This window comes from Ruditapes philippinarum, unplaced genomic scaffold, assembly GCF_026571515.1.
Source record: "Ruditapes philippinarum isolate M1 unplaced genomic scaffold, ASM2657151v2 ctg459_1_1_1_1, whole genome shotgun sequence".
In the NCBI taxonomy this organism is placed as follows: Eukaryota; Metazoa; Mollusca; class Bivalvia; order Venerida; family Veneridae; genus Ruditapes; species Ruditapes philippinarum.
Window position 1 is genome coordinate 1 of NW_026856679.1, and position 144,179 is coordinate 144,179.

Consider the following 144,179-nt stretch of genomic DNA (forward strand, 5'->3'; position numbering starts at 1 on the left):
ATATATCAGGGTACTGATTGAGATATCAAAGTGTTTTTGGTTTAAACAAGTGGGTACAGCTAGGATAGAGGAAACACTATGACCCAAACTTGCCTGTATGTGATGCGTAGGTACACTAGACGTCAGCAGGAGGAGGATGAGGAAATTATCTCAAGGTTTGTACAGAAAGGAGCTTACCTGGCATAATGTCTAATGGCGGCGGATAGACCAACTTGACTAATATTGTTGAGCATTGGGAGCTTGGCATTTGAATTCATGACTTTCATTCTTTGGACATGCTGGTTTTAAGTGACTCTTAAACCCTCAACTTTGGTTTTAGTTGAGTATTTAGTCTGTTGAGTATTAGTCTGGGTTTATCTATTGTTTTAAAGAGTATATGTAAATGTGTTAAACCTACGTATTTACGTAAAATAAAAAGGGCACATTTTTACAACTTTTATGAAACTTAACATAAATTGTTTTCTTCAAGGCAACATGTTCATGAAAATGTATATTTATAAAAAATCAAAAACTAAAAAAACTTTTTTATGTGCTATTTTGAAAAAAATAGATTTGATTTTATAGAATATTGGAGCAATTTAGTCATGATATACAGTTGACTCTCGATAAGTCAAAATCGCTTTACTCAAAATTCCGCGTAAGTCGAAGAATTTCTGAAGTCCCGTCAAATTTCCTTCTTTATCTTTGTATTTTAACTCCGCTTAGGTCAAATTTTGACTTACCGAGACTCCTGTTTAGTCGAAAAGAAAATTTGGTCCCGTCAATTAAAGTCCAACATATTTTCATATTAATTAGTCGAAGTTTTAACAGCCGACTGATCAAAGGTCGGCAACATCAAGTTGAGATGTTGTCACTCGTGATTCACATGTTTCATAGTAATTTTAATTGCCGGTCATCATGTATTATTAGCACGTCGTGAAAGTGGCTTTAATCGGATTTAGGACTTAATTAGTTTTAACAGTTAGATCAGTAATTCAAGATTTAATTAATTTAATTGTGCCTGCCTGTTTTCAACGTAAATGACATTTGTATAATTAATGTTCCGTCATATTGCATACATTAATATGTACTTCCGGTTCACGATAGTTGCTACTTTTGTTGTAGTCCGATGATCAATTTACATCAAACATTAGATAAATTGTGTTGCATTTATGTCATTGCTACGAATGCTTGTGTTTATATTTCACTATTAATATCCATGTATTAAATTTTGAATAATATATTTTTTATGCCACCGCAGCATCTGCGATGCGGTGGCATATAGCGATTCACCTGTGTGTGTGTGTGTTTGTTTGTGTGTGTGTGTGTGTTATATAGATTATATAGTGGACTTAAAAAATCTTCTTGTGAAAAACCACTAGTCCAATTTCAACCAAACTTGGCAGGATTGATCCTTGGGTGAAGGGCTTCCAAAGTTGTTCAAAGAATTTCATTCCATGCAGAAATCTGGTTGCCATGGCAACCAAAAGGAATTATAAGACTAAATTTAAAAAATCTTCTTGGAAATACCCAAAGGCCTAGAGCTTAGATATTTTGCATAAGGCATTGTCTGGTAGACCTCTACCAAGATTGTTCAAATTATAGCCCTGGGGTCAAAATCGGCGCCGCCCCGGGGGTCATTAATTTTCACTATATGTAGATATAATAAAACTTAAAATACCTTCTTGTAAAGACCCAAAAGGCCTAGAGCTTAGATATTTTACATAAGGCATTGTCTGGTAGACCCTAACCAAGATTGTTCAAATTATAGCCCTGGGGTCAAAATTGGCCCCGCCCCGGGGGTCATTGATTTTCACTTTATGTACATATAGTAAAAACTTAAAATACCTTCTTGTAAAGACCCAAAAGCCTACAGCTTAGATATTTTGCATAAGGCATTGTCTGGTAGACCTCTACCCAGATTGTTCAAATATAGCCCTGGGGTCAAAATTGGCCCGCCCTGGGGGTCATTGGTTTTCCTTATAGTAAAAACTTATAGTAAAAATGTTTCTTCTAGCAATTGACAAATGCTAGAGGTTAGATATTTTGCATGAAACATTGTGAAGTAAACTTCTAGCAAGATTGTTCAAATTAGAGCCCTGGGGTCAAAATTGCCCCACCCCGGGGTCATTGATTTTCAATATATACATATAGTAAAAAATCAAAAAATCTTATCGTCTGAAGGTACAAGGCTTAGAGCTTTAATATTTGTTAAATGATATCATCTTTAGGTACGCTACCAAAGTTGTTCAAATTTTGCCTCTAGTGTCAAAATTTGCCCTGCCCAAGGGGCCATAGGTTTTCCTTATATGTATATAGTAAAAACTTAAAAAATCCTCTTCTCTAAATTTACAAAGACAAGAGTTAAGATATTTTGCATGAAACATTATGTAGTGAACCTCTAGCAAGGTTGTACAAATTATAGCCCTGGGGTCAAAATTGGCCCCACCCCCTGGGGTCATTGATTTTCACTATGTACATATATTAAAAAATTAAAAAAATCTTCTTGTCTGAAGGAACAAGGCTTAGAGCTTTGATAGTTGGTATATAATATCATCTATGGGTCCTGTACTAAAGTTGTTTTAATTATGCCCCCTAGTGTTAAGATTGCCCTGCCCAAGAGGCGATAGTTTTCCTTATATGTATAAAGTAATAACTTAAAAAATCTTCTTCTCTGAATTGAAAAATCTTCTTCTCTGAATTGACAAAGGCTAGAGGTTAAATATATGGCATGAGACTTTGCAAAGTGAACCTTTACCCAGATTTTTTCATATTATAGCCCTGGGGTCATAATTGGTTTTGCCCGGGTGTCATTGATTTTCATTATGTACATAAGCTACAGCTTAGATATTTGACTTGAAATGTTGTTTGGTGGACTGTATCAAGATTGTTTTGAATTAAACCCTTGGGTCCAAAATTTTGCCTTGCCCAATAGGACAGTGACCTACTTTCTTGTCCTTTGATGTACAGCGATGAAATTTTGACCATGTGCACAGTTTTAGTTGTAAAATTGAACTTTGATATCAGGTGACCTAGATTTTGATGATGTGACCTACTTTCTTGTCGTTTGATGTACAGCTATGAAATTTGAACCATGTGCACAGATTAAATCATTAAGATGTAAAGTGAACTTTGATTTCAGCTGACCTAGATTTTGACAAAGTGTCTTACTGTGTTGTCCTTTGATGTAGTCATGAAATTTAGGCTGTGTGAAATATGACCTTCACCACCCAAATTCACTAGACTCGAGTGCATTGATATATTCCTACTCCGGTCTTTTCTTGAGTTAACAACAGATTTAACCACTAATCTCATAATAAGAATAAGATTGGTCAGGGATCTATGCATTATGACAATCTTCAAAATTGTATAGAAACAAAAAAATCTGTTCCTACACTACTATTTAGTGTTGTATTAATGCGGTGGCATAGCATTTTTCTCAAATGCAATCTTGTTGTTAATTTATAATTTGTATTTGTAAGTGATTTACAGTCATTTCAACGGTTTAATATTGCAGCATTGCCGTTATCAACAATAACAAACATACTTCTTTGCACATTCAATCAGGTACATGTATATACATGTACGAATGTCAATGTAATGGCGGCAGATCCACGTTACTCGAATTCCGTTTCTCTCGAAGTAAAATGCCCAGTCCCTTGGATTTCGAGTTATCGAGAGTCAACTGTACATGTATATAGTTTCTGAATTACAAAACTTTACAAAACAAAATTACAGGCATTGGAAAGTAAGTATGAGAGACTGAGAAAGACAATGTTGTTGATGTCATTGAAAGACCAGATGGATTGGAGAAGGTATGTATTCTGTTTTTTTAATTTTTGATACACTTTTTACATAAAGTCTGTATGATGTCATTATAAGACAGCAAATTCAAAATTATTCTAGAGAAGGATATATCTTTACAGAAATTTAAAGGTAATTTTAATGGAAGAAAAACTTACATGTGTCATACCCAGGGCTGGAACTAACAAAATTCTCAGTCTTCAGAGATATGGTGTCTTTGCTGATGTAATTAGGTGACATATTTTATTTGGCTTTATCAAGAGTGTCAATTAATTGTTTCTTGCACAGTCATGTATGGTATTTCATTTTTGTAGCCTTTCCAAAGAGGAGAAACAAGCTGCTATGAAGGAGATCATTAAACAAGAGAAGCTCCTCAGAAGTGAGGGGAAATTGTTAGAAATGGAGACATTACTTGGTCCTAAAGCTAAAGCTAAGGTAAATTTAATTTAATTTCATGACAAATACTGCAATAGGGTGATCCCTATAGTGGAATGACATTAAAGCATAAAGTGAAAATTTTATATTTTGTTTGAGTCATGAGAGACAACCTGGGTTACTGAGGATGATTCTTAAGAAGAACTGGCAAAACCTCAACATCTTGTGTTTGTCCCTACAGGAACAGCTTTCAGATTGTACATACATATACAAACAAGTATTGGAGCATTGTGCCTTGGCTTTAAAGTCTTTTGTAAATACTCTCTGAGGCAAAGTTGTCTAGTAATTGTGGAGACTAGACTGGTAAAGATTTCAGGAGTGCTGGTAATATAAATGTTAGAGCAACACTGTTAAAAACAAGTTTGCAAAAGAAATATTGATGAGTTATAAGTTGTTACATTACGGTACATATCTACTACCTGAATTTGATAAGGCTTTCTGCAGCTGAACTTATACTTTTTATGCAACATTCTTTCGGGTTTTAAGTTAAAAACTTGGTTGTTGTGAATTTCAGATATTGCCAGCATTGCGTACATTGATTGGTGAAGATAAGGCGGAGTATGTGAGAAGAAAACAACAGCAGAAACTAGGTGAGTTAATTTATTTTGTATCAAGACTGTAAATGTGACTGTGTTAAATATGAATTTCTATACTTGTAACTGTGAAAAGAAGACAATAAACGCTTGATGATTTTCATAAATAAGATAAGCTGTTAGGTACCTATAAATGTAAAATTTGCATTTGAAGTTCTTTATAAGTTGCATAACACTTTGATACCAATGCTTTATTACCATCTGCATATAAAAGCCGAATGATAAAAATGAATTGTCAGTGAATGTCACCATTTTATTTCCATGTTCATACAACTTGATGGCAAAATTAACAGTCTACATATGACAAGTATCTCTTTACTAGATTTGAATTCAAGTACATTAAATTTTGAGCCTTAGATAATTTGCTATTCAAGTCAGCAGAGATTTAAAATGAACCTTGTTTAAATGAAAATCTGCATTATGTCAATGATTGTTCTTGAAAAACAGCATTGATTATATTTTTTCAGATGAAGATCCAGTAGACAATAACAAAGTTATTAACCTGCTTGCTGACCTAATGCCTCGCTTTGATAATGAGAAAGAATATCTGTTGTCATGGTTACATTCTCCGGAAGCGAAAAAGTTTGAGTTTAAGAATGAAAAGAATGAGGATTGTTGAGATAAAAGGTAATGTCATAGCATCTGAAAATCTGATGAGAAAATATCGGCTTGCATACTTTTTTTAAACCTGCAGGCATAGCCGAGTGGTTAATGCATCAGACTTAAAATCTAAGGATTATTGGCTATGTGGGGTTCAAAGCCCATCAGTGACAAGCCTTTGTTTCCTTGAGCAAGAAACTTTACACTCTAAGCCTAGTTCTGCTTTGTTTCATGAGAACAGAGTCAGAGTGTCTTTAAGCTTATATGATCAAACTAAAATAAATTCTGTTTTATTAACTAAAGACACAAGGGTTGTATGTACCAATGTTATATTTTTACCTGGTCTTATTACATGTCCCATATATCAACCTTTTAAAGAAATCATATCAGTAAGTTATATGATCTCCTTGGAAATCCTTTCATAAAACATGTTTTTGCAGAAAATGATGCTTATGAAGTAAACAAAAGTGAACCAACACATGTTTTTGAAAGTATGTAATAAAAAAAATTATCAAATTACATAGTTAGTTTTATGAATCTTGTGTCAGAATAGTCAGTAAAACAATCTAATTTTATTTGTAGATTGAAGCATACAGAGTAGAGGTAGAGGAAGATTTTGAGACAGCTACTCTCAGTATAGGTCTGATGGAGAGAGTGAAAGATACACTAACACAGAGGTATATGCTACACTCTCACAACTTAAATAATTGCATAATTGTGTAATTTTCAAATATTTGATTAAAAGTTAGTTAGACTAGATCCTTCAAAATCTATCTCATGTAAGGTCCAGCTTGCACATAGATGCTGAGTTGGTTGTTGCAAGTGCCAGATAAGGCATGGAGTCTTTCTCTAAATGTAAAGCCAAAAAGTTATCATATCCTTAACGGTGATAATTATGTAAATATAAAAACTCAACAATAGCAACAAAAAGATCACACTTAAAATAGAAAATAAACAGTGTCTGCTTTATATGTGTCATGTGTGGTGTTTTGTCAACTCTAGAAAATTTTGAGGTGTGGGGTTTTGATGTTGGGGGTTGTCCTAGATTCAAAAGATTTAGATGTTTGCATTTAATGAAAGTATTAAAATCAATTGTTTTATAATTTACAGCAAGTTGCGTTTAAAAAAAAAAAATAATAATAATAATATTTCATGCTATCCAAATCTTAAGTATGTTTTATATTACAGACATGACAGTGATATTGACAGACAACGAGAGTTGTCACGGAAACATGTACAACAACGAAGACTCCGTCTGCAACAACACGAGGAGTTCACAAAGGAACCAGAGGTCTCCAAGGACAAAATACCTGCATCTGGTGATTTAACAGGACTACAAATTGTGTATGTACGAGAAATGCTGAAACGACATGGTGATGAAAGGGAGGTAATACTGAATCATTTGCAGGATGAAAGTATAGATGATCTGGTGGAAGCCGCGGCAACAATGTCGGAAGATGAGCGTCAGAGAAGGTTGACAGAACTGCAAGGAAAACGACATAACTTGAATCTCACAAACCCAGGTTAGTTAGTTAGTTATTAAGAGTTAGTTTATTGAATAAATGAGCCTTTACCCATAACAGTTTATGATGCCAAAGCATAAATTTATAGAAAATATCAGTTAATTTTTACTTGTATATCAATAATGCAAATATTCTATTAAAGTGATCTAAAGTGCTAAATCAAGTTTTTCATGATAAAGAAATATAGATAGATTGAATTTATCATTCATTCCTATATATTTGAAATAATTTTTTTAGATAATTAATTTTGATTCATAAAAGAATTGTAACCTTTATGATACCATGAAGTATTTAAGTTCATTTAGGTATTTATATAAGTAATAGATTGTATGTTTGGTAAGAGTAAGATACCAAGTCTTCATGTCATTATAACTTATATTTACATGTATATATGTTGTTTTTTTTTAGCTCACCTGACCACGAAGTGGTCAAGGTGAGGTATAGTGATGGGGCTATGTCCGGTGTCGTGCGTCGTCAACAATTTGGTTGTTAACAGTCTAGCAGTCATAGTTTTGATTGGATCATCATCAAACTTTGTCAGAATGTTTGTCTCAATGAAATACAGATCGAGTTAGAAGATGGGTTATCTCGGGTCAAAAACTAGGTCACAGGAGCTAAAAATAGAAAAAGCTTGTTAACACTCTAGAGGCTGCAGTTTTCATCCAAATATTCTGGAAATTTGTCAGGAAGGTTGTTTTAATGATATCTAGGTCAAGTTCGAAGATGGGTCATCTCCGGTCAAAAACTAGGTCACAGGAGCTAAAAATAGAAAAAGCTTGTAAACACTCTTAACAATTGGGTTGTTAACAGTCTAGCAGTCACAGTTTTGATTGGATCATTATCAAACTTTGTCAGAATGTTTGTCACAATGAAATACTGATCGAGTTCGAAGATGGGTTATCTTGGGTCAAAAACTAGGTCACAGGAGCTAAAAATAGAAAAAGTTTGTTAACACTCTAGAGACTGCAGTTTTCATCCAAATATTCTGGAAATTTGTCAGGAAAGTTGTTTTGATGATTTCTAGATCAAGTTCAAAGATGGGTCATCTCCGGTCAAAAACTAGGTCACAGGAGCTAAAAATAGAAAAAGCTTGTTAACACTCTAGTGGCTGCAGTTTTCATCCAAATATTCTGGAAATTTGTCAGGAAGGTTGTTTTGATGATATCTAGGTCAAGTTTGAAGATGGGTCATGTCCGGTCAAAAACTAGGTCACAGGAGCTAAAAATAGAAAAAGCTTGTTAACACTCTAGGGGCTGCAGTTTTCATCCAAATATTTTGGAAATTTGTCAGGAAGGTTGTTTTGATGATTTCTAGGTCAAGTTCGAAGATGGGATATCTCCAGTCAAAAACTAGGTCACAGGAGCTAAAAATAGAAAAAGCTTGTTAACACTCTAGTGGCTGCAGTTTTGATTCAAATATTCTGGAAATTTGTCAGGAAGGTTGTTTTGATGATTTCTAGGTCAAGTTCGAAGATGGGTCATGTCTGGTCAAAAACTAGGTCACAGGAGCTAAAAATAGAAAAAGCTTGTTAACACTCTAATGGTTGCAGTTTTCATCCAAACATTCTGGAAATTTTTCAGGAAGGTTGTTTTGATGATTTCTAGGTCAAGTTCAAAGATGGGTCATCTCAGGTCAAAAACTAGGTCACAGGAGCTAAAAAAAAGAAGCTTGTTAACACTCTAGAGGCTGCAGTTTTCATCTAAATATTCTGGAAATTTGTCAAGAAGGTTGTTTTGATGATATCTAAGTCAAGTTTGAAGATTGGTCATCTTCGGTCAAAAACTAGGTCACAGGGGCTAAAAATAGAAAAAGCTTGTTAACACTCTAGGGGCTGCAGTATTGATTCAAATATTCTGGAAATTTGTCAGGAAGGTTGTTTTGATGATTTCTGGGTCAAGTTCGAAGATGGGTCATCTCATGTCAAAAACTAGGTCACAGGAGCTAAAAATAGAAAAAGCTTGTTTACACTATAGTGGCTGCAGTTTTGATTCAAATATTCTGGAAATTTGTCAGGAAGGTTGTTTTGATGATTTCTGGGTCAAGTGCTAAGATTGGTCATGTCCGGTTAAAAACTAGGTCACAGGAGCTAAAAATAGAAAAATCTTTTTAACACTCTAGTGGCTGCAGTTTTGATCCAAATTTCTTGGAAATTGGTCAGGAAGGTTGTTTTGATGATTTCTAGGTCTAGTTTTAATATGGGTTGTGTCCGGTCAAAAATTAGGTCACATTGCCCAAATATGAAAAAATCTTTATAACACACTAGAGGTCACATGTTTGACTCAGTTGTCATCAAACTTGGCCATGATGCTTGTTTAAGACATTGCTTGGATGCGTTTGTGTCAGGTGAGCGATCCAGGGCCATCATGGCCCTCTTGTTTTAATTTTTATTCTATATTATAGCATTAAATCATGTCCAAAGAATGTACTTCAAAAGTTTTGAGGACTTTTTTTTTATTAGAAATGAAAACAGGAGTATTCTCCTCTATATTAAATAACATGTGATAAAAGTGACAAAAATGAAGTTATAAGAAATGAGCCGCGTCATGACAAAACCAACAGAGTGCATATGCGACCAGCATGGATCCAGACCAGCCTGTTCATCAGCGCAGTCTGATCAGGATCCATGCTGTTTGCTATCAGTTTCTCTACTTGTAATAGAGTTGGTAAGTGAACAGCATGGATCCTTATCAGACTGCGCGGATGAGCAGACTGGTCTGGATCCATGCTGGTCGCAAACGCACTATGTTGGTTTTGTTGTGACGCGGCTTAAATGTAATAGACATAAAGAGAAACTTTTATTGTTTATATAGAGGATAGAGAGGAACATGTGAGTATATTAGAAGAGGCTGCGGCATTGAGGGCAGTCAGTGTGAAGGAGCAGCTTGCAGTATCGGGAAACACGAACAATATGGAGGCCATAGCTGTTGTTCTGCTGGCAGAACTTCAAGAGGAACAAGATCGGGAAGTGGCATTGACCTTGGAACATATTGAAAACATGGTAATTCTTTTTGACTTTACTAATAAACTGGAGTATGAAAAGAGTACTGGAATTAACAAAATACAATATGTTCCATTTAAGTGACATTCACAATGATTCTTATGGATCATGTACATGTATTTGAGATTATATAGGTTTTCTTGATTTGTTGCTATCAAATAACTGTTTAAGTTAATACCTGAATCTTCCCAAAAGGCAATCTATAATGGTCCTTGGTTTGTGCAAAGTTCAAAACATCCAGTTATCAGTTGATTGGTGTTCCAGCTATGTATGTAGTGATAATTTATTAATAATATAGGGAGGACAAAATGCTGTCTCCTTTCGTATTTCCTTGGAATCTCAACCTGTGTATCTGATTAAGTGATTGAAAAACATGAAATTGCACTGTGGCAGGGGTTTCTTTATTATAACCAGTTACCCAGGTAAATCTACTGCAACAAAGCTAATTTTGGTAATTTGTTTTTAATTTCTTTCCTGCTGAAACTTGGTACTTGTATACTTGCAAGAAATGACACAACTTCTTTCAAACAAAATGTAACCTCATTGCATACTATGTATGTTTTCCTGTAAATTTCAATACATATATGATGTTGGTATACATGTATGTTTTGTAGAATGAGGAAGATATCCGAACCAGTCTAAGTAGAGAAATCAACAATCGTAGACTTGGTAATGCTTGGAACGTTATTGCTGTCTTTACAAGATACCAAGGGGAGGCCACTGATGATCTACTACTCAAGGTAAAAAAACAACCTTTGTTATCCAGGTAACATAGGTAATATTCATGTCATGCCCACATGCTTTGGGCTAAGTAGATTGTGTCAAATTTGCTAGAGGATTAAGTAATTGAAAAACATGAAATTGCACTGTGGCAGGGGTTTCTTTATTATGACCAGTTACCCAGGTAAATCCACTGCAATTAAGAGAGGAACTAATGTCTATAATGATTTTCTTATTAATATACATAGAGATAATTTATAATCACTTTGGTTAAGTACCTGTTTAAAAATTTCCTTAAAAAAAGTTTTAGTTAATTATGTTGAACTAGTTCTTATTCATGTAAGTTAATTTGGGACTTGGTGTATGTTTATACTTTTCTTAATGGGACTGAACCAGCATTTATTAGAATTTTGGTCTTATCATTGTTACTACTGGACCAAACATATTCATAACATAACAACAGGTTTAATCTTTACTACTATGATTGTACATTTCCAGGCACTTGAAAATAAGTACACAGTAATACGACAAAAACTATTGGTTGACTGTATCAGAATAAGAATGGGAACTGACCAATGGGAAGAGCTGTCTCCGAATGAAAAACAACATAAGTTGATGACGCTTGATGCTCAGGCAGTGGAACAAATTAAGATTGGTATGTCTTAATTGGATTTATTGTACATTGTGATGTGAAGTATGTTTTATTTAGCAATTAAACTTCACATCTTTGTACCTTGTTGCTTATATTCATACTTAATCTTTTGGTTTTTTTTTATGAGAAAGTTTGTTTGTTTTGTTGGGTTTTACATCAAACCAAGTGTACTGGTGAAGGAAGACCTCAGATGCCTCCATAGGCATTATTTCAGGTATAATCAGGCACCTGAGTAGATCCACCAACCTTCCATAAGCTAGCTGGATAGCTTCCACACAACAAAAAATCCAAATTTTGAAACTGTTTGAGTTTTATCATTAATGGTTTCATTGAACAATACTAGTGCTGGTCGTTAGAAATGTTATGGTAGTTAAAAATTATATCAAGACAGTTATTGCCCTTGTTTATTAATCTGACTTCTATCTTATACTTCAAAAACTTGTATCAGTATCAGTTTTTATAAAAGCAGTGAAATAAAAAATTCTCATTTTACTTGCTTTGAAATAAAGTGACATTATGCTCATTTTTTTCATAGTCAAATTGACTTTAATTGACTATATATTTCAATAAACTGGTTGTTATAACGGTGATTGACCAACACATGATATTTGAAAATGTTTTGGGTAAAAAATAAATCTACCTAAATATATAAAAAGTCTGCCCCACTTTTTTATACCGGTAAATTGAAATTTACAGATACATTTCAACGGATAATTACACACATTTTGCAGGGCTTATTGAGTTAATTATGGTTCATGTGAAGTAAATTATGAAGTTGAAAGGAATTATGAGAAAATGTTAACTTATTTTGACTTTCACCTGCTCACTCTATATCTATCCATGGATTGGCATATTGTCACTTTAAATGCATGTATGAGCAATTTTGTTCCTCTTGTCAACAACGTAAAGTTTAAAGATGTTAACTTTTTTATCATGAGTGTAACAGTATGCAATCGTAAAATAGTTGATAGCATTGAAGCCTTTAAATGTATATACAATATATCTTTGAATGTATCAAACATGTTACTTCTCAACCTAGATTATTTCAGAATACTGTCATTCTGTTTTATTCCAGGTCAGGTTATGCCATCACTGTTGGGTGAAGGTTTCCATCTTAAAGATACTGTGCTACAGATTATGGGTATATGTCCACATGTGTTTAGAAATAAGGTCAAAGGTCAACAAGTTATTGGTAAGTAGTTTCTTCTACATGTTTGGTAATATTTAAAGACGGATAACAGATATCTTGAATATGTGTTTGATGATTTGCCTTTTGCTCATAATTATCTGAGCCACTCCCCCCCACCCATACACACATGCACTATTACTTACAGTAAACTGCAGGTTTCAAGGTGGAAGAGCACTTTCTAAACTTGGGGGCACCCTAGGGTCGTGCTCAACCAGCACAAGCTGAAAGATCAATATTGTCAGTGTGGAATAGAATTCAAACAAAATATGATCAATGATTAAAAACCCCTTATGGCTCATCAACTTCAAGATTTTGTCTCATCTTATGTTATATGACTTGTTAATTTCTGCTAAAAATATCCCATTTTTTGCTAATAATGTTAAATCATAAGTTGTCTTCTGGTTATATATAAAATATGCTCTGACTGTTTTTCTTATGCTTTGTTAAAAATCATGACTAGGTCAATTTTGTATGCTCCCCGAAAAATTTCGGGGGAGCATATAGTCGCCGCCTTGTCCGTCCGTCCGTCTTTCCGAGCTCACTGAAATGACGATGTGGGGTGAATATCCATGTTCAATCCGTATAGACGGTACTTGTGAGGAAAAAGGTTGCTTATGGGGTGCAAATACGTTGCTTATGGGGTTTTAGAGATCAAAGGAGATCAAAGAAAAAAACCCCATAATGTCAACTCAGTAGGAACGTCCGTCCGTCCGTCCATCCCCTTTTCTTGTCCGGGACATAACTCTAAAAGAATAAGAGGTATCAACATGAAACTTTGTAGGTAGATAGATCTCATTGAGTAGGTGTGCAGTGCACAAGAACCGTAACTCTGCCTTGCCTAATTTTTGAATTATCCCCCTTTGTTTATTTTACACTTTGAAAGATCTCATTGAGTTGGTGTGCAGTGCACAAGAACCGTAACTCTGCTTTGCCTAATTTTTGAATTATCCCCCTTTGTTTATTTTACACTTTGAACTTTGTCCAGGACATAACTCTAAAACTATAATAGGTATCAACATGAAACTTTGTAGGTAGAAATATCTCATTGAGTAGGTGTGAAGTGACAAGAACCCTAACTCTGCCTTGCCTAATTTTTGAATTATCCCCCTTTGTTTATTTTACACTTTGAACTTTGTCTGGGACATAACTCTAAAACTATAATAGGTATCAACATGAAACTTTGTAGGTAGATAGATCTCATTGAGTAGGTGTGCAGTGAACAAGAACCGTAACTCTGGACTGCCTAATTTTTTAATTACCCCCCTTTGTTTATTTTACACTTTGAACTTTGTCCAGGACATAACTCTAAAACTATAAAAGGTATCAACATGAAACTTTGTAGGTTGATAGATCTCATTGAGTAGGTGTGCAGTGAACAAAAACTGTAACTCTGCCCTTCCTAATTTTTGAATTATCCCCCTTTGTTTATTTTTACACTTTGAACATTTTCTGGAACATAACTCGAAAAGTATAAGAGGTATCAACATGAAGCTTTGTAGGTAGATAGATTTCATTGAGTAGGTGTGCAGTGCACAAAAACCGTAACTCTGCCTTGTCTAATTTTTGAATTATCCCCCTTTGTTTATTTTACACTTTGAACTTTGTCTGGGACATAACTCTAAAACTATAAGTGGTATCAACATGAAATTTTGTAGGTAAAAAGATCTCATTAAGTAGGTGTGCAGTGCACAAGAACTGTAACTCTGCCTTGCCTAATTTTTAAATTATTCCCCTTTGTTTATTTTTACACTTTGAACTTTGTCCAGGACATAACTGTAAAACTATAAGAGGCATCAACATGAAACTTTGTAGGTAGATAGATCTCATTGAGTAGGTGTGCAGTGTACAATAACCATAACTCTGCCTTGCCTAATTTTTAGCTCACCTGAGCTAACACTCTTGTTAACACTCTAGTTGCTACTGTTTTGATCCAAGTATCCTGGAAATTGGTCTGAAAGTTTGTTATGATGATTTCTAGGTCAAGTTTGAATATGGGTCACCTGGGTAAAAAACTAGGTCACACTGCTCAAATATGGATAATCCTTGTTAACACTGTAGTAGTCACATTTTTGACTCACCTGTCATGAGACTTGGTCAGAATGCTTGTCTAGATAATTGTTTGATGGGTCAGGTGAGAGATCTAGGGCCATCATGGCCCTCTTGTTTAATATTATCCCCCTTTGTTTATTTTCACACTTTGAACTTTGTCCAGGACATAACTCTAAAACTATAAGAGGTACTGCGAATTCACTTAAATTCGTGGGCATGAAAGTTCGTGGTTTTATCAAATAGGGCATTTTCATGGGTTCTTAAATTCGTTGATTTTCATTTTCTTGTTAAAAAAATTCAGTTACCTAGCTAATGCAAAATAATATTAAACTTAATCGCCGAACAATTTTACTTACAACATGTACATATCTTTACTTGTCACACAGCGCTTGTCAATAAATTTAATCCTTGCCTCTGGGCATAACTAATATAGCACAGTTATTGCCGATAATTGACTGCAATTAACACATTTATGTGACATGATATGCACACTGCCCCTGTAATTCGCCGATGTAAACATCGCATAATTTATACGACACCTGACAGGTTTGAACCAGCGAGTAAGTTTACACCCTTAATTGGTCTTAACATATTTGACAGTACTTAACTATACGCAACGTCACAGCGACTGTGTAAACTAACATGCATAAAAATTGATCTCGGTAAATAACACGAGTATGTGTGAATCTTGTTTTTTTATATCTTGTAAAAATCGGTGGCGTCTTTGATGTTGACGGAATAGCATTCGCACAAATACAGATTAAAATTCATATAAACTTGATCATTTAAAACGACAAAAGAATGTACAATAAGTCTGTTTTAGCGATCGCATTTTTTTTATAGTTTTGTGTAATTACGACATTAATATCAAAGACTTTTTTTTTATAAATAAGAGCAAACTGACAATTTTTATTAGCGCTAATTATTGCACTGCTTGGGTTCCCGTATTTACTCGATTATGTAAAGTATTCTTGTACCTAGTAGACTATCACGATCAAGTACGTATATGCGACATTTGTTACAGTAAATTGAGGACATATAGTCGAGTTTTCTTTCAAGTGTCTTAAATATTGTAAACGGATTTAATATGTCACTAACCTGATTATCTGTCTGTATATACATCCATTTCACGAATTATCGGCCGGAACAGAGCCGACGCATGTTTGTAATACATAAAAAGAAGTATTTGTTGGGATAAAAGTTCGTGGGATCTTAAATTCGTGGATTGACCTACCCACGAAAACCACGAAAATTCGTGCCCCACGAATAATAATGATTTTACAGTATCAACATAAAACTTTGTAGGTAGATAGATCTCATTAAGTAGGTTTGCAGTGCACAAGAACTGTAACACTGTCTTGCCTACTTTTGGAGTTATTGCCCTTTGTTCATTTTGACACTTTGAACTTTGTCCCGGACATAACTTTAAAACTATTAGCGATATCAACATAAAACTTTGTAGGTAGCTAGATATAATTGGATAGAAGTGCAATGCTTAAAGAACCTAAACAAAGCCTGGTCTTATTTTGGAGTTATTGCCCTTTGTTCATTTTTACACTTTGAATTTTACCCAGGACATAACTCTGATATCATCAGGAAACTTTGTAGGTAGATAGATCTCATTAAGTAGGTTTGCAGTGCACAAGAACTGTAACACTGTCTTGCCTACTTTTGGAGTTATTGCCCTTTGTTCATTTTTTTTATACTTTCCTGTGTCCAGAACCTTCTCGGGGAGCATCACCCGGTTCAACCGGTTCTTGTTACAATAGTGTGTATATTATTTTTATTTACAAAACCACTTCTGGGTTGTCTCTTTGTCTCTTAGGTAACCACAGTAATCTGAGTATGGATGAAGATACTGGTGCAATAGGCAAAAAGGGGGAACCAGAAAATCCACTGAAGGAGTTATATTCAAGACTAGAGGAGGAGAGGATAGCATTGAATAGAATGCTCAAAGGTGGGATATGATAGTATACTATGGTGTCAAAACAATATTTGAATTGAATTATTTTAAAGTTAAATAAAAAAGCATTTGTTTTGTAGGATTTTAAACCATAGTATTTTAGTAAAATTATACCAGAGGACATGAATGCTGTACCAGTCTGATCAGGATCCATGCTGTTCGTTTACCAACTCTATTACAAGTAGAGAAACTGATAGCGAACAGCATGGATCATGATCAGACTGCGCGGATGCGCAGGCTGGTCTGGATCCATGCTGGTCGCAAACACACTATGTTGGTTTTGTCATGACGCGGCTCAATTATTGAATGTATTGTTTCCATGGTAACAGGACAATCTGAAGATCATTTTAGTGAGAGTGAACGTATGATACAGTTAGCACGTTACCATAGAGAAGCTCTATTAGCCAGTCAGGAAGAGGCTTTCGTTACCACGGCAACAATGGTTGGTCTAATGGAAAGACAGCAAGAGGAAATTAAGTTTAGGTAAATATTTTACTTTGAACTTGTATCTAATGATGCGCTTACATTCTCTCTAGCTAAGAACAACAGTTTTCTATGTAAAAATAAAGACATACATGCATAAGATACTAATGGACACGCCTTGAAAGAAATAGAGTTTGAATAAAATATAGCCTTACAAATTACTGAATTATAAGCAGTTTAATGAACATGAAGGCATCCATTATAGAATATTATGAAACATATATAAAGGCTTGATTTTAAGTCATGCAAACCCCATTTCCTTATTCCTTTCATCCATAAGAAAAATCATTCGGTCTGTGATTTTCAAGTTCATGATAATTGATTGGTCACTGTGATAACATTGTATATGATCATTATTTCAAACTTTCTAGACTTAAGAAAGATGCAGAAAGATACATAAAACTTGCCAAGAAGACTATTGTAGATGTGGAGAAAGGGAGACAATCCAGTCTGACAACAGAGGCACCCCATACTAGATCTGCTATTCAACATGTGGTGAGTATAGATTAGTAAATCAATTAGTCATGCCACACAAATATGAAAATATGCATTCATTATATAGTTGGTAAGAAAAAGTCAGGCTGCTTAAAGCTATTATAGCAGTATATACATGTATGTTCTACTGCACAGATACATCATACCATATTTTTTATTTCAGGATTATATATTGACTTTACTGGAAACCAAGCACATCAAGGAGAGGGAACTATTTTGTCGTCTGCTGTGGAACACTGATAAATTTGGTGAAGCCAAGGAGCTTGCTTCTATGGCAACACAACAGGAACAACTTAAGAAAATGACGGAACTCAAAAATCTCAGAAATAAAACAGTGCAGAGTGAGTTGTTGTTTTTCTTTAACAATATTTTGCATTAAGTTATTTTCATTATCACATAAAACATGGCCAAGGAGTATAATAAAGTCAATGATGTAACAAAAACGATATTACGCTAGTGTGATAACACTTTGACATAACATCATTTGTGTTATATACAAACATAGCATTAAAGAGTGCCAAATTAAGCGTTACACTATAGGTGTGTCAACGAAGATTGTATACTGTTCCTAATGTAGATATGTGATAAATAGAATATTATGTTCATGTAGACTCTATACTAAATTTATTGAACTTGTTGAATAATAAGAGGATATTTTTTCGTTTAAGTGAAATATGGAATATATTTTAACGAAACATGATAAAATGCCACATATTTTCATGAGCCGGGATGGCAAGTGAATTCCCGGCTCATGAAAATATGTGGCATTTTATCATGTTGAGTGAAAATATATACCATATTTCACGAAAAACATAACCTTTTTATTTAATTTCATTATCAAAGAAAAATGGTTACAAACCACCTTGCTTGCTGCAACTGCAATTGTACAGCGCGCAGTAACATAATTATTGTCTTGTTTTGCACGCGATATTTAGCGCTACATTGTGACGTCACGTAAACAACTCTTTAAACGTCTGTTCAGCATTAATGACGAATTAAAGCTATTGGTGTTTGGATTTATTCTCTTAGTTAGACCATTTTCTATCATTCTAGATAATTTTCAAAACAAAATTCAACAAAAATTTGTTTTGTATTTATCTGATTTTTCAAACAAAATGGCAAAAGAAGTCCCTTAAAATAAATATGAGTTTTGACTCCGCCCACTTTCATACTTATATTTCATATTTATTTTTAAAAAATATGAAATATATTTGACTGATACTATTAGCACCATATTTCATGGGTAAAATTAAATAAAACAATATATTGGTCGCCAGAGGCTCGCATAATATGATTTTATTCAACTTGTTCAAAAGAATAAGTATAAAATCTTCACTCATTCAATATCCTCTCTATATAGATATATATGTTGCCATGAAGCTGGTTAATTCCATTGAAGAATTCAGCATGTTATGGGTTATCTTTTGTTTGAGATAGATTTTTATAGTGCCTTACACTTACCTTCGGCTAAATGTCCTGCTAAAATGAATTTGTTTCTGATTCAGACAGGAGAAGTGAAAATCTAGAAGTTCTATCAGAGGCAACAGTATACAAGAAAGAAGGTTGTAGAATGAAACTGTCTGAAGAGAATGATGAGGTAACAGATGAACATGTCTGCTGTACATTGATGGCCCTCTTATTGGAGTACCAGAACTCAGAAGCTGAGAGGCTTATAAAAGGACTTGCAACAACGGTACTGCATGATTTTCTGTACCAGTTTTTTTTTTATACAGGGGTGTCAAAGGGCACGGTCCCGGGCTCATTGATAATCGTCTAGGTATTCAGATAACAGAACTATCAAAATTTTTGGCTTAAGAATACTCGAGTTGTTCTGATTGAAAGTGGAAGCAGTGCATGAAATATTCGATGACACCTTTAAAACAAAAAATGTAAAACAAAAAATGAAAAAAAAAAAGTTTTTGATTTTCTCGTTCCTAGGCTTTGCCTAGTTTCATATTTTTATGGTATGACTAGTATTTTTCAAGATATATTACAAATAATTCTTGGTCATAAATAATAGTCATATTAATTGTATGTTTTCAATCCTTTACATGCTAGTTTTGTTAAATTGAAAATTACTTTGTAGGTTATGTAACATAGATTGAATCAGACTTTTATAAAAGGTACATGTAGCAGTAAATAAACTTCAGATAAAAGAACAAATATATTGTAAATGTTTGGAAAGAGTTATGTCAAACCTTTTAATATCTTTTTTGATAGAATGATGATGGAATTAGGTCAGCAGAAAAAAGGATTCAAGAAGAAACCAAATCCAATATGGCTGACAATATTGCGCTTGTAGTGCTCTCCCCTGATCCAACAGATGGCACCACTGATGATGAGGTCATTGATGCTCTTAAGAGCAAATATGAGGCTCTGAAAGATAAACTGCTGGCTGAAGCCCTGCTGAAAGAGGTCTGTCAATTGAAAAATCATTACTTTAGTCAGTTAGTTAAAGAGATTTTTCTTGTAAATGTTTAATATAATTAAAGCTTCATGCCAGACGAGCCAAAATATTTCAAGAAAATCAAACTTGAGAAAAATTTACTAAGATTTTAAGATTCAAGATTTGAGTAATAATTTACATGTTTTGTGCTATTAAAAAGACTGTGCAGTATTTATCACCATATTCCTACTGCATATAAACTCAAATGTGAGGCATATTGTAAGTGATGATATTGAATTTATTACATTTATATTGCCAGCTTGGAGAATCAGAGTGGAATCGTCTCTCAGACACAGAGAGACAGAAAAGGATATTTAAGTTAAAGAAGAAAGAGAGACAACTACGCAAAGCTGGCAAGATAGATGAAGCAAATGCCCTAATTGGTTTGTTTAATTGTTTTATTTTGTTTAACTCTATGTTACATAGCTAGCCACAACAATGACTTCAGCAAAGGTTTATGGCCAGCCTAACCTGCCCGTCTATGCAGATACTTCTCATATACTGTTGTAATCTATGTTATTGAGCTTTTGACCTTAGTATTTGATATTAAAATCTTTTACTAAAATTGATATTTTCTATACTCTAAACAGGATTTGTTTATTACTCAAATTCATTAGGTTAAGGTAAAAAAATACATGTACAATGCTTTGACTGTTCTCATATTTTAGAAATACATGTAGTTAGGTAGTTAATTATGTACTGCATCATATTTTTTTACTTTTAATATAAATCACTTAAGGTTTCCCTATGCTTTCCAAATTATATCTGGAATGTGTTAATTTTCATATTTTGTCTAGTTAAACCTGTTGTGGTAAATGTAACTCAGTTACTTAGGCTTTAAGGGCACTGACTACAAACATATGTCTCTCACTTCTATCATTTAAAGAAAAGAAGTTGTCTTGGAAGCTTACAATGACTGGAGCCCTAAAATCCATTAAGGCATGGCAAGGCATCTGAGACATGTCTCCTTTGCAATAAAATATTGTAAATTGTGCATATGATATTTATTGTGTGAATATAACATAAAGATATAAAATATATTTATTAACTAGTGTTATGAATTAAGGTTTTGGAACTTGTATAAATAAGAGAGAAAAGGCAATTATTTGTTTGTACATGTATCTTGACATTGTTAGTGTTTTATCTGTCAGGTGAGCTGTTAAAAGACCAGGAAAATCTACGCAAGTTGATGGGTGACTCTGTACAAGATCAGAGGCAGAAACTTCAGGATAGACTGAAACGTAGGAAAGAAAGACTTGCCCAAGGTATAGATAGAAAAAAATAAAGTTGCTTCTTTCATGATTCTTATTGCTTAAATTCTTGTAAATTTTCTTTTTTTGTTGTAGATTGTCTATCATTGAAAATTTTTGGAATACCGGTAATTAAAGCATAAGTAGTATAGATAATAAAATAGTTTTGACTTATTGCTTTTGACTGTCTAATAGTGTCTATATCAATCTGTTGACATAGCTTCTGGTTGGTTAAATCAATCTGTTGGCAATAAAGCTTTTGACTGTCGTAAATTTGTAGGAATGACAGAAGAAGAAGTAGATGAATTAGAGAAACAGGGAGATAGAAGCAGAGGAAGAAGAAGAGAAAAACAAAAGAAGAAACATTCTAGAAGATTTGGAAATACAGATTTGAGAAAGTAAACAACTTATTGTACCTTAGGATATATTCCTATGTAAATACTTGCATTTCATTTTGGGACAATTTACAAAAATTCAGCTATGCATTGAATTTTAAACTTTGGAAGGCATTTGTTATGCAGTCATGCCTGTTTTGAAGACTTTCTCCAAAAAATATAACGTAAAAGGCAGCTGCTAACCATGTCATTTCCAGTTTGTTTAATTATACATCTTTTACAAACTAAATCTTTTCTGAAGGACAAAACCTGTTAACAAAAAATACCTTTCCTATTCCTAAAGACTGCTTGTATTAGATATTTTTAGTTGATATTTTTAATAACTTAACCCATTACTTCATATACACGCCTTTTAACGCCTTTTTCACCCCCCCCCCCCCTTTTTGTTGTCTCAAATGGTGAAAAAATGCCTTATTTAGGCCCCCAACACTTGTTTTTGTTTGAGAAATGTTGTTAAAAAAGTGACCACTTTTTCGGCGCGGCCCCCAACCAAAAGATACATCAGGGGGTTGCCAGAAGGGGGATGTGCCCCCTTCTGTTTGGGGGGTTTGAAGGGGGGCGGAGTCCCCCTCATCGCCAAGAAAATTTTGGACTTGTGAGAGGCTATAAATGACCTCAGATTGATCATAAGGTAACGTGTAACCAACGCTGAAAAGCATTTGACTCTATCTCAATCCATTGAGAAGTTGCAGCACTTTGAAATCAATTATGATGGAAAAAATCAACGCAAAATAGTGATTTTTGGCAATTTTGAGATGTCCCCTCGTTGCCATGGTAACAGAAAATTTAAGCCTGAGCATGTTGTTGCAAGGGCAATGGTCCAGTCAACATTTGTGCCAAGTTTGATTAGTGTTGAAGCAGTTTTTATAGTATTATAGCAATTTGAACTTGTAACGGGAGACTGTTCAATGAAAACAGCCATTTTTCACAAAATGCTCATGAAGTAATGGGTTAATGAAAAAAATAAAAAAAATCTACAAAACAACATTTTTTCTTCAAATTTATATGACAGGCCATGTTTAAACATGGAAAAACGCGATTTAGGGTAATTTCAAGTATTTTCATCATTTTCTGTTAACCCATTACTTCATATACACGCCTTTTAACGCCTTTTTCACCCCCCCCCTTTTTGTTGTCTCAAATGGTGATAAAATGCCTTATTTAGGCCCCCAACACTTGTTTTGTTTGAGAAATGTTATTTAAAAAAGTTACCACTTATTCGGCGCCGCCCCCTATCTAAAAGATACATCAGGGGGTTGCCAGAAGGGGGATGTGCCCCCTTCTGTTTGGGGTTTGAAGGGGGCGGAGTCCCCCTCATCGCCAAGAAAATTTTGGACTTGTGAGAGGCTATAAATGACCTCAGATTGATCATAAGGTAACGTGTAACCAACGCTGAAAAGCATTTGACTCTATCTCAATCCATTGAGAAGTTGCAGCACTTTGAAATCAATTATGATGGAAAAAATCAACGCAAAATAGTGATTTTTGGCAATTTTGAGATGTCCCCTCGTTGCCATGGTAACAGAAAATTTAAGCCTGAGCATGTTGTTGCAAGGGCAATGGTCCAGTCAACATTTGTGCCAAGTTTGATTAGTGTTGAAGCAGTTTTTATAGTATTATAGCAATTTGAACTTGTAACGGGAGACTTTTCAATGAAAACAGCCATTTTTCACAAAATGCTCATGAAGTAATGGGTTAATGAAAAAAATAAAAAAATCTACAAAACAACAATTTTTCTTCAAATTTATATGACAGGCCATGTTTAAACATGGAAAAACGCGATTTTGGGTAATTTCAAGTATTTTCATCATTTTCTGTTAACCCATTACTTCATATACACGCCTTTTAACGCCTTTTTCATCCCCCCCTTTTTTGTTGTCTCAAATGGTGGGAAAATGCCTTATTCAGGCCCCAAACACTTGTTTTTGTTTCATAAATGTTGTTTACAAAAAATGACCACATTTTCGGCTCGGCCCCCAACCAAAAGATTCATCAGGGGGTTGCCAGAAGGTAGATGTCCCTTCTGTTTGGGGGTTTGAAGGGGGCGGCGGTTCCACTCATCGCTAAGAAGAGGCTATAAATGACCTCAGATTGATCATAAGGTAACGTGTAACCAACGCTGAAAAGCATTTGACTCTATCTCAATCCATTGAGAAGTTGCAGCACTTTGAAATCAATTATAATGGAAAAAATCAACGCAAAATAGTGATTTTTGGCAATTTTGAGATGTCCCCTCGTTGCCATGGTAACAGAAAATTTAAGCCTGAGCATGTTGTTGCAAGGGCAATGGTCCAGTCAACATTTGTGCCAAGTTTGATTAGTGTTGAAGCAGTTTTTATAGTATTATAGCAATTTGAACTTGTAACGGGAGACTTTTCAATGAAAACAGCCATTTTTCACAAAATGCTCATGAAGTAATGGGTTAATGAGAAAAATAAAAAAATGTACAAAACAACAATTTTTCTTCAAATTTATATGACAGGCCATGTTTAAACATGGAAAAACGCGATTTAGGGTAATTTCAAGTATTTTCATCATTTTCTGTTAACCCATTACTTCATATACACGCCTTTTAACGCCTTTTTCACCCCCCCCCCCTTTTTCTTGTCTCAAATGGTTAAAAAATGCCTTATTTAGGCCCCCAACACTTGTTTTTGTTTGAGAAATGTTGTTAAAAAAAGTGACCACTTTTTCGGCGCGGCCCCCAACCAAAAGATACATCAGGGGTTGCCAGAAGGGGGATGTGCCCCCTTCTGTTTGGGGGTTTGAAGGGGGGCGGAGTCCCCCTCATCGCCAAGAAAATTTTGGACTTGTGAGAGGCTATAAATGACCTCAGATTGATCATAAGGTAACGTGTAACCAACGCTGAAAAGCATTTGACTCTATCTCAATCCATTGAGAAGTTGCAGCACTTTGAAATCAATTATGATGGAAAAAATCAACGCAAAATAGTGATTTTTGGCAATTTTGAGATGTCCCCTCGTTGCCATGGTAACAGAAAATTTAAGCCTGAGCATGTTGTTGCAAGGGCAATGGTCCAGTCAACATTTGTGCCAAGTTTGATTAGTGTTGAAGCAGTTTTTATAGTATTATAGCAATTTGAACTTGTAACGGGAGACTTTTCAATGAAAACAGCCATTTTTCACAAAATGCTCATGAAGTAATGGGTTAATGAAAAAAAAAAAAAAATCTACAAAACAACATTTTTTCTTCAAATTTATATGACAGGCCATGTTTAAACATGGAAAAACGCGATTTAGGGTAATTTCAAGTATTTTTCATCATTTTCTGTTAACCCATTACTTCATATACACGCCTTTTAACGCCTTTTTCCCCCCCCCCCCTTTTTGTTGTCTCAAATGGTGAAAAAATGCCTTATTTAGGCCCCCAACACTTGTTTTTGTTTGAGAAATGTTGTTAAAAAAAGTGACCACTTTTTCGGCGCGGCCCCCAACCAAAAGATACATCAGGGGGTTGCCAGAAGGGGGATGTGCCCCCTTCTGTTTGGGGGGTTTGAAGGGGGCGGAGTCCCCCTCATCGCCAAGAAAATTTTGGACTTGTGAGAGGCTATAAATGACCTCAGATTGATCATAAGGTAACGTGTAACCAACGCTGAAAAGCATTTGACTCTATCTCAATCCATTGAGAAGTTGCAGCACTTTGAAATCAATTATGATGGAAAAAATCAACGCAAAATAGTGATTTTTGGCTGTTTTGAGATGTCCCCTCGTTGCCATGGTAACAGAAAATTTAAGCCTGAGCATGTTGTTGCAAGGGCAATGGTCCAGTCAACATTTGTGCCAAGTTTGATTAGTGTTGAAGCAGTTTTTATAGTATTATAGCAATTTGAACTTGTAACGGGAGACTTTTCAATGAAAACAGCCATTTTTCACAAAATGCTCATGAAGTAATGGGTTAATGAAAAAAAATAAAAAAATCTACAAAACAACAATTTTTCTTCAAATTTATATGACAGACCATGTTCAAACATAGAAAAACGCGATTAAGGGTAATTTCAAGTATTTTCATCATTTTCTGTTAACCCATTACGTCATATACACGCCTTTTAACGCCTTTATCACCCCCCCCTCCCCTTTTTTTGTTGTCTCAAATGGTGAAAATGCCTTATTTAGGCCCCAACACTTGTTCTTGTTTGAGAAATGTTGTAAAAAAAAGTGACCACTTTTTCGGCGCGGCTCCCCAACCAAAAGATACATCAGGGGGTGGCCAGAAGGGTGATGTGCCCCCTTCTGTTTGGGGGGTTTGAAGGGGGCGGAGTCCCCCTCATCGCCAAGAAAATTTTGGACTTGTGAGAGGCTATAAATGACCTCAGATTGATCATAAGGTAACGTGTAACCAACGCTGAAAAGCATTTGACTCTATCTCAATCCATTGAGAAGTTGCAGCACTTTGAAATCAATTATGATGGAAAAAATCAACGCAAAATAGTGATTTTTGGCAATTTTGAGATGTCCCCTCGTTGCCATGGTAACAGAAAATTTAAGCCTGAGCATGTTGTTGCATGGGCAATGGTCCAGTCAACAATTGTGCCAAGTTTGATTAGTGTTGAAGCAGTTTTTATAGTATTATAGCAATTTGAACTTGTAACGGGAGACTTTTCAATGAAAACAGCCATTTTTCACAAAATGCTCATGAAGTAATGGGTTAATGAAAAAAATAAAAAAATCTACAAAACAACAATTTTTCTTCAAATTTATATGACAGGCCATGTTTAAACATAGAAAAACGCGATTTAGGGTAATTTCAAGTATTTTCATCATTTTCTGTTAACCCATTACTTCATATACACGCCTTTTAACGCCTTTTTCACCCCCCCCCCCTTTTTTCTTGTCTCAAATGGTGAAAAAATGCCTTATTTAGGCCCCCAACACTTGTTTTCGTTTGAGAAATGTTGTTAAAAAAGTGACCACTTTTTCGGCGCGGCCCCCAACCAAAAGATACATCAGGGGGTTGCCAGAAGGGGGATGTGCCCCCTTCTGTTTGGGGGGTTTGAAGGGGGTCGGAGTCCCCCTCATCGCCAAGAAAATTTTGGACTTGTGAGAGGCTATAAATGACCTCAGATTGATCATAAGGTAACGTGTAACCAACGCTGAAAAGCATTTGACTCTATCTCAATCCATTGAGAAGTTACAGCACTTTGAAATCAATTTTGATGGAAAAAATCAACGCAAAATAGTGATTTTTGGCAATTTTGAGATGTCCCCTCGTTGCCATGGTAACAGAAAATTTAAGCCTGAGCATGTTGTTGCATTTGTCAAGTTTGGGTATTAATGGTCCAGTCAACATTGCTGTGCGAAATATTCAAGTTTTGAGTTTAGTGTTGAAGCAGTTTTTATAGCTCGACTATTCGAAGAATATAAGTCGCGTCGGCGTCGGCGTCCGCGTCGGCGTCTGCGTTGGTTAAAGTTTTTTTGTAAAGTCAAATATAGCAATTTAACTTGAGATATATTCAATTGAAACTTAACGGGACATCAGTTTGACAAGTTGGATAACTCTGCCTTTCAGAAATGAAATTTTGGTTAAAGTTTTTTTGTAAAGCAATTATTGCTTGAGATATTCAATTGAAACTTACAATACTTATTTATAGTAACAAGGTACATCAGACTGACAAGTCTGATAACTCTGCCTACAATATTGACAGAATTATGCCCCTTTTTAACTTAGAAATTTTGGTTAAAGTTTTTTGTAAAGTTAAATATCTCAATTATTGCTTGGGATATTCAATTGAAATTTAAAATACTTATTTATAGTAACAAGGTACATCAGATTGACAAGTTAGATAACTCTGCCTACAATATTGACAGAATTATGCCCCTTTTTAACTGAGAAGTTTTGGTTAAAGTTTTTTGTAAAGTCAAATATCTCAATTATTGCTTGAGATATTCAATTGAAATTTAAAATGCTTCTTTATAGTAACAATGTACATCAGTTTGCAAAATTGCATAACTCTGCCTGCAATATTTGCAGAATTATTTGCCCCTTTGAAACTTAGAAATTTTGGTTAAAGGTTAAAGGTCTTCAAAGATATTTACTTGAAACTTTACACATGCACTTAGGGTCATAATTGTATGTCACTGACCAAGTTCCATAACTCTATCTTGCATTAAGGCTGATTCATATCCCCTTTTCTGTTAAGTCTCTTGGTTAATGTTTACATGCAAGTTTTACATATCTCAATAACTATTAAAGATATTTATTTAAAACTTCACATATGCATTTAGAGTCATAATTGTAGGTCACTGAAAAAGATCCATAATTCTATCTTGCATTTAGGCTGACTTTTCTCCCCTTTTTCAACTTAGAAATTCATGGTAAAGTTTTGCTTGTAAGCTGTTATCTCAATAACTACTGAAGGGTTTGTGCCATTTTTGGGACAATTTTATGCATTCATGATAATAAAGAAGTGATTTACTTGATAAAACATCTTAATAACAAGCCTTTGTACCTTTTCTGTCAAATTTATGTATTCATAGGTAATTAGTATTATTATACTCAATAAAACACCCTTGTGACATTACCTTCCGAATTATAAGTCAAGCCAATACTGTATAACTAGACTCTCTCTAAGGCCTATAACATGAATTTATAAAAGAAAATTAGCCCTTTTGTGAACTTAAAAAATTTAACATTATCAAGGCTCTTTTACTATCAAGCACTTAGAATAGTCGAGCGTGCTGTCCTTCCGACAGCTCTTGTATACATTGATACCGAAACACTATTTTTGGTTGATAAGACATGCTCATATAAAACTATAAAATACAGGAAAAGGAAGAGCTTCTGCGCAGATTAGGTGAGGCTGGTAGTGAGTTTGATAAAGAACGTGAGAGACAGGCTCACCTGGCACGTCTGAAGCGAGACCAGAAACTGGCACAGAGAGAGGGAAACTTTGACGGAGCTGCTCTTATACTTGGTCTTGCCGAGCAGAGGGATAAAGAGTAAGTTCTCTCAAATATATTAGTAACTCTTTGTTTTACAATGTTGTTTCTTATACTCGTATATTCTAAATATACAGAGTTAGTTCAAATGTGTCTTTTTATGTTTATATATTGTAAAAAGTGTTTCCTATAATGCAAGATGTGTTTTGAACTATTTGATGTGTGATGTATTTTGAACTACTATGATGTTTTACCTAAATTATATAGAGATGCCAAGCTTTGAAAACAGAAAATTTGGAATTTCATGGCCTTTGCTGATGTTAGTTTGAATTGTAGAGAGTGAATAGGTCTTTTTGAGTAAACTCTCATTTAGTGTAGGAATGTCAGTGGTTCTTCTTTATTATTTGCCCATGCTTTAATTAGTGCCTAGGAATCATTTAAATTCTTCTATAACTACAGCAAGATAGTTTCTTTTATGGCTTTTTACTGTGTTACAAGGATTTAAGACCTCACAAAAGATATATGAGCAGGGCCATGACAAAACCAACATAGTGCGTTTGCGACCAGCATGGATCCAGACCAGCCTGCGCTTCTGCGCATTCTGATCAGGATCCATGCTGTTCGCTTACCAACTCTATTACAAATAGAGAAACTGATAGCGAACAGCATGGATCCATGCTGGTCGCAAACCCATTATATTGGTTTTGTCGTGACGCAGCTCAATTATGTAAAAAAAAATTATTTTCAGTGCTCGTCTGGCAAAGGAAGAAGAAAGGCTGAGACAAGAGAAGCTTGCTCGTGAGCGGTTAGAAGCAGCTAGGAACCGTAAGAAAGGTAAAGGCAGTATGGAGGAGGAGGTTGACATGGGCCCAGTCGATACAGACGATCCGGTATCACTACAGGAGGCTATAGCTAATGATATGGACAGGAGACATCAAAAAGAACGAGAGATTTTTGTGAAGGTAGATTAATCATATTCTTAATTTTTCTGTGGATTGATTTTATTCAGGTGTTAAATTACTTGTAGAACTTAGTTTGTAGGATTCAAATATCTGATAAAGATATTTGTAAAGACTTTATATAAAAACTGTTTTTTTCCTTTGCCAAATTCATGTTGTTACATGAATTTGGAAATTTAGAATTTTCTAAGAAATTGATACTTGTACTAATTTTGAGGTTGCTGTTTTTCAACAGTTTATTATTTCATTAATCTTTGAGATGTAAATCTGGTAAATTTTAATGTACATGTATATGTTTTACTATATCAGATAACTAGGAACGCAAATCAGTGAAAAGTTTACAAGATTCTATTGCTTACAGAAAACTAAGGGTATTTCAGAACTCAGGTGAATTGACATTATACATACATGTCCATAAATAACATAGTAAAAGCTGGTTCTCTGCATTGACTTGATGCTGGTTCCCTTTCAGTTAATGGATGAGAGTGTTGGTAGTAAACAGAGAAAGGACGCCATGGACATGAGTGATGATGAAAGGGGTGACAGGATGTTTGAAATAAACGAACTCTATAAAAACTGGAAAAATTCCGATGAGAAAAATTTGAAGGAACAAATGGAGCTTTTGAAGGTAAAAATTCAATTTGGTTTATCCCTGTTGGTAACTTTGTATCGCAGAAGCATATATGAGCCACGTCATGACAAAACCAACATAATGAGTTTGCGACCAGCATGGATCCAGATCAGCCTGCGCATCTGCGCAGTCTGATCAGGATCCATGCTGGTCGCTTACAAACCCTATAACAAGTAGAGAAACTGATAGTGAACAGCATGAATCCTGATCAGACTGCGCGGATGTGCAGGCTGGTCTGGATCCATGCTGGTCGCAAACCCACTATGTTGGTTTTGTTGTGACACGGCTCTTATGTTTAAGCACAGTGGTTGACAGTTGCATGAGTAAGAGCATATAATCATATAATGAGCATTCCAGTTCAAACCTTTCTGCTGACTGGGTGTTGTTTTTGTTACTTTTATCATTATTTTATTATCATACTTTAATTGAAAATTTATAAGCATACATGTATATAAGTTTTATTGTATAATAGTTATGATGTTGTCATGAATAGATATTTTGATAATACTCGAAGCTTTCTGAAAAATAATGCAGAAAGTTACATCTTAAACTGACCCTTTTGTTTTTGCAAAGGAGGAAAAGCTTTCATTTTATTTATGTTACTAGATTATTGTTGAAGAAGAAATTTTTTTTTAGATAGAAAAATTTATCAATTAGAAAATTTCTATTATTTGTAAAATGATACTAGAGTCAGGTCCTATATCTGTTATAAAGACATAGCAAAAGTCATGTGTATTTCAGGAAATAGTATTTGTAAGTTTCTCAGAGTGTTTGAGTGTGTATTGGTGCACAACTACACATTTATAAAAGCAAGAAGTTTTGCTTCTTTAGATTAAGAGTTTGTATAGTGAGAATAGTGAGAATATATGAGCCGTGTCAAAACAAAACCAACATAGTGCGTTTGCGACGCGCAGTCTGATCAGGATCCATTCTGTTCACTATCAGATTCTACTTGTAATAGAGGTGGTAAGCGAACAGCATGGATCCTGATCAGACTGCATGGATGCGCAGGCTGATCTGGATCCATGCTGGTCGCAAATGCACTATGTTGGTTTTGTTGTGACGCGGCTCAGTTATTATTGTGCAATTAATTATTTCAGGATGCAATAAGTGTAATGTTAGAGATGATACGTTGTGAGTCTGAGGCAGACGGTCAAGTGGTAACCGATGACGACCTTCAGGTTAAACTGCTGGCTGATCTACAGGAGCTGCAAAAAGTTGAAGCTGCGAAATTGTTAAAGGACATTCAAGATAAGGTAATGAAAGTCAAAAGTTAGGTAATGACAGTTTAGTAATGCTAATAACATTCGTTATAAAATGATGGTTCAAAACTATGGTTGTATCATTTCAGGCAAGGTATTTCATTTCATTTTTATAAATTTTTGCCATTTAAGATAAGGAATTGACATCTTAGATTAGGTTGTATTTTAATGTAGTGAAAAAATAGACCAGTTCTTGATAAATATTAATTAATTCTGTATATGTCAGGAAACATGATGAAAATACTTGAAATTACCCTAAATTGCGTTTTTTCATGTTTAAACATGGCCTGTCATATAAATTTGAAGAAAAATTGTTGTTTTGTAGATTTTTTTATTTTTTTCATTAACCCATTACTTCATGAGCATTTTGTGAAAAATGGCTGTTTTCATTGAAAAGTCTCCCGTTACAAGTTCAAATTGCTATAATACTATAAAAACTGCTTCAACACTAATCAAACTTGGCACAAATGTTGACTGGACCATTGCCCTTGCAACAACATGCTCAGGCTTAAATTTTCTGTTACCATGGCAACGAGGGGACATCTCAAAATTGCCAAAAATCACTATTTTGCGTTGATTTTTTCCATCAAAATTGATTTCAAAGTGCTGCAACTTCTCAATGGATTGAGATAGAGTCAAATGCTTTTCAGCGTTGGTTACACGTTACCTTATGATCAATCTGGGGTCATTTACAGCCTCTCACAAGTCCAAAATTTTCTTGGCGATGAGGGGGACTCCGCCCCCCTTCAAACCACCCAAACAGACGGGGGCACATCCCCCTTCTGGCAACCCCCTGATGTATCTTTTGGTTGGGGGGCCGCGCCGAAAAAGAGGTAACTTTTTTTAACAACATTTCTCAAACAAAAACAAGTGTTTGGGGCCTAAATAAGGCATTTTTTCATCATTTGAGACAACAAAAAAGGGGGGAGGTGAAAAAGGCGTTAAAAGGCGTGTATATGAAGTAATGGGTTAACAGAAAATGATGAAAATACTTGAAATTACCCTAAATTGCGTTTTTTCATGTTTAAACATGGCCTGTCATATAAATTTGAAGAAAAATTGTTGTTTTGTAGATTTTTTGATTTTTTTCATTAACCCATTACTTCATAAGCATTTTGTGAAAAATGGCTTTTTTCATTGAAAAGTCTCCCGTTACAAGTTCAAATTGCTATAATACTATAAAAACTGCTTCAACACTAATCAAACTTGGCACAAATGTTGACTGGACCATTGCCCTTGCAACAACATGCTCAGGCTTAAATTTTCTGTTACCATGGCAACGAGGGGACATCTCAAAATTGCCAAAAATCACTATTTTGCGTTGATTTTTTCCATCAAAATTGATTTCCAAGTGCTGCAACTTCTCAATGGATTGAGATAGAGTCAAATGCTTTTCAGCGTTGGTTACACGTTACCTTATGATCAATCTGGGGTCATTTACAGCCTCTCATAGGTCCAAAATTTTCTTGGCGATGAGGGGGACTCCGCCCCCCTTCAAACCACCCAAACAGACGGGGGCACATCCCCCTTCTGGCGTTACCCCCTGATGTATCTTTTGGTTGGGGGGCCGCGCCGAAAAAGAGGTCACTTTTTTTAACAACATTTCTCAAACAAAAACAAGTGTTTGGGGCCTAAATAAGGTATTTTTTCATCATTTGAGACAACAAAAAAGGGGGGGGGGTGAAAAAGGCGTTAAAAGGCGTGTATATGAAGTAATGGGTTAAATGCTATTTTATGTCAGGAAACATGTCTTAAATGCTATTTTTTGTTTATTTTTCCATTTATAAAAAAAGTAAATCTGTTTAGTGAACTGATATTTACATTTTAATGTAGAACTTAATGTTGAACTTGCTATATTTCTATAATGGATCTGTCCAGCTTTGAATTTGAAATAGTTCATTCAAAGTTCAAGGGATTTCTATTTAAAAAACCCAATAATTGAGCTGCCAATAGTATAGAGACTGGTCACTGACGTGCAAGCTGGCCTGGCTCTATACTGAAGGCAAAGGGTAATCACTTTTGGTTCTCAAGGTTTAGTGTTAAGTGGTATTGCACATCTTTTAGGCCTGAAAGCAGCAGTTATTTTATATAATATTTTAACAAGTCAGTAAACATGAAAAAAAGTATACATGTATCTCCTTTAAGGAAAAATTGTTGGAAGAGCAAACCTTAAAGAAAGCTTACTGCTGGTAATAAAACAATTCAGTATTGATCTCATGTTAACATAATTTCACAGGATTTAAAGGGATTGCAGCAGCTTCACCGAGCTATTACAGTGATTAACAAAGATGAGTCATGTGACAATATTGCTGCTGTGTTGCTAGGAGACAGGTCAAGGTCAGAGAATGATGGTGAGGAAGATGGGGAATCAGGGGAGACAACTGAAGCTAGTGTAGTTAAGGCTCTAGAGGACAAATATGATGCTATGAAAGACAAATTGTTAATGGAGGTAAACAAATAAATATTGCTTAATTAATAAAAACATGATGCAAAAAGTTAAGAGATTTTTTAAAGGAATAGGAATGGATGGATTGATGTCTGTCTAATATAAATATTCATCATTAAAAAAGAGGTACCATGACAGTTTTTTTGTTGACATCAACCTTTTAAGTGAGAAATTCGTGTTTTAAGACACTATTTTTTACTTGAGAAATAAGTTCATGGGCGCCGCCATTTTGGCGTTCTGTCATTCTCGCGAGACAGACGAGACCGAGATTGTGACGTGTTATACCCACTTCCGGTATAGGTGTACACGCTGGTACAACTGAAATATATCTTGACGAAGAACTTATTAATTTTATTGCGCACATTATTTATTATTTATGAAAACATCATATGGAACTGAATTGCTTTAATTAATTAATTGAAGACGCCGCGGTATTTTTCAAGCTTGCTGATGATCCCACCACATGATTTAAGCAATGACTGCTTAGTTTTCAAAGATAAACCATCAATTTAATTTGGGTACTTTGAGAAACTTCTTCAAATTGACGATATATCCTTTTATTTGGTACTTAATTTTCGCTAGACAAGCTGTCTGAATAGGGTACATCGCCAGTCATGTATCTTTTTCTCAGCGGTAAATATCAACTAAATCCAATATGCAGATATTTCCTGAGGACGCGATTTTCCGACATTGACGCTAAAAATAAAATGGCGCAAGAAATCGGCAGCTAGACTAATATCGTATGAAAACAAAACTGTCCGTTAGGTTATTTAGGCACCCAGTCAAAACTGGTACCAACAGCAACAGGTTGCCCATTCCCCTATAATTACGCATATTCTAGGGTTTATCCAGTTCCCTAAAGCTTTTTTCTTCGTTATCTACTTACCAAATTCCTTTCCCCGACAGATACGCATTTCTACTACCGTAAATTTAATCCAATAAAACAAAAAATCATAAATCTACTTAATATTCAAAATGATAATTGGTAACTGAAAAAATGTGTTGCTATTGTATGAAATGCTGTAATTTACAGTATAACTTGACAGGTGCGGAACTTAATTTCCCCTAAGGTCATTCAGTTCACTGATGAAGCTTAAAAAAAAATGTCTATTTCGTCATTAGAATATTTGACAAGGGTGATGAACCAATCAGGGCAACATTGTGCATGATCAAAAGGTATGGCGGCACAGAGGCGTACAAGGAGCAATAAAAATCGTTAGTACACAGTGTGACAGGAACATTTGGTGCAAATTAGGAACAATTAAAATGGATAATGCGCAGTATTAGTCATAAGTAGTAAGAACCAGCAATTGTGTGAATAAATTATGCAAATGAGATTTTTGAGCAGCCAATAAAAATGTTTTGCATGCAGTTAATATTAGGCTACGATTACGATGTAAATAAATACCACGAAGCATCATACGTTGACAGACATGTAAACAATTTACTTTTCAAAAGAGTTGCTTATATTTTTGAAATGTGTACATCACTACTAACATATGTTCACACCTTTTAATTTGAAAATCAGAATCAAACTGCAAAAATTTAATTACATGTACTATTAAGAACACGATTTAGTAGGATTTAAATAATAATGATAATGATCGCCGTTCAATAATTAACAGCCAATTATTCGTTGGTGCGTTTGTTTATTTAATTACATTATTTGATTGTGAAACTTTGTTAAATAATAACATGTGTATTTATTAACTCTGTGAAATATTGTTTAATTACATTAAGATGAGACTTTAATGAACATAGCATTGTTTGGAGTAACGGGCATCACTGGCCTGAAGTTTTGCGACCGGTAGACGTTGATTTTTTATTTGTTTCTTTATTTTTTATTTTTTTTTGATATTGTTACGTATTTTGAACAATAAAAAAATCGCCTCTACACCTCCTGTGAAAATTAAATTGTCTGGTCAATACTTTATTATGTAAATATTTCGCTACGATTCAACTAGATTTATCATAAATCTAAAGATGTGGGGAAATGACATCACGCGCACCTGTTTTTATACGGCCAATACACAAACATGGCCGCGCCTACTGATTTGTAGAAATCGGCGATTTAGCGATTTAAATTTCGTTATCATTCGTTTAATATTATTATTTGGCGGCAGAAAATTTGCAGATTTATTATTTATAGTATTCGTTTTCTGAAATCAAGTTTTTATTCTAACCTTGTTTTTCCCTTTAACATAACTTTCATTGTCTAGACTATGAATGATAACTTTGGTATATGGTGTCACTAGAAATTTGTAGGATACTAAATTGATGCAAAATAGATTAGCCTTGTAGGGCTAAAAATGTGAAGAATTATACCTTCTTTTGCCAAATATATCTCAGACAATGATGCATTACAGTTAAAAAATATGACATCCTGTAAAGGATTTCTTGCAATGATTTCATAATATTCTAGTTCTTGTGCAATTATTTGTAACTTACACCATTTCCTACCTTTAAAGGTTTTGATGAAAGAGCATGGGGAAGCTGAATGGAACAGAATGTCTGAGAAGCAGAGACAGAAAAAACTGATAGATTTAAAAATCAAGGAAAGACAACTACGCAGAGAAGGCAAGATGGATGAAATTGCCAATATCATTGGAAGCTATCTTGAAAATGAAAAATGTAAGTGGAAATAATTAATTGATTGTTGTCTGTCTTATGAACCAAACATACAATTTTTACAAGGGGATGTGTCATGTACCATAGATGTCAATGTATAATATTTAATAAAAGTATAATTAATGCAAATTGGCTGTAGGTTTGAAATCTGTGTTTTACCAGAATATTTGTCATTATCATACTTCTTTATATAGGCACTGAAATTATTTGGGTTCATTCATTCATTCATTCATTCTTGTTGTTGTTTTTAAGGGTATGATTTAATTTTATAATTAACACAGTGTTGGATGATTTTATTGTGGAGACGGAGCAGCAGCAACGAGAGAGGTTGGAGGCTAGGTTAAAGAGACGTAAACAACTGAAAGAGGAGCGGGAGGCACAGGGTCTCGCAGCAGACGACACAACAATAGATGCCATTGTTGAAGAAGAGGAGGCTGAGATAATGAGGCAAAAGAGAAGGGTAACAAACCAAAGTCTTCTCTGTTTTTGTTATGTGATGTTTATGAATTACATTAAAACTTGAACTATAGACTGCACATACATGTAAAACACTTTGAAGGGCACCTTTTATAATCTTCATTTGATATAATTATACTGCAAATTAACTTGTCTTGTCAATAAAGACTATATTTACATTTTTCTCTGGCTGGAAGTTGTGCATAGGTTTGATTGTATGTACAAAGTTATTTTCATGATGAAATTTATTTACTTCAAGCATTTTTGTTTTTATTTTGGTACATACTGTGAGCAATAATTCATTTCATTTAAACACATTCATTTAGCACATTATTAAGGACTCATTTATCTTTATTCATAATGCCTGTACATATATTTGCTGATGTCAATGGAAATTGTATAGATCTATTTGAACTCTTGGATAATAAATTGATAATTGCTTATTAGTATTCTGTATGGCAATCTACAACAGGAATCATGTTAGGTATCATCGAAATTACTGTACTAAATATTTGTGCTTTCCAGAATATTCTTGAAGATCTACAGAGGAATTTTGATGATGAGAAAGCACAGTTACTGAAAACATTATCCTACCAGACAGACAAGGCCTCTCGAGAAAAACAGAGACAGATCGAACTTGCCAAGTTGAAGAGGGATGAGCGGAAGATGAAGAAGGGAGAGAAGTTGAATGAAATAGTAATGATCATACATAGTTCTAAGGAAGATGAAAGAAGGAGAGAAAAAGGGTATGTTGCTCAATATTACTGAAATCATGTGAAAAATGATAACATTGTAAAATACATTTGAAGTGATATTACTTCACAAAGTAGGAAAATTGTTGATATTTCATTTTGTGATACATCAGTACATAACTTCGGGTGTCCTAAATTTGACCCTGTCCTAGAGTCAGCACCATATCTGTTTATTTCTCATGGTCCTGTTAGATGACCATAAAGAATACAAGCAGTTTGATAATTATAAACATCAAATTAAATTTTCTCGATTTGCAAAAAAAAAAAGAACAGCATAGAAGTTTGGATTATTAGAAAATATATACTGTTTCGAACAAGCACTGTGAAAATGCTTAAGGAAACAAATCATGAACACCGTGGATAGTTTGTTGCATAAAACCCAGTATAATTTACACTTAAGCATCTGGTTAAAATTTGAAAATGTTAAATACAAGCACATAAGCATAAGTACAGCTTTTGTTTATTATTAATACCAGTGAGTATATTACAGGATAACAGCTGAACGTGAACGTCAGAGAAATGTTGCGAAGGAAAGGTTAGAATCCAGGAAGCAAAAGAAACAACAGAAACAGACAAAGAAAGATGATGACCTCGCAGCTCTAGAAGATGTTGTTAAAGATTCGGAAGGTTGGTAGCTTGTCCTATTTAGCATAGAGACATAGATTCAAATCCTTAATATTCTGTCTCAGTATTCACAAGTTCCAGTTAAAAACTTAGCAGAAATGAACATAATGCAAGTACATGTACTGAAAAGTAAATAAAATTTTATTGATATTTATTTACAGTTAAACAAAAAATAGCACAAAAAAAATCTACATCATTAAATGTGTAAATTAAAATTTGAGTTTTGAAGTTTAAAGATGTTGACTACAGGCAGGTCCTGATTGTTTTGTTTTGTTTTTTGGTTGTTTTTTTGTTTTGTTTTTTTTTCCTGATAGATTCAAATATATTCTATACTCAAAATATTTATAGCAAATTTCTCATGACTAAATGATGGTGAATTGCAGGTCGAAGTATACATGAGGCATTAATGACAGTACTAGAAGATAAACATGATGAAGAAATGGATATGTTAATGGCAATACTTGAACTGGCCAAGTCAGTCAATAAAGCTGATGGTAAAGCTGACGAGGTAACACAAAAATGTCACATAGATTTAGATAGATCAGAAACTATCTCAAATATATCTCATATTTCCTTATCTTGAGACAGATAATAGCAATGTTCTACCATAGGTTATCAAAATTAAGCTTAATCATAAAGACATCGTAAAAAACTGAAGAAGAAAAAAAAGTTAAGTCCTTAAATTGTACATGTATTAAGCAAAGATTCAGCTTTAGATTAATGACAATTCTATGTCGAGTTTAATAACATTGTCTTTTATGTAAATGTTTATGTTTACAAAAAGCATGAGTTGAGTCATTGTTTTTAAATACTTAGTATTCTTACTTATGGAAATGGATTTTGATTCATCCAGGAACTAAAATCACAGTTGACCAAGCTTGAACAGGAACACCAGAAATGGAGGAAGAGATCCACCCAACAGGTGGCTGACCTCAATGAGGACAGCATGACACAAGAGCAGGCTCAGAATCACATGTCAGATGTTGCTAAGAATAGATCTGACCAGCTTAAAATTCTCTCTGATGCTTTAGTTTATAGATTAGAAGGTATGCATTGTTGTTTTAGTTTGGAAGTTGTTCATACAGTTTCTGTGGTGATAAAATATGTTTGATTATGAAACATCATTTTTAACTCAACTTTTATGAAGGAAAGAAGAGCTTTCCTTTTCATCTTTGTGTTAGTGTTGGTGTAAAAGTTAGCCTGTAATTTCATTTCTTATTAGCCTTTAAAGGAATTTTCTTGAAACAAATTTCAAACATGTTTTTGGAGTCATAACATATATGTTATGAACCAAAACTAATATATCTAAAATGGTTTATTACTAGTTTTTTTAGCTCACCTGAGCATGTTCAGGGTGAGCTTTTAGGATCGATGATTGTCCGTCGTCCGTCACATTTAGTTCGTTAACACTCTAGCAGTCGCACTTATTCCTCAATCATCATGAAACTGTCAGAATATCTGTCTCAATAATATCTATAATATCTCGGATGAGTTCGATCATGGATGACCTCTGATGAAAAACTAGGTCAAAGGAGCAAAAAATAGAAAAAGCTTGTTAACACTCTAGTGGCTGCAGTTCTCATCCAAATATTCTGGAAATTTGTCAGGAAGGTTGTTTTGATGATATCTAAGTTAAGTTCAAAGATGGGTCATGTCCGGTCAAAAACTAGGTCACAGGAGCTAAAAATAGAAAAAGCTTGTTAACACTCTAGTGGCTGCAGTTTTCATCCAAATATTCTTGAAATTTGTCAGGAAGATTGTTTTGATGATTTCTAGGTCAACTTTGAAGATGGGTTATCTCCGGTCAAAAACTAGGTCACAGGAGCTAAAAATAGAAAAAGCTTGTTAACATTCTAGCGGCTGCAGTTTCAATTCAAATATTCTGGAAATTTGTCAGGAAGGTTGTTTTGATGATTTCTAGGCCAAGTATGAAGATGGGTCATGTCCGGTCAAAAACTAGGTCACAGGAGCTAAAAATAGAAAAAGCTTGTTAACACTCTAGCAGCTGCAGTTTTGATTCAAATATTCTGGAAATTTGTCATTTGTCAGGAAGGTTGTTTTGATGATTTCTAGGTCAAGTTCGAAGATTGGTCATCTCCAGTCAAAAACTAGGCCACAGGAGCTAAAAATAGAAAAAAGCTTGTAAACACTCTAGTGGCTTCAGTTTTCATCAAAATATTCTGGAAATTTGTCAGGAAGGTTGTTTTGATGATTTTTAGGTCAAGTTCGAAGATTGGTCATGTCCGGTTAAAAACTAGGTTACAGGAGCTAAAAATAGATAAATCTTTTTAACACTCTAGTGGCTGCAGTTTTGATCCAAATTACCTGGAAATTGGTCAGGAAGGTTGTTTTGATGATCTCTAGGTCAGGTTTGAATATGGGTCGTCTCCGGTCAAAAATTAGGTCACATTGCCCAAATATGGAAAAACCTTTTTAACACACTAGAGGTCACATGTTTGACTCAGTTGTCATCAAACTTGGCCAGGATGCTTGTCTAAGACATTGCTTGGATGCGGTTGATGGGTCAGGGGAGTGATCCAGGGCCATCATGGCCCTCTTGTTTTTTCTTTTTGAACTAAAGAAAATGAATGTTTCATTTTCATAAAGTTTGGCTTGTGTTTTAACTAACAATCCCTGAGAATATCAAGTGCATCATCTTTGTAACAGCACTTGTTCTATGGAGCTTTGCTAAAAGATTGGTTCTAAATATTGTATCAATAGAGGATCTTGAATTTTAGAATTTCTGTTACTATTTGAATTAAATATGTCATAGATACAGGTTTTAACATTTGAGATTTTAGAGCGTTCAACACAACACTCATAACTTGTTTTTACATGTATTTATAAAAGAAAATGCAACAATTTTGCAGAATAAGCAGTTGTCTTTTTTTTAAATGTATGGTTTCTTTTTGTATGTTTTTAGTGGAAAGACGTCTGTTGCAGCAGCAGAGATCTGATCTCAGTTTCCAGAACCAGGAGGAGGAAGTTGAGGTTGCCTTGGTAACAGATCTACAAGAGAAACAAACAGCTGAGGGTAGAGCATTACAGAGATTACTAGATGATCAGGTACTTTGATTACTTTATGCATAGAAAAATGTGACAGTATATAAAGGGCCACTGTAAATTTATAACTAGAGTTACCGTTTTATCATATTCAGTTAAAAGCGGATGGTACCTTTTATCTGTCTTTTTTAAAACTTAAGTGTTGCCAAAGATTTAAATTATATTTTCTGATATAAACAACCTATGACTAGACCCTTATTTCTGCACATGTAAACAATTATTGACTGAATTCTGCACTTTTTTGTTCTTTGAAAATTACATTTTCAATTACACAGTAATTTTCCTCATATGTCTTCAAACATTTTTATTGCAATAAATGACTGAGAACTGCCCTCTGGTAAAACTCATATATAACAGTCGTATTGTATTTAAAGGAACTATAAATATATTTTTAAATTTGTACTGAAACCAAAAATTAATTAATCACTTTTTAATGTTTTCAGGACGAGGAAGTCTTGAGAGAAATGCGCAAAAGTCAGCATGTGGCATGTAGAGAGGGTTGGTTTGATAACCTGTCACGTACAGTATTCCATGTGTCACATTCTCTCATGGTATCGGAGGAGGGTGATGAGATCGATGAAAAGTTTGACAAGGCGATTGCTGACCTTGAACAACAAATGGAACAGGAGATACAGACCTCTATAGAGAAAGGTCTGGCATTGCCTAATTTATATGTAAAGTTTAACTTGTATGTTTGATATGGACTAAATAAGAATGAAATCTTTGAGTCATAAGGTCAAAGACTTCTATCTCTTTGACTAATTAGTTGAATAGGTCTAAAACAATTTTTTGTTTAAATCTGGTTCAGAATTTAAGAAATTGATTCAGGTGACTGCTTTATACAGTACAGAGGAGACTGCCCAATTCAATGACTCTCTGTCTTATCTGACCTTGTTTTAGTCCACCAACAGATTTCCCTATATAAATGGACTGAATAATAGAACACTCCCTCTCATATATGAGAACTTAAATACTGCTTTAAAATGTGACTCAAGCTCACTGAATTCAAGTAGTTTTATTTTTCAGCTAAAGAGAGTGGGGAAGAAGTAGATTTGGATGCACTCCGGAAAGAAATCTTGCGACAGTATGAGGAACAGCAACAGGTACTGATTGTGTCAGCAGACATATTTTTTATAAATACATGGGGAAGAGGCAACTTAGATTTCATGAATGAAATATGAAAAGAATCACCTGCAGAGTAACATTAATTCCATATATAAGTAAAACAGCAACAACAACAAAAACATACCAAGTTTTCATAATTAACTCCAAGTATGTTAGGACTGATAATGATTTGCTTTCTCTGCCAGTATAAAATCAGACTACTAGTAATCTGTATAAAATGTTACAATGCTGCTGTGTCTTCTGACAAGACTATACTGTTGATCAACATTATGAGAATCAAAGATATTCATCAATGTGTTTTTGAATGTATGTAAAAATGAAAGGTATATTTTTTTTATGTTGTATAGACCAGACTGTTTGCTTATTTTGAAAAACCAAACATTTGACTGTTCCTATAGTTACCGCTGGTAGGTTGTATAATTATATCAATAAAATGTCTTTTAAGTTAATGCCAGATTTCTTTTTCAAATTTCAGAAATTACTGAAGGAGAAGCAAGCCCAAAAATTGACTTTGTTTCGTAAACTTGAGGCTCATAGAATGTCACGAGAACAGCATGACTATGAGGCTCTTGCGGCAAGACAGCTTCTTCAACAAGCCAAGGACCAGGTGAAACAATTAGAGGCCACGGTTGCTGGGGAAACAGGAAAACAAGCAAATACGGTAGCACTTATTTGTAGCACTTATTTCTTGCTTCTTTTAAAAAGTTTAACTGCTTATTTTTATGAATTTGTTTATCAAATCTATTACATATTTGCAGATGTCAGTAGTTATCAATGAAATATGCATGAGTCTTTGCTGCAGTGTATGCAATACATCTTGCACTGCTGTTAAAAAATTTATGTTGAGAAAACTACAGTTTCTTATGGAGGAATCTGGGAACACCAATTTTGAAAGTACCAGCCCATCGGTGAATATTTGAAATACTGTCAAACTTTATCTTATCCCAATAAAACAAACAAACAAACAAAAAATAACTTGAAAAATGCTATTTTTCATCCTCCTAGCTTTGTATATAAACTTGAATTTATATTTTACCTAAAAACAAACCATTTGATATAGCACAGGCCTTTTGCTGCTGCTGCTGTTGTTTAATGTAGCGCTCTCATTTAGTTAAGATATGTAGTAACTCTCCTTTAATGTGAAAAATGAATATATAAATGTTCAGAAATTTATTTGGTATTCCTGGAATTTTTGTGAAAAACAGTGCATATTATCCATAAAACATCTATTTGCAATTACAATAATATTTCAGTTACAACAGAAATTGCGAGAGCGACGAGATGCCAGAAAGGAGGCCAAGAATATGAGAGAAGAGTTAGACAGGGAGAGCACTCTAGATATGTATGATGAAAGAAGAGCTCCAAGTCAGAGGAGCAGCAATGATACACCATTGGTAAGCTTTATAACTTGATATTTCTACCTTCATGGTGACAAGAGTAGTTTAACCGGGAGACCAATCTAGAAGTTTTAAAGTGATTCAGAAGAGCACAATATAATAATAAGAGCATACTTCATTACTTGTAATTCTCAATTAGGAAATGTTAAATAATCATGTTTATTACATGCTTTTCGATGGTTTATAGAAATATATCAGTCAATTAAAACTGGTAATTTCACTGTTTGAAACAGTGAAATTATCAATTTGATAATTTCACTGTTTTGAATTTAAGCCGAACCTTACGTTGTTTCAGTGAAATACCCAGCATAAACAGAAACTGGAAACCAACTTAATAAAGATGACAGTCGTAAATGACGTCACATTGTATAATTATTTTGGCGCAGCTATTCATTTAGTATTAGTTAAAAAATGTCCTTTTTAACATTTGTTTGCATATAATAAAAAGAAAATTTGTTTAGTTTAGTGTAAGATCAAATTTATTTCACCTCGTGAACACCAAAAGTTCACATTTCACTCATGGCTGCGCCACACGTGAAATATACCTTTTGGTGCTCACTCGGTGAAATATATTCCGATCTTACACTGAATTTAACAAATATCCTCTATATAATTTGGTTATCCAACCAAATAACTTTTCAAGTAATTAAAATTATAATAAAAAATAGAAAACCCTGACTCTAAACGTCTTAAATGCTTGTCCATTTTCTTTTTTGGTCTCCCCTTTATAAATTTTTTTCAAACAAATTTTTGTCAGTCAACATAAAAAAACGGCCCATGTCAAATTTGGGGCAAAGGGAAAAATTGTTTTCAATTCTAGCAGTGTACAGGTAAAGATTTATCTCTGAGCATCTGATACAGAGTGTGAAGAACCAGTTCAAGTGTACTTAAGGCCACCAATTGATTTTAAATGAAAACACTGGACCTTAAAATTGTAGTATAACTTCTATTAGGATTCTCTCTTTGTTATGATGATGTCCTGAATTTTGAGTCCTGGTACTAATCTAAGAAATCTACTCTCATTGATCGGTTTTGAATTATTTGTTGTAATATGTATATAAGATAGTTTTTCATCAGTTACCCAGAATAAATAATGTTTGTGTAATTTAGCCACCATTTGGAGGAATGCGTAGAGAGAAGACGGTTGTTGATGTAGACATTACTGAGGACCAGAAACAGGCATTCCTCGCACAGATGACCCAACAACAGAGAAATCTGCAGAACAAAATCTCAGCTCAGCAAAAAAGGCAGGAAGAAATGGTAAATCTTTATAGGTTATTTGTATTAGTTTAGTTTATACAAATGTATTTCAGTTTGATTGTGTTCGAAGCTAAAAGCTTATTAAAACACTCTCAAATCCGTTCCTGGAACTAATCAGTATTAAGCAATGAATGTAAAGTTTTTTGCTGAGGGAAACAACGGCTTGCCCCTGACAGGGTTTGAACCCACACGGTCAGCAATCCTTAGATTAATTAGTCCGATGCGTTAACTACTCGGCCACGGGGCCACTTCTTTGTATTATAACTGTTTTCCATTTCCTGTGTTTCTTACTGCCTCAGAATTATGTAAAGATACTTTGTGATAGAAATCCTTCACTTTAAATCAGAAAATCTAGCTTACTAATGTAATATTAGTGTTTCCAACGAAGTACTCTGTTCTGTCCATTATAATGATTCTACATACCTTAGATGCTTGTCCATGGCCATCACTGCTGTGGGTTTGAATCCTGCCAGGGACTGGAGTTTTTCGTTTGAAGGAGCTATCTGGTTTGCTTATGGAACATGGGTGGTTCTACATAGCTGCCGGCTCATCCTTTAAATAATGCACAGAGTGGCACCTGAGTTATTTCTGCACCTGTACAGCTGGAAGTTTAAGACCTTTAGTTTGTTGATGTGACATAAAAGCAAACAAAAAATCTAAATAACCTACATGTCTTAGTCCACATATAATGCTGAAAACTTGCTGCATGGCATTTACAATGTTAATGTTACTTGAATCCCGTTCAAAAGATAAAAAAAAAAACTGTAACAAAGTAGAAATAACTTGAGAGTTTAGAAGGCTACCAGTTAACAAACAGATTTCCTTCAAAATGCATTAAATTTATTGTATCATTTAAACAGGAGTTACTGCCCTTCATTGAAAATAATATTTTGTGTTCTTACAGTTAAGAAGAAGGTTAGAGATGAGACAGGGGAAACAGAAGGAGGAGGCAGCAGAGGTCCTCAGTCTCGGGCATAGGCAGAAAACCATTCTTATGAAATCACAACAGGTATTTATAGAACTTTGTTGCTTTTGTATGTCAAATTGCTTTTCCAGAATTTTAGGATGCTGGTTTTAAAAAGGGTTATACTGGTTAATAAAAGTTTAGGACATTGTTTTTGAAAAAGGTCAATTATCCGGATGACACTGTTTTCGAAAAAGGTCAATATCTGGATGATAATGTTTTAGGACATTGTTATTGAAAATGGTCAATATTATCTGGATATTTTATTCAAACTTTTTGAAATTTAATTAATTTCAAGCTTATAAGAGATAAGGCAAAAAAAACACACACACAAGAAAATTCATGCTAATAAAGATAAAATTATGGAGGATATTTGTTTAAATCAGAGTGTCTATTGGAAAAAATTTACAAAAAATGTACTTAGAAATATGAAATTTTATGCTTGCATGTTGTCTCTCAGGTTCATAGTGTAACATAAATTAATAAGTACATTATATTAAAAAGGAATATTTGGAGTTCTTTGCCTTTTTAAAATTTAAATGAAATGTTTCTTATAGTGAAGCTATTTCTTTTGCTATGCAAATACTAACTCACTATGCATGATATATCTTAACACATTTTTATCACAAAAAACGCAAAAGGAGACATTTGTAAAACTTGATTTGGTAAATGAGAATATGCACAGTAGAAACCTTATTGCAGCAATATTCAACAATGAACATTCCCTGCTTTGATTTTGATTATCTACAGTAGTTCCTCTTTTATTTTTATCTTTATTTTAATCCCATTCATTACACCTTGTCATGTGTGATGATAAGAACTCCCAGTGTGATTGTTTGCCTCATAGATTGGTCTAATAAGAAGTCACAGTGTGATTGTTTTCCACAAAGATTGATTCAATTAGAAGTCAGTGTGATTGTTTGCCACATAGATTGGTCCGATTAGAAGTCACAGTGTGATAGTTTGCCTCATAGATTGGTCTGATAAGAAATCACAGTGTGACTGTTTGCCACATAGATTGGTCCAATTAAAAGAAAGAGAGTGATAGTTTGCCACATAGATTGGACCGATTAGAAGTCACAGTGTGATTGTTTGCCACATGGATTAGTCTGATAAGAAGTCAGAGTTTGATAGTTTGCCACATGGATTGGTTTGATTAGAAGTTACAGTGTGATTGTTTGCCACATAGATTGGTCTGATAGGAAGTCACAGTGTGATTGTTTGCCACATGGATTAGTCTGGTTAGAAGTCAGAGTGTGATTGTTTGTCTCATAGATCGATCCGATTAGAAGTAGCAGTGTGATTGTTTGCCTCATAGATTGATCCGATTAGAAGTCATTGTGATTGTTTGCCACATAGATTGGTCCAATTGGAAGTCACAGTGTGATAGTTTGCTTCATAGATTGGTCAAATTAGAAGTTACAGTGTGATTGTTTGCCACATAGATTGGTCCAATTGGAAGTCACAGTGTGATAGTTTGCTACATAGATTGGTCAAATTAGAAGTTACAGTGTGATTGTTTGCCACATAGATTGGTCTGATAAGAAGTCACAGTGTGATTGTTTGCCACATTGACTGGTCTGATAAGAAGTCACAGTGTGATTGTTTGCCACATAGATTGGACTGATTAGAAGTCACAGTGTGATAGTTTGCCACATAGATTGGTCCGATTAGAAGTCAGAGTGTGATTGTTTGCCACATAGATTGGTCTGATAAGAAGTCACAGTATGATTGTTTGCCTCATAGATTGGTCCAATTAGAAGTCACAGTGTGATTGTTTGCCACATAGATTGGTCTGATAAGAAGTCAGAGTGTGATTGTTTGCCACATAGATTGGTCTGCTAAGAAGTCAGAGTGTGATTATTTGCCACATAGATTGGTCTGATAAGAAGTCAGAGTGTGATTGTTTGCCACATAGATTGGTCTGGTAGAAGTCACAGTATTATTGTTTGCCACATAGATTGGTTCTGGTTAGAAGTCACAGTATGATTGTTTGCCACATAGATTGGTCTGGTTAGAAGTCACAGTGTGATTGTTTGCCACATAAATTGGTCCAAATAAGAAGTCACAGTGTGATTGTTTACCACATAGATTGGTTTGATTCGAAGTCACAGTGTGATTGTTTGCCACATAGATTGGTCTGATAAGAAGTCACAGTGTGATTGTTTGCCACATAGATTGGTCTGATAAGAAGTCACAGTGTGATTGTTTGCCACATGGATTGGTCTGATAAGAAGTCACAGTGTGATAGTTTGCCACATAGATTGGTCTGATAAGAAGTCACAGTGTGATTGTTTACCACATAGATTGGTCCGATTAGAAGTCACGCAGTGTGATTGTTTGCCTCAAAGATTGGTCTGATTGAAAGTCACAGTGTGATTGTTTGCCACATAGATTGGTTTAATTAGAAGTTACAGTGTGATTGTTTGCCACATTGATTGGTTTGATTAGAAGTTACAGTGTGATTGTTTGCCACATAGATTGGTCTGATAAGAAGTCACAGTGTGATAGTTTGCCACATAGATTGGTCTGATTAGAAGTCACAGTGTGATTGTTTGCCACATAGATTGGTCTGATTAGAAGTCACAGTGTGATAGTTTGCCACATAGATTGGTCTGATAAGAAGTCACAGTGTGATTGTTTGCCTCAAAGATTGGTTTAATTAGAAGTTACAGTGTGATTGTTTGCCACATAGATTGGTCTGATTAGAAGTCACAGTGTGATTGTTTGTCACATAGATTGGTTTAATTAGAAGTTACAGTGTGATTGTTTGCCACATAGATTGGTTTAATTAGAAGTCACAGTGTGATTGTTTGCCTCAAAGATTGGTTTAATTAGAAGTTACAGTGTGATTGTTTGCCTCAAAGATTGGTTTAATTAGAAGTTACAGTGTGATTGTTTGCCTCAAAGATTGGTTTAATTAGAAGTTACAGTGTGATTGTTTGCCACATAAATTAGTTTTATTAGAAGTCAGTGTGGTAGTTTGCTACATTGATTGGTTTTTCTTTGGACCTGCTTGTTTTCATTATACATCTACATAATAATTTTATCACCTTAGTGCAGAAACGGGTAACTCCTCAAATAATTTTATAGGCGCTAGCCCGTAACTGCACTCGGGTGACGATATGATCTGACGTATCATGGCAAAAGCTGTTCAGATTTAGTGTGAAAAATTGTGGCGAAATTGTCAGTGATAAGAAAATAGTTTTCACTTAACTTGGATGATAAAAGGAAAAAAAAAAAAATTTTGTCACAATTGTAAAAAAATTTATGAGGTACAGTTACTGATTTGTAAATGCTTAGTGTGTAGTGTATATATGTGTCAACTTTGAAAAGTACTGTTATACCCTTGAGAATCAACCTACATTAGCATGTTTTGACCAGTAGTTTTACTCAACCATGAAGAATTAATGACTCTGCTGTGATTCTACCTGAATTTGGATGTTAAGACATGATCATATGATGTTTTTATTAGAAAAAGTAGTCATCCAATTTAAATTTCAGCTAGTTGTAGATATCTCTTTTAGTTGCTATCTGTCAAATATGAATCATAATTAACAATATCTTCCATGTCTTAAATGTTATTGAATTAATTATCTTTTTTTTCAAGGTCATTTGTTGGAAAAACTATGTTAGTGCGTTATTTTTCAAGCTTGTATTGTTTTAGATAGTAAATCATATTGTAGTAAGACCAGGTTTATGGTTACCGGTAGTTTTATTTTTATACCCCCGCACAACAAAGTTGTAAGGGGGGTATACATATTTGGCATGGAGGTTAGTCATGAGGGGTAGATGACCCCTATTGATTTTGAGGTCACCAGGTCAAAGGTCAAGGTCACAGGGGCCTTGACTTCAAAAAGCTTGACCGCCCAATAACTTAAGATTCCTTGGACCCACAGTCTTCATATTTTGCATGGAGGTTAGTCATGATTAGTAGATGACCCCTATTGATTTTGAGGTCACCAGGTCAAAGGTCAAGGTCACAGGGACTTTGACTTTAAAAAGTTTGTCCGCCCAACAACTTGAGAAACCTTTGCTCCACAGTCTTCATATTTGGCATGGAGGTTAGTCATGATTAGTAGATAACCCCTATTGATTCTAAGTTGACTGGGTTAAAGGTCAAGGTCACAGGGGCCTTGACTATAAAAAGCTTGTCTGCCCAATAACTTAAGATTCTTTGACCCACAGTCTTCATATTTGGCATGGAGGTTAGTCATGATTAGTAGATGACCCCTATTTATTTTGAGGTCACTGGGTCAAAGGTCAAGGTCACAGGGGCTTTGATTTCAAATAGATTGTTGGCCCATAACTTAAGAAACCTTTGACCCACAGTCTTTATATTTGGCATGGAGGTTAGTCATGATAAGTAGATGACCCCTATTTATTTTTATTACACTGGGTTAAAGGTCAAGGTCACAGGGGCCTTGACTAAAAAAGCTTGTCCGCTCAATAACTTAAGATTCCTTTGACCCACAGTCTTCATATTTGGCATGGAGGTTAGTCATGATTAGTAGGTGACCCCTATTTATTTTAAGGTCACTGGGTCAAAGATCAAGGTCACATGGACTTTGACTTCAAAAAGATTGTCCACCCATTAACTTAATATTCCTTTGACCCACAGTCTTCATATTTGGCATGGAGGTTGATCATGACTATAAGGTGACCCCTATTGATTTTGAGGGTCACTGGGTCAAAGGTCGACTAAAAAAAGCTTTTCCCCTCAATTGCTTAAGAATGCCTGTCCGCAGTTTATTGATTTTGACATTTTCACATTTGAAGCATGTAGAATACATAGCACTGGCTAAGTAACCTCAGATTTGGCAGGGACATTGTCCTTGAGCTCTAAATGGCCACTGTTGATTCTGACAAAGTGGTATGCGGGGGTATTCACGCCATGACAGTGGCAGTTCTAGTTTGTACAGCTTATGTTGTCTAATGATTTGAAATGATTGTGTCATTTGATGGAATGATGATGATACCTTTGTGCATTTAAGCATTCTATATAAACATCCAAAAGAGGCCTTAATTGTCAATTGATTCCAAATCTTTATAATGTCCTATATATTCATATGTTACCTTGTAAAGTCTAATATATACATAATTTGATTTTTATCTCTAATATGTACATCATATTACCTTACAATGTTCAGTATATACATCACATTGCAATATTATGTCCAATATATTCATTAAGTTGCCTTATAATATCCCATATTTACATCTTATAACCATATTATGTCCCATATTTACATCTTATAACCATATTATGTCCCATATTTACATCTTATAACCATATTATGTCCCATATTTATATCTTATAACCATATTATGTCCCATATTTATAACTTATAACCATATTATGTCCCATATTTATATCTTATAACCATATTATGTCCCATATTTATATCTTATAACCATATTATGTCCCATATTTATATCTTATAACCATATTATATCCCATATTTATATCTTATAACCATATTATGTCCCATATTTATATCTTATAACCATATTATGTCCCATATTTATATTGTATAACCATATTATGTCCCATATTTATATCTTATAACCATATTATGTCCCATATTAACATCATGTTTCCTAGTGATGCCCCATACTACATGTAAGCTTATGAGCCCTATATTTACACCCTATAACAAAATAATATCCTATATTTACATCCTATAACCAAATAATATCCTATATTTACATCCTATAACCAAATAATAACCTATATTTACATCCTATAACCAAATAATATCCTATATTTACATCCTATAACCAAATAATATCCTATATTTAAACCCTATAACCAAATAATATCCTATATTTACATCCTATAACCAAATAATATCCTATATTTAAACCCTATAACCAAATAATATCCTATATTTACATCCTATAACCAAATAATATCCTATATTTACATCCTATAACCAAATAATATCCTATATTTACATCCTATAACCAAATAATATCCTATATTTAAACCCTATAACCAAATAATATAATAAATTTACACCCTATAACCAAATAATATCCAATATTTACATCCTATAACCAAATCAAATCATATGTTTGCATCTTATTACCAAATAAATCTTATGTTTGCATCTTATAACCATCTTATTTTCTTTAAATTTGACATATAATACATTTTATTATCATATATTATACAAATATTGTATGATGATGTCCCTTTACAGGATGAGAAAGAGAGACAGCTGACCAAGATGAAGGAGAAGGTTGCTAGGCAACGAGAAAAGAGGGAACCATCTCCTGGATTCCCCAAGGTCAGTATAAAACTATAAGACACTATAAACAATGTTTGCATGAAGTGATCATACTGTGTTAAATTGGTAGAAACATGCGTTTCTGTCATAAAGAAATAACAAGAAAAAGCTGAAAATGGCAATAAAAATGTCTTTAGTAGTAATTCTAGCAATAGCAATTATTTTATCAGTAAAATAGCATTCAAAATTAATGTTTGGTGGTAAATATTAATTTTAGTATATTTTAGTATTTATTATCATCCTTAGCAAGTAACTGTATTATTTTGTAGTAACATTAAATCTAAATTAGCATCAACATTTATTTAATTATTTAAACATAGCATGGAATGGTTATTTTAACTGTATAATTTTCAGACTTTAGGTTGATATGAAATACAATTGTCTTAAATTTGAATGATACAGATTTTAAACTGATAAGGATCAAAGTCCCAGTGCCCTTTTAAAGTTCAGTAAAGGCATGTTTTCCTTACATAATGCATATTTAATTGTATTTTCATAACCAGTAATCTATATTCCCATTTGAAGTTTAAAGGTATACTTTATAACACAGATTGAAGTGTATTTATATATAACTATCACATAATGATAAATAATCATATACATAATACACCTATCATATAATCGTGTAATAAACAGTTAAGTTCAACTTGTAATATATCATATGATTTTATTGCAGTGTCATGGACTGTCTTTATGTTTGTGATAAAAGGTTATGCAGTTTTTTAAAAATAGTTTTCAAATTTTTTGAAAAATTCATGGCATGACCTGGAAAAAATGAAACTTTTAAAAGGAAAAACAAGACATTTTTTTATGTTAAGCTATTTTAAGAGAAATTATTTAGAAGTCAAGTGCTATGGTTTGTTATCGTTACATGCCCAAGGTACTTGGTTTAAGCCCATCTCTAGCCATAGGTATTATCTGTGGCAAACTCTTGTAAAAAATTGTCTTGTTATGAGATCAAAAGTGACCTTAAATTAGATAAGTAAAAAAATGGGGAGGAGTGGGTTTAACAAGATACACCCAAAGACACATTTTGTTACTTATATTTATAAAACTACCAGTTAAGGTATATACATACCTCCATCAGGTTCTTTGAAAGTCATTTAGATAAGCCTACATCAAATTTTCCTGTATCAATGCCTAGATTTAAATTATACATGTGCATGTACTGGTTGAGTTGATTTAATGAATGAACAATATTACTCAGACCATATTTGTTTATATGCACAATTTTTATAGATTGCTTCAAATTATGCATGAGCTATATCAAGTGTGTCTAATGATTATGCTAACTACATGTACTTGAAATGGCATGACTTGTCTAAGAATGTTTGATTTTAATTTTATGGTATAATTGTACACAGGGTTTTTTTTTTAATTTACCTTGATTCAAAGCTACTAACTGACAGGTCTGTTGGCATTCAGTGTAGCATTCTTAGAATGTATTACCCAGTAAATAATAGCAGAGCTTCAGAGGCAAAAATGATAAATTTCATGTGTTTGTATTTTTTAAATTTTTTTTCACACTGAATTTATGGCTAGAATTTATGGTGATAAGAAACATCAAGGAGTTGATAAAAATTTGATTCATGGACTTTTTATATAGCCCAGTTTGAAGGAGAGGCACCCCTTAATTACCTTACCAGTTAACCAATTAAGGCTTGAAAAAGAAAAAAAGACTCTTAAATTGCAAACAAACATTTTTTGCCATGTCATGAAAGGTAAAGAGGTAAAAAACAAAAAAATGATATCCTGTAAACAGTAAGATGTATGATTTAAATGTTAAAATAATTGTTTCAGCTTCAGTCAATAGCAGAGGATTAAAATAATCACATGACTTATACAGTAAGCTAGAATATCTTAGTACTGGTAGCTGTTCATGAATATAGTAGTCATCTATATATTGTGCTTGTTTATATACAAAAATGATGCATGACTGTAGTAGGAATGTGTATCTAAATATTGTGCATGACTGTATCACAAATTTGTGCATGAGTGTATTAGAAATTTGTGCATGAGTGTATAACAAAATTGTGCATGAATGGTTAACAAATTTGTGCACAAAATTATTACTATTGTGCATGTTATAAACATGTTGTCCATCATAAATTAAGTTGCGTGGTTTTGTCCACCTATTAAATTAGTGGGGTTTGTCCACCTATTTGAGTGTGGTTTAACTGTGGTTTGTTCATTCTATATCAATTTTTTCATGTTATCAGATGATTGCTGAAATGTGTGCACTGTATACCAAACCTTGCATGTATTATGCTTTTCTTGAAGCAAAGAAGTTAAATGCATGTTGTAGATGTTTTTGATGTCTTGAAATATTATTTTACCCAAAAGAAGCAAGCTAACTTTGATTTTCAGACAACTTGTGTTTAGGTGTAATAATTTTTCTGTTGCTGTTAAACTTCTTAAAATGTGAAAATTTGAAGAATTTGAGATAGGAATTCATACACAAAAACCTGTGCCTGTTTTGGATTTTTGCATTTATTGAAAATACAGGATCAAATTTCTTTTGATCTGATATTAAGAGACACCCTACAATGAAGTAAAAAAAAAAACGCTTTTGTAATAATTATAATTGTTATATGAATGCATAAGTTTACAAAATGTACTTCCTTATTTACTTGCGTTTCTTAATAGCAAACTTTTTTTTAAAGTTAAAGCTGTTTTGTCACATTTCTGAGATAAAAGTCTTACTAATTTTGCACTTTAAAAAAAAAATAATTTTTTTTTGAACAATGCCTAGCTTATGCAAATGTTTTTGAGGTAATGGAAAACCTTTAAGTTACTTATGGAGTAAATCATTTCCTGAAAATGTTTTGTTCAGAATGCAGTAAACAGTATACAGTTCTGTGAAAAAAATGCATGTATCTGAGGTTACCTTTGTAGACATAATATATATAAAAACGTCCATTAATTAATGCTGTGAGAAACATCAAAGGTCATTTTGAGGCATTATTGAGGTTGTACCTGCATGAATCTGAGATATTGCACTTGCAGGTGTCACTCATGTACCTACATAAATAGCTCAAGTAATTACAGACATTCAGCTAATTTATCTTGACAATAATGGTAAAATTATCATAAAATTATCATAAAAACATCTTCTGTTGATCATCATATATAAATAAGAACCAAATTACTATCCAGCACCCATTTACTATTTATTGTATATCACATACATATTAATAAAATGGTGCTGGATAGTAATTTTGTTTTTGATGATCTATGGGAGATAATTTTATGATAATTTAAACTTTATTAGGAAGACAAACTAATCAAATGTCTGTGAGAAACATCTAAGGTCATAATATATTGGTTCAAATATCTTGTGCAAGAAGTAATGCACTGAGATGCATCTGCACTGGAGTATATATATACATATCCTTACCTGAAATAAAGCATTCAAGGTCATCAGAGGTCACTATCATTCATTTGTAATTCAACTGAGTTTTTGTAACTGTCATCCAAAAACCAAATACATCAGAAAATTTTCATTATTGTCATATTATAAAGTTAACTCTATCTTTGAACAAGTAGCTTTAAAAACTTCAGTTTGGCATGTATTTTTATTTATTTTTATTTTTTTTGAAAATTGAATCTCATACTGACATTTAGACAAAAGTAAAGAAAGATTAAAATCATGTGATTATTATTTATGTATTTCTTGAAAACTAAACTAGATCTAGGTTGTTTTTTTTTTTTCATGAGCATTGCTATATATAGATTTTTTGAAAAAATTAATAGTGTGTCCTTTTAAATTTTGAAATATTAAGGCCACTTCCATTATCTAGATTTTGTTTACTGTGTCACTTGTAAACACTTGTAATTTGGAATGTAAATAAATAAATAACTGATTTAACTGCATGAGGACATTGAAACAAAAATATTAGTTTTATACATTTATAATGCCCCTGAGTATCAAAAATTTGTTAAAGTTGTTTTAGCGAAATACTGGTATACATTTACTTTAAACAAAACAAATATACCTGATGTCTATACCAGTGCTGATAATCTTTATATATCGTATAAATCATCAAAAACACTGAGAATCTAATTACCAGTATTTAAAGCATTAAATTTGTACTTTAAATGGAATTCCAAAGTTGGTTTTGAAATTATATGCCTAAGGTTCTAAGCCCCATGCATTTCATACTGCCATTAAAACAGTTAGACAGGACTGACTGTTTGGTTTAAAATGTGGGACCTTTAATAATTAAATACTGTGATGATCATCCAATGTTACAACTATAGCACTATGCTCAATGCTATTTAACAGGCCAATATCACAAGTATCAAGACAAGCTGATGACAAGCCAATATCTCAACTATAACAGTGACAACTGGCCAATTTCACAAACTCTCACAGTGACAACTGGCCAATATCACAAACTCTCACAAAGATGACAAGTCAATATCACAAGGTATGACACTGACAAATATCACAAACTCTTACAGTGATGTCAGGCTAATATCACAAACTCTTACAGTGATGACAGGCAAATATCACAAACTCTTACAATGATGACAGGCCAATATCACAAGCTATGACAGTGACAACTGACAAATATCACAAACTCTTACAGTGATGACAGGCTAATATCACAAACTCTTACAGTGATGACAGGCTAATATCACAAACTCTTACAATGATGACAGGCCAATATCGCAAACTCTTACAATGATGACAGGCCAATATCACAAGCTATGACAGTGACAACTGACAAATATCACAAACTCTTACAGTGATGACAGGCTAATATCACAAACTCTTACAGTGATGACAGGCTAATATCACAAACTCTTACAGTGATGACAGGCTAATATTCACAAACTCTAACAGTGATGACAGGCTAAATATCACAAACTCTTACAATGATGACAGGCCAATATCGCAACTCTTACAATGAGACAGGCCAATTTCCAATTTCACAAGCTATGACAGTGACAACTGACAAATATCACAAACTCTTACAGTGATGACAGCTAAATACACAAACTCTTACAGTGATGACAGGCTAATATCACAAACTCTTACAATGATGACAGACCAATATCGCAAAACTCTTACAATGATGACAGGCCAATTTCACAAGCTATGACAGTGACAACTGACAAATATCACAAACTCTCTTACAGTGATGACAGGCTAATATCACAAACTCTAACAGTGATGACAGGCCAATTTCACAAACTCTGACAGTGACAGCTGGCAAATATCACACTTTCTTACAGTGATAACAGGCCAATATCATGAGCTATTGCAGAGACAACGGGCCAAAACACAAACTTTTCAGTGATGTACCCAATATCAAACAACGTAAAAAAGGCAATCACATTTAAAACAGTGAAACGGAATTTCAAAAATCTTACAGTGATGACGGGCCAATTCACAATTTACAGTGAAACGCAATATACAAACTAAAAAGGTGATGACGGGCCAATTTACAAAAAGAACCAAATTCAATTTGTGATGACAGGCCATATAAACCAAATTAAGGGAAACCCAATACATTTTGATGATAGGCCTTACTTTTCATTGCCAAAAACACTAAAATTTGAAACTGCACTTTTTACAGTGATGACAGGCCAATATCACAGGATATTACAGTGACAACTGGTCAATATCACAAACTAACAAGGTGATGACAGGCCAATATAGCAAGAAAAGAACCAAATTCATTAGTGTTGTGACTTGACAGGCCAGTATCACAAATTAAGGGCCAAGCACATACAGTGATGATAGGCTGCTTACTTTTGCATTGCACAAATAACAGCTGATATTGAATAGCTAGCTAGGTTATGTGTCTGCAAAGGAATCATGTAAAACATACATAGTTAATCTTAACATTGAATGTTTTTTTTACATTTATGTACACAGTATAGCACAAAAAACAAATAATTTGTTTTATTGTTCTTTAAAATGTAACATGGCTGTTATCTCCTCCATTTCCCCAGGTTTCACATTCCCTGGTACTTTTCATTATTTATGGCAAATTGATTTGTTTACCTATTGATTAGCAAAAACTGCTTCATGCATGAGAATGAATACATGACATGTTTGAAAGTGCTTGCCCTGTCCCAGCTGATTACCAGCAGGTTTAACTTTTATCTAGATTCATTCAATCTTAAGATTGTTTCTTTAAGAGAGATAACACTTAACACATGTTTGATATTTTTAGTTGAATTGGAAATCAAGTTCAGTGGATAAACATATCTACTTCCTATGCCCAGAAGAAATGAAACAAGTTGAATTAAACACGCTTGCAATAAATGATACTGTGGACGGAATTAATATAGTAAAAGGTCTTTGAGTTCGCAAAAAACCATGCAAATTGAATTATGTTATGACTTGCAATAAATGATTCAGTGATTTGTTTTACCTACTAGCATAAAAAGCTTAAAAACTGACCATGTAGACCACTGATTGGCTGTGGATGTGTTAAAATTGGCATAAAAAAAACCCAGAAAAACAAATTAACAAATATAATACACATGTATCACGAAATATTTGTAAGGTACATTTGTAACTGACTTAAGGGGGCGAGAGTTTCTTTAAGACTTTTTGTCCAGGATGACAATACAAGCATTCAACCAGAAACATATTTAATATTCATAATTATATAACTAAAATTAAAAACATCATACCTGGGTATTTTAAGTTACAAACATTAATGAGCCGCGTCATAACAAAACCAACATAGTGCGTTTGCGACTAGCATGGATCCAGACCAGCCTGTGCATCCACGCAGTCTGATCAGGATCCATGCTGTTCGCTATCAGTTTCTGTACTTGTTATAGGGTTGGTAAATGAACAGCATGGATCCTGATCAGACTGCGCAGATGCGCAGACTGGTCTGGATCCATGCTGGTCGCATATTTCATTACATTGGTTTTGTCATGACGCGGCTCATTTATAGGACATCTATAATATAGGATTTAACATCAGGATTTATCATTGAAGTGTTCAAGTCTATAGACCTGTATGATATATATGTATAAATCAATTGAATACGGTATGCCTGAATAAGTTTAGAAATAAATAGGTTCAATTATACAAATACAAAACACTTGAATCACATTACATGCTTACAGGAAAATCGTTAAATCCAATTTGAGAGAATTGATTGGTAACAAATAATGACCCGTGAAACTGAAACTTTAATGTGTTATTTCTGTTAGTATATTATGTAATGTGTGTAGTGCACATATCTTGTATAATGAGTATCAAGATATTGTAAACCTATTGTCTTTCTTGCACTATTGACAATCTCTTTTCAACTTATCATGAGAAACTTTGTTCCACCACAATTTTAGTCTTTAATTCTGTTGATAATTAATATTGTTTTTTTGTGTTGTAAGGTCAGCAGTTTTCTCAAAAGTTGGCCAAAAGTTACTTACAATGAAAATGAGCCATCTTTAAGGTATGGTGATATTTTTGGGCCCACTTTATAATTGATGGTTTAGAAATAATATCCTGAAAGTTTCATGCTTGTATCACCATTTGCAGTATTTTCCTAGTTCCCGCCCCACTATTATTCTTAAGTAATATATCATGAGTTGGTTTAAATCTTGTAACTTACCTTACAGAGGGTGACATTTTAAATTTGTTAGCATAATATTATATTACTAAATAGTGAGTGACCAGAAAATTTTATAGCCTGAAAGGACTTGCATGTCTGAATAATTCAGATTCCTTTCCTCATGTCACTTTCATGAGTAGGGCAAATTATTTTTATCCCCCGCTGAAAGGCGGTGGGGGATATAGAAATAGTCTCCATCCATCCTTCTGTCCGTCCATCCATTCATCCATCCGTCCGTCTTTCCGTCCGATATTTTTGTCCGGAGCATATCTCAAAAAGTGTTTGAGGTATCAACTTAAAACTTCATAGGTGCATAGATCTCATTGAGGAGGAGTGCAGTGCACAAGAATGATAACTCTACCCTGCATAATTTTTGAGTTATTGCCCTATGTTAGTTTTCATACTTAATTTTTCACCCACGTGTAGCATAACTCAAAAGTGTATGAGTTGTCATCATGAAGCAAAAATGATAACTCTTCCCTATATAGTCTTTGAGTTATTGCCCTTTGTTCTTTTTCAGACTATTTTGTTCAGAGCTTATCTGAAAAAGTATTTGAGGTATCAACTTGAAACTTCATAGGTGGATAGATTTTACTGAGGAGGGTGCAGCACTCAAGAATGATAACCTACCCTGCATTATTTTTCAGTTATTGCCCTTTGTTATTTTCAGCCATCAGTATTCACATAAGTTTCAAATCAGTTTTCATTACCAAAAGACCTCTTAAAATTGAATTATTCTGCTCTACTACATATACATTCTTCGAATGAGCAAACACATTCGGCGGGGAATGGCCATGTTGACATGGCTCTTGTACATATTATTTAAAAAGGGGCAAGACAGGAACTACATGGAGAGGTTTTAGCTCAAAAATCCTTTAAGATAGGATGGTGACCCCCAATATTTTTTCTTATATTTTCGTATTATTTGTTTCAATTATGATTCTCATGCAAAGTTCCTGAAAATATCTGTTTACCAGATTTTCCTCCTCTGTCTTTGTAAAAGTTATAGAAACTGTAGGAAATGTCTTTATTAAACATCAAAGTATAATTTTTTAACCATCAAAAAGCTTGGATTTGATCATACTTGTTATATCAACTCATTATGATTATCTGTGTTAACTTTAATTTTATGGTCTGCTTCCACTTTGAAAAACATTATTTTCATCGTCAGTCACTGGTGATTGCTTTTTCCTTTCTTTTGAAATCAGTTTTCTCAAACTTAAATTTTTGTAATACATTTATATAATATTGCATTAAATTTTGTATTACATTTATGTAACATTTCATATCATTATTAATGTATATTTCTGATCCTATTACTTGGTTTATGGGCTAAATTGATTTCCATTAAATGAGCCGTGTCACGACAAAACCAACATAATGGGTTTGCGACCAGCATGGATCCAGACCAGCCTACGGATCCGCGCAGTCTGATCAGGATCCATGCTGTTCGCTTACCAACACTATTACAAGTAGAGAAACTGAAAGCGAACAGCATGGATCCTGATCAGACTGCGCAGATCCATGCTGGTCGCAAACCCATTATGTTGGTTTTGTCGTGTCACGGCTCAAATACAGATCTGTATATTGTGTTTTTTTTCTGTAATATTTCAGCAATAAGTTGGTCTGCATGAGGTAATATCAATACACTTTTTTTACCTTATCAATAACTCTATCATCGATCTTTAGATATGAATCTTACACTTAAAAAACTCTCTGTTTGTATAGAATATATATATATATCTCTCCTTTTAAATTTTATTTACTTACACCCATAGACAATAAAGACACTGCCTGAATTATAAACATAACAAACATGTCCTTAAGATCTTCATAAATATCTTCTTTTCATTGCCCAATTTTCAGTGATTTGATCTCTAAATCCTTTAAGTCAAGTAAAAACAGAATATTTTTTAATATTTTGGACATTCACAGTGTTTGATATTTGCATTTTTGTCTTACAAAGAAATTTTCATCAAGTACATAAATGTATAAAGTTCTGTTTAAAAAAAATGACTTTATATTTTTATATAAAAGTAAATCAGGGTAAAATGTAAATAAGTTTTAATATATTCTAATTATACATTGCTTTGAAATACATGGATGTTTAGCTTTAGTGCTTGCCTGCCAAGTTTGAACATTATTGAAGCCTTTATTTTACAGTTTCATAGCAACTTGGAACTTGTAACAGGATACTTTTCAGTGAAAACAGCCATTTTTCACAAAATGCTCATGAAGTAATGGGTTAAGCTTAAAAATCTTTCATGACATCCCCAAGTCATTCTAACTAGCATACCAATTTATATCTGTATTTATCTTTGAAAATCATGCCTTTACCAATACTAGTATTTCCTGAGCAGGACAGGTATTAATTAATAAATTTTATAACCTCAGTGCTGCATTCATACACCTTTCATTGTAAATAATTAATTTAGTTAATTCACATTGTATTGACTGACATGCTTCCATGTTCCAGAAAGAAATTACCGGTATGGGGTATGGATTTCCAATGCGTTCATTTTAAGACTTTTTTATTATGTTGTCCCGTATAAGGAAATTGATTTGCCATTTATATAGCTTTCTGGTCCACTATAATATGGTTTTTGTTCAGCAAGAAATAATACCTTCTTAGCTGAATGGAATCAAAGAAAAATTTACATTCATTTAAAGGCCCATTATGTCTAAGAAGTGCTTTATTTTCTCAAAAGCTGCTTAATTATTTGTGTCCTGCTTTAGTTTTTTAAAAGTTACTTACTGGCCAATTACCTGTACTATCTTTGCTTCTGTTGCTTTTTGGCATTAAGTACAGTTATAGTGATTATGTGATTTGTCTGGAAGTCAAAATACGACTTTGTTTACATTTGGCTACTTTGGTGACAAATTATTTCACATTCAGCCCTCTGCTGGTGATCAGCATCCAAATGCTTTAAAAAAAAGTTATTTAATCATTATGACACCTATGTCTGCCATTGCTAATGAAGGTGAAAAATGTCCATTTCGGAGGCATTAATGTGCCTTTAACATGCATATTCAAAACATATTTTTGAAAAATAAAAAGTTTTAAGATAAGTTATCAGTTTCTATGAATAGATTTTCAATTTTTCTGTAAATATATGTACAAGAACTTTTACTAATAAATAAATCTTATAAGTTATTTTAAGAAATTTTAGAAGATTCAAAAAAATTAATGTTTTGATTTCAGAATTTTTTCTTTATTCTCTGATTCATTCTTGGTTCCCTATCTTTCTTTCTCTCTCTGGTGTTGTCAGAAATATTTATTTAATCATTGCTGTATATCATATTGGGATATGTCACACTGTATTACAGAAAGCATGATAATGACACTGTGTGTAAGTGCATCTACTTCCTGTGCTCACAAAAAATGATACAAGTTTAATCATATAAACTTGCAATGACAATGCATGTTGTTAGATAGGACTCTGCCACCTGAATTAGACTGCATTTCTATATTGCTTATGTGTGTGTATGTATTTTAATGAAATGAACAATTTTAATTTTGATATTTACATTGTATTTTTATCATTGTAAAATTTGTATCAAGATTGATATTGCCATTCATAACTTAATTGGAAGGGGACTTATTTTAGAAATGGAAAAAAATTAATGGACTTACAATTTTTCGAAACAGAACATTATATATGCATGTAATATTCAAAATATTAAAGATAAAGATATATTGTTGGAATGCCTTTACATGTAGTTCTTTTGATGACTCGTATTAAACAATTACAATGTCTAGGCAGCAATAATTACTTGGCTTATGCTACCAATATTGACTGTATGCTCGTATTCTCATGCTGAAAACCCTTTACCTGCTGAATTTCATAAATGAACTGATCCAGCTTCCATTTTTGGAACTGTTCATTATCAATTTTTGGGATATCAAGATGAAAATTTAAAATTGGTCAGCCTACAGTATTATAATATGAGTGAGACAACGAGACTAAAAAAAGTGATAAATGCTAAAATCTTGCCTTTTCATGCGCCGAAATGCATTTTAAGATGCCTAATTTATCTGTTTACACCGATTCATATATGATAATGAATGAAAAACTTAATATTTCACTTTCTAACCTAGCAGGGTAAAGGCTAAAGTTTTAAATTCAAAACTGCATGGACCAACTCATATACATGTACTAAGCCCAACTCATACTAAGCATGCTGTGTATGATATATATTTTATATTCTCATATTATTTTTCTTCTGCTTTATACATGTAATTAGAGCTACAGATTTATCTGGCTTATATAAAATTATTTCATTTTTTTCTATTTTTAGCATCGGGAAAAATAAAGGAGGAGGCTTTCAACCAGAGAGATGTTTTTAAACAGAAATCGAACAAATATAACTGAAGCATAATTATATCTGATAATACAAACTTTGAAAATAGCAAGACTAAAAGAGAATATCTTCATAAAGTAAAGGCAGCTCAAGGATCAGACAGAGAGAAGAAACTATGCAACATAGACAATCATTTTGTTAAAGCTAATCAAATTATTTTTTTTATATATATTTGCTATTGTTAACACTGTAATTGTATTTTTTGTTATTTGTTTGATTAAACCCCTTAGTCATGACTTATTGTAAAGTTAAGATATTAGAAGTTTTTATAAAAAATAAAACTGCCACATATTGTTAGGTACACCTTTTACTAAAATTATATAAAATTATGGACTTTAAGTTTGAAAGACGTATCAAGATCTAATAATGATATGTATAATGATGAAAACAACTACAGCAATGAATCACAATACCATGTGTAACAATCTTCATTGAAAGAACATGTGCTTGCAATTATATTTAAAACAATTGATTTTGTTCAACACAGTTTTCTTTCCAAGATCTTGTCTATTTTTTTGATGACTTGTTTTTCCATATATTTCCTCTTATAGATTTACAATGAGACTTATAATGTGTACACATGTCACTCATTGGCCATGGATTAATCAAAGAAGAGATTTGGCCATTGATCAATTAATTACATTTAATTAAGAGATCTAATTTCCAATATCAATTCTTAGGTCCTGACTTTTATATTAGCTGGTAATACAACAACAACCACCTGATGCATGATTAATTAATTCAATCTACTAATTATGTATAACAGAATTAGATTCTTTATTTTCCTTAAATATCTAATATCTAATTAACTAATCATGTACATGTAATTATTTTGTTAACACTATATTTAAATAAAGAATAAGCCTGTGAACCAATAACATGCTTATTTCAGCTTATTGGAAGCTACCGACTTTAAGCTGTTTCCAATTGAAAGAGTAATCAAACAGCTGATTTATAAAGTTTTCTTTTCCTTTAACATTTAATAGGGGTGTCAGGCTTATCCATTTAAACGGGTTCTGTCGGTTTTTAACTGAAAACCGGGTAGAGAATCAAATAACCAAAAACTGAGGTTAGTATAAGACCAACAGCTGAAGAAATTTTAGATTGGATTTTAACATTCCCTTTGTTTCTTTATGACAAGATATGACATTTGTTGAATGAATTTTTCTGATTGCATGTTATCTTATTGTTTACAGTAGATCCTAACAGACCACAGTTTCACCATAACCAGATATGTTTTGTAATTGTTGTGGATTATAGCAAAATATAGGGACAAAATGTGCTATTCTTATCAAAGTTAATGTTTAAAATCTAAGAACTATTTTAGTACAGTCGTTAAAACATTTAATACAGTTATTCAGTGGCTGTTTAAATGGTCAGCATTTTTGCTAACCATTACACTCCTAATTTTAAATGACATCTACAGACACCTTAATTGTAGTAATATAACATAATTATATATTGTTTTATGACCCACAAATCAGTATCTCTGGAAGTGTTTTTTTTTATCTCCACTTCTGTACATTGAGACCCTCTTATAGTTTGGTAGTTAATCATTTGGTAAAGTTTATTTCCTAAAATAACTAATAAAAAGTACTCACTTTTGATAAAGAATTATTCAATATTAAAAAATAGGAAACCATTTCAATAGGACAAAAGCCACACAAAAATCATTTTGGCACAGTAAGGCTGGCCTAGACCCAATCTTTGATTATATTAAGATACTCTTTTTTTTTTTATTATTATTAAAAGTTTTTTTTTGGTTGGGTTTTTATTGTGTGTTTATTTATAAAAACTGTTAAAATATTTCATTCAAATACTTGTCTGACTTTACGATTCTTATCAAAGTGGCATGTTAATCAAAAATTCTTTTTTTTGACATTGATATGTCTTATTTTGAAGTTAAATAAAGACAAATAGACAAATAAAGTCATTTGTAACTTGGCAAACTTATCCATTCAAGCATAATAAATTCTTTTTTTCTTTTTTATAATAGTTTACTTAGTTTATCATATTTTACTTTTTATGAAGCATTTCTTGTACTATGTTTTCCCTATTACAACACATTTACAATAAAGCCATTTAAGTTTAAATGTTGAAACATTGCAAATTAATACTGAAATGTCAATGAACAATCATATTTTTCGATATAAGTGAAATTATTGTGCATTCATATTTTGTAAAAAATTATGAACTTTATTGAAGTAAAATTTAATACCATTACCTGGTTACAGTCTATGAAATATTTAATCCTATAGTTGAATTTTCATATCTTTTTTATTATTTTTTTTTGTAATATCAAATTTTTTTGATTGAAGCATTCCTTGCCATATATTTTCAGATATTAATTAACTTTTTTTATAATCATTTAATTAGTACCATAAGGTTAATATGTTAATTAATAGCAATATGAGATTTATTTTACCACAAAACTCCAGACATTTTCATAATGGAAAGAGATCCCAATGATTTTTCTTTATGAAGCATTTATTAAAAAATGTTTGCATTTTATTCTTACAATTATTTTACAATGATTATATGGCATGTATTGAAAACACATTTATATATCAAATATCAATTTTATTTATGATAAACAGCAGGTCTGTAACAATATTTTTTCTTTGTTTTTCAATAAAAAGTAACATCTACAAACTTTCTGTTCTTGTTTTAAGACAGTTTAAAGTTGCTCCAGTTGAGAAATCTCTGCACTGAACATCACTAAATTTTGATGGGACTATAGAATTTACAGTCTTAAATTTTTTTTTACTCTTCAAATTTCAATTGATTTTTTTTTCTTATTTGCCGTGGGTCTAAGAAATAGAAAATCAACAAACAGTAGCCATAATTAGCTCACATTAGTGTAAAATGCTCAGGCTAATAAAATCCAACAATTGTGACAATACTTGTGTATTGGAGAGACATAGTGTATGGACTAGGTCATAATCTCATACCAATTGAAAACTTTGTAAAACTGCAAGAGGTCACAAGTGAGCCAAAGTTCAAATGAAATGAAAACACGAAATGTTTGGTTTTGTTTCTTCATCTTTAGACTAGTATAAAAGTGCCAAATATTTGACGTATATGCTACATTTTTGAAGCTATTTTGAACATTGGTCAAATCTGCTTTCTAAATTTTCAGATAAACAAAACAGTAAAAAAATCATGAAAATGCGAAGTCTTTCGATAAATGACTGATAATAGGTTTGTGGTACAGTGATGAAAAACTAGGTCACTAGTTCAAATTGTCTTCTGTCACATTATTTGAAGCTGTAGATTTTGGACAATTATCCTTCACGTTTTGTTGTTATTCAAGTACATGGTTTTGCTGGCTTGCATCTCTTTCTTGAAGAAAATCTAACTTCCGGGTAGAAAATTTGAATAACATACAAATGTAATAGGGAATAACGTTCCATATGGAATAGTAATTTTACCTATGTTTTATTACGTCTGGAGGTGAATAGACGTGTCTTGATCTATCATGTTATTATAAAAGTATCTTAATCTTGATCTATTACTTGTATTTGACTCGCAAAAAATTAACTGTAACATTAGACATTTGGTATGTGACCACTTTAACATACGTTCTTGTGCTCATTGTCCTACCATAATAGTCCAAACAAGAGGCACCGCCGGGCAGGGGCAACTCTCAACTTTTTTTTCTTTTTCTTAAAGCAAACAAATAAACGATTTAAACAATTCTTTTAAAAAAAAATTAAAGAACATTTTTTTCCTGTTTAGCTCATCTGAGCAAAACATGTGCATGGTGAGCTACTGTGATCCCCCACCATCGTCGTGCATCGTGCGTCGTCAACAATTGCTTTAAACAACATGTCCTCTGAAACCAATGACTGCACAGTAATCAAACTTTACTTGGGTGGTCCTTTGAAAAAATGTTTAAATAGTTCCGGTCTGTTGCATAAGTAGGTCATGGGCCAGAAAAGGAATTTCAAAAAAGCAAACTTAAAAGAACCTTGGCTGAAAGTACAAGGCTTAATGCTTTGGTTTAAACATATTTATTTAAGCTCGATTGTGAAACAAGTTCTTGCAACTTATGTTAATCACTTTCGTGTCCGCTTCCTTGAACCAACCAGTACTGGTGTCATATGAAGAAATATGGTCGTGACCCGAATAGGGCTCGAACCCATAATCTCTGGGTTGAGAGGCAGACACCTTTGCCTTTGCTTTGACACCTTTACTTAATGCTTTGATATTAAATATATGATATCATCTGTAGGTCCTCTACCAAAGTTGTCCCTTATATCAAAAATCCGGGGGTCATAGGTCTTCCTTATAAATAAATAAAACTTTTAAAATCTTCTTGTCTGAGGTACAAAGTTTGTCTGAGGTACAAAGCTTACAGCTTAGACATTTGGTACATAATATCAACTATAGGTCCTCTGCCAAACTTTTTCAAATTATAGCCCTGGAGTCATAAGTAGCCCTGCACCTGGGCGGCCATAGGTTTTTCTTATATGTATTTATAATAAAAACTAAAAATCTTCTCCTCTGAATTGATAAAGGCTAGAGGTTAGATGTTTGGCATGAAACAGTGTGTAGTAGACCTGTACCACATTGTTCAACTTAAAGCCCTTGGGTCAAAATTGGCCTGCCCCAAGGGTCAAAGGTTTTACTTATATGTATATAGTAAAAACTTAAAAAAATATTCTAGTCTGAAGGTATAAGGCTGAATGCGTAGATATATGGCATATAATATCATTTACCATAGTCGTTCAAAGTTTGCCCCTAGTGTCAAAATTTGCCTTTGTGAGCGCTTTGGGGCCAAATAAATAAATGACAAAGTTAAGAAAATGTTATTCAATTATTTAATGGTCAAAGTCATTTAAAGGTCAATGTCATATCTAAATTATTCCTTATTGTCTGGTCACAAAAAGTGTTGTTTTGTCCACATATGAATCAAATCTGTACATAAATAACAAAGATTATGACAACTTAACAATAATTCATTACTTTGACCTTGATGGTCAAGGTCATTGAAAACTCAAGGACAAGGTCAGTTCCAACTTTAAGAATGTATTTTCCAAATATGAAAATAAACCATTGATTAATTATAAAGTTTCATCCAATTATAGCAATAATCAGTGAAAATGAAATAATTGGACCTTCAAGGCCAATGTCATACATGCCTCAAGGTCAATTTGGGTTTGATATACATGGAGGTCATGACCTATAAGATGTTATGTCTTAATGTAAAGTTTATTCATTTATAAATAACAAAGTTATAGCCAGTTACAGGAAAAAACAAGAGAATTTCATTAATTTGACTTTGACAGTCGAGGTCAATTTAGGGTCAAGGTCACGTCTAAATTATTCAATTTGTTTTTTAGCAAGTCTTGTCCATGTTCGAATCAAATCTGTACATTAATAACAAAATTAAGATAATTTAACAAAATTTCAATGATTTGACCTTAAAGGTCAAGGTCAGTTCAATGTCTTGTCCAAAATGTTATTTTGTCAAAGTATGAAGTTTAATCCATTTATTAACAAGCAAGTTATAGTCAATTACAGCAAAAATCAGTGAAAGTTCAATAATTTAATCTTCAAGGTCAATGTCATCAAAGAGCCAATGTCAATTTGAGTTTGATATACATGAAGGTCTTATCCTAACGAATGTTGTATTATAATATGAAGTCAATACATTCAATAATAACAAAGTTATAGCCAGATGAAGCAAAAACAAATTGAAAAATTCAATGATTTGATCTTCAAGGCCAATGTCATTTATGAGTAAAGGTCAAAGTATGTTTAATTAACTTAAATGTCTATCTTAAAAGATTATTATGTTCAAGTTTGGAGACAATCCATGCAAAAATAACAAAGTTATAGCCACTTATTGCAAAAAAGCAAACTTTAGACATTTGACCTGAAAGGTCAATGTTATTTATGAATTAAGGTCAAAGTTAGTCTTTCATGTCCAAAGGGTTGTTGTTGTCAAGTATGAAGACAATACACTAAGAACTTAAAAGCTATGATCAAGGTACAAGTTTGCGGACGGCAGCGCCACATGACTGTTACAATACCTCTACTTTTCTTTTTATTTTATTTATTTTTTCTTTTTGTCAAAAAAATGTCGCCCTAAAATGTTATATCTCTTTGTGCCGTCGATCTGAAGATCCAGGCTCAGATGCAATTGGAAAATCTTGTAATAACCGTATCCGAAGTTTGGCGGAAAAAGCTAAGATAAGATGCGATTGGTTCGGATGGTATTTCCAAGGTAATATGTATTTATACGTACAGGTCTGTGACTTTAGAATAATATGTATGGAAATATTATATATTTTATCGTGTTTCGTCGACAGTTTAATACGGAATGATAAAATAATTCTTCATACTTTACTATCTATGACCAGAGACATATAAAAATAAATGTATTTTAAAGTCTCTGCTATGACGCATTTTCTAAAAAGCTATTTATAGTTATGAAGGCGGGAAATCCATTGGAAAGTCGTCTGCTATAGGTTCCTGTATATTGGAAAACCATGCTAGCTACCGTCTGCTGGTTGGTAAATAATGCGGAATGTCAATTATTGTGCCAATTACATAACAGTGTTTTTATTACAGTGCTGGGGTGTATCACGCTCGTCCCCACTATCTTACTGTAAAACAGGGTCTTTCAAACAGTTCTATATTTGAAAGACCCTGTGTAAAACGATGCGCATAATTATCATAATATATAATTATACGGTAAATTTAGAATATTAAACAAGTTTTAGTACATAATTATATATGTTTGAGATAACAAAGGGTATTGGTACGGAGGAAGTTTATTTCATTGAATCCATTATATGTATTTATTTTGTCCTGGTTTGGGAGGATTTATAGATTCAGTAATAAACATACCACCAATAAAATATGAAATTATATTTGATTCATTCATATGTTTTTTTAATCTATAGTATCACCTATATTTTCCTGATTACTCCTACCCGGTTTCTCATTGATAGTTATTTATTGCTTTTGTAACACATGTTTACACGTTTACCACTAGACTTGATACGCGCTAGAGCGTGCGTTCAATTTTCGAAAAATGCACGTGATACATGTCACGGTATTTGTATTTTCCGAATGAGACGATAATCTATTTTCAGTAATATCAAAATGCCGGAAAATAAACCAGTCATATCTAATTTAGTTTCATTTTACCTTTAAAAATTGTATATAAGTAGTTGCATATATTTTTGAAACATAACCGAGGGCGATTAATAGAAAGAATTGTTACGATTGAGTTATAACATAATTTATAAGACAATGTCTGGAATACAATATTCAGTTATGAATATATCTCAGTTTTGTTCATCATGTGCGTTTGCGGCTGCCGCAACTGTCTTTTATAAGAAAACTTTCCGTGAAGACAAATTGCTCAGCGTTGGAGCTTTGTCTTTCCTGGGTCTTTTTCTGGAAAAAATTGAAGCGTATCCGATGTATTGCGGAGTTGGAATATTCGCATCATTGTGTTTTTTATGGTATACAGCACAAAATGACAATGAATGGTTTAAAACTGCCATAAAAAAGGACTTTTTCATCATGATGTTCCTTGCCATTTTGGACGCAAGAATTGGACTTTTGCCTATTGCATACTGGAAAAACATCCGAATATTTGCCGCTGCAATTCCTCAGTTCCTTCGTAAACCTCTATGGTTGAAGACCAAACTACAAGACATTCGCAGTAAACTCGGTCCAATATACATTTTATACGTAGCACGTTACGTTCTGACCAGAGGCGACTGTGGACCAGAGTGGCTACGAGGAGTTGCTAATATTGCCATGATCTCGTCTGTTATTGCCGGGGTTGTTTTTCGCCCAGACAATCCAACCATGCTGGATCTATTGGGGTACAAGACCAAACCCACGGAGCGTCGCTTCTACCACAGATATTTGATGATCTGCTCATTTAGTTGTTGTGCTCTTCTAACAATAGCTGACTTTTTCTTCAGGCATACATCTTCAGTATGAAAAACTATACATGTACTTATACCTACAAAATCTACGCAATCGAAACTTGATTTGCATTTGTGGAAAAAAAGTTGTGAACATTTTGTATTGATATTAAACGTGCTTATCCAGTAATAAAATACTAACTGGAACATATAATAAAATTATATTAAAAAAAAAACATATTAGTCTTTGTATAGATATTTGATTTCTACTGTGATTTCTAGTAAGTACTGTCGCATTTATTTATACAAACGTTTATTAAGTCTACGTATGTTGAACTGACTGTGTTGGTGCCGGTGTAGATACCGGATGTGTTCATAATTACATTTGGTGCAGACGACATTTTTATATATATTTTTATCTATATTTCATGTACATTATACATAAATTCCTTGTTATTTTTGTTTGTTTGTTGGTGTGCGTGCTTGCGCGTGTTTACATAGATCATCATTTATGAAAGAAAATTCATATACAATTTTTGTGATAGTTTTGTTTATATTGTTATATTGTTAAATAAAATATGTATTTTGTTAATCGAAGTAAATAAATGAGCGGACGCAAAACTCGTGAATGGTTCAGTTATTTTTGTTTATGCATGTTCATTTTTTTTTGTTGAAAAATTACAAGGACGTTTTCGAAAAATGTAAATGCTATTTATATATATAAGAAAAAAATTCTGTATATGAATATGACAATTTTTTTTGTTTATTTGTTGCTCCGCGTCCTTTAGATGAGCGGACAAAATAAAGATCCCGGATATTTTATTCGAGAGTTATTACCCGTTTACTTCTGGAGCGAGCTTTTCCACCACTTAAATTAAGAGGAAGGGCTTGTTTTTGGTTTTTATTTCACCTACTAACCACCGACTGAACGTTTGAGATGTCCGGCGTTTGGCCGACGAGCCACTGGATTAAAGTGAATTTGTCTATAATGGAAGAGCTGTATCTAAAATAAATAATTAAGTTCATATTATTTAATATTAGACATAATAGTCAAAATATATTGACGTACTAAAGCTACATTCTGAGATATGTTTGTTCTTGTTTTACTCAAAATGGAGCAATTGATATTTTAAGTCTTTTTTTACGTCTTTTAAATTTACCAAATTGATCCGATAAAGTGAATCGCAATTTTTCTCAATGATGCATATAATGGTCTCATTGACCTCCCTTGCATTACAAAATCATCTTATGTATACATATAGATAGTATCATTCAATGAATTGCTGAATTCAAAATTAATTTGTCACCTTTTTCAAATATAATTTATAATAGAAATGAATACTTTTATCCTTCTTTAGAATGGTCAAATATGAATGTTTAATAATGGTTTTAGATCATGTTAGTTGCTTATATTATACCTGAAGAAATTAGCGATAAATGTGAATTTAATTGTCACAAAGTAGCAAAATGTAAACAAAGTAGTATTTTGACTTCAATACAAACTACTTAAATACTATATAACTGTACTAATCTCCCAAAAGCAACAGAAGTAAAATATGTTTCAATGAGTAATTTTTGAAAACTATAAACAGGACACCAAATACAAAAAGCTTTTGGGAAATTTAAATAAATGTACGTATTTCTGAGGAATAATGTTAACATGTCTGAGGTCCGTATTCTTGATGCCTCAAAGGGCGGATGGACTCTCACATTAGGCCTAGGCAAAACTCATACTCAGTCCTTTTCGTTCGTTCATTTGATAAAAAACAAACAGAAGTAAATTGTATCAAAGTTTTATCTGTAAAATGATAATGTTTGTGTTTGTTATGTTTGATTTGAGTCACACACGATTTTGAATTTGTTTCTGTGTATATTTTTTACTATATTTTTTGCATATCTGTCTTATATATGTAAGAAATTCGAGTTTTAAGGGTTTAGGCTTTTGAGCCTCAGTGAAGTTCCTTTAAAGAGATTTATCGTAACAATACAATTTCTCAAGAATTCACAACTTGATTGCATCTTCTCGCTATATAAAATTTCGCTTGCCGTTAAATTATTCAGTCCTCGGATAATTTCAAACTTCTATTCACCATTTATGATTTGAACATAAATGTAATATTTATAAATGTAATCAATAAAATTCGTATCTCATATACTTCCATCGTCTGCATAAACTTAATAGTGCTCGGATTGTCCTTATCTACCCGTCTACAATAATCAAACATTGAATTTGTATAAAGTCCTATTAAGCGGTTTACATGAGATAAAAATTCCTTTATACCAATATTTGGTGAGATTTGAGCAAAGCCTCGCACAGTCATTATTGGTAGAGAATAAGTCATCTCGTATTATGGTAACAGGTAAATAAATTGTCCTCAAGAGATAAAGGAATAAACTTGTATACCTTTAATATTAAAAACTCATAAACACGAAATCTTCTCATATTCACTATCGTCTTCGATGTTTACGGACATTTAAAATGGTTTATGGTGAAGAAATTTTATATTTATTAAAGGGATTGTATGACGTTATTACTACATTTGACTTTCAGACCAAATTATAAGGACGCTCAGAAATGACGCAGCAGGCGGTCCTAATGTTGGAAGAAACTTGCTCTAAAATCTTAGTAAAACTATGTAGAAAAATAAAATAATCATGTTAGTAACATCCCGGCATGACAAAACCATTAAAAAATAAAATTGTGCGCAAAACATTCTTAATTAATAAATTAATCTAAATTAATTATTCGACATAACATAATGTCGAAATGATTTGACGTCTTGACGTCATGAGAAGATAAAGAGTTATTTTTCTATTGTTTGTGAATCTTGTGCACATCGTTTTCATACATAAAATAAAATAATATCTTGACTAGAGAAAGCCTACACTTATCAGGACCTAGAACCAAAGAGAATACAAATAAAAATGAAACTATTTCCATGGAGATAATTTCTGTAATATAAATAAGATAAATAAATAATTCAGAGTCTTTCGTACAGAACGAAACATATATATAAAAAAATAAACGATAACACAAACAACAGTTTCGAAGTATAGAATTAAAAATTCTTCAATTAAATGTCTGTGCATCAGATGTACTAGTATTAGTTCCCTGTCCTATACAAGGTACTATAGTAACAGATGAGTACAGCTTATGATTGCCCGGAGTCGATAACAGTTGATTTATTATTTTTATTTATTTATTTTATTTCATTTATTTATTAATTTTACTTTTTAAAAAAAAATATAATATTATCATCTTCCCATAAAACACAGTAAATATAATGAACGGAATCATAACTAATTTGGTTTACAAATGTTACTCCTATACCGGCGATCTTCCTACATCGAGGCTGCGCTTGTGCCACAAGACATCATTGAATGATTGCACAAAACCGTTTTTATCTCACTGAGCTTCCTTCTTGAGTTTGACAAGATTTCACAATCATTTAACGCTTATCAGTTAGAAACGATTGAAAGCCGACATTGCGCTACACTATTTTAAGATTTTTACCGTATTATCGCGGACATACAGGATGTTGTTCACTTGCAAGTATGGGATTAGTTCAAAGGTCGTGAAGTTGAACATTATTGCTTACTTTAGGGAGAACAAAAACCCTTAAAGCCACATGTAGCTATTTTACGATTGCCGTTTTCTTAACCAGAGTACACTCTCAACCTCTTGCATTGCATAACTTGGTTTCTTATTTCAAGTATGCGACGGATTTTGAAGACTTAATGATAACATGTTTTGCATATTATGGCAAACTTTCACGCCTATAACGTTTTTTATCTTTTCATAATAAAAAAATAAAATCCCGGGGGGCTTTAAAATACATTCTGCGTTTATAACCCATTTTCAAATTGGGTCATTTTTATTGGGAAATTTTTTTAAAAAAACTGCGTACCCGGGGTACGAAAATTTTAAAACATCCCGCGATGTTGAAAAAGCAGACAATCGTTGGAGTTTTTATCACTCCCCCCTTGTTGATTGGGTTTAAATTTGTGAAAAATTAATTGAAGCACCTTTTTTTTTCCAAAAAGGGTTTAAAATTTTGGGGGAATTCATTTCCCGATACTTTAAAATTTTCCCCCTAAACAAATACGATTTTAAAACTTTTGCACAAGGCAGTGGGAAAGGGAAAAAGTTTTAACTGGTTTTAATTTTTAATTTTAAATTAATCTTTTAAAATTAAACGTCCCTGGGTAAATTTTCATTTAAACCGGGGGTGGGCGGGCCTTTAAAAGGGGGGCCATTCAATTTTGGAAAAGAATTACTGCAAATGGGATGATTTTAAAAGTAAAAAATTAATAAATTTTTTAAAAGTAATAAAAAAGCCCCCTATGCAACTTAGTCACGTGATTTTTGCTTAATACTTTAAAAAATGCGGCCTCCCCAAAGTTCTTTTTTTAAAGGGGAGTTTTTCAAATACTTTCCAACTATGGAAATTTAAATTTTGTAAACAGTTCCCTTTTTAAAAACATTTGTGGGTTTTATCTGAAAAACAATATCAACCTTTTTACCTATATACTAATCTTTTGTTAAGACTTTTAAGGTTTAAAAAATGGTAGATCTTAAAGTTAATGACATGTATAACTTTGTTAAAGTTGCTTTATTTGGTGTCTACATATCATGTCAAATTCCTCAAACTATCAGAAATATCAATTTTGAACTTTATTGGATTGATAGATTATTTAAGCAATATTGAAATGTTCTTCTATATAGAGGAAATTATATGTTATATAACATATACATATTAAGATAAGAAGAATGTTCTTTGTCATTGTGAGAAATGTTGTTAAACATCTTTAATTTCAACAAGAGAAATGGTTTTAATGTATTGACATTGCTTGTGAAGTTGTTATAAACTAGTTAAGAACTTAATGTCAATCAATATTTTGATTGTAAAATAAATGGTTACACAGTAGATCAATTTGAATTCAATTTACTTGAATTGCTTAAACTTACTGATAAACCTTTGACTGACTCAGTTACTGAGAGTAACAAGAAAATTGAAGAGATAAATGTATACAAAACAATATTTTAATCTTTCAATACATTAAAGAACAATGTTGCATCAATAAAATTAAAATATATATGATAAAGGTAAAGAGTAAAAACATGAACATGAATTCTATATAATAAATCAATGAACAATGATAATATTTACACACTCATGTTAAAATGTTATTCATATTAACATATGTTTTGGACGGAGTTTGGATAAGAGCTGAGGTTCCTTATTTCATTAAAAGGACAACCTCTTATTTGACAATAAACAAACAATAACTAGAATAAACTAAATGTGATACATGAAAATATTTGAGCTTAAAGAAAATAAAGCACATAAATAATTTGTGAGCATATATCACCTTTCACATTATTACAAACATAGTATAGAGATCTCCCTTTTTAAAAAAAAGTTTCAAATTATTATTTTGAAATACTATTTCAATTATTCAGAGACATCTGAATAACTTTCTACCGTAACAAATCATGTTTTCAAAAACTCTTATATGAAAGGAGAGATTCAGATCTATATGAACATATAATCAGCAAAACAATAGATCTACATGTAGTTCAAAATGCATTTAATTTTCCTAATTTATTTTGTAAGTTATAACAATCAATTAAATAAAGATCTATAATAGTTTGGCTATTATATTCATGTCAGTTAATAAAGCAATTGATAAAACACTTCTTATAGTTGTTGAATAAATGAACAAAAAAATATCCTTCCGGAAAATTCATCACTTATTTTTGTTGGTAAAAAAGTTAAAGATTTCTCTCAAATTTTAAATAATATTCATGATTTCTTCAATAACAAATGTCTTTCATTAAGTTTAAAGAATTATGTTGGTATTCCAGTCCTGGTATAAAATGTGTCAGCTACGATCCTTGTCCGTCCATTTGCAGGCTTTTTAATTTCTTCTTTTTTAATCACATCGCTCAACCTCCATCCGTACTCCCACGAATTCAACAATGGAAACTCGAACTTATCCTCGGGATTCATCTCGTTTCTCTTACGTAAATACTGGTATCTTCCTTTACCCTCCTTCGTAAATCCATCATATAATTTTTCAGTGACGGATGCTGGTACTGGCCGCATTTCGGCGCTAAGTAAGTTAATACCGTCAGATTTATCACAGAGAGTATCGTCCGTACGTGTGATTTTCTTATTATATCTAGGCTCCTTTACACCTTTTGGAACCCTGGCCATTAAACCCTCTGGTTTAGATTCATTTTCGATTTTCCTCCTGAACACTTCAAACTGTTTTGACTTTCCACCTTCCCTGCGCCCTTGCTGTTTCGCATACCATGTTAAACGTTGTCCTTGTTCTTTCAGGTATGATTCCTCGAGAAACTTTTGGATTTGAGTATTTGCCGGATAACTGCGGCTTGCCATGATTGTCGTTTATATCTAAAATACCTAATCAGTATTGAATATATTTTTGTTCATTAATAAGTCACTAGTTACAACTGTCCCAACTAACTTTCCATGACACCGATATCCGATCGTGAAGCGTACAAACGTCGCCACGGTGACGTGACGTCACAAATCTCGTTAAGCATTACGAGATTTCATCAGCTTCCGGTTAGTATTACTACAACAACAACAATCATGGCTCCCTGTCCGGAAGAAGTGGACGTTTTTACAATTCCCCATTCTCGGATGAAAGAATTAGTTTGCAAATATTTAGATATGGTAAGCCACTACACTATATGATTGTTATTTTATGCTGATAACTCTTTTGGACTGGTAATGTCAAATTACGCGGAATGACCGGTGAAATCAGTGACCTATATAATGAGTATATATTTTGTGATCAATGTTACTAAAAATAGTAACAAAACATTTCTGTCAATTTATATGAATTCAACCTGGATTCTCTTGTTAAGGAATAGATTGTTTAAAACTGTCATCTGAACATTTATAAACTAAACCTGAAAAATAAGTTGGCTTTTAGATCTGGCAGATAGTTGTTCAATCTATAACCATGAGAACCATCCTATTTATTATCCTGGCTTCTTATATTTTCGACGGTGTAAGGACATTTCGTGTCGGCAAAAATGTAAAAAGGAAATAAATGCATATTTTATATTATCACCAACTAAAATTATCTTTTTCCTTACTAATTTTAAAATTTCAATACAAAAACATAAAAATTTACCTTTTTACACTAGTTTTATGGAGGCAGCCATTTTGGTTTCTGAGAAAAATGACGTCTTATATTTTCGACGATTTTCATTGGTCGAGGAAATTCAGGTACAGGGTGGTCAAAAAAGTTTTTCACACTGTATATCAGTAACATACTATCAGTCCCAGAAGAAAGTAACTTATTCCAAACAATGTAGAACAATTTTTGAAAATAATGGTAGTGTCCAACAACATAAAAAACGTTAACTGTTGAAGTTTTATTTTCATTTCAATTTTTTTTTCTTTTTTTTTTATATAAAATAACTTAACAGATAAGTCTATTGTTCATTAGAGCAAGAAGGGCACAGAAAAGTGTCATTCCTTCTTAGCACTCTAACTTGACTGCAAAACGTCAGGTGAACCCACCCATCACACCTGTCACAACATCCCCAGTTAACGATAGTTCAATATGGCAATTTGTCAATACCTTTTACATTGTGACGCCTGCAAACAATACACTTGCGAGAATCTTAACTGTCATTTTGTTCAACATCCGAGTCAGTATTAGCAACCACATAGTTTTTTGACTTTTTTTGTTTGGAATACCAGATGTACTAGCAACAGAGGTGTTGTAACGCTTTGACTTATTTAATTTTCGGTCTGAAATATGTGTTTTAACTGCATAAAACACTTGTTCTTCAGTTACCGCTTTCCCTCCAACAACCTTACTTAAAGTCTTTCTTGTTTTAGCAAGTGGAACATTTTGCAACACTTTACTACCTCTATTTTCTAGAAATGACCTAGCATCTGATGCAATTGATACCTCATCTTGGCCTTTTTTACTACCATCAACAATTTCAGATGAATTAGTGATTTCAGTTTGAAAACTTAAAGAAGGTGCAATAGAAGCATCACTTACAACATCAGAGTTAAATGGGTAAATACCACAACGTTTGAAGGCAGACTGTATATTGACAGGTGTGAGGGTTGCTGTGTATACTTTGCTTGCTATTTTACCAACTTCATAGCGCGTTACTACACGACCACCAGATTCTCTCAGGTATTGATGACACGCTGCATTCCATCCTACCTCAAAAGGTGCAAAACATGAAACATCCATAGGTTGTAATAGATGTGAACAATGTGGTGGAAGTACGAAAAGAATGATGTGCTGTGATCTTGCCCACTCAATAAGACCTAGAGAAACATGACTTTTATGACCATCGTACAACACCAGAACTTGGTTTTCTTTAGTGCGACTTGGCAGTAATGGCTCTAAATGCTGAATCATGTAATTAGTAAATATTTCTGTATTTGACCACCCTGACTCTGACACATCACCTTGAGACCCTGGTGTAGCACCTTCCAATAAAGCTGGCAACATTCTTGCTCCAGGAAAAATAAAATATGGTGGAATCTGGTGTCCTACAGCATTGGCTCCACCTATAACAGTTACTGTTTTAGATCTTCCAGCTGTGACAGCTTGAGCCTTGTAGTGTGCACCTGCAACTATTTTAGGAGGCTTGTGCTCAAGATTTAATCCTTTCTCGTCAATATTATAAATACGAGAGGGCTCATCCTTCAGATTGTATTTTTTAAGAACTGTATCAAGTTCTTTGAAATACCTTGTTATTGTTGTACGAGTAGCAGACTTTGCTCTGGCAATTTCAAGGCTACGTGGTTTTTTCACTTTAAGTTCAGGCCATCTATCAAGAAAGCTATATAACCATGTTATACTTAATGGTTTACATTTGTCTTTGATACCTAAATGCACAGCATAGTCTGAGGCAAGATTTATTGTCTCCTGTCTTGAGTAGCCATAACCAATTTCTGCCATAGTTTTCAAATGTTCAGTTAAGAAAGCTTCCTGCTCTTGACTAAATATAGTTTGGGGACCTGATTTTACAGTGTCAATATCAACTCTCCCCTTAACTCTATCTTTAAGGGTTGTGACAGGCACATTAAACCTTTTGGCAACTCTCTCTACAGGCAATCTTTCTTCTATTACTGTCCTGTAAGCTTCATTCAGGTCACTTGCTGTGTAGGACCTATACTTGCCCCGGATGTGGGTCTTGATCTGAAAAAAAATGAAGAAGGAAATTAATTTAGTAGTCTGAACCCTAAGCATACATTGTGTAATCAATGAACTTTTGGGAACACCCTGTACATAAAATTTGACATATCACGTGACCTTTGGGAGAATTGAAGATCATAGCAGACGTATTGAAACACATTTAATTTTTTAGGCGATAATATTTATATTATTGTGTTTCTTAGCAACAGATTTTTAGGAAATAAGAAAATACACGTGTTTGACCATTAGAAACATTGTGATAAAAGGTTTACCTGTCTAATTTCCATGTTATGCTACTTTGACATTTTAGCGGCATCCAGCATCATTTTGTTTACATCCGGAAGGGGTGGAGTTACAAAATTCTCGCGAGATCATAACATATTCGGATAGAAATGGCTACCGTCGAAAATATAAGAACGTCGAAAATATAATACGCCACGATACTATAGAGTCACCGTACCAGTGCTCAACCAGTTTTTTCTAAAATTACATAAAAACTCTTACAGAACAAAAAGTTTGCTGGGAAATTTATTTTTGTTACAAAGCTGGCCCTTTCAAACTCACAATAAGCTAAAGCATTTTAATTACACAGATCAGGATACAATTTACCACAGAGTTGTATATAGGGTATAAAACCACTATTTTTTTCAGGCAACCAAACCAGTGCTCGACCAGGTGGTTTTATCTCTATCAGAACTTTTATTTTTTAAAAACAGATATGACTTTTTATGTTCAACAATTCTATTTCAAAAATATTTTGAAACATTTATGTTATAGTATCTATAGATGTTAATATGAGAGCAAATATGATACGAAGGAAATGCTATACATTGACAAATAAAGTGTTTATAATAGTTTTGGAATTTACATATACTGGGGTGTTTGAGATTACATATTCTCATTTTTATTTTACTAAAATCACTCTGCAAACATAGTTAAGTGTGATTATTGGTGTAATATACAAATGGTCTATGCTTTTAGTGGTGTGTTCCCAATTTGTTTCAGTACAGCTGCCATATTTGTTTACAAGTATATAACCCCCTGCCTATAATGGAAAGCAGGGTTTTGATAATTTTTGGGCACCTTTCCTATGGAAATCAATTGGAATCATAAGAGTAAAGGCAATTTAACAAAGTATTGTCCACATTTGCCCTAAATTATCATCATTTCATTGTTTTAAATAGTGTTTACTGCTGCTTTTATTATAGAATTGTATTTTTGTACTGTTTAATATTGTCTGCAAAAAGGCCAATCTTTTACCAAACTTGGAGTACTTGTACGTGGTGTAGAGGTTACAGGTCAGGTACAAATAGCACATACAAACTCCTAAAGTTTTTCCACTTTAATACATAAATCGTACAAAAATAGAAGTATTGGTCGAGCACTGGGCTGGTCGAGCACAGGTACTGTGACTCTATAGGACTACATATATTTGCCAAATTATCTGTGTCCTCCTTCTTCCAACATAATGAAGATTATACTGGAAGTCAAAGGTAGGGTCTGCGAATTGGGCCCGGGCTTTGGCTTGCCCATCTTTAGACTACATGTGCATATTTACTAGACCGATGAAAATGCCCGATCGAGCTTACAAGTGTTTTAATTTCTTTTTATAACTACTACCCTAAAACGGTACTGTTCCCAATAGAAAATAGACATTGAAATTCCCAATTTCCAATGTTTAAATTCCCAAAATGACTGTTCAAAATGCCCACAAGGCCAAGTGATTTCTCTGAAATCATTTAAATCCAACATATCCATATAAATCACCACTCTAAAGTCCTACCTGGAGAGTGGAAGCTGTTAGCTGTCTTTATTCATGATGACTAATCTTTTTTTGTAGCTGAAAAAAATGCATAAAAAAATTCCCAATTTAAGTCAAAATAACGCATTTTTTCCCAATCAGTCTGGTACCGGCACCATTTTCAAAGAAGAGAAAAAAAAACACTGGTGCATATAATGACATAAAAAATCATATTTCTAGAAAAATAATAAAGACATTTCTTTTAAACTTGTTTGTTTATTGAGCATAAAATATACTATAAACAAAAAGAAAAATATTTGGTAAATATCACTTTTGTGAGAATTATTTCGAATAATTTCGCTTTTTTCATGTTTATATATTTAAATATTAATGTTTGTCTGTAGTTTAACTGCTAAACTGTTCACATTTTATTGAAGTACCATGTAGTAGACTATTTAGTGAAAGTGCTTCTGTATTTTGTCTACTAAGTTTTCCTACAGGTACTCCTAGCACTTTCATTAATTGACTGTTATCTTTCATATTTGTTGATTAGATACCTTTCAGTTTTTTATTATTATTATTATTATTATTATTATATACCAAACTTCTTAAGCACTTTTTTCATGCACATTGACACGTTCAAAAGTACTGTACAGTATAACCAAATAAATGATACAATATTTAAAAGAAAAAAAAACAACAAAAGAAACAAATTAAAACATCAATATCGCTCAAGTCACAAATTCAAATCAAATGTAGTTTAAAAAAGTTAAAAAGACCCACATAAATAATAAAATTCAGGTAAGAACCTAAAAAATAATCAGTCCAAATAAAACCTCTTAAATAAGTGAGTTTTAAGTGCTCTCTTAAACACTGTTAGAGTTTCACAGCTTTTAAGTGTTCTAGGTAGGGCATTCCAGAGTTTAGGGGCTGCCGTCATAAAAGCACGATCACCATAAGTCACAGTCCTACTACGCGGTACAACAAGTGCTAAGCAATCATTCTGGGACCTAAGTTGTCTGGATGGGGTATAAATGTCTAGCATGTTTCGTATGTACGTAGGTGCCTGTCCATGAAGCGCCTTAAACACATATGTAAGGAGTTTGTACTCGACTCTGATGTGCACAGGAAGCCAATGTAGTTCCTTTAAAACTGGGGTTATGTGGCAGTTTCGCGGTGTCCTGGTAATAACACGAGCAGCCGTATTTTGAACATTTTGGAGCTTGTTGAGAACGTACTTTGGAGATCCATATAGCAACGAATTACAGTAATCTAATTTTGATGTCACTAACGAGTTTATCAAGGTTCTGGTTGAATCAACAGTCAAGTATTTCCGAATTTGACCTATTTGTCGTATTTTCATGAAGCATGAACGAGAAACTGAGTTCACATGTTGTGAACTTCCATGTCTAAATGAGAGTCCAATACGGCGCCAAGGTTTCTAACTGTTGTTGATGCTATTATTACAGAATCACCGACTCTTACAGTAAGATCTTCAACATCACTTCGTTTTGGTACAAAGACGTTTGGTGATCCTCTGACTTTGGACGGAGTTAGGAGTAACTTGGGTCAAGGTCACGAGTGCTAATGATATTTTTATTTCAATTTTTATAAATATTTGATCATTTTACAGCTGACAGCTACCAACTTTGCTGATGTGGTCCACTTAACTGCTCTGCTTGAAAACTTGATCCGCACTTTCCAAGAGTTTATAGCCCACGAGCAGATTGAGAATCAGTTCATCATGAAGAAATTAAAGAACAAACTACGCTCGTTGTCCATCCAAAACACGGCAGTTTGCAACTGTCACAAGGACAACCGGCTGGAAAATATGCTAAAGTTTTTACAAGATGGGTACAAGTGTACAAAGAAAAGTGATTTAGATCGTAATAATTACGGTCTACAGCTGAGACAAGAGCTAGAAGATTTCACGGAGACTTTCTTACCTCATATGGAGGAAGAAGAAGAGGTAAAACTATTTGTTACGGGATTATTCATGCATATTTTTCGATTACTCTATTTAGAATTTCCTTGCATGGTTGTGGATTTTATATGCCGATGAGAGTGCATTCCTTAGTTGAATATGTATATAAACTTATTAATTAAGTTATCAAGGGAAAATATTGCTGTAGATGCTGGTTTTTAACATTTTAGATGAAACTGATACTGTAACAAGGAAAAAAAGATTAGCATATTGTATCTAAGTAATTAAATTATATATAGATCTGTATAGATAATATTAAGTGATTTCTAAGAGCCATTGTTCTTCAAATTAAGTCAATGATGTTCTTCAAATTAAGTCAGTGATGTAATTTGTCAAAAGTTTTGGCCCTGATGTAAGCAAAACGTGACAAAGCCACAGTAACATACAAGTTAAATTGTATGATAAATTTACTTTATTTTAAACATTTGCAGGTTTTTCAGCCATTGTTAATGCAACATTTTACATATGAAGAGCTGAAGCAGATAAAGGCCACTGTCTTGCAACAACACTTTAAGATGGAAACAGAGGATATTCCTGAAAAATTTGTAGCTGATAACAAATCAAGTAAGCTATTTTAAGGATGTCAGTGGAAATCTATTATTCAAAAATCATGAATGATTTTAATATCAGCTACAATTAGTACAAAATGATTTAACTCATATTATACATGTTATGAAGAGAATACACAGATATGGTTTTTTATCAATATTGGCCTATATATAATTTTCAGTTATAATGATAAAATAAGATTATTTTTAAATATGTGACTATTACCTGTATATGTATACAAGGTTTCCATATTTGGTCAATATAGCATTAATAAGTGTCCATTAGTAATTCATTGGTTGTCTCCCTTTCTGACTGAAATATAGTATGTAATTTATATAGAGGATATTGAATGGGTTTAGGTTCAATACTGAATTTATTGAACAAGTTGAATAAAATTATGTTTGAGGGTCTCCAGGGAAAATAATATTATTTTATTCAACAAGTTCAATAAGTTTAGTAATGAAGTAATACTAATATATTAATCTATTTTTCACAAATCTGAAATAAGACAAAATTGATATATAGTAAAAAAAGCACTTTTCCATTGATGAGCCTTTAGTGTAACACTAATTCACCATTTTTTGCATCGGTTAAGCTATGTTTGTATTTTATAACTCAAATAAGGTCATGACAAAATATATGCTTGACCGTACAATATAATTTGTATGGAGTTGCAAAAGCGGCATGGGTGTGTTAGAAGTATAATTTACTAGCTTATAATATGTTTTCAGAAGAGCTTCTTTCTGATCTACTCATGTTTAACATTATAGTATTTCTGGTTGTTGATAGCAACAATATTTATTTTATTTTAGGTAAATCAGACATGAGCATGAATATTTCTGGCCTGAATGACACAGTTGGTATAGAAAATTTACCGGATGAAGTTATGCTGAAGGTGTTTTCTCACTTGAACCCTCAAGCACTCTGCCGTTCTGCTCAAGTGTCACATAGATGGAATTCACTTGCCATGGATGGCAGTTTGTGGACACAACTGTATCCAGTTAGCTGGGCAAAAGGTATGTGGTAAAGGCTGTGGTAAAAATTCAATCATTTCAAAATAATGTCATAAGTTGCGAGCAAAGTATGAACATCTCTATTTTTATTGTGACATTTTCATAACCAATGGTTTCAATTTGTTCTTAGAGAACATAATTGTTGAAATGTGTGTTTTGGAACTCCAATGGGGTCCAAAAGCCTAAAACATATTTGAAATTCTTAAAATGCTCAAATGAAGTATTTAAATTTAAAAAAAAAAAAATATGCAAAAGGAAATAAAGAAATATACTCTAAGTGAAAATGGAAATGGTATTTTTGTGTGAGTTTTAGTGTGCTTCAATTGAAAAGCATTTTTTACGCTTTTCATTTCACAATTCAAGTAATTATCCTAGAAAAAAAGAGTGAAGGAATAATCTGAAATTTGCCACATTCGCACCATGTAAAAATCTTCAGTGAAGTCCCTTTAAACTTAAGTCTAACATGTAATTTGATGAAGTTGATAGTGGATGGAAGACATCTTATAAATAAATTAAACTTTGTATGGTCGGAATTCAAATATTTTAATTAACATTAGATTTTATTTTCTTGTTTTGTTAGTTTTCTATTTTATACAACATGTATATCCCATTCAAATGACTTAAGTTCCTGGAGTATTATCTATAACTTTACCCATCCTTTTTCATCACTGATGATTTAAGCATACATGTAACCTACATTGTAAGACACAATGTAGATTGCTCCTTCAGCTAGGCTTTTCGTGTAGATTAAGAAGCTTCTAACAATAAGATTCATTTGACATTTTTGTATACCAGAAATGTTTCATAAATGTTTTTGCATGAAAAAAAACATATCACAATTTTTTTTAACCTGCTGAATTTCTTAAATGAACTTATCCATCATTCAGCTTGTACATGCTGAACAAAACCATTCATGGTTTTATGGGAAAATTTCAAATTATGCAAAATATGTGGTGAATGAAACTCAGTAACAAACGGTGCAGACCAAGATGTTAGGCTGCACTGGTCTTTATGGGTAGAATTTGTTGCCACAAGCAGAGGAGGAGTTACATGTATAAATCCTAAAAGAGACCAGTTTGACACCTTGTTCTTTACTGTGTTGTGCTTTCATGATTTTTATATTCCGGAAATGTTGATAAAAAAATGTTTTGTTTGACCCAGGTTTCAGACTCACTAGTAGCATTATATCTTTAAGACAACCATCCTTCCATTGTACAGTTAGGAGTTAAAGAAGTAGGTCACATATTATAGCATTAAGCACACTATGACTAGAGTACATGTATTTACAATGATTACAGGTGACTGGGATGCTAGGGATGGTGTATACGAGGAAGACACTATTGATGTAGAGGAGAGATTAAATGCTAAGAGTTATGATGAGGATGCTGATGTTGATGAAACTGATGAGTGGGACGCCGAGGCGATTGAGGTAAACTGTTAATTATATAATTAATACAATAATTGTCATTGTCATTAGAGATTATTTACTATGAAGTAATTTACTGAGTGTAATGGAGTGAAACTGATGACTACAACAATGAGGTTATTAAGGTAAACTCTTAATTGTGAAATAATTAGACAGTTGTCATTATAACCTAATCCACAAGTATGCATGAAATAACTGTATATTAATACACTTGTTACTATATATAGTAACAAATTGCCGATGATTTCAGCTCATTATGACTGTCACATGGCTGATTATTAGTTTGCGGCCCAGGCCCAATAACTGATAATCATAATCTGCCCGCTGAATACGAGTATGTGCACATACTGAAACAGTGACGTCACATTTTACGTCATCAAAACATGAAAGTAGGATGGAAGCATTAATAGCTTGATTTTATAATAAGAACATAGTTGTAATATCTACAAACACGGCTTTATTGAAATTAACAGAAAAAATACTAGCTACAATTTCATTCTTGGAAAATATGTCGTGCTTCTAGATTCTGTTGCATACACATAAGGGTAGAAGTTACTGTATAGTACAGTGAGGAAGTTATTCAGCTTGTTTACAGAACTTTGATGGTTCTTCTCCGGTGCATGTTTAGGCCTGAAATAATGCATGGAGGGTCATTTGACGTCTTCCTCCACCATAAAAGTTGGAAAGTCACCTTTACAGTATTGGTGCAACATAAAATGCGTCAACAAAATTTAATAACACAACAGACCAAACTGTAAATGAAAAATTCAAATTACTAAAACATTCTGAAGACCAGAGACAGAAACTATCATTATTGTGAGGTTTTACTGTGGGGAACAATTGGTATATTGCTGTAGTGAAGAGGAAATTGCCTTATAAAAGGCTGCTGTAACGAGGTTGCACTGTAGTTACTTCACAGTTTCCTTATAGAGAAAAATGCAGATATATGTTTTAGTTAATTTTCCTTATATTTTGTACTATATTTCAAGATGGTTTACATAATTATAGTCTCTTAAGTTGTCATAAGGAGGAAGATAAAAATCACATCAGAAATGCATGTGTGGCATCAATCAAGTGTTTATGCTTTTCATTATATAGAAATTTGTAAAAATGTCTGAAAATTGTCAGGATATACAAGTTTCCTAACAATTTGGTATTTTTGAATGACGAAATATTTTGAAATAATTAAAAATATCATATTTATTTATCAGAATTAATATGTAAGTGAAAAGGAATCTGATAAAGATCTATTATAATGACATTAATATAAATTATTAGTGGGAAAAATCTCTCTAAAAGAACATTAAGAGGGAAAAATTTTAGAAAATAATTGAGTTATTTTGTACTGAAATTAATCAAAAGGATCAGCTTTAACGGAACTCCTCTTACAAAGATCAGCTGCGATATTATAACAAGCAAGATTAGGCCTTGAAGAAGTTTGCCAGACTTCACATACCTTTACTGATTTATCCGTGAAAATTATATTTGGTAATTTCACAGTGAAAATTATCAAAATATAATTTCACTCTTTTCAATGACGAAACTACTTTTTTAAGATTTTCCCCCATGTGGTACCTCAATTTTATTTTTGCTGACAATTCTGACAATGTCAGGCTGTTTAAAAAAAAGCAAAGCTGAAATTGATAAATAACTTAAATGTCAAAAGTAATAAAAAGAAGAAAACTTACATCTATTCATTCAAATTCCAATCACCAAATTTCGTCTCTAAATTTTTTTGTTTCATTTTTACAGTCTGAAAAATACATTCCTTCCCCATGCAAAACTGCTCTTGATGACATTTGGGCATATTAAAGTATCCTACGAGCAATAACTGCCGTATGCTTTATGAAAAATTGAAAAGCATTGACAGCCATCACTCGTCGAATAAGTTAAACAACCCAACGTTCTTGACTACTTGAGCAAGCTTCCAAGTTTTCCATTTTCCTAGCTCCTTTTCTGAATGTTTTCACATCTGTTAACACTTATTTTTTGTCTGTTACAATCCTCAAATAGGTTTTCTTTCTTTTAAAAATGTGTATGACTAAAAAATCCAAATTATATCCTTCTGAATCTTACACAATTATTTTCCTCCCATGAAATACACAACTTTAAAAAATGGCTGCCGCTTACAATTTACAAAGCCAGGTCTAATATAAATACGCAGTAAGTAACAGAAATATGGATGGATGGTTGGACTTTTTCTCCTACAAGAGTTGTTTGTTCTTATTATTAAAACAAGTGATCATTCATATTTTTTAAATAAAATGAATAAATATCACCGTCATTTAATGTTGATTGGCGGACTTTTTTTTCAGCTCAAGACTTCTTGTTTTTAATGAGAAATTCCGAATAAATGGGGCTCTCAATAGGGGAAACAGTTTTAATATTAACGTTAAAATTATGGAAATTTCATTTTAACTTGTTTTTAAGCATAAAATAAAAAGAAAATTTGTCTGTTTGTTGTGTAAGATGTAATTTTATTTCATCTCGTGAACTTTAAAAACAGTATTCTCACTCGTGGCTACGCCACTCGTGAGAATACTGTTTTTAAAGCCCACTCGATGAAATAAAATTTCATCTTACACACAAACAAACAAATATCCTCTATATATATATATATCTTACTTACAATGTTTATATTCTTACATGTATTAATGATGTTTTTTCTATAGCTATAATTCATTTTACATGTTTTTTAACCATTTGTATATTTGATTGAGGCTCCTAGGGAAGACTCTTCAGGCCCAACTGTGTTGCCTCTTTAAATTAATTCTATTATTATAAATATTTAAATTTTTACAGTAAATATAGGAATGTTTTCTACTGCAGATCCAGCATCAATCCTCCATGTTGACAACTATGTGTAAACATTTGTTACCTCGTGTTGGAAGAACAATAAAACATTGCGATCTTGCATATAGTAAAGGATTGACTAATGGAGCAGTAAGTATTATCTGCAATACATTGAAAAAATGAAGTTCAAAGTTTTTGCTAGTTGGTAGTTCCAGAACGTTTTTAGTTACTAATTGTTGGTGAATTCATAGTTTCAAAGTTTTGGCATGTTCTTAGTACCCATGTGTTGGCAAATGCAAAGTTCCCCAGTATTCACAAAATTTAAAGCAAATGCTAAGTTTACTGCTGGCTAATTCTTTGTTCCTGATAGTGGGTGAGTTCTTAGTTCTTGAGTGTTGGTAAATTCTTTGTTCCTGTTGGAAAATGATAAATTCCTGATTGTTGGCAAATGCTTAGTTCCTAAAATTGTCAGATTCTTAGTTCTTGAGTTTGTACATATTTTCAGTTCCTAGTTATTGTGAATTGAAAGTTTCAGAGTTTTGGCATGTTCATAGTACCGAGTGTTGACAAATGCATAGTTCCTGAGTGTTGCAAAATTTAAAGCAAATGCATAATTTAGTTTGTAAGTGTTGGATAATTTTTAGTTCCAGAATTGTTGGTGAATTCTTTGTTTTTGTTGGAAAATGTTAAAATCTTGATTGTTGTCAAATTCTTAGTTCCTGAGTTCTAGGCAAATACTTAGTGCCTAAGTGTTTAGCAGTTGCTTAGTTTTTGAGTTTGGGCAACTGCTTAGTTCCTAAGTCTTGGCAAATGCTTAGTTCCTGAATTTAGACAAATGCTAAGTTCCTAATTTTAAACAAATGCATAGATCCTGAGTTTAGACAAATGCTTAGATCCTGAGCTTAGAAAAACGCTTAGTTCCAGAGTTTGGGCAAATGCTTAGTTTTCGAGTGTTTTCAAATTCTCAGTCCTTGAGTTTTAGCAAATGGTTATTTCATGAGTTTGGGCAAATGGTTAATTCCTGAGTTTTGGCAAATTCTTAGTCTCTGATAGTGGGTGAATTTGTAGTTCAAGAATGTGTACAAAGTCTTAGTTCCTTAGTGTTGATATTTTATTTTGAATGAGAAAGCTATCTGTTTTCTTTTGAAAGGTTAATGCTTGTATCCTGGAAGAAGATATGTTAGCAATGATTCTAAAAAGGAATAAAAATCAAGTAGATAATTGCATTCAGTTAAAATGTCATTTTGCTTTGTAAAAATATCCAATTAGCCAAGGGAAGTTTAACTGTTTTAACTAGTTCTATGTAGAACAATTAAATCAATGTGCATGTTTGATGAAAATGCACTGTTTAAGCATTAATTGTGTATATTGCTAAACCTAGTTTTAGATTAAGCAGAAACATGGAACAGAAAGGTGATAGAACAGATATATTCTAATTATTTGATATTTTCAGCTGTACAAAGTTCTTTCCCTTTGTCCAAACTTGGAGTATTTGGATCTTACTCACACAAGAGTGTCTGACCTTGGATTTAAAGGGTATGTTAAAGAAAATTTTATACCAGTTATTGTTTCTAAATTAATAGAAGGATAAAAAGACAGATATTCATCCTATATTCATAACAGTTTTTACATGTAAAGTTAAAAATTGGCTTAGTAAAAGCTGCTATTTTCCATCTTAAGATCTTTGATATACCTTGCTTTTAGTACTTGGCATTTAAATGTATTGTAATACTCTATATATGTTATATGTCTATAGGTTCAAGAAAGGGAGTGGTGGTAAGAAGTTAAGACATCTTGATCTGACTGGTTGCCTGTATATCACAGACCAAACTCTTCAAAGATTGTCATCAGCTTTAGGTCAGATTCCATGTCACATGACCGAAACTGAAAATCAGGTGACAGACCATGTGACTAACCTAAATATGGAATCAGCCAATGAGGAGGAAGGCTGTGCCGACTGCAAAGAAGAAAGGAAAAACGGAAGTTATGAATTTGAAAAACAAGAAAAAAAGAGAAACAGATGTCCAATGTTGTCAAGTAACAAGGTCATGAATCCAGATGGCATTGGGAAAGAATTAATGCATGAAGGAAAAAGAGACAATACAAACAAATGCTGTGGGTTAGACCAGGATGATGATGGACGGTTGGCACCGGACAAAGGTAAAAGTCGCAATTGTTGTTCATCAAGAGGCTGTGATAAGAAGTTTGAGGATAATGTGCCCGACTTTAAACGAGCAAGGAACAAGAACGGTTGTAGTTGCTGTGGCAACGATGCTAATCTGCCAATACTTTATGAAGAAACTCCACATGTTGTTGATACTGATGAAACCCATAATGAGAAGTTTGATAATGACGACACAGACACACAAGACAGGTCATGGATCAAAGGTGAAGGTCATGCTGATGAAGTGACATTGACAGTGAATGATGACCTTTCCACCGAAGAAAATGATCCGTACAAAGAAGGATATGATGTAACAGTGCATCAAACCACAACACAAAGACAAGATGAGAAAAATATAAGGAATCTCAACGGAGGTACTGAATATGAAGTCGAAATTGTCCCGAACAATGAAATAATCCAAACAGAATCCAGCCCAGGACAGACATTCTTGCCGGATTTCTTTTTTCTTCCAAATGTGAGACCCGAAAGGGATTATGACTTAGACGTAGAAGTTAAAACTGTGCTTCCAGTGGTATCAAGTGGTGTTAAAAATGACTTTGAGGGTGGTGAGGATCCAAACAGAGCCCTGGAGTTTCTGAGTCTATCCGGATGCTACCAGATTACAGATGAGGGCCTAGAGTAAGTAGATTCTTTGTTATTTCTTTCTATGAATATATTCCATGGGTAGCCCCAGTCAAGGCAAAATTTCTTCATGACAATTGATCTTGATCATTGAGTATAATGGTCATTTGACTCTGACACCGCTGGTTTATAAATAATAAGTAATCAGTGGTTTGTTATCCAGGAAAGCTGGTAAAATGGACTGACTGCCGAGATATGACCAAAAATTTGTAAAAATCAGATACACCAACAAATAAGTACCAAAATCAATAGAAACATTTGCTCAAGTTCACATTTGTTGCCATATTTTAAAAAACACATAATATATGTTTAGTGATAAAGCAGTTAAAATGAAGTCGTCAATGTTTTATCATGATGGCTGTTTTTGATAACAAGTTATATGTATGCGACAAAAAGTTCTTGAAAAATAGGGAAAAGTTGTTTAATATTGGATTGAACTTTGGCTCTGACTGTCTGTATGAACCTTATTTTCATGTTTTTGTTTTATAAGACGAGGAAAGATAATAAATGTATAGATCACTTACAGTAGTTGTCTCCCTTACACTATTTACAAGTGTATGTTGTGATATATAGTCTTTATATTATAATAACAACAACAACATAAAATGATAATAATTGTATATTAGTCACTATATGAAAGTATTTATGTTATCAGCTCTGCTTCTAAATAAATTGTCAGCTTCTATGATAGCTTTGAGCAGGGTGATTAGCTTTAAGCAGGGTGATTTGATAGTCATAGTAGTACCCACATATAGCACGGTTACGAATACTTTATCACATATCCGTGCAGTTTTTGTGACTCTGTATAAATAGTATTTATTGCATTGTCGTGCATATATTTTGATGTGATGTCATACACGTGCGTTATACAAACGAAGTGTTAAGAGGCGCTAAATGTTAGTTTTACACTTTAAGTGTGTCAATGACAATGTGAATTTTTTTTACTGTAAACAGTTATTATTTTGGATATATGATAAATAGAATATTATTTTCATGTAGGTTCATTACTAAATATGCACTAGTTGTATAGATTGATATTATTCTCGCCAGAGGCTTGCATAATATAATTTTATTCAACTTGTTTAATAAGTTCAGGATTGAACGTACATTCTTTCAGTATCCTCTATTTATTGTACCCTGGCTCTGCTTCCACATGTGAAGCGTGATAGTTGCTAAATAACCTTTCCATTTTCAGAGTGACTTTAAATTTATGAAAATCTAAATGAAAAAAAAAACAAAACAAAAAAAAAAAACTTTAAAATCACTCTTCTCAGAAACTTTTACCCACATTCTTTTATATAAAGTCTTACTGGCATGCCAGCAGTTCCCGTACAACAATCGTAGTAACTTAAACATTATTTTCTATTATGCTCACTCACCAAAAATTGAATGTTACACATCAATATTCGGCTTGTCACACAAATCATGGAAATTCCATCATGTTCTAAACTTAGTTATGAGGCATATGGGGTACTGAAATTATCTATTATTTTGTTTGAAGAGAAGTAGTTCCCGTACATAAATTTTAACCCATTATAATTATACAATTTTGTTATATCGGACCTATTTTTCATTTATAATTGTTGAACAGACCATTTTCTCAGAGGTAAATAGATGTAATTCAGGAAATACAGCGTAGACTAAACGCTGGTATCTATTACCCGGTACCGTTACCCCAACACATTCACACGCAGTGGCGTGCTTGTATGCATGATATTTTACTCATTAAAGTCATGAAATTATTTAATTTAGTAAAATAGGTCAAAATTCTGATAATTAAACAAGTTTTCATCACATTGCCTACTTATCTGTATTCAGGTTGTATTAGTGGAAAACCCTTTAGCAGGCCTCTCTTTTATGCATCTTATTGATTTGATATCAATTTTTGAAGAATATAAGTAAAAATCAAGTGTTTAAATGAAAAATACAAGTATTGCTTCTGTACGGGAACTGCTCGCATGCCAGTACAGTGTTATTCATCTTTTACTGAAATACGATTGGAAAATGATTTTTATTTGTTGAAAAAACGTTCTGTAAAAACTTTATACAGATTCTTAAATCATAAATGTCGTAAGTCACTAAGTGGACTGTCTGTCTATGGAAAAATAAATAAATCATCTGCACACATTTTCCTTTGAGCATTTAGTGGTGTGTAGCCTTTTCCATAGTGGTATTTGAATAATATATAAGCTAGAAAAATCCAATAATAGACACACTGATCCGGCAGACGCATTACAAAGTTTAAACAAATGCTCAGGCGGTATTCCCCCGTTGTTAATCGTGGCTACTTTTCTTGATTTTATTCGCTTATAATATTTGTTTAAGTGTTAAAAGCTTCTATATTTGGCTATCATTGATTTTAATTATTTTGACAACGTTTAATGGAAGGAGTTGGTTTGGTTAAAGGCAAAGTGTTACACCCTGTACAGTACTGATTGATTTTAAGGTTTTACAGCTTTTTATGATGTAATGTTTAAATACCTTTTAGAAAGTGTTTATGTAGGGTCAATAGTATTCCTGATAATAAATTTCAGGACATGGGGGGGGGTTTTTCTTTGTAAAAGTACAATATGTATAGGGTTTATTTGGTAGGCCTTTTAAAGCAGCCACAAAAATGATAGAAAAATAATAAGATCTGTGTCAGCATATTTTAGTGAAATAAGTTAAAACATGACTGTACATAAAAAATCTCCGGATAAATTTTATGATATGCTCGAAGATATTTTCAAAATCTTGAAGAATAAACATAAAATCTTAACTTAATTACTGTTTATTGGATGAATTGTTTATATAAATAATGACCAATTAACACAGTTTGACTAGACAAATTATGTAATTTCATGAAAGAAACTGGATGTTTGCCCTTTTAAAAGAAGTAAAAAATTATTAGTTTTCGAGGCTTAATGTGCCTTTAAATCTGTAAGTGCACCATAAATACACAAAAAAGATAAACAAAACAATTCTGTCATAATTTGTACTTTATTGCAACAGTGTTCTTATTTGCTAATTTTGATACCGTGTTCTTGTCCGTGTCTTTAATTCATTTTCTGATTTTTCCTGTTATTCTTGCACTAATGGTCATTTTCCGAGATGTGATGTATGACAATAGTGGTTGTATATAATGATTAGCTGACTTATTTTTTTGAGCTGCTCAGTTAAAGCAGATCTTTTTTTTCCACAGGTTGGGGAAGCAGCCCTGCCCTTAATTTTGGGGAAAAATTACACGGTATATTTGCACATGGGGAAGAAAAAACTTGATGTAAATTGAATTTTTGGGGAAAACTGCATGATTTTTCAGGGAAGCAGCCCTTTAACGGCCCCTGCTATAGAAGGAATAAAAGACCTGTAAAATATCTTGTAAAAAAAATAGCAAATACAACAAGGTACAAGTGTAACCCTAATTTTTCTCATTGTTTAGTGTAATGGGTTGATTTAGGTAAGTGAATTGCATCTAGCAAGGTTTTTGGAGGAAATCATAGATTGATATTATAATTGATATAGAATTTCACATAATCTATTCACCATAAACAACATTGGTTTATGCATGAAATGATATATCAGTTCTCAAATTTTGAATGTCACAATTCTACATGAAATGAAATAGCAGTTCTCAAATTTAAATGTCGCAGTTCTGAATGAAAGTCTTTATATTGGCTACTAGTTTGACAAGGATTCATTACAAGATGAATACCATGTTTTCATTCTATACTTTTAACGTTATTGAACGCTAACCAGATCTTTTGTGTCTCTGTAAATTGGTTACAGCAATAATTGAATACCTCAATATATTTTAATTTGCTTTAATTACGTTTTGGTATACATTGTGATCAATCGGTTTTGATAAAGATTTTGTATAGTAGAATCTAGGCTATGAAATTGTGATCCAGATTAAGCATACAGATAAGATTGTTTTTATACAAAGTGTATTTTTTTATACCGACCCAAGTATTGTCAAACGCTGTTTAATATCAGTTAGATGTGTTTTATATTTAAACGCCACATTGAATACAAGTATTGTTTTGTTGCCAAAGGGATGAAATGCGTGAGATACGGGTAGTGGCAGAGAATGGCCGATATAAAGCTATGTCATTGTTATATGTTTTGTGTCAACATTTAATGATTAATTAATGATTACCCATTGATAATCATGTGTAGAGAAGAAGGCTTTTTGAATATTAATTTTAATGAGCAAACTCTTTCAGTCTCTCGATGTATTTTTATGTCTCCACAAAGTGGGGAGCATATAGTGTTGCACTTGTCCGTCAGTACGTCCGTCCGTCCATCCGTACGTCTGTCTGTATGTCCCGAAATCTTGTGAACGCAACTCCTCTTAAACCGGATGGCAGATTTTGCTTAAACTTCCAGGGATGAACAACCTTAATGTGTAGATGGTAGTAAAGGAAGGAATTTTTTGCTGCGACCAAATTTAACAGAATTATGGCCCTTTGTTGATTTTTTCACTATAGTAAGTAAGTAATTGCATTTTATAGTCTAAGTTTCATGCTTACGCACGTTCACCGACTTTACAGCTATTACCCCTGGTCATAGGGCTACTGGTATCTATCTATCAATCTCCCTGGGGAGTCTTTTAACTCCGCTTAGTGCAGCCGACACTTGGCGCAACGGAATTATACCACCCTCGCAGGTACCCATTTACACCTGGGTGAAGTGAAGCAATCGCAGGTAAATTTCTTGCTCAAGGAAATTAGCAGTGCCCCTGGTGGGGTTCGAACCCGGGACCTCTCGATCCCTAAGCGCGCGTCCTACCACTGGACTACTGATCCTGCGTACTATATACTATGTAGAAATTTTGTGAACGCAACTCCTCTTAAACTGGATGGCAGATTTTGCTTAAACTTCCAGGGATGAACAACCTTAATGTGTTGATGGTGGTAAAGGAAGGAATTTTCGCTGCGACCAAATTTAACAGAATTATGGCCCTTTGTTGATTTTTTCACTATATACTATGTAGAAATTTTGTGAACGCAACTCCTCTTAAACCGGATGGCAGATTTTGCTTAAACTTCCAGGGATAAACAACCTTAATGTGTAGATGGTAGTTAAGGAAGGAATTTTTGCTGCGACCAAATTTAACAGAATTATGGCCCTTTGTTGATATTTTCACTATATACCATATAGAAATTTTGTTAACGCAACTCCTTTTAAACCGGATGGCAGATTTTGCTTTAACTTCCAGCGATGAACAACCTTAATGTGTAGATGGAAGCAAAGGAAGGAAATTTTGCTGCGACCAAATTTAACAGAATTATGGCCCTTTGTTGATTTTTTCACTATATACCATATATATGTTGTCAGTGGGGCATCCGTGTCCTTTGGACACAGTTCTAGTTCATATTCATATCAAATTGTGAGGTTCTGCCATATGTTTATTGATTAAACAAGGAAATAAAACAAGATTTCCTTTCCTCTTCTTATAGCTATCTGTTTGCCATCAAAATAGATATTTTACAATTTCCTTATCTAGTATAGATCATAATTTTATACATTGTAAGAAGTTGAAATATCATAAGGCGTATTCAAAAGTATTCAAAAGTTAAATTTAGATATAAAAGCAGACTGAAGTATTTGAAGAATTTTCAGTCTTGTAACTGTTAAAATGGAACAAAAAGGTTAAATAGAATAGAATTCCATATAACTTTATATTTTTCATAAAAAAAAACAAAAAACTAAATAGTAAAATTAAAGTCGTTAGACTTAAATGTAAGTTAACTGCCCTTAAAAGAAGCAAATTTTTAAATTCAAGTGCAGATTACTTGGAAATGTGCTTGGTGACCACAATATATCCATATGCAAAGTTTGAATATATTCTATTATGCCAATGTATATAATTATGTAACTACAAGATAAGCTTTGAAAAGGGGAAAACATGGAGAAATTAGACTGATAAATGTATTGTATGCATTAGGGATATGTTAAATTATTTTGCACACAATTTATTGTCATTTATATGGTTATCTTGTAAATATCATAATTAATCTTTAATCCCAGAAGTGTGAACAAGCCGTTTGTTGTACACTTTGATGATCTTATCAAGAATGATAAATATGCAAATGGTCTTGAATTGAAGCAATATTTTGTGCAATAAAAATAACACAATTTTATACAATACAATATATTACCAATTGGGCATATAAAACATGAGTGTTTAAAAGTGCCTGACATGATGACAATTGGAGACCCTACTCAAATGTTTAAATCTTGGCTTGCTAGTGGCTACTGATCTGTGACAACTGCTGCAGACCAGGATCAGTCTGCATATGTGTGCCGTCTGATAATAATAATTGTCTGCTGATTCCTGCCATCTGATCAGATCATTGTCTGCTTATTCCTGCTATCTGATCAGATCATGGTCTGCAAAATCTTGCCATCTGATCAAATCATGGTCTGCATATTCCTGCCACCTGATCAGATCATTGTCTGCTTATTCCTGCCATCTGATCAAATCATGGTCTTCATATTCCTGCCCCCTTCTGCTTATTCCTGCTATCTGATCAAATCATGGTCTTCATATTCCTGCCACCTGATCAGATCATTATCTGCTTATTCCTGCCATTTGATCAGATCATGGTATGCAAAATCTTGCCATCTGATCAAATCATGGTCTGCATATTCCTGCCACCTGATCAGATCATTGTCTGCTTATTCCTGCCACCTTCTGCTTATCCCTGCTATCTGATCAGATCATGGTCTGCAAAATCGTGCCATCTGATCAGATCATGGTCTGCATATTCTTGCCACCTGATAGATCATTGTCTGCTTATTCCTGCCATCTGATCAGATCATGGTCTGCATATTCCTGCCACCTGATCAGATCATTGTCTGCTTATTCCTGCCATCTGATCAGATCATGGTGTGCATATTCCTGCCACCTGATCAGATCGATGTCTGCTTATTCCTGCCATCTGATCAGATCATGGTCTGCAAAATCGTGCCATCTGATCAGATCAAATCATGGTCTGCATATTCCTGCCACCTGATCAGATCATTGTCTGCTTATTCCTGCTATCTGATCAGATCATGGTCTGCAAATTCGTGCCATCTGATCAAATCATGGTCTGCATATTCTTGCCACCTGATCAGATCATTGTCTGCTTATTCCTGCCATCTGATCAGATCATGGTCTGCATATTCCTGCCACCTGATCAGATCAGTGTCTGCTTATTCCTGCCATCTGATCAGATCATGGTCTGCAAAATCGTGCCAACTGATCAAATCATGGTCTGCATATTCCTGCCATCAGATCAGATCATTGTCTGCATATTCTTGCCACCTGATCAGATCATTGTCTGCATGTTTGTGACACCTGATCAGATCATGGTCTGCATATTAGTGCCATCTGATCTGATCATGGTCTGCAAAATCGTGCCATCTGATCAAATTATGGTCTGCATATTCCTGCCACCTGATCAGATCATTGTCTGCTTATTCCTGCTATCTGATCAGATCATTGTCTGCTTATTCATGCCATCTGATCAGATCATTCTATTCTATTATGCCAATGTAAATTCATGGTCTGCATAGTCCTGACATCTGATCAGATCATGGTCTGTATATTTGTGCCACCTGATCAGATCATGATCTGCATATTCTTGCCACCTGATACTTATTTTGAAATTTTACATTTAATCAATTTATGGTTTTGTGGAGAATGAAAGCAGGACAAGTCCATATAAGATATTAAGTTGGGGTAAAGGTCTAAGGATTTTGAGGGTTTGATTTATTTTAACTAAATGCTTCCTTACCATCAATTGATTAATAAAGCATCACATTGAAGCTTCTGTAATGTGAAATATTACAGTCTCATTTCCCATGTTTTAACACTGTCATGAAATGTTTATTATCATAGGTAAAATTACCAAGGTAAGTATCCATAATAGAGACATAGGTATTTTCCCAATAGCTATAAAACTTCTGTCTGGTAAACCTGCATGATGTTGTATAATGTTAATTTAAATTAATAATAGGACCACAAATTACACAATATAATATTGCTCCAAGAAGTGTGAATTTATTGGAAAATGGGTTGGCACAGACAACATTAATGAGTTTTCTAACTTTACAGATATATACATGTATATAAACAGCATTAGGAGGTGTCTATAGTTAAGTGGTTATTTAAGTGGTTAATTAAGTGGTCACTTAAGGCTGTTGACATTGAATGTGGTTGATGGTATCAAACTAGCTTCCCAAAGGAGTATCATCTAATCAAATGCAGATCAGTTGTTTTCATTTACTGAAACTAGCTTTAAATTGATTAAACTGCACCAATTAAGCTATAGAAAGTTGTCATTGAGTACTATCAGTGTTAGCTTACATGACATGAAGTTAATTCCGAAAAAAAAAATGCTATCCTGCTTAATTGACTAGGTAACTTGATAAGTAATTCATCAAAACATATATAACCATATTGATAAATATATTGATCAATTATTGTGATAGACTTATTATCAAACGCTTGAATCTCTGTTATCTACTGAATATTAATGTATGTTTGTTCTGGTTTTATCACTTACACACCTGTTATTTTCGGTGTATTTGCCATATGGACGGCTTTAGCCGTTTGTATAATAATAATAGTAATAATAATAAATTAATAATAATAATAATAAAAATAATAATAAATATGAAGAAAATTATACCATAGACAATAATTATTATTATACTAACAGATTTGGAAACATATATAATAATTATAATACTAATAACAAATAATAATAATTATATTAATTAATAATATAGTAATTTCTTAGAAAATCCTCTGGCAAATAGGTGAACAATAAAACAATAACCCTCTGGCAGCGAAAGGGTTAACTACTGAATATTAATGTATGTTTGTTCTGGTTTTATCACTTACACACATAATTAATATCTTAAATGGAACTGTCAATTTTTCAATCTGGCAGAACCTTTTACCAATTTTAGGGTGGACCGAATATGGTCCATTTGCAGACAATTATTAGATGGCATGGCACAGGTAGACTCTGTTATGACCAACAGATAAAGAGTTATATAACCTCTGAACAATCTCTTTTTTATTATCTTGCATAAAAATGTGTATGCAGGTATACATTGACAGAGAAGTAAACATGCATTAACAGATATATTCAGTAATCATTTTTAATATGCATTACTCAGGGCACAGTGTAATATAACTTAATGCGATGATGGCCCCGGTAGTTTTATTGTCAAATGACATCACACTAGCACTTAGTATGCATGACACAAGCTATGGTTTCTTTATACAAATTATTGCGGGCTCAGACTTAAAATGCTTATCTGCAGATGTTAATGCATGAAAAAAGGCGCATTCACCCTGTAATCGTTACAACATCTTTTACCCAGGCAGTTGGTTGTAAGTGTTATGACATTGTCAGCTTACAGCTTCCTTGTTTACTATTGAACTAACTAAATGAATAATAGAAATAAATGTAACATAAAATGAGTCATTAATTTTTATTGACAAATAAGTGCTCATCTTTTCATAAGTTAAAAAGACAACAAATTTGTGTAGAAAGATTTTGCCTTTGATGAAGCTATCAGGTTTACAACTTCAATAGCCTTATAATGGCTGTTTGTATGGGGTGTGCTGACTGACATCTGAAACGATACCGATCTGCCTTGTGAAAATGATTGTATTTTCATATACCAATGATTGTATTTTCATATACCAATGATTGTATTTTCATATACCAATGATTGTATTTTCATATACCAATGATTGTATTTTCATATACCAATGATTGTATTTTCATATACCAATCAATGAAATTCCAAATTCATATACCAATGATTGCATTTTCATATACCAATGATTGTATTTTCATATACCAATGATTGTATTTTCATATACCAATGATTGTATTTTCATATACCAATGATTGTATTTTCATATACCAATGATTGTATTTTCATATACCAATGATTGTATTTTCATATACCAATGATTGTATTTTCATATACCAATGATTGTATTTTCATATACCAATGATTGTATTTTCATATACCAATGATTGTATTTTCATATACCAATGATTGTATTTTCATATACCAATCAATGAAATGCCCAACAAATTGATGAACATATGTATGTGTCGCAGAATCCGGACACAAATTGTGTGAATTATGATCAAATTAATTACAAATATTCAATACATGAAGTTAAAAAAGCACACAAAACAACCCCCAAAAACTGTACCAATTTGAACAATTTGCAGAGATTTTTCACCATCTTTATCAAGGGCCTATAAAGTGCCTCTTCCAAATCGAATATCATGATAATGGTGACTTAATTGCTTTATTTCAAATCCTGTTTATTAAAAGTTATTATTATAATATAATGATAATAATGGTATAAGGGTACAAGTTCTTTTTAACATTCTCATCAACTGGAAATAGTTTGTCATATAAATTCTCTTGCTCAATATTTATTCTTATGATAATGAAGATAGACTATTTTTAAGTAAATGTATTTCTTACAGTTACCTGGCAAGCAATGGTGGTTTACCGAGGTTGAAGTACCTGGACCTGTCTGGTTGTCAGAATGTTACCGGAGAGGCTGTGAGCGACCTCGTAAACACTGCACCACACTTGGATCCAGCTCAACTATTTTACTGTGATAATATATTGGATGGACCTTATGCTGACACGGCATCTGGATGTCAGAATCTCCAGTGTAACAGTCGCGTCTGCTGTAGGTGTGGAGAATAGGTAAGAATAGTTTTGGTGTATACAAAATTATAAACTTTAATATTAAAAGTTATGACTGGTTAGCACTCTTTGCTTTATTACTAGATTTTATCTTTGTTCCTTGTGTGCTACAGTTTAGTTTAGATCAATTGTGCAAATCAGGTTCACATTTCATGCACAAAAAAGTTGCTTCTCGACTCTACTGGCATCATTCATTTGGGAATTCTCCCTTCCTTGTCTTTCAGATTCTTATGAGTAATTATAATCAACATTAAAAGTCTATATTAATTAAATAATCATAATTCATAGATAATTAGATTTTTTCAAGGTAAATATGTAATGAATTTCAGAACTATTCCAGTAATTCGGTAAATTTTCAGTATGTTGTCATGCCAACAATTATTCTAGATTATGTATATTTTGTAATGATTAATGGAGTATGTTTGTAGAAAAAGTTTTGAAATTAAAACTCGGCAGCCATTAATTTTGCACAATTATACTACAGATGCTTTATTTATGAAGAGTGGAGAGTCAGTTAGTGCTTATATGTTTGCTTATGTAGTCTATTACACCATAAACCATATCTGAGTATTCCCAGTTTAAGAGATTTTAATATCAAAATACAAAATAAGCTGCCTGGACCTACTGCATGGTGCAAGGCTAATCACATTTGGCTGTTGTAGTCATTATCATGGCTAATGTAGTCATTAACCTATTAATTTTAGTCATAGTGTAGTCATTATCATAGCTAGCTTTTTCACTGTCATGGCTAGTGAAGTCATTATCATGGCTAGTGAAGTCATTATCATGGCTAGTGATGTCATTATCTTGGCTAGTGATGTCATTATCATGGCTAGTGATGTCATTATCATGGCTAGTGAAGTCATTATCGTGGCTAGTGAAGTCATTATCATGGCTAGTGAAGTCATTATCATGGCTAGTGATGTCATTATCATGGCTAGTGAAGTCATTATCGTGGCTAGTGAAGTCATTATCATGGCTAGTGAAGTCATTATCATGGCTAGTGATGTCATTATCATGGCTAGTGAAGTCATTATCGTGGCTAGTGAAGTCATTATCATGGCTAGTGATGTCATTATCATGGCTAGTGATGTCATTATCATGGCTAGTGAAGTCATTATCGTGGCTAGTGAAATCATTATCATGGCTAGTATAGCCGTTATGGCTAGCATAGTCATGTCATTATCATGGTAATTGTAGTCATTATTATTGCATAGTAATTATGGCCGACATAGTTATTATCAGGGCTATTGAAGTCATCTTAATTAGTTTGGTCATTATCATGGTTACTTTATCATTATCATGGCTAGTGTAGTTATTATCATTTCTAGCAGTCCTGATCATGGCCTGTGTAGTCAGTGTCATGGCTCATGGCTAGCATAGTCATTATCATAGCAAGCAGTCATTTTCATTGTAATTGTAGTCATTATTATTGCATAGTAATTATCATGAAGACATCTTAACAAGTGTAGTTATTATCTTGGCTAGTAGAGTCATTATCATGGCTAGCTTTCTTTATTATGGCTAGCTTATGTTATCATGACTGGCTTTCATTACCATAGTAATTGTAGACAATATCATTGCTAGTTTAGTCATTATAATGGCTGACATAGGCATTATCATGGCTAGTAAAGTCATTGTCTTAGGTAGTGAAGTCATTTATCATGGTTTAGTTCTGATAGATAGCTAAGATCTTTCTGGACTTGAATAAGACAGGTCTTGAAATAATATACTAAATAATGTTAGTTCAATGTACCATGCCCTACCAGCTTTCTAATGACTGTATACTCTAGTAAGTACAGAGTTCATTACTTATTCAGTAGGTAGTTTTCCATGTCATAGGTGGATTATAACATAGCGTTCCTTTAATCCTTACTTCACCATTCACAATATAAACAGTCGGGGAATGCTCGATATAAAAAAACCTATTGTATATACGTCTTAAATATTATGGAGTGGGCTTATTTACTTAGTATTGTATTCCGGCTTACAGAAAACTTGGGATTAGAATTTCTTTTTAATTTCTGTATGCAAGTGTAGAAGCGTGATGTATGCCGATATTGGTTAATTAAAGTATAATTACACCTTTCAACACTGATAAATGACTGGCATGTATCGATTTGTTAAAAAAGAAGTTTTTCTCCATATTGATTTTGTAAACGGAGAACCAGTCATGGCTGCTAATTATCTAAGATGATTACTCTCTTACAAAACCTGTTACGTTATGGATACAATTTTATTTAATCAAGAAAATTCTGCAGTGAGGAAACAACAAGATTCATGTACATTAATTGACACCTGGGTTTTGTTGTATCTGCAATTAGCAAGTTTACAACTTCTTCACAATATTGTATAAAAATCATATCAGAAGTGGCGATTTTATTTTTTTCAGTCGATACTTAATACATGTACTTGCAAATTCTGTACTTGTATTGACCTGTATTTTATAATCAGCATAAAATTCCTATCATGTGTTGTGAAAAGTTAAATAAGAGAGCTTTCAGCTTTTTGAGATTTTAGTGGTAACTCCTATATATTTGATGTTTTACCCTTACATCTTTAATGGACTTGTCCATCTTTCAATCCAGGCAAAACCATTTATAATTTTTAGGGAGTATTTCAAAGTTACATAGCAACTAAAAAGTGAACAGTTCAGACCATAATTAGAGAGTACATCTGTGCCGACATATCTTGGTCTACTCTGGTTACATGGGTAAATTAAGTCACCGCTAGATTAAAAATGCTAATGCTAATTCGAAGTTGAGAAAATAGTAACTAAGAATGTTATCCAAGTTCCAAGAAAACAGTGGACAACTTTTCCACATGAATTATTCTACTCCAAAAGGGAGAAGAAATGGCATTTCACATGTTGTAAGCTGAGATTATTTTTTGCGAAGAATTTCAATTTTCCTGTCCTTATTTAGGTTCATTTTGGCAGTATACATACTTAACATAGTTCATCTGGAAAGGTATGAGAAATTATAATATTAAGGATATAATAAAGATAGCAGATGAGATTGTCACTTTAGTGCAGTAATGGGCTACCTCCTATTTAATTTAATAAGAAGTTAGTTCGGTACTGCACTAAGGTGAAGAGATAATTGATCTCATTCTTGACTGTTACATCATTATTTACGTCATTATAAAACAATACTGAACCGTAAAACATAAATCACTGTACATAATGAAACATAGTCACAGATAGCACTGCTAGCGCTGCTAAATCTGTAATGGACAATATATTAAACAGCATTGGTGTCTCAAATATTTCACGGAAAGAAACGGGAAGTTAGTGTCCAAATGATATATCATTATAAAGATTTCATTGTATTTATTCTTCAGAAATCAAAACAAATTATTTTTCTGCCTTTGCATTAACCTGATTATCTGGAATAGGAAAGAAGAAATTACACAACGTTTGGGATTTTTGTTGGTGGAAATGTTTCTCAATGGAGCGGACTTTGTGATATAAGAGGAACGTAAAGAGAAATTGCTGTAGATCTAATAGTCCTAAGGGAATAACGTGATATTGAAAATATTTTGCTTTCAGTGCTCCATAAGGGGAGGATATTCAGTGATGTAGAAATATTGATTCCTTCTTGGTTTAGTTTGAACTAGTTTGTTTTAGCTTATATAAGTAAAGTTTGGCGTTTGTTATTGCATTTAACTTAATACAGGATTGGAGCAGTACCTCTAGACGCTGATCACAGAATAGACAAATATCGTGGGTTTTTTATTGCTTATTATTAAATTTTTCATTATCATACATAAATTGGTGTGAAAAGATGAATATAAGACTGAAAGTTCATTCCGTATGTTGAAAAGGCGAGATTTTAGCATTTAATCATTCAAGTGTCTTGTCAGGTATATATTTATATATTCCGGAATGGTGCTTCAATCCTTTATTTAGTCTCACTCTTTGTTATTAGGGTGTATGTACTTACAAGCTTTATGGAACTTTATTGCTTAAAGGAAGAGAATATTGATACTACCTTGTCTGTTCATCTGTCTTTCCTACTGTCTGTCACACCCTTGTCAGGTGTCAATAACTTGAGAAGAATCATATGAATTTGATTAAAACCTCACACTATCTTCCTCAACTTAATAATTAATGTTTGTCCTGGTTGAAACTCCTAAACTGCTAGTGATATCAAATGATATCTTGTGGAAAACTTTTTCACAGATAGGAAAATTTCAAATGCTATGTAGAACCAACACTCTTCATTACTTAGTTTTAGAATTATCTCCCTTTGTCTAAAGTGTAAAAGGAATTTGATTAAAATTTCACAAACTGATAAAGACCAGTGAGAGGAATTGTAGTGTGCAGTTTTTAAGAACAATATTTCTACCTTGCTTGATTTTTAGCTCACCTGAGCTTGCTCAGGGTGAGCTTTTAGGATCGGTGAATGTCCGTCGTCCATCCACAATTGCTTGTGAACACTCTAGCGGTGGCATTTTTGCCTCAATCATCATCAAACTTGGTCAGGATGCTTATCTAGTTGAAAGCTCGGATGAGTTCGAACATGGCTCATCTCTGATGAAAAACTAGGTCACAAGAGCTAAAAATAGAAAAACCTTGTGAACACTCTAGAGATCACATTTTTGACCCAATAATCATCAAACTTTGTCAGGATGTTTGTCTAGAAGATAGCTCAGATGAGTTCGAACATGGGTCATCTCGGATGAAAAAGTAGGTCACAGGAGCTATAAATAGAAAAACCTTGTGAACACTGTAGTGGTCACATTTTTGAACCAATCATCATCAAACTTGGTCAGAATGCTTGTCTAGTCAATTGCTTGGATGAGTTCGAACATGGGTCATCTCTGATGAAAAACTAGGTCACAGGAGCTAAAAATAGAAAAGCCTTGTGAACACTCTAGTGGTCACATTTTTGACCCAATCATCATCAAACTTTGTCAGGATGCTTGTTTAGATAATAGCTCGGATGAGTTCCAATATGGGTCATCTCGGATGAAAAACTAGGTCACCGGAGCTATAAATAGAAAAACCTTGTTAACACTCTAGCAGTCACATTGTTGCATCAATCATCATCAAACTTGGTCAGGATGCTTATCTTGTTGATAGCTTGGATGAGTTCGAACATGGGTCATCTCGGATGAAAAAGTAGGACACCGGAGCTAAAAATAGAAAAACCTTGTTAACACTCTAGCGGTCACATTTTTGCATCAATCATCATCAAACTTGATCAAGATGCTTGTCTAGGTGATAGCTCGGATGAGTTTGAACATGGGTCATTTCGGATGAAAAACTAGGTCACAGGAGCTAAAAATAGAAAAACCTTGTTAACACTCTAGTGGTCACAATTTTGACTCAATTGTCATCAAACTTGGTCAGGAAACTTGTCTAGGTCATTGCTAGGAATAAATCGAATATGGGACATCTCGGATGAAAAACTAGGTCACGGGAGCTAAAAATAGAAAAAATCTTGTTAACACTCTAGTGGCTACTGTTGTGATCCAAATATTCTGTTAATTGGTCTGAAAGTTTGTTTTGATGATTTCTAAGTCAAGTTCGAACTTGGGTCATCTTGGATGAAAAACTAGGTCACACCGCCCAAATATGGAAAAACCTTGTTAACATTCTAGTGGTCACATTTTCGACTCAATTATCATCAAACTTGGTCAGGATGCTTGTCTAGGTAATTGCTTGGATGAGTTCGAAATTGCATGTGAAGCTAGGTCACAGGAGCTAAAAATAGAAAAATCTTGTTAACACTCTAGTTGCTACTGTTTTGATCCAAGTATCCTGGAAATTGGTCTGAAAGTTTGTTTTGATGATTTCTAGGTCAAGTTTGAATATGTGTCACCTGGGTAAAAAACTAGGTCGCACTGCTCAAATATGGATAATCCTTGGTCACATTTTTAGCTCGACTATTCGATAAGAATAAGTAGAGCTATTGCAGTCACCCGAGCGTCGGCGTCCGCGTCGGCGTCCGCGTAACCACTTATGTTAAAGTTTTTGTAATAGTTTAAATATTTTCAAAGTCCATTGACATATGGCTTTGAAACTTTGCACACTTGTTCACCATCATGACCCCAACCTGTAGACAGGAGGAGGTAACTCTATCAAGCATTTTGACAGAATTATGCCCCTTTTTCGACTTAGAATTTACGTTAAAGTTTTTGTAATAGTTCAAATATTTTCAAAGGCCATAGACATATGGCTTTGAAACTTTGCACACTTGTTCACCATCATGACCCCAACCTGTAGACAGGAGGAGGTAACTCTATCAAGCATTTTGACAGAATTATGCCCCTTTTTCGACTTAGAATTTACGTTAAAGTTTTGTAATAGTTCAAATATTTTCAAAGGCCATAGACATATGGCTTTGAAACTTTGCACACTTGTTCACCATCATGACCCCAACCTGTAGACAGGAGGAGGTAACTCTATCAAGCATTTTGACAGAATTATGCCCCTTTTTCGACTTAGAATTTACGTTAAAGTTTTTGTAAAAGTTCAAATATTTTCAAAGTCCATTGACATATGGCTTTGAAACTTTGCACACTTGTTCAACATCATGACCCCAACCTGTAAACAGGAGGAGGTAACTCTATCAAGCATTTTGACAGAATTATGCCCCTTTTTCGACTTAGAATTTACGTTAAAGTTTTTGTAATAGTTCAAATATTTTCAAAGTCCATTGACATATGGCTTTGAAACTTTGCACACTTGTTCACCATCATGACCTCAACCTGTAAACAGGAGGAGGTAACTCTATCAAGCATTTTTTTACTATCAAGCACTAAGAATAGTCGAGCGTTGCTGTCCTATACCGACAGCTCTTGTTGACTCACCTGTCATGAGACTTGGTCAGAATGCTTGTCTAGGTAATTGTTTGGATGAGTTTGATAAGTCAGGTGAGCGATCTAGGGCCATCATGGCCCTCTTGTTTATGTGTAGGCTGACCTAGGGCTCTATACTGGTGGAAAAGGCAGTTACATTTGGTTCCAGCAGTTTATGGACCATACTGACTTAATTTCCATCAGAAGCACAAATTTTGACCTTACTATAATCTCTACATGATATACATGTAGTTATATTATTATTATAGTTATTGTGGGAAAAAATATCATTCATGTGGGATGTTGATGAATATTTATTTTACATCAGTTAATGTCAATTAATTGTTCCAGATAAATAATATTTCACCAGAACTTGTTATTAAAGATTTATCATGCTTTAAGTATATTATAGACTTGATTGATATAATATTCCATGGTAATGGTTCTTTCAGTTTCGCATGGTTGCTTTTAAAGATTTAATATATTTCTTATAGCTCATTAGTGTAAAGGGATATGAACCTCTTTAAGTTTGCCAATTTAACCGTTAAATTAGGCCACCATTTTCATTATATCTTGATGATGAAATTAAGTAAGTTATAATAAAGACTTAACTTATTAATTTTAACACAGGTTTGAAAAAAATTATTTGAATAACTTTTAGTTTGCTGCTTTTATCATTAAGGCACCATTTTCTTTATCCTATGACAATAAGTTAAATCATTTTTAATATACATGTAGAGTTTATAATTGGTTAATCATTCTTATAAGTTGGAAATCTGCATCCGTGTTTGGAAAAAAACAGTTTGAGTAAGACTGGTAATTTATGTAATATTTTGTTTGACAGGAGGGAAATAAGCGCTGTATCTGAAGTAACATATAGAGATTAAAGTGCTTATATCATGCTGAGAATCCGAATTATAAGGCTTGTTTTGTGAGACTTTACTTGTATTGAAACATAATAAAACCCTGCAAAATTAAACTATAATTTAACCAGTGCATGGAAAATTTGTAAATTTATAGAGTTAAATGATCTCATTTTCTTATTTATTTACCCCCATCAGTTGTATTTTATAGAGGGATAAAAGATTTATGGGCGAAAGATTTTAGGCAATTGATCTGGAAGATGGAAATGTTTGGATGATGGAAATATTTTGGTGCGGAATAATAAAAGATCTAATCTCAGAGAACAAACAGAAATAGTTTGCAGGCTGTTTGTTGTTAGAGAGAAGGAAGATGTTATAACATAGTGGTTGATTGATTATCTGTGACAAATTCTAGTATTTCCATTCATATCATGTCTACATTGTTTGATGACTCTGAGGCAGGAGCTTTTTTTTCCAGCCTGAAGTTATTACTTATTAGATTATGAATACTTTCAAAACACTGAGGTTGAAGTCATTTAGTGTCTTCAGATGCATAAATTGTGCAGTATCAAGGGGCATTTTTGCCAATCTTTTGAGGGCACTAAATGTGATATAAGTTTGTAGTTTCATTTTTACAATGGCACTTGTCCTAAGTTTGTTATTCATTTTATTGTTATGAGGGCACTAAATGCGATATTAGTTTGTACATGGCACTATTTTTAATGTCCTAAGTTTGTTATTTTATTGTTCTGAGGGTCTTTTTTGTAGAGTTTGTTATTTTATTGTTATATATGAGGGTATTTTTTGCTGAGTTTGTTATTTTGTTGTAATGAGGGTATCTTTTGCTGAATTTGTTGTTATGAGGATATTTTTGCTGAATTTGTAATTTTGTTGTCATAAGGGTATTTTTGCTGAGTTTGTTATTTTTTTGTTATAAGAGTATTTTTGCTCAGTTTCTAATTTTGTTGTTATGAGGTAATTTTTTGCTGAGTTTGTTTATTTATTATTATGAGGACATCAAATTTTTTTAGCTCAACTGTCACAAAGTGACAGGGTGAGCTTTTGTGATCGCTTTTCGTCCGGCGCCCGTCCGTCATCCGTCCGGCGTCCGTCCGTAAACTTTTGCTTTAAATGACATCTCCTCATAAACCACTGAGCCAATTTCATCCAAACTTCACAGGAATGTTCCTTTGGTGGTCACCTTTAAAAATTGTTCAAAGAATTTAATTCCATGCAGAACTCTGGTTGCCATGGCAACCGAAAGAAAAATCTTTAAATATCTTCTTTTAAACAACCCTAAGAGCTAGAGCTTAGATATTTGGCATGAAACATCTTCTAGTGAGTGTCTACCAAGTTTGTTCAAATAAAAGCCCTGGGGTCAAAATTGGCCCCGCCCCTGGGGGTCATTGATTTTCCCTTTATGCATATAGTAAAAACTTAAAAAATCTTCTTTTAAAGAACCCAAAGAGCTAGAGCTAAGATATTTGGCATGAAACATCTTCTAGTGAGTGTCTACCAAGTTTGTTCAAATAAAAGCCCTGGGGTCAAAATTGGCCCCGCCCCGGGGGGTCATTGATTTTCCCTATATGCATATAGTAAAAACTTAAAAAATCTTCTTTTAAAGAACCGTAAGAGCTAGAGCTTAGATGTTAAGCATGAAACATCTTCTAGTGAGTGTCTACCAAGTTTGTTCAAATAAAAGCCCTGGGGTCAAAATTGGCAACGCCCCAGGGGGTCATTGATTTTCCCTATATGCATATAGTAAAAACTTAAAAAATCTTCTTTTAAAGAACCCAAAGAGCTAGAGCTAAGATATTTAGCATGAAACATCTTCTAATGAGTGTCTACCAAGATTGTTCAAATAAAAGCCCTGGGGTCAAAATTGGCCCCGCCCCAGGGGGTCATTGATTTTCCCTATATGCATATAGTAAAAATTTAAAAAATCTTCTTTTAAAGAACTCAATAAGCTAGAGCTAAGATATTTAACATGAAACATGTTTTAATGGGTGTCTACCAAGTATGTTCAAATAAAAGCCCTGGGGTCAAAACTGGCCCCGCCCGGGGGGGTCATTGATTTTCCTTATATGTGTATAGCTAAAACTTAAAAATCTTCTTTGAAAAAACCCAAATAGCTAGAGTTTAGATATTAAGCATGAAACATCTTTAAGTAAATATCTACAAAGTTTGTTCAAATAAAAGCCCGGGGGTCAAAACTGGCCCTGCCCCAGGGCTGTCATTGTTTTTAACTATATGTGTATAGTAAAAACTTTCAAAATCTTCTTTTAAAAAACCCAATGAGCTAGAACTTAGATGTTTAGCATGAAACATCTTCTTATGGGTGTCTACCAAGTCTGTTCAAATAAACAAATAAAAGCCCTTGGGGTAAAAATTGGCCCGGGGGTGGGGGGGGGGCCTGTATACAGGTGAGCGACCTCAGGGTCATCATGGCCCTCTTGTTTTTTTTTGTAATGGGTGCTCTTGCAGCAATTTAGTTGTTTTATCGTTATGAGGACTTGTTTTCCAAGTTTTTATTTCAAAGGCACTTTTCATTTTATGGATTTAATATGCATGAAAGAACTAAGTTATTTGATGTCTATCAATTTAGTGTTAAATGAACTGAATTGCAAAATTACGGTAAAATTTTAAGATGTTAAAAAAAAATCATTATTTATCATTTCTTTTTTATACTTTTTCAGAGAACAATCATTTTAAGGTAATTTCATTTTTTTTTTTATAAAAATAGAACAGACATAAAGAAATCTGATGAATTGTTGAATAAATTCACAAATATAATTTATTTTTAAGTTAAATAGTCAAGGTCATTGTAACAATATCGGGCTCAGGTTAGGAAATAATTGGACTAACTACTAATTGATTAATTTGGCAAAAAATCAGTTTTCCTTCAATTTGAATATGATTAAAGAATGATTGATCATGTTGGTTTAGAATTTTTTTTGTAACAATGTCGCCTTGTTTTTTGTTTGTTTTGTATTTTGTCAACAGCAAATAATTATTATATTGAAAGTTTTACATAAATCTCAAGGTATTCTGTAATAAAAGAGATTATAAATGCATTATGATTATGTACAGTTATAACATTTTGTACATTTATGTTTTAAAAAATCCATGTGCCAAAAATGTATTTAACAAGGTTAGCGCCAGTAATCCATTGTTGCATTAAGCCGATTAGGCCTGCGTGAAAATTTCACAAAGAATATCGGAATTAATTCAACACAAAGGCCCTATACAGTCATTTAATTGCACGAGTGGGTTCCCATTGTATTAATTGTCATGTATTGTTTGGACGAATAGGGGAGGTATACTATATTGTACAATTTATTGTCCAGTCACGCGACTTCCTTGACTCTAGGCTATCATTATCATCATAAACTATAATAATGTATACAGAAAAAATTGGTTAAATAAAAAAAAAAAATAATAATAATAGAAAAAATTATCTAGGATGATATTTGATGATATTTTGGTCTGTATAAGTTGGAAATAATCATTAAACAGGTTTTCAACAAAAAACCGAGCATATATCTATATAACTTATGAAGCTTAAGTATCTTGATTTGTACATTTTTTTTAAGAAAAGTGTTCATGCACAGAAATTATTAAGCAGCAACTGGCAATGCACAAAAACCAAAAGCACACGGTCATATTAGAATGGAAAAAAGTATGAAGTTACAAAAGTGATGTCAGATATAGACACATTATCCAATTGAAAGAAATAGTAAACATGTTTTGATACTTAATTTGTGTTGGTTTTTGATCCAATTTGTCCTATTTACTGTTGATCACTTTCTAGAATGTAGAATTCTTATATCTTACACTAATAATGCTATTCATGCCTCATTTTGAAAATTTCCAAAATGAGACTTTAAACGCAGGAGATTTCCTATACCAACAATGGCTTAAATAATATGCAATGATTTCCTGTTGCCTTGCAGAGTTTACTACAATATACACATTGGATAAACAAACTTATGTGTTACAGACCTATACAAGTCAATGTGTACCTTGTATTGTGATTACAAGCACCTGTTACTTCCAATCTCTGTACCTTATTTGGGCGCCAATATAATTTAACTTGTGTACCTTTTTTGCAAGATCAGGTAGTAGACTTTTTTAACCACTGTGATATAGGTTACTAGTGGGGACTATGTACAAAAATTATACGTATGTACATAGGCATTAAAAAATATTCATATTTAAACAAGGCTTATGGTATTTGTTCTATTAAATTAATTTTTACAAAGCCGTGATTAATATCTTAACTATAAATGTGTCGCAGTGGCATTTTGTGCTGGTTTTATCAATAGCGTTCCATTGTCACGTTTTGCAACCTATGATATGTTTTGCAACCTATGATGTCAGCCTTGTCGATATTTCTTGTACATTTTGTACTTGATAACTAGTTCTTTCTTGATTTTTGCCAGAACATTTTGCATCAAATATTTCCACTAGTAATTAAGTTAAACCTTAATCAGCCACCTTTAATTAAGAATAATTTTTTATTGCATAAATCAAAGTAAGTCATTAACTTATCATGCAATATATTTGCAAGAATTCCAATTCTATCATAACTGATAACCTGACAAGTGTTTTAGCTTAAAAAATGATGAATACTCTTCAATCGGAAGTTAAAGGAAGTGTGCAAAGACATAATTGTCATTACGTTAGTTTATGTGACTGCAGTCTTCAGGGAAGCATTAGTAAGATCTCCAAATGTCATTCACTTTGTTGGATTCCATGATGTAACTACAAAATCAATTCACAATCTTAAAAAGCTTCTGTTTGAAAGTTATCAGACCTGGTGAACACAGGAGTCAGGGAGAAAATTGATATTGATGACCTTCAGAAGAATGATTCAACCCATAATACAGCAGTAACAACATGGCTGTGTCATCAGTGTGCAGTCTGATTCGCCTTAATACTGTTCAGTACTTAAGTCTCTGAATGCAAACCCATGACAAGTAGAATTTTTGTCTCAGGTCAGTAAAATTTTCAAAAACCACCAGCTCAACCAGCCTACGAAAAATTACCAGCCAATCAATGCATTATCTTGGAATGAAATGACAAAATTTCAAATTGAACAGTTTATTCATCCTCATTGCAGGGAAAATAATCACGAAGTTATTGTATGAATCATAATTCTTGACTTAACATTCTATTAGAAACATTAATTTTGAGCTTGTAAAAACATATGCATTCCAGAAGATATTGACAACCACTGGCCTGAATAGCTTGTGGTTTTCTGGCCCTGAATTTTTTGACTGTAATGACTGCCTAAGTTTAGCATTTTGTTTTCAAAAGCCTTCCCATATTTACAATAGACAATTCTTCTCCTTGGCAATAGATCTCTGACATAGAGTCTAATGGTCATTTGTCTCTCACCTCTGATTCACAAATCATGTGGGAGATAAGTTGTTCAAAGTCACTTGCGGCAAAAATTGGTAATAACTGGTTAGTTATCCAAATAAAAAAATGATTGGTTAAATGGATCAACCACCAAGATATGAGGAGAATGCGTAGATAGATAATCAAACAAACAAACATCCATATACAAAGCTGAACAAATCTTTGAAGCAAAGTCAGGGTGGTAAGAGTTATTGATTTGATTGTTAAGAGAAAGAAAAGAGATTATGAACTTATGTTTTAATAAGCTACTTACAGGTTTAAGTAGATTTTAAAATGTATAAAGAATGAGGTATTAAGACCCACTTTATGGTACTTGAAGGTAGTTACAGGGTAAAACAAGGTACATTTAGATGTAGCTTTTGTCAGTTTTCTTGGCAGTTATTATAAAGGTCACACAGTTTTCATAACATAGCGAGCCAAGTTTGACCATCAACCTTGAGAAAAACATGTAATTTCTGAAGGATATTTGCGTGTGGAGTAGAAATGGTTGCTGTAGAATATTATTTTCTAATTGTAATAGTGGTTGTGGCAAATAAAAATTGCCCATTCCATCCATATATAGAGCAAGCCCAGCAAGGACAACCATGGGTTTAAAGAGATCTATTTTAAATACTGTTTTGTAATTCTTGTTTCTATTATAAAAATTTGAGTGTAATTGTTTAATTCACTAGTTAGTGTATTTTATCTGGTATTAACATATTTCATCTGTTATTTGAACTAAAAGATGTAGAAGTTTAACTGGTATTTGAAACAGAAGATGTAGAACCTATGAAGTAGAAGGTTAACTGGTATTTGAAACAGAAGATGTAGAACCTATGAAGTAGAAGGTTAACTGGTATTTGAAACTGAGGATGTAGAACCTATGAAGTAGAAGGTTAACTGGTATTTGAAACTGAGGATGTAGAACCTATGAAGTAGAAGGTTAACTGGTATTTGAAACTGAGGATGTAGAAGTTTAATTGGTATTTGAAACAGAAAATGTAGAAGTTTAACAGAGAAATTCAATAATAGAGCCTATATAGTCAGACTGCACAGATGTGAAGACTGGCCTGGTTCTACACTGGTGGCAAAAGCTTTTTACTTTAATTTTTTTTTTGCAGTTTAAGGGTCAAGATGAAACTTGCCTTACTGAACTCAAGACAAAATATTTCACTTGTTTTGATGTGGGATAAGACAGGATATTACATGATTTATCTATCATTATTTTTATATGTCTGCAGCTGATGCCTTTCCTCTGCAATATATCATGAATTATTCAACATAATTTCCCGACAAAGGATCTGTTAGGAATATAACCGTATAAATGTAACCATAGTAAATACCAGTTAAGACTTACTTTCAGATTAATAAAAAAAAAAAAAATGCCGCCCACTTGTTATTTTCTGCGAGTTACTTGTAATTTGCATACAGATGTGTACAATATCCATCTCTAACAAATAAAGGCGCATTTAAAGTTACAGTTAAATTAATGTTTTAGGCCGAGTGGTTAAGGTCAGTGACTTCAAGCAGCTTGCTCCCCACCACTGTGGGTTCAAATTCCATCAGGAACTTAATGGAATCGTTCATGTGAGGAAGCTGTCCAACTAGCTTACAGAAAGTCGGTGGTTCTACTCAGGTGCCAGTTTGTGACTGAATAATGCATGGACGGTCAACTGAGGTCTTCCTCCACCAGTTAAGCTTGAAAGTTGCCATCTGACCTTGCGGTGCAAAGTAAAACCCAACCAAGGACAAAAAAATTATTACCTTGTTTGTTCTATTGTTAAATGGACAATTTTCCTTTGATTTCAAAAGTATGACATAAATTAATTATAGATATTTTATATTTCAATAACAAAATGCTAATGTATCAAAATGCTAATGTATATAGGCAACCTCTGAGGGTGATCTACTGAGGGTGTTAGAATAAAATGTTAGAATAAAATGTTCACCCGACACTACTTATGTCAACCAAAGCATTAACTGCAGTAGACATTATCTTGTCAAGGGTAAACATTTTGTTCTATCACCCTCAGTGGCATTTGATATTTGTCTTTATAATTATATTGAAAAAAATCAATATTAAAAAGAACATCTAACAGCTAGAACCTTGCACTTGGTATGGGTGTGAGGGGCACTTGATAATGTCAGTGGCACAAAAAATGATGTTGCCATGTGACATTACAGATTGTTACCCTCTGACATCACATAGGGCTTATAATATAGTAAATAAACCATTTGAGGTTTAATAATACACATTGTTTGATGATGCATATATAGCATTTTAACCAGCAAAGTCATGTAAGGTATAATAAGATCGAGTGTCAAACAGTTTATTGTCTGCTCTCACAATTAATTGCCTTAATTATTCCATACTGTAGACACGTGATGTTTGCTTCTAGTAGCGATAAATCTCATCCAGTTATTTCAGACAATGGCAAGTTTTGACTTAAGGATTGAAAATCTTAAGCACATGTTTGCAATACATGTACATATAATTATATATGATACTTTCAAAATAATGCAAAAATTTTCTGATATTGTGTGTATTGATGTTTAGACAGTGTACAAAAAGTCACAGAATTTCATGCTTAAGGGATGTAAAAATCTTGCATGTAAATTAGAATACATATAAAATGTTAAGAGTTGCATTTTACAGCCCATTTAGGCCCAGACCTTTCCTATTACAGGTATTTACATATTAGATAATGTATTCTGTAACACTCCCCTATTTTCTCTAGCACCAGAAGCTGATATGTCCTGTGATAATAACATAACAGAATTAGTTATAACATCCATTTAGTCTGCAATATACAAACCAGGGTCTTGTCTGTGGAAAAACACAACAGTAAACGAGCCTCCAGACATTAATACTGAATCATGTTTTTACAATTGCATTGGCAAATAACGCAGTTACAGGGACATCCTTATAGGATTTCCTCATATCTGTTATAAATGAAATGTGCCAAAATTGAATTAGCACCAAAATTAGTTACCAGTCTGAACAAAATGTACACAGAGTGTTTTTGTTGTTACTGTGTGATTAACCAGAGGCCCTGTAATGCCAATATTTGCATCAGTACCAAAATATTTTTCAAGTTCACTGAGGCCCTGTTATGTCATTTGCAACAAAATTGAATAACAATGTTCTTTAGGTTCATTGAGGCCCTGTGAATAAAATATATTTTACTTTTCCTTCCCAAATTCACAAATTCAAAGCGGGTCAGTGTAATGCCAAAGTTGGTGGACGGGCTTAAACTTTTGGTTTCCACTCAATAACTTAAGTTTGCTTCACCAAACTTGGTGTGTAGGTAGCTTACATCTAGAGGCAGCTTGTGATTGCTACCCAGGTGTCTGTGATCAAGGTCAAGGTCACTGTTACTAAAAATGTTACTAAAAATAGAAATTCAGTTTCCGCTCAATAACTTGAGTTTGCTCTAGCTATTGACACCAAACTTGGTATATGGGTAGCTTATATCAAGACGCAGCCAGGTGTCTGTGATCAAGGTTAATGTATTCAGTTTTCACATAATAACTTGAGTTTTCTTTGACCTTTTGACACCAAACTTGCTGTGTGGCAGCTTTGGATTGCCACTTAGATATCTGGGAGCAAGGTCAAGGTCATTTGCTTACAATAGAATTGCAGCTTCTACTCAATAACTTCAGTGCTTTTGGACCTATTGATTGCTGTCGAATCAAAACTTCGTCGCTGAAAACCTGGTTATTGTCGAATTGCAGCGCTTCTTGTTTTGCTTATTATGAATGATGCCCAAATTGCGAAGTTTCCATTACCTAAGGTTCGTGTATAGTTAGATTTAAATGTTTTGTTCTATTTATTGTTAGATTTTTATTTGAAAACAAATTTATCCCCATTGGTTACTGTAGTGCTTTATTATTGTACAAAAAATAGAAAAATGATTATTTCCTTGTAAATGATAACAACCTGGGAACAATTATTATGTGTTTATTAGGCCATAAAAAATGTCAGGAGCTCTTATGAATTTCTCTCTGTGTTTTATTTATAAAAAAAAGCTGTATTCATTGTGATTTTATAGTATTTTATTGGAGTAGAATTTTACATTTGTATATGAAAATATAAGTGTTATGTTAGAAACAAAATTTTAGGATGGGTTGGAAAAACCTGACGTTATTCAAAGAAGTTGAATATTGGAAATCTGTCTTACTTGACGGCAATTTATTCCTCATGCATCATGAAGAATTATATATCTACAAATTTTGCAAAATGACATATTTACCGGTATTAAACTGTAAATCTTTATATATACAGTTATACTATATGATGTAACAAACTCTTTTCTGGGGAAAAATGACGTAAGCTATGGTAAATGTAGAAATTATGCACACAAAAAATGAATTTTTTAGAACATTATGTAACATGAAACAAATATCAATACTATGGGATTATGAAGCTTTGAAATGCCACTGTGCAGAAATATTCATGAGAAAGGAAAAAAATATCTGTTTTGTTACATATTTATTATCCTACATTAAATATCCTCCATTAAATATTTATAATTGAATAATGATCAGGATAATTACCCTTATTTTTGAAGGGTTGTCATACAGTTTTTGTTTTTTAAGGCAAGCAGTGGTCAAGTGGTTAAGGTCTTTCCCCACAACCTACAGGGATTGTGGGTTCACAAACATGGTTTCTTTATAAGGCACCAGTTCTCTAAAATTAAGCCTGTAGCCTCTTATTTTTTCAGCCTAGAATGTTTCAGTTATTATATTCTAAGATCACACAAAAGTTCAATAAATTCTGTTGTGTAATTTTCTCTTTTCAATATATCTATTTGTAACCATTGCATTCTGCATTATAACTTTGCATTAATTGAAATACAGTCTAATGCCCATGCGACCACGTGTATTAAGCAACTTTTGTCTTAAACGACCACTTTAAATTCCCCCCGATCATTTTCTCTCTATATCTTTAATGTATTAAGTGACTTTTGCTCAACGCGTCCAGCGACCGCTAATTAGTCACCTAATTGAGATCAATCTTTTCATTAAACAACCACTTTTACCTGTCAAGTAATTGTGTTTTAAGAGAACGCCGCCTCGTAATGTCTCAAGCGTCAATAATCAAACACAACAAATAAACGTGTGAAAAACTCTATTTCCCAAACCGTTTTAGCGTATGTAAATGAAGTTAAGTATATGCGTGACGTGTATTATCCAATAATATCAAATAAACAATGCAACGCTCCGCCCTTACTGAGATGGTGTATACTGTACGCTTCGCTTGTTGACATTTAGATTGCATTGAATTGACCTTGAACGTGATCAGCAATTAAATTAATCATAACAATTAGATGTAGTTTGTTTATTTCAAATGAAAAAATGCACAACAGAAAGCATCTTCACTAATAGGGTTTTCGTGTTGGAGTAAAGGAAAAACAACGGAGAAGTTAAAACATTCTCGAAAAAATGTCAAACATGTACGTAATGGATCAAAACTGTTTTGTCAATAAATATCAGAAGGTTATTTTTTACATAAGCATCCATTTAGATGATTATCGGAGCGTACAAATTATTCAAAATTTATATAAGTTGAAAAATATTCCCACCGCATAAGAAAGATATCATTTATAAATTTTGACTTTTATATCATGCTTTGTCTCAAGAGACCGTTTCATTAAGCGACCGTTTTGGGTGTTTCCCTTGCGCGGTCGCTTAATACAAGTTTGACTGTATTAATTGAATTACAGCTTTTAATTGACCTCTTTCCATCTCTGGGACTGTCCATTATTATTTAAGCAGATTCAAAATAGAAATTTAAAGTATGTCACCCAACAGAGTAAAGGCTGGTCAGACTGCATTGAAGTATAGGTACTGATGGCATAGGTTAATAACTTTCAGTTTCACCAGAGTGAGTTTCACTATTTTTCTGGACGATGGACCTCTTAGATATATACAGTAAACTTCACATATAGCGAACACTGTTATAGCGAACTTCCGGTTATAAGGAACAAATTTTTTTGGCCCGAATTTTGCCCTTCTTTATTTAATGTAAAAAAATACGGTTACAGCGAACACGGTTATAAGGAATTATCGCTTATAAGGAACTCATTTTTTAGTCCCAATGCCATAAAAAGTACAGAAAATTACACTTTTATAACGAACTCCAAAATATCGGCTATCCGTAAATAGATCACGCATTTTCTACCTTCGTTTTCATCGGCACAGATTAAAACTTGGCCGAATGTAGCGGATATATTAGGAACAAATAATGATGATGACAGTCAATCATCCGAAGACGTGATCTATTTAGATGATCTGCCGGTTGTGTCAAAAAAATAAGCTATTGATTGTATGCATAAGATTAGGTCATACTTCGTGTCTAATGCACATGTTGAAGAAACAGTTTTAAAAAGTTTATTGGAAATTGAATTTAACCCGAAGAGTTGTAAACATTCCTAAACTAAAATTAGCGACTTCTTCAAAGCAAAGTGATTATTTTTGTGCATGATACTGTATTGTTAATAAATAACAATATTGCATATATGGTACATATCATATATACATGTAATCTTATAGATATATTTATACATAAAAATTATATTAAAAAGAAACATCATTGCAATTAATCCTTTTTTTCTTTATTAAATCAATATAAGGGAGACAACATTGACGAACCCAAGAGTTATTTCTCTTAATTAAGTGCTCTTCAAAATCGAGGACGATGGTAAACAATTAGTTCGTTATATGTAAACTGTTCGCTATAAAAACTTCTGATACAAGGAACTAATTCGCTATATGCTTACAAGGAACTCCGGATATAAGGAACAGATTTCGAATGTCCCAATGAGTTCGTTATAAGCGGAGTTTACTGTATGCATAATAAGTAAATTATTGTTTAGGTGAAGTAATTGTATTGGCTGCTTTAAATCAGTCAGTTATATAAGTTAGATGTATTTTATGACCTGAGAATATGATGTGAGGCAATTAATACCTTATATAACATAACAAAGCACCTGATGTCAAATGTTGAAATGTATCCTCAAGTGACATTGCAGGTTTTGAAAGATTGTTATGTTATATAATGTATGATAAAAAAGCAGAAATAATGTATTGTATATGAAAAAGATGTTGATACTGTTAAATGTATGTGAAAATTTGAATTCTATAGACCATGCAGTAATATCAAGGCAAATGTCTCGAAAATATCAAAGCAGTTGTTGCAGTAATGTCAAGGTAAATGTCACAATATCAAGGCAAATTTCACAAATGTTGCAGTAATATCAAGGCCAATGTCTCAAAAATATCAAAGCAGTTGTTGCAGTAATGTCAAGGTAAATGTCACAATATCAAGGCAAATTTCACAAATATCACAGTAATATCAAGGCAAAAATATGTCTCAAAAATATCAAAGCAAATTTCGCAGTAATGTCAAGGTAAATGTCACAGTAATATCAAGGCAAATGTCTCAAAAATATCAAGGCAAATGTCTCAAAAATATCAAAGCAAATTTCGCAGTAATGTCAAGGTAAATGTCACAGTAATATCAAGGCAAATATTGTTCTGTAACACAATGCATCATTATTTCAGAGAAGGCTAACTTTTATAAAGTAACATGTCTTGGTCAGGAACATTTAAGTTATATAATGGACAGATATATTGCGTTAATTTAGACAAGAACAGCAATATAAAGTCTGATGAGGACAGATACATCCTCAGAGGGAAAATACAAGTGCGAATTACTTCTACAGGCTGATAGGTTGCTGGACAAAGCTAAATGTCAAGATTGTTTGGAGATGATTGTATCAAATGTTTTCTTGTTTAACTGATCTTATAAAGCAAGGTTTTAGACACTCAAGATTTCAGTGGGAGTCTTTTATCTCCACTTTATTTCATATGAACAGCAAAGCAGCCCTTTATTTCATACATTAGAAAATTCTACTTTTACTTGAATTTCCTCTTGATATGTACCAAATTATTGAATGAGCCTCGTCATGACAAAACCAACATAGTGCGTTTGGGACCAGCATGGATCCACTGACCAGCCTGTGCATCCACGCAGGCTGGTCTGGATCCATGCTGGTCGCAAACCAATTATGTTGGTTTTGTCATGATGCGGTTCAAATGTTTGATGACTCCTGGTCTCCTTTCCCTTTTCTGGATTTCTGTAAAGTTTTCTCAAGAAAAGTCAGTTAAGTAACATGGTCAGATGTGCATATTATTTAAAGTCTGTGCCATGTGTAGCCAGTACAAAATATGTTGTTTACTTCATTAGAAAGGGGCCATGATGTCGAGAATGCACAAGATGCATATTTTAAATTAAGTTACATTCATTGTAAGTTATAAAACAGTTCAACTGAAACTTCACCTTTGATACACTGATTCCATACAATAAAACTTTCATGTGTGAACTAACCTGCATGTTATTAACTTGGAAACAAAATTGTACTTTCATGGTAATGTTAATGTAATAACATTATTCCAAATTTTGTCATAAATGGTGTTCTGTTAAAAAATTGTTTTCGCCTGACAGTCTGAAATAAGGTGTCTGTTAGAGCATAAAGTTAGTGATAAATGAACTGCAATGTCAATATTCCGACGAGACAAATGACTTCCTCTCCGTGAGCTTGCATAAATCACACTCGGATTGTTCACGTTATTAAGTCAGTGTCTGTTTCATCACTTGTTTCGTGTTATATCCAGTATAAGCAAAAATTTAGCATCATTTTTTTAGCCCCTCACTTAAAGCTGGGCATATAGATTAGCTGTTGTCCTATAGACAAATATCTAGTTTCAGCATATTTTGTATGTTTTCTTGGTCAAGTTTTAATGGTCAAACTTTATTTATAGAGGATATTGAATGAGTGTAGGTTTAATACTAAATTTATTGAACGAGTTGAATAAAATCATATTATGCGCGCCTCTGGCGAGCATAATATTTTTTTATTCAACGAGTTCAATAAATTTAGTATTGAATCTACACAAATATAATATTCTATTTATCACATATATTAAAAAAGAACGGTAAACTTTTAACAAGAGTCACTTTATTTGACGCGCCTTGAGTGGTAACCCTAACATTAGCGCGCTTTAACGCTATGTTTATAGCACAAATGACGTGACGTCAAAGTGTTATTGCACTAGTGTAATATCGTCTAGTGTAATATCGTTTTTATATGCCCGTTTGAAAAACGGGACGTATTATGGGAACGCCCCTGGCGGTCGGGCGGGCGGCGTCCAATTTTGTCCGGAGCATATCTCCTACATGTATGGAGGGATTTTAATGAAACTTCATAGAAATGTTCACCACTATGAGGAGCAGTGTCGCGCACATGAACCAGGTCTCTAGGTCAAAGGTCAAGGTCACACTTAGAGCTCATTGAAAAATGCTTGTCCGGAGCAAAACTTCCACATGTATAGAGGGATTTCAATATTACTTGGCACAAATGTTCACCATTGTGAGGCGGAGTGTCGCGCGCAAGATTCAGGTCCTTGCGGCCAAGGTCAAGGTCACACATAGAGGTCAAAGTTCAGATAAAAATATGAAGATGTGTATATGGACCATTTAGTCATCATTTATTGAGGGATTGTAACACAAATGGTCATTATCAAGACTATGGCTGTGATACATATAATTTAGGTCAATATATACAAGGTCAAGGTCACTAAAGATGATGAAATAGCCAGATTTTGTCCGGAGCATATCTCCTACACGCATGGAGGGATTTTAATGAAATTTCATAGAAATGTTCACCATTACGAGAAGCCATGTCACGCACATGAACTAGGTCTCTAGGTCAAAGGTCAAGGTCACACTTAGAGGTCATTGAAAAACGCTTGTCCGGAGCAAAACTTCCACATGCATAGAGGGATTTCAATATAACTTGGCACAAATGTGAGGCGGAGTGTCGCGCACAAAATTCAGGTCCCTGTAGCCAAGGTCAAGGTCACACATAGAGGTCAAAGTTTAGATAAAAATATGAAGATGTGTATAGGGACGATTTAATCATCATTTATTGAGGGATTGTAACACAAATGGTCATTATCATGACTACGGCTGTGACACATGTACTTTAGGTCAATATATGCAAGGTCAAGGTCACTAAAGATGGTGAAATATCCAGATTTTGTCTGGAGCATATCTCCTACATGTATGGAAGAATTTTTATAATACTTTATGGAAATGTTCACCACCATGATATGTATTGCTCCATGCATGATCCAGGTCTCCAGGTCAAAACTCAAGGTCACACTTAGAGCTCATTGAAAAACGCATGTCCGGAGCAAAACTTCTACATTCATAGGGGGATTTCAATATAACTTGGCACAAATGTTCACCATTGTGAGGCTGAGTGTCGCACGCAAAATTCAGATCCCTGGGACCAAAGTCAAGGTTACACATAGAGGTCAAAGTTCAGATAAAAATTTGAAGATGTGTATAGGGACCATTTAGTCATCATTTATTGATGGATTGTAGCACAAATGGTAACTATCATGACTACAGGTGTGACACATTTAATTTAGGTTAATATTTGCAAGGTCAAGGTCACTGGAGATGATTAAATATCCAGATGTTGTCCCGAGCATATTTTCTACATGCATGGAGGAACTTTAATGTTACTTTATAGAATTGTTCACCACCATGAGACGTAGTGCCCTGCACATGAACCAAGTCTCTAGGTCAAAGGTGAAGGTCACAGTTAGAGCTCATAGAAAAACGCTTGTCTGGAGCAAAACTTCTACATGCATAGAGGGATTTCAATATAATTTGGCACAAATGTTCATCATTGTGAGGCTGAGTGCCGTGCATAAAATTCAGGTCCCTACGACCAAGGTCAAGGTCACACATCCTGTGCATATCTTCCCTACTGATTTGTTTTAAGGTTCATTTAACAACACAGTGCCAAGAATAAAAACTTGCTTGCTAGATAACACTTATCCATAATGCCCCCATCTCCATCTAAAGCTTTCGTAAACGGGCGTATTTTGTGACTATGGCACCCTTGTTATAAAATGGCTTTATTACACTCCTGCGCCGCGGTTTATGTGATAAATTAATTTATCATACACATTAAAGTGACATGACATGAGAAGACTGGAAATATTTTCCTGAGATTTGTGCACCATCTGATGTAGATTTAGACCAATAGCTATTGAACAAATTTTCAGATAATTCCCTCTCATTGTTTTCCCAGAGTTATGATTTTTATTGTACAAAATTACCCAAATTTTCAATGCTTTTCACTCAAATTGAGCAAAATCGCAAGTATATTTCTTTGCAGAATTGATTTCAAAGCCCCACTAGATACTTCAATAATTATGGAAAAAAACAACAACAGAAATCTTACATGGTGCTAAGTAAAATCAAAAGTTGTTTTGTGTATTGATCTTAGAAATTGTTTGATCTTATTTCAGAATTTTGAACCTTGTTAATAATAATCAATGCAGTGGTGGTTTCATATTAGCACTCTGTAATGTATTGGGTATTGTGTTCCCATTAATTAGATTGTCATTTCCTTCTCCCAGTCCCTCTCTTTATGTACTTTAACAAAAGAGCAGGTGCTTTTTCTGGTACAATTATTCTGCTAATGTATGATATATATACAGAAACAATTCTGAGGAAGAAGGGTACTTGTTTGTTAAATGGGCTAATTTGAACAATTTCCTGGGCGATCGTTAGCATAGTCAGTAATTGATTATATTGACCAAAATTAAAGAAAAGGAGGAAATTGTTAATGGTGTAGATATATTCGGACATGAAAAAGTAGCAAAAAAATACTATAAATGTTCGGGTAATGTTAAAGTGACCTTAATTGAAATTTCTGATACATATATGTATATCTTGAATGAGGCTGAGTTAATTGAGAACCTTTGATCTTGATAAGCTGGAATATCCTTTGTAAGGTTTTATTTGCATTGTACATAGAAGTATATGTGTAAAAAAAAAAATATTGCTGTAAAAGAACTTTCAGTATTTTTGTTTCAGTTGTAAGTAGATCTTAGGCCAGACTTATCATGTTCTGCAATGTCATATTCTGAACAACATTGCTGGATCAGAATTTTCAGTAATTTTGTTTCATTTGTAAGTTGATCGTCGGGTCTACCGCAAGAAATCAGCCTTTTGTCATATTTTACTAATCTGATCCACATTGTTGATCGTAGGAGTTACCAAAAATTTTAATGTATCCAATTTGTTGTCCCTTATATCTTCAATATTTTGTATTGTGTATGAGGTAATGAAATTGTGATGGTACATGTATTTTGTTGTAAATCCATCATTTAAGATAAAATTTTATTTTAAATTAAGAAAATATAAATTACAAAGAATTTCATGCTCCACAATATGTACAAGACTTGAATTGAAGGATTGTTGAGTGCCCGATATTTTCATAATAAGAGTCAAAAGAAATGAAGCAAAAAGTATTGTATATAATTGAAACATTGTATTCAATATTAATAGAGGTATCACATGAACAGAAGGTTGGAAAACTTTCCAGTACCAATGATTAAAACATTAGTTTGTTTTTGGTGCTGTACCAATTTGAAGAGTTAGTTGACCTTTTTACATTCCTTTTATGATAGAACCATGTATTAATATTTCAAAGGAAATTATTTAACACAGTGAAATTGAAAAAAAACTTGTTTGGTGGTTTCTAAATAATTGATGGCTGCTCCCTGATTGAATATATTAGAAAGACTTGCTGATCAATATACAACAGATGGGTAATAAATTACTATCATCTCACCTCTAAAGTCAGTCACCTATTGCAGAGTGCTCAAGTTGAATGTACCTCAGATCATAGCATTTTGAACTTGGTCTTCTGCAAGAAAACATAAGATTTAGATTGGTGAATGTTTGCCGGCAGTTTGTCAACGGGATGTAAAAATGTAAAAAATGACCACTGTATGTAACTAGTACATTTTAGCTTGACTATTTAAAGGACATAAAGAGGTATTGTACTTACCCTGGTGTCGGTGACTGCTTCAATGCCTTACTTAAGTTCAGTTTTTGCATGGAAATTGTTATCTCAAAACTAATTAAGGGAACAAGTTGAAACTTCACTCCATTGTTCTCTGTGTTTATCTAACATGATAGACATAGGTTCCATAACTCTTTAGTTACCATTTTACAGACTGATGCCCCTTTTCTTACTGTCAAGCACAGAGAATAGTTAAAGGCACTGTTTTATGGACAGTTTTTGTTCAAGGGATTCCAACCAATTAGAATGATTCTCAGAAAATACTCTGACTTATTTTGTCAAAACTAAGTGCTTAGATCATTTTTGGCAGAATTATGGCCCTTAATTTTTTTTCTAATGCAATATTGGCAGTAAAACACTTGTTTTTGTGTTGGAATGTTATTTCTATACTAATTTAGTTTTCAGTACTTCTAATTAGAATTAAAAAAGGAATGAGTCCATTTTAGAAAGTCACTGGAGTAAAATTATAGGACTGGTAGATTGAAAAATGTGATATTTAACATTTTCAGCATCAAAATAGATAGATGAGATAAATGAATTATTTTGTGATGACATTAGATTGAGACAAATGAGAAAAAGGAGGTTAATGAATTATCCTTGAGGGAAATCTCTAAAAGCAAATCTATACCTTTCCTTTCTTTTGAAGTGAAACTGGGTATTGAAATGAAAGTCCTAATAAAATAGGTCTAAGTCCATCAGTATGGATAGAAATGGACTGGCCTTTAATTGGAGTGTTTTGTGACTTGGTTTACTTCACCCTTAAAGGGAGACATGGGCAAAATTTTCATTTGTTCGTTTTCAATTTTTCATTCATTATTCTGTAAATGTCCTCAAAATGAATATACTTAAGGCAGTCACAGGAACAAATCATTTCTCATTATAAAGTATTTAATTATGGTTTTCTAACCTGACCCAGAGCGTTAAGATTTCACAACAGTTGTCACAGTGAACTTTGGAAATGTTAAAAAATGTCAAATGAATGACTTAGACTTGTTTCAATCATGCAATATCCACAGTATCTGTTATTGAAACTTCCAAGGTTTGTTCAAGTCACAAAACTTGTTTTAAAACTACTCTGTGATTGTGTCGGCTTCTAAATTTCGTTCAACATATATAAATATATTTACACTTCAAACCCAATATATATAAACTTTAATGCAGAAATTCATGCTGGGATTTTAAAAAATGCCATTTTAGCGTGATTAATAAGTTCATAAGATCATTTTAATATTTTTGTCGTTAATTTGCCTCTGAGTATCCCTTTAACCTGCTAGTAGAAACCTGGGACTTAAGTATCATTTTAGGTCGCAGCAGAAACTGAATATACCCATGTGACCAGTGCAGACCTGAGCATTATTTATTAGCTCGACTATTCGATAAGAATAAGTAGAGCTATTGCAGTCACCCGAGCGACAGCGTCGGCGTCGGCGTAACCACTTATGTTAAAGTTTTTGTAATAGTTCAAATATTTTCAAAGTCCATAGACATATGGCTTTGAAACTTTGCACACTTGTTCACCATCATGACCCCAACCTGTAGACAGGAGGAGGTAACTCTATCAAGCATTTTGACAGAATTATGCCCCTTTTTCGACTTAGAATTTACGTTAAAGTTTTTGTAATAGTTCAAATATTTTCAAAGTCCATTGACATATGGCTTTGAAACTTTGCACACTTGTTCACCATCATGACCCCAACCTGTAGACAGGAGGAGGTAACTCTATCAAGCATTTTGACAGAATTATGCCCCTTTTTCGACTTAGAATTTACGTTAAAGTTTTTGTAATAGTTCGAATATTTTCAAAGTCCATTGACATATGGCTTTGAAACTTTGCACACTTGTTCACCATCATGACCCCAACCTGTAAACAGGAGAAGGTAACTCTATCAAGCATTTTTTTTACTATCAAGCACTAAGAATAGTCTAGTGTTGCTGTCCTACCGACAGCTCTTGTAATAGCCTATACAGTTTGTCATGCTGGCTGTTTAATCAGTACATATTTTGAAACTTTCACAAAAAATGATGAATCGTCTTGTCCAAATTGAAAGATGGACAAATCCATGTAAGATATTTAGCATGTTATGGGTAAAACATTGGTATGTACGAGAGTTTTCACCTTACCAGAATTTTGGTATAACTTCAAAATACAAATAGAACAAGTTTATTGCGTAAGTTTAGACTGGTAAATTAAATTGTTAAGGTTACTGTAAATTATAGGGAGAGAAGGTAGTACAAAAATAAATCTGTTATAATATATACAGTTCCTTGGAAAAATTGTTATATGGTTTTATGATAAATGATTATGTAACTATTGATTATATTTTCAGACTGACAAGATCACAGAGGCAGGACAGACATATTGAAAAGCCAGATGTTAAACTACGATTGAAAGTTACAGATGTTTTTATCAAAGTGTCATCTGCAATTGAAAGCTGTGGACGGAAGCCAAATAAAAGCATAATTTACAATTTTTTCTTTAAAATTTTATGTCACATTTGTGTGTGCTATTACTTTTTGACGATCATTATTTGTTTATGCATGCATTGGTTGGATAAAGAAATCATATTTTAGCTTATACTACATCATACAAAAAAATGTATCCAGAAAATTTTATTCAAAATATATTTTTTCGTTATAGTTATATCGGGTGAAATTAAGTTGTGATTCACTTTAAAACATGATTGTGAAGGAATAAACTTTCTTGAAAAAAAAATATTATTACTGTTTGCCAATTTGTATTGAGAAAATATATTTTAATGCCTATTACAAGATTTTATGCAATGTGAAATGAATAAATAAATAATAATTACAAATGTATACGAAATTATATAAAAGATTTATAACAGTTGAATTAATGTAGGTATGATCATAAACAAACACAGTTTTTTAAAACATGTTTTGCTTAATTTAGCTTCTTCTTTTACTAATTTAATATCAGTATACCAAGAAGTAACCATTTTCCTGCTGAGTTTATGATAATGAATTAGTTTTGTACCATTTTGTGTCAAAGGTCATGTATCATGAATAAAAGGTAGCTTATCAAAATGTGATTTGAATGAAGAAGTTTGCACTTACTGACTGGTACAGTATCCAAAAACACTTGATGAGTGGACTGCATTTTAAAGGAGCTCCACTTAGGTTAAAAAGCCTAACAATATGAAAGTGTGAAATTCATACAAAGATTACCGTAAGTAAAGCACTTAAAATTGAGACATCTTCAAATGATTATAGTGAAATATACTCAAAATTAAATTGAAAATCGATTTTTTTTTGTGCGATTGTTAGTCTGATTTTCGTGAAAAACAATGCAACGCTTTTAATTTTTGGGCCATTTTGAACAATAAAAATGATTATTCTGGAAAACAAGGTTAGGGAATGATTTGAAAATTTTCACACTAGTTATCTAAATGGAACACAAATCTCGGAAAAAATATTTCCTGTCCTGTTATGTTAAAAATCTTCAGTGGAGTCCCTTTAAGGTAGAAATTGCTTGGGTGAAAGATACAAATAAAATGTACACATATATATTCTTTTGAAAATGTTTTTTAATAAGGATTTATCATATTTTATGTTAGAAATAACTTATTTGTTTGTATATTATGTGGAAATCCTGTGCATTTGTCCTGTTTTTTTTTAATGAAGTCCCTGTTGTTGTTTTTTCATGAGAAGTATAATAAATTGAACTCTTATTCTTGTTTTGCTTTTTAAATGAAACTGTATAATTTGTCAGTTTAAAATATTTTGCAATCAAAGAACGAGAATGAATCCGTCAAGAGCCCGGAGTCAGGTCATTCTTCATGGGGGACATGATTAAGATTAGCTTGGTGCTTATGTTGGTGTTGCTTAGTTACAGTCAGTATTGATGTGATTTGTATGAAATGCAGGTACATTTCCTAAAATGTTAACATATAATAATTATAGTCATCATTTCAGGGTGGTTTGTGTTTTTACTATAGTTTTGTTATTTGTAACCATTTATGGTGGAATTTTCATAATATGTTACAGGGTTAACAAAGATCTAAATAAGCAGAAACAAACTTCATTTTTGTTTTATATTTTTCCTTATTTTATAACATACATTATCTGGGAAATGGACTATTTTACAGCTACCATAGTCCCATTTGTTTTAACAAGACACACTATACTATTGGAAGAATCATTCAAAGTAAAAGAAGATAGTTTATTAGATTTTTATAACATTTTAAAGTATATAAAGCTGTATATCTGCTGCAAAAATATTTTATTTGAATTTTAAAAAAGAATGAATACTTCCATGATGCTTGTACAACATGTATAAAAAAAATATGGTAGTATATTGCTTAAAAGTGAATGGCGCATTGCAACAATACATCATTGCTTAACAACCCTACAGCAGCATAATATTTTGTTCCAGAACATTTTATTCTGTTTACATACAATATATATGTGTATTAAATAATATAAACATTTTATGTTACAGCTTTAAAAAATGGACGATAAGATTATGGAAATAGTATAATTTTAAAGTTGATGAATTTATAAAAGTATTTCATAAGATCTAGCTTTATACCCTTTAAATATCTTATTATTGAATTTTTTGTGTCATACTTGTAGACCCCTTATAAGACAGGGATCAAATTTACATCTGAATAGTCATGTAACCCTTTTCCTACTGAATTTCTCTAATATATTTGCCGGGCTTTGAAATTTGAAACAGTCCATTAAAATTTAAAATAATGTAATTGACAACATAAAAAATTAAGCTGCCAATATTACATAATTATACTTACCTGTGCTGTCTGACCAGGCCCGAAGGTTATTAAAGAAATTCTCCAAGCTTAAACTAAGATCTCAGGTATTTGATTGGTCAGAAACTGTCACAGAATGTACACTAACCAATGAAAATCCTGGGACTTACGACAGAACTCAGAAAAAAGATTTATAATCTCGAGGCTCTTTTTTGCTGGTATAATCTCGATTTTTGATATTTTAAAATTTAGTTCTCATAACTGTTGAATGGTCTGTTTCAGATTCAAACCATGGCAAATCCATTACATAAAGCTTGCAGGTTAAGCTGGTTGAATAGCAACCATGCTAGAAGTAAAAGAAACATTATACATGTATTTAAGCCGTGCCATGACAAAACCAACATAATGGGTTTGCGACCAGCATGGATCCAGACCAGCCTGCGCATCCGTGCAGTCTGGTCAGGATCAATGCTGTTCGCTTACCAACCTTTTTACAAGTAGAGAAACTGATAGCGAACAGCATAGATCCTGATCAATCAGACTGCACGGATGCACAGGCTGGTCTGGATCCATGCTGCTAGCAAACGCACTATGTTGGTTTTGTCGGGACGCGGCTCATTTGTCAATTGACATATTATTTATATTTTAACTATATATAACTACTGTACATTTAACTTTATCCAGTGACGCATTTGATGCTAGATATATTTAGATTCTAGAATGAGAAATTGATATCCATTTTGTATAAGTTTTCAATAGAAAATCAGAATCTTTTGTTATTATTGTTGTTGTTGAAATGTTATATTATTTTCATGTGGTGCATTGTTTTTTGGCATATTTTTGTTATGTTTGATTATAATATCATATTGTGTAACGCAGGTATCTGTTATGTTTTACACTTGATATATGTAGTCCAAAGAAATACAGTCATTTTCATTTCCAATATAGTTTTATGTTTTAATTTTACTGATGAGATATTTATAGAGTAATGTTGATGTTTATTTCTAAATGTCAAAACGTTCCCTTCCTTCCACTTGCTAAATTGACATGGCTGACAACATCCCTTTCATGAATAGTTAGTGAAGGGGCTGATGGGTTGATAAGCTGTACTCCTCTCAACGTAGGGAATGTGAGAGTTTAAACCCTGCTATATCACATTCATGAACCGAACATTTTCCATTTAACACATGTGCCCACCCCCTTTGCCACCATCTCTCGCTAATTAGTTAACAAATATATTTTAAAACACAATTTTATAGTTCTAATTAGCATGCCCCCTCCCCGCTTTGAAAGAAAAGCAAGCCCCTAGGTGTTGTTAAATGGAAACAATACGGTAAGTTGACTTGAGAGTGATTCACAAATTTAGCTAAAATAAGACAATTTAAACTGATAGTTGTATACGTTCATTTAATTTATTTATTTACTCATTTTCAAAACTCAGAGATGTCAAATTTTCTACTTTTTTTGTTAGAGAATGAAAGATTTGCATGACACAGAATGGAGATAATTTGCAGAATTGTAAGGAGTTGGACCGTATCATTTATTTAAATTCTTACTACCACCTTACATTAGAAAGCTTTTTGCAGAGGAAATGACATTACCGTCTCAACTTATAATCTACCAATAATCAATTTAAAGCAAGGTTATCAGTAAAAAAAATCATTGTTATTGATAGATGTTTTAATTGTTTAGTAACAGAACATGTTTTTATGAAAATAATATTTTAATCAATTCAACCTTAACAAACTTGATTTATCTTGCAATTGTAAATATTAAAGCAGCAGAGAAGTTACATTTTCATTTAAACGCTTCCTACAATATGTTACATCTGAAATCTTTAATGGAGAGCAACTGATGTACATACTTGATTTAAAGCTACCAAGGTTATTGGTAAAATAGTCATTGTTATTAACAGTATTTTTAATGTTTTAGAAATAGAACATATTTTATAAAAAAGAAATTTTTAATCAGTTCAACCTCTTCAAACTTGATTTATCTTGGAATTCTTAAACTAAAACTGCCGCAAGAAATCAGGTAATTTATCCAATTTAAAGCTAATCAATATGGAACAGCTCTCTATTGCCTTAGCGGGTAGAAACTTTTTATTGAGTGTTTTCCATTAAGGTAAAATGGCATAGACTCTATGAAATGTTAATTGCGAGGAAAAAAATCAGGTTAATATCTTAAATCGTTCCAGGATATTGGGAAAAATATTGGTTTAGAAGAAAAGGTCAGCAACTACTTTACTGACACAGTTTCAATTATTCGCTACTTTTAAATTTACCATATACATGTATATATTAATCTGGACAATGAATTGAGTTGAAACTTTTCATTGTTGTTGTACTGAAATGTATAACTGTTAGCTTAATCAACTTGTCAAGACTGGTTCTAAGTCTTATCTTGGACTAAACATAGACTTACCAATGTTGGTTTTGTTTGAAAGGCTTGAATCAACTGAGTTGAAAGCATGCAGATATTATAACCAAGAGCTCACATATCCCCTGCATGTTATAATGAAATAATGACATATCTATACCATAATTTAAATCGGACAAGTCTGCGCTGTAACAATAATATTATATAAGCCTACACATTAAGTATAATGTCCAGTCTGCCTGCACACCTACAGGAAGTATAAAGCCAAAAAAAGTTTGCACACTATTGGCCTTTTTCAAAACCTCGGAAAGAGCTTTTGACAGATCTGAAGTTTTTAGCTCAAGTCAATATATAGTTAGCAGTGTACATGCTGAAGATATAGAAGCTGAAATAAATGTAGGAGTACTGCACTAGGGTATCTTTGCACTATTCCTTTATGATGGTAGACCTTATCTTGGTTTAAAACGCAAACATTGATTTCAATTATTTAGGAGTGACATACTGCTTGCATTTAAAAATGAGGCAAGGGTTTATGGGTAAAATATTTGTATTTTAAAATGCCTTATCATGGGGTGCATGTCATTCACAACAAACTGTCAAAACAGTGAAAGATAACAGGCTATTGAGAACTTGCAGTGAGGTCTTACCACTCAATAAAACAGTGGTAATAAACTGTTTTGCCATTTCAAATAGTTTTTGAGTAGTTTCTTATGTAAAGAAATGTTTTCTTTACGTGAAAAAAGCTAGGTTTCAAGTGTGGGAATAATTGATAGTGTCAACATTAGTGGTAGCCTAGCTGTAGACTTCCTCTATCCTACTTTGAATTTTTGATTGTCTATAGGGGATTTCAATTTTAGAATACTTACATTGAGCTGCCACAAGTATCAATTAAGTTCAGTCTTCAGGGATGTGTAGGTTAGCATGGTTCTATACTGATGGCATAAATAGAAGATATTTTAAGTTTTTATGGAATCGGGAGGGGGATATTGTTTTAACATTGTCCCTCTGTCTGTCCGTCTGTTCAAATTTCGTTTCCACGCTAGTTCTCTTCAACTACTGGCTGGAATTCAATGAAACTTTATGGGAATCATCAATATCAAGAGGAGATGCGCATATCGTCGGCTTGTTCCAGTCAGACCTTTTAACTCAGAGTTATGGCCCTTGATTAGTTATGCATTAGAGCAAAAATCTTTTCTGCGCTACTTTTCTGCAACTACTGGCTGGATTTCAACGAAACTTTATACCAAGAGGAGATGCCCATATCGTGGGCTTGTTCCGGTCAGACACTTTAACTCGGAGTTATGGCCCTTGATTAGTTATGCAGTATACATAAATCTTGTATTTACTCCCCCAAAATTTTTGTGTATTGGCACCAGTGAAAATATGAAAAATATGTTTCACTGCAGTGATATATAAATTTTTACAGTGAAAATACAGAAAATGAACTATGCATTTTATTTCTTCAATATTTCATTTAAAAATAAATAAAATCATTATTACAATAAAGTTTCAGAGTGTACTCTCACTTGGTCAACACAGTCAAAGGGGGTTATGTCCACAATTTTAAAATGGACAAAAAAGAGAGAGGAGAGAAAAAAAACATGAAAGAAAACAAAATCTAGCAAAAGCCCTTGATAAGTTAATGTAAGTAAAGTCTCTAATATTCCTTAGTAATGTACAAAATTGGTCTTTATGTTCATTGGGTTATTTCAGTGCTGCATAAAATGTTTGTATTCTAATTTAAAAGCAAAAGTATCCCGATTGACCAGTGCTATATCTAAGCTGATCATTTTAAAGTAAATAAAGCTAAAAATAGATATTTCTTGTACTATTTTTAGGAATGCAAACAGAATGAAGAGGAAATCAATGTATAATGGAAATTTTCAGTATTACATAAGTAAACAGACTAACTTTGAATATCCCTGCACTACTTCAAGAGTTCTGAAAATGTCAAACTGTTACAGAATCAAAGGAGTAACTTGTAACTTAAGTTAATGATCAGATGGATTTATCTATGACATTTGTATTGTTCTAATTCCTAAAGGCCAACATACTTTCCTGGAACTGTCATGCATAAGCTGGAATTCCCAATTTACCGGGATTTCTTTTGGAATTCTTAATATGCATATTGTATGGCAGTGCTTCAATATATTCTTTTTTTTCTAATATGTCATATAACATTATAGTAAGTTATTTTTTTTGTATCCCAATCATGGAAATAGCATTTAAGTAGCATTTATACTGAATATATTTGACATTAATTAATTAATTAATTTGGAAGATTTTCATAAGCTGATGTGACGGAGCAAATATAGAGCTGTACCAGCCTGCATACCGTCACCTTAGTGCAATAACTGGTTAACTCCTATTAAATTTAGAAGTACTTAAACCTGTTACTGCACTTAAGTGATAACACATGTAAAGTCTAACGTTACTTTACCCTATATTTTGGTCCCTCAATTTTCAGGACAATGTATCTGCATATTTCATTCCTCATAGCTAAAACTGGATTCTTCAGTTCCAAAGCTGAACAAGTCTGCCATTCAAAAGCAGCAGGATACACTTAAGGAACAACAGTGTAATTATTGCATTAACCTTTAGAATTACTGTAACAGACATGTGCACTTTGACTTCGGAACAGTCCGTTTTATATATATAAAACAAAATGTTTAATATGAAAGCAACAACATTGAGCAGCAAACTTTTATACTGCTGATATTTTAAAAATTATCAATTTTGTAGATATCTAGATGAGAATTAGAAGTTGGTCAACTAACAGTGTAGAGCCTGGTCAGACTGCATGGTGCCCATAAAGTGAACAAAATATATGTTTTTAAAGCCCAATAACAAGAAAAATACAAGACAAAATGAAAGAAAAATATAAATGAAAAATAAATAGACATAATTATATTAATAAAAAGACATATACATGTAAATGAAAAATTAAAACCAGCAGATCAATTTTGACCAAACTTCATAGAAATATGCTATTAGTAACAGATTTCCTTTTTCTTACAACCCAAAAATCGAAGCATAACTTAATATTAAGATGTATAAGGGTAAAACGTATTTCTTCTGCAGTAAATAGCCTTATATTAGGATTAACATGTCACTTTCCTATGTGATTGATCCATAATTTGCTTAACTCTGTCTTTACAATATATATTGCCTCTTCCCATATATCACCCAGGAGATATATTAGATGATAGAAGAATAAGGACACCAAAAAACATCCCACATAGTTGCCAGTCAACTGGTAACTGAATAGAAATTCCATCATAGCTTCCTGTGTAATAATATAACAGACAATGATAATACAACATTGTAAGTGAATTACAAACTGTTTTGTTGTATGACTGCACTGGCCATCTTCAATAAATCAGAAGTATTTGGAAGCCAGAATTTACCATTAATGAGTATAATGAAATACTGTTGGTTATTTAGGTTAGAGTGAGAAAAAAATCCATTTTTAGTTCTAATTTATAAAGTTATTTTCTTTTTAATATTATATTCAAAGCATATCCTCTACATGCATAAATGGAGTTGAGAATGATCACCACTATGAGATGTTGCGTTTCTAAATCAAATCTTCAAATCTCTTAGTAAAGGTCAAGACTTAGAGGTCACAGATGTATTAAGGGATTTGTGGCCAAGGACAAGGTCATATTGAGGTCATGGTCAAATGAAAATGTGTAGATGTAGTCTAGAATTGAAGCATTTTATAAAAAAATGTTCTCATTATTGAGACTGAGACTTTACAGCATAATAGAGGCCATTATAAGCATTGTCAACAGGTCACCTGAAATGATGCAATGTCCAGATCTTGTCCATGGCATATCTTCTACATGGATACTTTGTGTATTTCTTGATATACTTGTTCACCTCATGAGACATAATGTCATGCACGTGAACTAGGTCTGTAGGTCAAAGGTCATAGGAAAATGTTTGTTCAGAGCAGAACTTCTACATGCATTGAAGGATTTTATTGTTATGTGGCACAAATGTTAACCATTACTTGGCAGAATGTTACTTTGAAAATTCATGTTCCCATGGCCAAGGTCAATGATGCATAGATGTCAAAGGTAAGATAAAAAAGTATGTGTCTGGACAATTTAGTTTATACAATTTACGGATAATATCATAAATGTTCTCAATAATGAGACCAGCGTTAATCCAGGTCATTATCTAAGTCAGTGTCACCAGAGATGACCAGATTTTGGCCAGAGCATATCGTCTTCATGTATGGAAGGATTTTAGTAGTACTTGATACAAATGTCCACCACCATAAAAGGGTGAAGAGCTCAATCTCGTAGGAAAAAAGTTGTCCAGAGCAGAACTTTTATATACAAAGAGAGACTTTATATAACTTGGTACAAATGTTCACTCACATGATTCAGGTCCCTGTGGCCAAGGTCAGGGTCATACCGAGAGGACAACGGTCAGATAAAACATGAAAATGTGTAATGGTCAGTTTGATAGTTTTTAATTAAAGGATTATGTAATAAATACGTACAATTATGAGAATGAATATTGCCAGCATAATTCAGGGTAATATATGCAAGGTCAAGATATCTGGAAGGCGCCTTTAACATGCATTGAAGGATCTTATTTTTTTCTTGACACAAATGTTCATCATATGATGAGACACATGACGCAGGTCTCAAGGTCAAAGGTTAAGGTAACACTTAGTGGTCAAAGGGAAGACAGTTTTGTCATAGTGAAACATATTAAATAGTCCTTTAAAGTGAATAAGGTCATAGGTCATATGAGAGTATTACACACATGTATATATACATGATCATTAAGTAATCTTGGATTGAGAGATATTAATGTAAACATATTATGAGAATAAGCATTTGTGATGAGTGTATTGTGTGAAAAATTGGCACTCTTGATGTCCATTAAAATGCTGAAAGCCTTTGTCTCATGTAAAGAAAAGTATGACTTGTCTATGGACAAACCATTACATTCAAGGCAAAGAGAGGGATGTAGTATCATTTAACTTCAGTAATGACATTAGCACTCAAGACAATTGAATCAGCATACACATTAAAGGCACTTGTTGGCATAAGTGTAAGAAACCTAAAGATGTGCAACAATTAAACTTACATCGCTTATGAAAAACAGACACATTGCAACGTTAATGATAGGCAAAAGCATTTGCATATACATTCAAGTAAGCTGAACAACAACATACTAGAAAAACTGGGATATAAAGAAGAAATATAAACGTAATTCAGACAATGTAATTTAATTGTACATATTTCAATGCTTACGAGAATTGAGAACAAACTTCACATAAATGGCAATTTAAATAGATCAATATGTATATTCATTATAAGAATGCAATTAAAACATTCCTAATATGATATAAATCAACCCCCAGAGTTTAGAGAAAAGTATTGCAACTATCAAAGAGCAAACAAACAAATAAAAAAAAGTTGAGAGCAAACATACATGTCCAAGGAAATTGAGAGCAAACATACATGTCCAAGGAAATTGAGAGCAAACATACATGTCCAAGGAAATTGAGAGCAAGCATACATGTCCAAGGAAATTGAGAGCAAGCATACATAACAAAAGGATTGAAATTAAACTAGCAAATTCGAGGCAATTTAAAGCAAACATACATATTCAAGGCAATTGAGAGTAAACATACATGTTTAAGGCATTTGAGGGCAAAAAGATATCTAAGGTTACTCAGAGATCAGAATCAAATAAAACTAAATATAACACATGTTAGGTAATTCAGATTAAACTTCAAGGTAATTCAAAGTTTAAATATTTAAACATATCAATGCATATAAAAAGGAGTCAAGCAGAAATTGTCTCAATTATTCATCAACAATGGCGTTAAATACTCCTTGAAATATTTGTATTATTTGATAGGAAACAAAATATTTTCTTTTTCTTGCCTTTCCTACCAAAAGCAATGTCCTCTAAGAGATTAAATGTTTAGTAGTCTATTGAGACTGTAGAAGGAAAAACACAATGTCCCAAATCTATCAACCATCTTGATATAAGAGGGAGTGCTAGCAATGTTTTATCTTTCCATTATTCAACTGTCTCCATCAAAATGTTTTGACAGCTTATCCATTTTATGGGATGGTTTAGACTAAATTATATCAGTGTTTACATTTAGATTGTTACCATTGTATTCAATTAATCGTAAGTTCTATAGCTTCCATTGCAACAATGCGAATATTTTTACTCTTGAAATTGTAAAATTGTGAGCTTTTGTTATTTTAGATAGGCAACTGATTGAAGTAAAATTATATGTGCTCCAATATAGGCAATTGATTGAAGTAAAATTATATGTGCTCCAAGACATTCCTGTATTTGCATGTTCATATATATTATGACTGGATGTTCTTGTGCATGTATCTACCAAAGTTCCAGTTGTCATTGATATAGTATGATGTATTTCTTCTCTCCAATCTTACTATGTTAAATAGAGGAGTTTTTACACTATTTTTGACAAGCTAGGGTTTTTTTCATACAATTAATGAAATTTTAATGCGTAATGCAAATTGCTTGGATTTTCTTTAATACTTATGGAAATAATTTTTAAAAGCTTTGATTAAATCCCATAAAGAACTTCATCCAAAAGAAGTA

General features: G+C 33.1%; 3 protein-coding genes across 3 annotated transcripts; 2 read left to right on the top strand and 1 right to left on the bottom strand.

Moving 5' to 3' along the window:
- Window positions 1–3,717: 3,717 nt before the first annotated feature.
- Window positions 3,718–66,017, top strand: LOC132747306 (trichohyalin-like; the record flags this gene model as incomplete). The annotated part of the gene is given in 42 exon segments (XM_060736653.1): window positions 3,718–3,794; window positions 4,098–4,218; window positions 4,733–4,808; window positions 5,279–5,425; window positions 5,715–5,800; window positions 5,994–6,088; window positions 6,600–6,934; window positions 9,745–9,932; window positions 10,547–10,672; window positions 11,151–11,307; window positions 12,380–12,496; window positions 16,368–16,499; window positions 16,835–16,988; window positions 17,360–17,483; window positions 17,647–17,824; window positions 18,989–19,176; window positions 19,704–19,898; window positions 20,189–20,312; window positions 21,081–21,194; window positions 21,460–21,497; window positions 21,499–21,567; window positions 28,346–28,530; window positions 29,219–29,432; window positions 29,902–30,057; window positions 31,161–31,316; window positions 33,559–33,771; window positions 36,237–36,399; window positions 36,678–36,856; window positions 37,378–37,598; window positions 38,095–38,231; window positions 38,612–38,736; window positions 39,082–39,274; window positions 41,152–41,294; window positions 41,735–41,942; window positions 42,318–42,394; window positions 42,892–43,077; window positions 43,670–43,810; window positions 44,924–45,073; window positions 45,978–46,082; window positions 52,244–52,330; window positions 54,131–54,175; window positions 64,219–66,017. Coding segments are annotated over 41 exon segments (5,904 nt in total), but the record flags the coding sequence as incomplete, so codon positions are not given.
- An 11,187-nt stretch (window positions 66,018–77,204) lies between these two features.
- On the bottom strand, window positions 77,205–78,723 carry LOC132747308 (protein SPMIP1-like). Its single transcript, XM_060736656.1, has one exon. The coding sequence runs from the start codon at window positions 78,581–78,583 to the stop codon at window positions 78,029–78,031; it is 555 nt and encodes a 184-aa protein (XP_060592639.1). The 5' UTR covers window positions 78,584–78,723; the 3' UTR covers window positions 77,205–78,028.
- LOC132747307 (F-box/LRR-repeat protein 5-like) lies at window positions 78,677–136,128 on the top strand. Its single transcript, XM_060736655.1, has 10 exons — window positions 78,677–78,883; window positions 84,764–85,099; window positions 85,546–85,678; window positions 86,476–86,679; window positions 87,975–88,105; window positions 90,932–91,045; window positions 92,349–92,431; window positions 92,652–93,698; window positions 104,201–104,429; window positions 132,786–136,128. The coding sequence occupies exons 1-9, from the start codon at window positions 78,677–78,679 to the stop codon at window positions 104,427–104,429; spliced, it is 2,484 nt and encodes an 827-aa protein (XP_060592638.1). The 3' UTR covers window positions 132,786–136,128.
- The last annotated feature ends 8,051 nt before the right edge of the window (window positions 136,129–144,179 follow it).

Bases quoted from the DNA above. Each gene is read 5' to 3' on its own strand.
- LOC132747308 (XM_060736656.1), bottom strand. From the start codon at position 78,583: ATGGCAAGCCGCAGTTATCCGGCAAATACTCAAATCCAAAAGTTTCTC.
- LOC132747307 (XM_060736655.1), top strand. From the start codon at position 78,677: ATGACACCGATATCCGATCGTGAAGCGTACAAACGTCGCCACGGTGAC. The intron at 85,679-86,475 runs GTAAGCTATTTT...ATTTTATTTTAG, and splicing joins TGTAGCTGATAACAAATCAA to GTAAATCAGACATGAGCATG. The intron at 93,699-104,200 runs GTAAGTAGATTC...TATTTCTTACAG, and splicing joins ATTACAGATGAGGGCCTAGA to TTACCTGGCAAGCAATGGTG.